This window comes from Caloenas nicobarica, chromosome 30, assembly GCF_036013445.1.
Source record: "Caloenas nicobarica isolate bCalNic1 chromosome 30, bCalNic1.hap1, whole genome shotgun sequence".
NCBI classification, from domain to species: domain Eukaryota; kingdom Metazoa; phylum Chordata; class Aves; order Columbiformes; family Columbidae; genus Caloenas; species Caloenas nicobarica.
The window spans coordinates 601,445-742,714 of NC_088274.1; the positions used below are offsets into that span (position 1 = coordinate 601,445).

The 141,270-nt window shown below is 53.0% G+C and overlaps 4 protein-coding genes across 4 annotated transcripts; 3 read left to right on the plus strand and 1 right to left on the minus strand.

Moving 5' to 3' along the window:
* Positions 1–18,526: 18,526 nt before the first annotated feature.
* Positions 18,527–77,587, plus strand: LOC135999812 (olfactory receptor 14A16-like). The gene is made up of 4 exons (XM_065653388.1): positions 18,527–18,548; positions 47,119–47,256; positions 47,326–47,984; positions 77,477–77,587. Exons 1-4 carry the CDS (start codon positions 18,527–18,529, stop codon positions 77,585–77,587), a joined length of 930 nt encoding a protein of 309 aa, XP_065509460.1.
* A 133-nt stretch (positions 77,588–77,720) lies between these two features.
* LOC135999813 (olfactory receptor 14A16-like) lies at positions 77,721–78,653 on the plus strand. The gene has a single exon (XM_065653389.1). The coding sequence runs from the start codon at positions 77,721–77,723 to the stop codon at positions 78,651–78,653; it is 933 nt and encodes a 310-aa protein (XP_065509461.1).
* Positions 78,654–105,311: 26,658 nt separating this feature from the next.
* LOC135999814 (olfactory receptor 14J1-like) lies at positions 105,312–109,472 on the minus strand (the record flags this gene model as incomplete). The annotated part of the gene is made up of 2 exons (XM_065653390.1): positions 105,312–105,344; positions 108,831–109,472. Coding segments are annotated over 2 exons (675 nt in total), but the record flags the coding sequence as incomplete, so codon positions are not given.
* Positions 109,473–122,425: 12,953 nt separating this feature from the next.
* On the plus strand, positions 122,426–123,382 carry LOC135999815 (olfactory receptor 14A16-like). Its single transcript, XM_065653391.1, has one exon. It carries the CDS (start codon positions 122,426–122,428, stop codon positions 123,380–123,382), a length of 957 nt encoding a protein of 318 aa, XP_065509463.1.
* Positions 123,383–141,270: the final 17,888 nt, after the last annotated feature.

Genomic DNA, 141,270 nt, shown 5'->3' on the forward strand with positions numbered 1-141,270 from the left:
CAATCATCCATGTGCTGCACTCCCGCCAGCCGTGATTGGTGCAGCCAGCACGGCCCGCCCCTGAACGCTGCCCAGCTCGGTCAGCTCTCGCCAACTTTCTGCAGGCCTCAAAGCTGGATTGGCTGGTTATCTATCAATCACATGACTTGCCCCGCCTCCTCAAATGCCATTGGCTGTCCTGGGTCCCCTGACTCCCCAGAGACTTCCGGGTGTTTGTTGCCAGGCAACGAGCTCCACCCAAACATGAAACTGTGGGCCCTGATCAGAGGCCGTGGGTGATAAAAGACACGTTGGGACCCCGAACATGAGGATTTGGGCCCCAAGAAGGAGGCTCTGGGCACTCAAAAGGACGGGCAGATGCTGCAGGTGGCGCTTTGGGCCCTGAACACGAGGGGACCCTCTTGGTTCCCACCCGAGCTGGGTTTGGTGCCCGTGACCCCACGGAACAGACACCTGTGCTGTCCGGAGTGGCCACGGAACAGACGGAGCCCAAAGCCACGGACTCCATGAGCTCAACGGGGAGTTGTGACATTTATGGACGTTTCACAGGGCGGCCCATGGGCTGAGGGCAACTGTGTGTGTGTGACATCAAAGGGTGGGCAGGGGAGCGGTGGTTGGTGAGGACGTATTGGATTGTGTGGGACCTGAGCCTGACGCCCATGGGGTGGAACAAGGGCTGGAGAAAGGACCGTCGTGTTGAACCCCAGCCGGTAACTGAGCCCCACGCAGCCGCTCGCTCCCTCCCCGCAGCGGGACGGGGGAGAGAACCGGAAGGGTAACAGTGAGAACACTTGTGGGTTGAGTTAAAAACAGTTTAATAATTGGAATTAAAAAGAATAGACCAAAGATTTAAAAATGACATTTAAAAAATTGAAATTAAAATATGCAGTAATAAAAATTATACCTATGATAATGAAAAAGAAAATACCAAAGAGAAGGCATCATAGAATCATAGAATGTCCTGAGTTAGAAGAGACACACAAGGATCACCGGTTCCAACTCCTGTCCCTGCCCAGGACACCCCACAGTTCACACTGTGTGTCTGAGGACGTTGTCCAGTCTCTTCTTGAACACTGTCAGGTTGGGGCCGTGACACCTCCCTGGGGAGCCTGTTCCAGTGTCCAGCACCCTCTGAGTGAAGAACCTTTTCCTCATGTCCAACTGACCCTCCCCCAGCACATCGTCCTGACATTCCCTCGGGTTCTGTCACTGGTCACTAAGGAGAAGAGTTCGGTTCCTGCCCCTCCAGCTCCTCTTGTGAGGAAGACGTAGACTGCCAAGAGATCTCAGTCTCCTCCAGGCTGAACAAACCCAGGGACTTCAGCTGCTCCTCAGATGCTGCCCCCTCCAAACCCTTCCCCAGCTTCGTAGCCTCTTCTGGACACTCTCCAGCAGCTTTATCTCCTTTTTCTCCTGTGTCCCCAGCCCTGCACACAGTGAATGCTGCAGGTGAGGCCGCCCCAGCGCAGAGCAGAGCGGGACAATCCCCTCCCTGCCCGGCTGGCCGTGCTGTGCTGGAGGCACCAGGACACGGGTCTCTCTTGGCTCCAGGGACACTGGTGGCTCATGTTCAACTTGCCGTTGACCAGAACCCCCAGATCCCTCACCGCAGAGCTGCTCTCCAGCATCTCGTCCTCTAGTCTGTCTGTACAGCCAAGGTTGCCGTGTCCCAGGTGCAAAATGGTACCCCCAGAATATCTGACAGCATTTGTGCTTACTTGGGTTCATCTCTCCTCATGTACATGACATTCATTCTCACATCTCATTTGTACAATGCAAACATGGACTTCTGACCCACTCATTCAGTGTCTTTCCATGGAGGGAGAAAGAACCTCTCTGAGCTGGGGTGAGAGGCCAGTGCTGGAGATGGAGGTTGTGAGGGATTGGTCCATGATGATTGGGGCAGATTGCATTGGGGGTCCAGTGCACAGGGACAGAGCCCAGACCCTGCTCTGCTGGTCCTGCAGGTCTCTGGCAGGAGGCCTGGCTGTGAGAGGACACTGCTGTGTGCCCAGCCCTGCAGGCCTACAGTTTTTAGCTTTTTCAATCTGTCAGCCACTGTAATGGGAATGTTCTTGAGAGAAACTTTGTAGGAAGACATAAACCTTCAGGCCCTGCCCTGAGGAGATCACCTTGCCATCTGGAAAGGCTGGTCTGAGGCCAGCTCTGTCACAGCAGTGCCCATTGCCTGTCCCTGCCTGCGCTCACAGGACTCACACACAGCAGGACGGTGACCAGGCTGCCAGAGCACTCAGGCCTTGCACCAACACAAGGGATGAGAAGGAGAGTGTGGGAGTGGAACGAGAACAGCTCTGGAAGGCCAAGCGCTGCTGCTCCCTGGCAGTGCTGCCAGGCTGGACTCTTTTACCCTCCACCCATGCACAGGAACTGTCCCTGCAGCTCCAAACACAACTTGGTGAAAGGATCTCAGTAAAAAATAGAGGCTGTGAGGCCTTTTAATTTGTTTAAACACAGATACAGCAAAGCTGCTCCTTTACACAGACCCTCAGTAAACAAAGAAGACAGTGAATTGGAAAGGGGATAACAATATTATCAAGTGAAAAACCACAAGCGGCAACATAAAATACAGAAAACGGGCTGGGCCTGCAACAATTTACACTGTAACTGTTATGCAGAAGATGATGGGCAGTTTACTGCTTCAGAAAATAATCCAGTCATCAGTTTCCACACAGCACCCTTGAGCTCCTGGTTCCTCATGCTGTAGATGAGGGGGTTCACTGCTGGAGGCACCAAAGAGTACAGAACAGACACCACCAGATCCAGTGATGGGGAGGAGATGGAGGGGGGCTTCAGGTAGGCAAATGCACCAGTGCTGACAAACAGGGAGACCACGGCCAGGTGAGGGAGGCACGTGGAAAAGGCTTTGTGCCGTCCCTGCTCAGAGGGGATCCTCAGCACGGCCCTGAAGATCTGCACATAGGACAGCACAATGAAAATGAAACAGACAGAAATTAAACAGGCACTAAAGACAATAAGCCCAGCTTCCCTGAGGTAGGTGTCTGAGCAGGAGAGCTTGAGGATCCTGGGGATTTCACAGAAGAACTGGTCCAGGGCATTGCCCTGGAAATCTGGAAAGCTCAGGAAATCTGACAGGCCTTACAGGACAGCCTGCTCTAAGAACGCGAATGATCTCTCTGAGTACCTACAAGAAGTAGCATTTTTCTTGTGAGGCTGCTCATCTGAACTGATGGAGCTCCAGGGGAAAAAGGCAACACAGAGGAGGTGGGAGCGTGTTGAGCTGTAAAGGAGGAATTTAGAAACGTTTTCCATTGATGTGGCGATGATGCCACAGCTGCCGTGGACTTGAAACCTGCAGGGGAGGCTGAGGGCAGGCAGATGAGCTGACACTGCTTCCCTACAGTAAAATAATCAACCAGGACCTGCTGCTGGACTTTGTAAGAGTAGAAGCAGACAGGACTGAGGTACTTCATGGCTTCTTTGCCTCCATCTTCACCAGCAAGGTCTCCTGGGGCTTTGTTCCTGAAGGCAGGAGTCTGGAGAACACCCAGGAGTGGATGGGGCTCAAGTCAGGAGTTACTTGAGCAAACTCAGACACCATGACAGAAAAGGAAATGGGTCATTTCACCAGCTCCCTGAACACAAGTATCGCTGTGCTGTGGCACCTGACATTCCCAGGAACACCCACCTCTTGGTCCAGAGGAGTGTGACTCCTCTTGAGCTGTCCTGGCCTGTCTCCTCACTCACGCGGTGATTCAGGCACCCACTTTTCTGACATCTTCAGTCTTTATCAGGAGACGCTCCAGATCAATATGAACAGGAGACTGCTGAGACCACCTGTTCTGGAAAGGGAGGGAAGGACGAGCAGGGTAGGAAACAGAAGAAATACTGGTTTATGGCTATTTATTATGGAAATGCTCTCTCTTTGGCTGTTCCTGAAATCTCTCTAATCACCCACACCAGACTTGAAGCCCTTTGGAAAATGATGCACAGAGGATTGCCATGAAAGGGCATTTTAGATATTAGTGAGCCCTCTGGTGCTGTGATCCTGAAATGCAGCTACTGAGAGAATGAACAAAGCTCTAATGAAGTGAAAGGCAGAAGCAAACCCCAAGGTTCTGAGGGTGTTTGGGACCCCACGAAGGGCCATCACTGACACAGCTGTGAAGGAAACAACCAGTCGAGGTCCCTGTCCCTGGAGGCTGGTGAAGCAAAGACTTGGACAACAAGGTGGGCATGAGGACATAGCAAAAAAGAAGATGCTAGGTTAGGGCAAATGAAAAGGTATGCACAAGATGTGGTCAGGACTGTTTGGGGGCACTTGTAAAGCAGCCCTGGACCTCATGTGAATTATTCCTCTAGTCAGAGAGATCCTGAGAGCTCTCCCTGAATTGAACACATGAAGGGGATGAAAGGACAGCATCATTCAGGCTGGATGAGACCTCAAGAGGTTTCTTGACCAACCTCCTGCTCAAAGCAGGGTCAGACCAGAGTACTCAGGGCTTTATCCAAACACATCTTGGACACTTTCTGGGGTAGAGTGGATGTGCACTCCTGGGAAACAGCTTCCAGTGCTTGACTGTCCTCAGGATTGGGAAGTTTCTCCCTTTCTATAGCACCTTTCCAAGCCCAACTATCCAGATTGTCTCCAGTCTCCAGTCAATCTACTGGAGACGCATCTACTTACACACCAATGCAGATCCTGTTATCCTTCCTTGGACACAAGAATATTGTGGGGGATGATGCTGAATGCCTTGCTGACTGCCAGGTAACAGACCACCACTGCTCTCCCCACGTCCTGCAACCCTGTCCTTTCCTCACAGGGAGCAGAGAGGATGGACAGACACAACCTGCCCTGGGTAAACCCCGTCACCTTCTCTTCCAGACACCCCGAAATGGGGTCCCAGTGGACATGTTCTGGGGCACAGCCCTTAGTTCTCCTTCTCACCCATTGGCCATTTTTGAGAAGTGCAGACAATGTGTGAGAGCTGCCAGTGGTCAGGGAGTCCCCCCAGTCTCCATGAGCTTTCCAAGAAGGTGGAGAGTGGCCTCACTGTGACATGGTCCTGCTGTCTCAGCTCCTGGGATGCTGCCCCTCCTGTCCCAGAGACTGGAAAGGATTAAGTTAGTGCCAGTGACCCCTGACTTGATCTCCATCCACTGCTGGTTGTTCTGCCTCCAGTCACAGAGTCCAGAGAGACCTTGCTGGTGAAGATGGAGGACAAGAGGACAAAGAAATTCTCAACTCTTTCCCTTATTAATTTCATCAGTGGCCACCCCGTGTCTCTATTTTTTAGTTAACTGTTCCTTGTATTGCCTTACACGTCTAGACCGAGTTTTGATCTGGACTGTTGCTGTGCTTGGAGGCTGATGTCCTTGAAGACCAGACGAACTAATTTCTGCCACCCTGCCTTGGCAGTTTATTCCGTCCATGTCACAGGTCTGTCTGCAACACTGACAGCTCCAGCTCAGCCAGTCAGGTCCCTGGCTGAGGACATTGCCTCCCATCTGGGCTGAACCACCCCAGCCGTGGCACCAGCCCAGCTCTGACCTGCCCCAAGGAAACCTGGTACCAAGTGTCCAAGAGCCCATGTGTGCAAAGGCTTTGCTTCAGAGCACAGACATGACATGGCCCAAGATTGCTGAATGTCTCTCTAGTCCTAGGAGTATAAAATCAGAATCAAATGGCTAAATTCCCTCAACTGAGGATATTCCTCCCTAAACTTAGAGAAATTAGATCGTTTCCTGTAACATTCCTTGTGTCCTGTCTAATGACGGAAGAAGAAAAGATGATTCTCATATCAATTTATTTTTAAATACAAAGAACACAATTCTGGAAGGAAGTGTCTGTGCAGAAGAGAGAAAATCTACATCACTGATTACTTGAGATTGTTTCAAAGGCTGTTCCCCTGGAGCCCCAGGGACTCCTGGAGAGAGCCGCGAGGGGCCAGAGAAAGGGACATCATGGGCTGCTCCTGTGCTGCTGAGCTGGGCTGGGCTCCTGGGACAGAGGGAGCTCATGGCAAGCGGCAGCGCTGCAGAGAGACAGCTCTGCCCAGGAGCAGCTCCTCTGCAAAGCGCAGCAGGGCTGAGGGCTCTGCCTGCAGCACCGAGGGGAGAGGAGCCAGGCACAGAGAGGGGAAAGGCAATGTAAGGTATGAGGTGGCTGAGGGCTCATTGAGAGACAAATCTTAACAGTCCTAACACGGTAAGTCTCTGCATGTAGGACAATGCAGCTGCATTTCCTGGAGGGATCTCCTAAAGCTGGCACATGACACAGTTTGCAGGATGTGTCAGGTCTCTCTCACACTACCTCTGTTGTAGAGAAGAACACACTCCAGAGCAGAGCTTCCCTGCTGCCCTGTCAGTGGGAAAGGGCATGATGGCACCTTCTGCTGAGGGTGACTGCAGGGGGAGCACCCAGGGCTGCCCAGGGCTGTCCTGCAGAGCAGGGTCCCTGCACCCCAGGGCTGTGCCGCGGCAGGGACTCTGCCGCCTGCCAGGGTCAGCGCTCAGCCTGCCCGAGGAGATCCCAACAGCACTGAGGGGAGAAGCCGTGGGGGGAAGGAGCGACCCCCGGCAGGGCAGGGTCCTTCTGCTGCTGGGTTCTCCGTGGTTCAGGGCTGCTCACAGCTCCAGCTCACTGCAGACTACTTCCAATTGGATGTTTCAAGCACAAGGTCTATAGAGTTATTACTGTAGATATAACGAGCTTTCCTGAGTCTGTCCTTTCAGTTTCCTCTTCCAAGACTGGGGGGAGGGAGGTGTAGGAAAGGATAAATGCAGAAGGTGGTCTCGAGTTTTAACAAGTCACTGAAACTCCTGAACTGCAGCTCTGAGTGATCAGCACATCTGCCAGAAGACTCGGAACATCCCTTCAGCCACTCCTCTGCCTATGGACAGCAGCAGCACCACATCTGCTGAACCCACCAGCCTGAGGCTGACCTGTCCTGTTTTCCATGCAGCAAACAGGAAGATGCCCCCAGGCAGTGCCCTGCAAACAGGGAGGATCTGTAGGGCCAGAGTGAGGGCACAGAGGGTGGGATGGTCTGTGAGTGCTGACAGGGAAAAGATATGGACAGGGAAACACCTCCCAGGAGGAAAATCTCCCTGCAGCAAGGATATGATCTGGGAAGGAGAGGAAAATGAAAACAGAAATGTTGTAGGAGGGAGAATGCGGGAAACTCTGTACAAAGCCCTCCAATGCAGATCCCTCCTGTGAGCAGCCCCCTCACCTCCTCTCTCACCCAGCAAAGCCTCTGCCCTCAGGGCCGGGGGCTCCAAGGCATGAACCAGCTCCTGTGCAGCCAGAGCTCCAGTTCCCTCTGCAGAGCACAGGGGCTGAGAGCAGCTGCCCGGCAATGCTGGTGTGTGGGAGGTGGCTGCACAGCTGGGGAAGGGTGACGCTGTCTGAGTGCCCGGCTGCCTCTGCCCTGGCCTCTCTCACACCCACCCTCACCGCAGTTTCCTTCTTGCTCCACTGCTCTGGGTCACTGCTGTTGTGATCTGGTTCTTGCTGTCAGGCTCTCTGGGGATGGGAGTTTCAGCTGCAGTCACAGCCTGATCTTGTGGGTCCTTTCCTGCAGCTGTGTCCATGGGAACACGTGTCCCAGCTTTCCTCTGCCCTGTGGGGCTCTGGGCAATGCAGTCTGTGGGGCTGGGGAATGAGCCATGTGTGTCCTGGAGTAAATGCGGGGTACTGAGACCTGGGAAAGGGTTAGTCATGTTGTGGCCTGAGGTGCATCCTTCTGCTCTCAGCAGTGCCTGGTGGCTTTTCAGGGTAACATGGCAGTGTGATCAGCCTCCATCTCAGCAAGGTGCCAGCCCAGGGCAGATGGGAGCAAGACAGAGGGACAGAGCAGCTGCTCTCACTCTGCACTGACCCAGAGGCATTCAGGTCAGGAGTCGCTGTGTTCTCCCTGAGCGCAGCAGAAATGCTGAGGGTTTATGACACCCAACAAAATCTGCAGTGACCATGGCGGGAGGTGTAAAAACCCTGGAACTCCTAAACTTCATTCACCATCTCTGTTACTTACCGCTGGGAAAGCAAGTGCTGACAGCCCTTCTATGTTAGCAAAACCAGGACAGTCCCCACCGTTCCCTGACTGCACTTCAGCAGGGCTGGGCTGACTTAGCGAGAGCCCATGGGCAGAGGCCCTGCTTTTGGTTGCACATTTGGCCAGCACCAAGCAGGGCTCCAGCCACAGTGCTGAAGAAAGTTCTCCTAGAAAAAGAAAAGGGTGTCTGTGTGTAACAGGGGAGGGTCTATGGGGGTTGGTTTGATTATTGTCAGAGGACTTTCCCCTGGCTTCTCACTGTCTTTTTTTTTTTTCTCATGACACTGCCCCATGCTCAGGAAAAGCAAATGTCCAATGGCAGCTCCATCACCCAGTTCCTCCTCCTGGCATTCACAGACACACGGGAGCTGCAGCTCTTGCACTTCTGGCTCTTCCTGGGCATCTACCTGGCTGCCCTCCTGGGCAACGGCCTCATAATCACCACCATAGCCTGTGACCAGCACCTGCACACCCCCATGTACTTCTTCCTGCTCAACCTCTCCCTCCTCGACCTGGGTTCCATCTCCACCACTGTCCCCAAGTCCATGGCCAACTCTCTGTGGGACACCAGGGCCATCTCCTACACAGGATGTGTTGCACAGCTATTTTTGTTTGTCTTTTCCATTTCAACAGAGTATTTTCTTCTCACGGTCATGTCCTACGACCGCTACATTGCCATCTGCAAACCCCTGCACTACGGGACCCTCCTGGGCAGCAGAGCTTGTGTCCACATGGCAGCAGCTGCCTGGGCCACTGGGTTTCTCTATTCTTTGCTGCACATGGCCAATACATTTTTACTGCCGCTCTGCAAGGGCAATGCCCTGGACCAGTTCTTTTGTGAAATCCCCCAGATCCTCAAGCTCTCCTGCTCAGATGCCTACCTCAGGGAACTTGGGCTTCTTGCAGTTAGTATATTAGTAGCATTTCTGTGTTTCATTTACATCGTGCTGTCCTATGTGCAAATCTTCAGGGCCGTGCTGAGGATCCCCTCTGAGCAGGGACGGCACAAAGCCTTTTCCACGTGCCTCCCTCACCTGGCCGTGGTCTCCCTGTTTGTCAGCACTGGTGCATTTGCCTACCTGAAGCCCCCCTCCATCTCCTCCCCTTCACTGAATCTGGTGGTGTCGGTTCTGTACTCTTTGGTGCCTCCAGCAGTGAACCCCCTCATCTACAGCATGAGGAACCAGGAGCTCAAGGGTGCTGTGTGGAAACAGATGACTGGATTTCTTCTGAAGCTATAAAGTGTCTCTCTCTTCTTCTACATAAGAGTTATAGTCTAACTCATTGAAGGTTCATCCTGTCTGCAGTACTTTTTTTCTCTAGTTGTATTTATTGTGATAATGTTGTAATTCCCTTTGCAATTCACTGCCTGCTTTTCCTTTCTCACTGAGTGGCTGTGTCAATGCGGAATGGTGCTCTCTGTGTATAAGCAAAATAAAGAGCCCTTCAGCAAATACTTTTCTGCTGACCTCCTAACTCCAAGGCCTTTTTGGAGCTACGGGGATAGTTCCTGTGTGCATGGGTGGAGGGGAAAAGAGTCCAGCCTCGCAGCACTGCCAGGGAGCACCAGCGCTTGGCCTTCCAGAGCTGTTCTCGTTCCACTCCCACACTCTCCTTCTCATCCCTTGTGTTGGTGCAAGGCCTGAGTGCTCTGGCAGCCTGGTCACCGTCCTGCTGTGTGTGAGTCCTGTGAGCGCAGGCAGGGACAGGCAATGGGCACTGCTGTGACCGAGCTGGCCTCAGAACAGCCTTTCCAGATGTCAAGGTGATCTCCTCAGGGCAGGGCCTGAAGGTTTATGTCTTCCTACAAAGTTTCTCTCAAGAACATTCCCATTACAGTGGCTGAGAGATTGAAAAAGCTAAAAACTGTAGGCCTGCAGGGCTGGGCACACAGCAGTGTCCTCTCACAGCCAGGCCTCCTGCCAGAGACCTGCAGGACCAGCAGAGCAGGGTCTGGGCTGTGCCCCTGTGCACTGGACCCCCAATGCAATCTGCCCCAATCATCATGGACCAATCCCTCACAAAATCCATCTCCAGCACTGGCCTCTCACCCCAGCTCAGAGAGGTTCTTTCTCCCTCCATGGAAAGACACTGAATGAGTGGGTCAGAAGTCCATGTTTGCATTGTACAAATGAGATGTGAGAATGAATGTCATGTACATGAGGAGAGATGAACCCAAGTAAGCACAAATGCTGTCAGATATTCCGGGGGTACCATTTTGCACCTGGGACACGGCAACCCTGGCTGTACAGACAGACTAGAGGACGAGATGCTGGAGAGCAGCTCTGCGGTGAGGGATCTGGGGGTTCTGGTCAATGGCAAGTTGAACATGAGCCACCAGTGTCCCTGCAGCCAAGAGGGACCCGTGTCCTGGTGCATCCAGTACAGCACGGCCAGCCGGGCAGGGAGGGGATTGTCCCGCTCTGCTCTGCGCTGGGGCGGCCTCACCTGCAGCATTCACTGTGTGCAGGGCTGGGGACACAGGATCAAAAGGAGATAAAGCTACTGGAGAGTGTCCAGAAGAGGCTACGAAGTTGGGGAAGAGTTTGGAGGGGACGGCATCTGAGGAGCAGCTGAAGTCCCTGGGTTTGTTCAGCCTGGAGGAGACTGAGATCTCTTGGCGGTCTACATCTTCCTCACAAGAGGAGCTGGAGGGGCAGGAACCGAACTCTTCTCCTTAGTGACCAATGACAGAACCTGAGGGAATGTCAGGAGGATGTGCCAGGGGAGGGTCAGTTGGACATGAGGAAAAGGTTCTTCACTCAGAGGGTGCTGGACACTGGAACAGGCTCCCCAGGGAGGTGTCACGGCCCCAACCTGACAGTGTTCAAGAAGAGACTGGACAACGTCCTCAGACACACGGTGTGAACTGTGGGGTGTCCTGTGCAGGGACAGGAGTTGGACCTGATGATCCTGTGGGTCCTTCCAGCTCAGGAAATTCTATGATTCTATGGCTTTTTTAGGTTTCTGTTTGGTATTTTCTTTTTCATTATCATAGGTATAATTTTTAATATTGCATATTTTAATTTCAATTGCTTTAATTTCTTTTTTTTTTTTTTTTTTTTTTATTCCAATTACTAAACTCTTTTTATCTCAACCCACAAGTGTTCTCACTGTTACCTTTCCGTTTCTCTCCCCTGTCCCGCTGCGGGGAGGGAGCGAGCGGCTGCGTGGGGCTCAGTTACCGGCTGGGGTTCAACACGACGGTCCTTTCTCCACCCCTTGTTCCACCCCATGGGCATCAGGCTCAGGTCCCACACGATCCAATACGTCCTCACCAACCACCGCTCCCCTGCCCACCCTTTGATGTCACACACACACAGTTGCCCTCAGCCCATGGGCCGCCCTGTGAAACGTCCATAAATGTCACAACTCCCCGTTGAGCTCATGGAGTCCGTGGCTTTGGGCTCCGTCTGTTCCGTGGCCACTCCGGACAGCACAGGTGTCTGTTCCGTGGGGTCACGGGCACCAAACCCAGCTCGGGTGGGAACCAAGAGGGTCCCCTCGTGTTCAGGGCCCAAAGCGCCACCTGCAGCATCTGCCCGTCCTTTTGAGTGCCCAGAGCCTCCTTCTTGGGGCCCAAATCCTCATGTTCGGGGTCCCAACGTGTCTTTTATCACCCACGGCCTCTGATCAGGGCCCACAGTTTCATGTTTGGGTGGAGCTCGTTGCCTGGCAACAGCCAACCGGAAGTCTATGGGGAGTTCAGGGGACCCAGGACAGCCAATGGCATTTGAGGAGGCGGGGCAAGTCATGTGATTGATATGTACCCAGCCAATCCAGCTTTGAGGCCTGCAGGAAAGGTGGCGAGAGCTGACCGAGCTGGGCAGCGTTCAGGGGCGGGCCGTGCTGGCTGCACCAATCACAGCTGGCAGGAGTGCAGCACATGGATGATTGACAAGCGACCTGACCCATCACCTGATAGGAGGAGTCTGGGACAACTCCCAACGAGCCAATCACAGGAAACATCACCTCAGGGGAGGAGACTGACAGCCCTCCCGCCCAATGGCGGCGCAGCCCAGGCTGAGGAGGCAGCGGCTCTGCGGGCGGCCAGGCTGAGCTTTGCCGTGGCGCCCGTGGAGCTGCCCCAAGGCTGAGCAGCCCCCGGCCCAGCCCTGGGGCCCTTTTTCCTGCAACTGGGGCCCTGGGGATGTTGTTGCTGCATCTGGCTCAGGTGTGCGTGGGCTGCTCTGGCCTTGTTCTCCTGGGCGGGGGGAAATGGTACCGAAAAGTCGGCAAAAAGGTTCTTTAACACGGTTTGAAAGTGGTAAAAGCAGCACTTTTGTTACAGCGCCGGACACTCGGAAGATTGCTGCTCTGATCGAGCGTGTGTGAGATTCGCACTTCTTGGTATTTCTTACATACACCTATTGCATATTCATTTGTTTCTATGTCTCTGTGTCATTCGGTACCTGCAATGGGGCTCAGGTGAGGCTGAGCACGAGCCCCTGACCTTATCAACAGGTCGGAGAGGATGTTTTCTGTAACAGTTTTCTTGGAAACACAGGAAAATTTATCCCGATGACTTCAGTGGCAAGTGAAGAATTCAATGTCTTCGGTCTTTCCCTGACAATGGAACAGAAGTGGCAGGATGTATATTTCTCCGTGTGGGAAATACCAACAGATTGGTGTGGGAATAGAAAATATTTTCTCTTTGAGCGTTTTCCCGTCGTATCTCTGTCCTCCTAGTGCCTCTTGTTTTTTCGTATTCTTATGTCCTGGCTGCAGTTGAATGCACTTCAGCCGAGTTTGTTAACTGGAGAGCTGGGGTTGTGGGCGAGCTCATACGGGACAGCAGCGTCAGGGAGGGAAACTAGGAGTAGCGAGTGACAGGACCAGAGGAAACGGCCTCAAGTTGAGTCAGGAGAGGTTGAGGTTGGGTCTGGGCAACAATTTCTTCCCCAAAGGGCTGTGGGGCATTGGAACAGGCTGCCCAGGGCAGTGGTGGAGTCACCATCCCTGGAGGGGTTGGACAGATGGAGAGATGAGGTTCTCAGGGACGTGGGTTGGTGCCAGGGTTTGCTTAACCGTTGGACTCAAAGATCTTGAGGGTCTCTTCCAGCTCAAATGATTCTTGTCAGTGTTGAAATCGTGCAGGCCATAAGTGTCCCTAACAAGTCTGTGCTCTGTCCAGAGCGGTCTGGACTTGCCAAACTCCAGGAACGTGTAACAGCTGGACAAGCATCTCATCCCACAGCTTGTCATGGGTGATCCTGGTGTCATCCCCTCCCCATCATTTCTGTGAAGTTGTCAGCTGAAATAGTCCTGTGGGCAGAAGTCAAAAGCCACGTCTCATATTCAGGGGTGAGCTGAAGTGAGGAGCAGCTCTGGACAGGCCTTGGGGTGGGAGGCCACACAGGCTTCCTCATGGTCCTGATGTCCCTGATGGAGCAGCATTAATTCTTCATTCTTTCCACTTCCTAGCTAGCAAGAGTAACCACAAGTGGTGGTTGTCTTCAGTTGATCTTTAATTTTTCCCTGTTTAGGAAAACGGTTCCTTAATTCAGTCTTTTGTGTATCTGCAGGGCCTTGAGACGGTTCGTGTGTGAGCAGCATGCGTGTGGATGTCAGGTTTTCTGCAGGCTTGTGACTGCTCTTTCTCCTCTGTTTGAAGGAGGAAAATCTTCATGTGTCCTCCCCAGTAACTAAAGAAATGCAAAGAACTGATGGAGAAAGAGGTGTCGAATGAGGAGGGAACATCGGTTAGTTCTGACTGTAAATTTTCTTGGCTGTTGTTGTAGCCAAAAGTCTTAAAAATGAGTGCTGCAAAACTAGAGCTGCTTTGCCAAGTTGGACTGTGCTCAGTGATGAGTGGTGTCATTGTTGGTGATTCGTGAGTCAGAAGGATTGAAGGGCATTAGAATAACCTGCAAAGCCTGATTTGGGGTGTTTCAGTTGCGCTGGAGCATGGCCTGGACGTGAACAACTGTTTCTTCTTCTAATTCTCTTCTTTGCCCTCTGGCCTCTCTCCCAGTCGGCACGAGATGGGTGCAAATATTCTGTGAGAGCAGCTTGGGGCCTGAGACACCGCTGCTGGGGCAGTGATGCTGACGCTTGTGCTGGGGCAGTGATGGAGGCCCCGGTAATCCCAGCAGTGATGCCATCCCCCTCATTTCTCCCCAGGGCAACCATCCCCTGCAGCGATACCCTCTGTCCCCATCCTCTCTCCGTGTCCGTTCCCAGCCCAGCTCAGCCGCCCTCGGGTTGGGCAGGGGCTGCGTTCACCCCCTCCCACCCCACAAATGACACAGGCAGAGGTGCTGCAAAGCCAACACCCAACCGGTTTAATGAATGGAGCAAGAAAGCGGGATCTGCGAAGGCTGGGGCTGGAGAGGGTGGGTGGGTGCAGGTCTCAGCCTCCACATCTCCTCTGGCTGTGGGTGCCACGGGACGGTGCTGGAGCGGTGTGTTATGGGTGGCCATCCTGGTGGCTCTTTCCATGCCCATTTGCCTCTGTACAAAAACCGGCAGCTGCCCAGTGGCATCGGCAGAGTGTCCCGCTCCTCCTGGGCCGAGTTCTTCATACGCCACTGCTGTGGCCACTGCTGGGGTGAGACGGGCACCGAGTCCTCCTGCTCCTCAGCGCGGTGGGCGCAGCCGTGAGGCCCCAGGGCCCGAGGGATGGCGGGGAGTCGGTGGGAGGCGCGGCAGCTGAAGGGCCCGGGCAGCTGCTGCCACAGCCCCTGCACCGGGATTTTCCCCGTGGGCACAGGCACAGCCAGCTCGGCTGCTGGGCTTTGGATCCCCCGGTGTTCAGTCCTGTGTCCCCCGGTGGCTGCGTCCTCAGCCCGGGTGGCGACGCTGCTCCTGGGGACGCGGGTCCCAGCGGGCGGTGGGGATGCTGGTGCTGTGCCTGTCAGCAGCAGGACGGGGTAGAGGTGGCGGTCCCAGGGCTGTTGGTACCAGGCCGGGAGGTGCTGGTTATGGAGTGGTGGTTCCCCTGGGTGCCGGCGGGGTGCCGGGCAGGGCCGTGGCCTCTTCTCCAGGGTTGGGGCCGGCAGGGTCGCCAGGTGGAGGTGGCAAAGTGGCGCTTGGCAGGCCCGGGGCCAGCGCAGTCGTGGTGGCAGAGGGGGCTCCCGGTCACCATCACCGTCTTATCCGCTTCCGCGGGATGGTGTGAAGCGGAGCGGTGTCGTGGGCCTTGGGAGCTCTCACTGGCACGGGGCGCTTGGTCTTAATGGTCCGCGCGGCTCCTGCTCCCGGCAGCCCCCGGCAGGTGACGGTGCCCGGTGGCAGGGGCAGGCAGGTGAGCAGCACCCGGAGCTGCCTGCGCTGCAGCTCCTCCATGAGTTGGGCCGTGGAGGGCGGGTGAGGCTGGGGCGCAGGCGGGGGTCTGGCCAGGGGGCTGAGCAGGGGGACCTGCAGGGGGCTGAGCAGAGGCGACTCCAGAGAGTCCTGCAGAGGGTCCCTCCAGGGACTGCCCAGGGGACTGTCCTCTGAAGGTTCCCCAGAACTCTCTGGAGAGCTCTGCTCAGGGCTCTGCAGGGGACTCCTCTGCAGCCAGGGGGGCAGCTCTGTGGCCCCAGCGTCGTGTGTCCCCTGGGGAGCCGGCGATGGGGAGGCCATCACCCCCCAGAAGGGGTCAGTGTCCCCCATCATGGCCGTAGCCAGGCGCTCCTCCAGGCCGTCACCCTCTGCCCCGTACTCCCCGAAGCCTCCAGTGACAGGGGTGCTGCTGGCCAGGCTGTCGGGGCCATCGGGGAAGGTGGTGTCCCCGTACAGCAGCATCTCCGCTGTCACTGGCTCCTCCATGCAGCCGCCCTCTGCCCTGCGTTCCAAGAGGTGGGGGAGCTCGTTGCGGGTGGGGGTCAAGTGAGGGATGTCAGGGACATCAGGGATGGTGTCCTCACCACCCCTCAGTCCCCCAGCCACCACTAGCTCCTTGGGACAGCTGCCCTCTGCCACGTACTTGGGGAGGTCGGGGAGCCCCTCGAGGACCTCAGTGGTCATGCGGGGGCCGTGGGTGGTAATGCCGGCGTCCCCGCTGTCCCCGAGCTGTGCCAGCCCCACTTGGTCCTGGGAGTAAATGGTCTCGTCCATGTGCTCCCAGAAACCATCGAGCTCCCTGAGGCTGTTGGGGAAACGAAGGACATCAGGGATGGTGTCCTTGCTGTCTCCCAGCCCCACGGCCACCACTCCGTCCTTGGAGCGGCTGCCATCCGCCACGTACTCGGAGAGGTCCGGCGGCTGGCTCAGGAAGGTGGGAGAGCTGGGGACACGGCTGGTGACCTCGCCGTCCGCCAGCGCTGCCGCCTCTTGCTCTCTGGGGCTGGTGTTCTCTGCCCTGTGCTCGGAAAGATCGGGGAGCTCGTTGAGGCAGGTGCTGGGTTTGGGGTATCAGGGACATGGGGGCTGGTGTCCTCCCTGTCCCCCAGCCCCAGTGCCACCGCTGGCTGCTTTGGGCAGCCGCCCTGGGCCACGTACTCAGAGAGGTCAGGGAGCTCACGGAGGAAGCTGGCCAGGTCGGGGCTGTCCGCGACATCGGGGACAGCGTCCCCGCCTATGGTGGCTTCGAGCCACGCGGACAAGCTCTCGGCCACGGTGTCCGGGTCCGGCTCAGCAGCAGCCCCGGTGCAGGCGGCTGGTCCCTGCTGGGGCAGATGCCCCGCGCTCCCCAGGGCTGCCTTGGTGGTCACCGCTGCTGACAAAGCAAACAAAGCCACACAAGGCAGGCGATGCCAGCTGTCCTCAGCTTGGCTACCCGCCTGTGGGCTCTGCCAGCCCCAGCACTCACCTGTGGGCTCCCCGACGGTTGTGTCCGCTGCTGCAGCCAGGACAGGCTGGTGGGGGCTGGCAGTGGGGACGCTGAGCTCCACGGCCACCCCGTCCCTGCCGGAGGCCTCCGCTGGCTCCTTGGTGGTGTCAGGCAGGGTGTGGGGCACAGGGCGGCTCCGCACCCACCGAGCCGCGGGGCCACGGGGTGTCGGGGGGCCGGGGCGGGCAGGGACGGGCAGCTGGTACGAGCCCGCGGGGTACAGGGGCTGCCCCTGGACCACGGCCCGTGGCGCCAGCCCCACAGGGTGCTGTGGCACCGGTGCGGTCCCCGTCAGCAGCTGCTGTCCCCAGGGGTAGGATGGGGCAAATGCAGCAGGGCCAGGGGGCAGCTGGAGCCCTTGGGGGACCTGCACCGGCTGGACCCCTTGGGGCAGCTGGACCTGCTGCACCCCCTGGCAAAGCTGCACCCCTGGGGACAGCGGCACCACTTGGGGGACCTGCTGCAGCTGCACCCCCTGCCACAGCTGCATCCCTTGCGGGAGCTGCACCAGCTGCCCCAGGGCCCCTGGCACCCCCTGCCAGACGCTGCCCTGTCCCAGGTGGTAGGTGACAGGGCAGCCCTGGGCAGGCTGGGGGGGCACCAGCAGCCCCTGGCCAGCAGGCAGCACATGGGCCGGCACAGGTGCTGCCATGGCCGGGATGGTGAAGCTCAGGGCTGGTGCCCGCGACACCATCAGCAGCTGGCGAGGGATCGTGTCTGTTGGGGGAAGCACAGAGGTTGAGATGGGGTGAGATCCTGGGGGGCTGATGCGGTTCAGGTGACCTGGAGGGCAGGAGCAGCAGGAGGAACGGGAGCTGCTACTGCCCTGGCCATGGCGGTTGGCCAGTGTGGGGTTGGTTGGGGACAAACAGCCTCCGTCCCCATGGCCGTGATTCCACCAGCATCGGCCTCAGTGTTGTGAGGGGTTGAGATTTCACAGCACATCCTCCCATCTCAGTGATTTGCCTTTCTTGCTGGTGCTTGCCTGGCCTGGCCTGCCATGCATGATGGTTTCCCAATAAGAATTTCTCAGCCCTGCAATGGTTTCCCATCCTGACAGTCTCCTGTCCCCATGATTTCCCATCCAAAGCATCATTTTTCAGGGGAGGTGGATTTCCTCTCCCCAATGTGTTGGAGTGAAGAGGGCTGGGAAGGAAAGATGTTGCTTTTTCATCACCTAGAGTTTTTCTATCCTGTTTTCTGCATCAGGAGTAGCCTCTAGGGGCTAATGGGCTCATGTTTGCCTCAGACCCACATGGTCATTTGCCCTGTGCAGCCCACGTGCTGCTTTCCCTGCCAGTGGGGCAGACAGGAGGAGGATTGCCAGCACGGAGGTTCTGGCTCCTCCTGAAGAGCAGCCTGACAGAATTTCTCCTGGTGTCCAAAGTGCTTTGAGCCTGGTGATGAGTCTCCCATCACACCCAGTGGAGCCCATCACTGGTGCTAAAGTGTGGCAGGGAAGCTCTGAAACCTCCCCCAGGACGAGTCCTGGTCCATCACCTGTCTCAGCTGCGGCGATCAAACGGGATGAGGACGAGCGTGGACGAGGAATGACGAGGAGGAGGGTGGTCGCGGACGAGGATGGGGACGGACGAGGAGGAGGACGGATGAGGATCAGGGTGGAGAAGGAGAAGGACGGACGAGGATGGGGATGGACGTGGATCAGGACGGATGAGAAGGAGGACGGACGAGGATCAGGACGGACGAGGATCAGGGTGGACGAGGATCAGGGTGGATGAGGATCGGGATGAATCAGGGTGAGTTTGGATTTGTGTGCTCTGCTCACAGTGAGAGTCACTGGAGAGCGCAGGGAAATCTGACCAGACAGGCGGGCTGTCAGTGGCCAGATGGCCTTGGGGACAGCGTGGGGTGGTCATGGCAACACGTGGTGACATCACAGAAGCCTTGGGAGCCAGAATTTTCTAGAAGGTTTTCCACAGCTGTGTAGATGTGACTTGAATGAGAGCCTTGCTTCCTCCTGTTCATCCACACTGGCATGAAGCAAATTTTTTGTTTTCTTGCTCCTTTCCATACAACTAATACACTTAAATCCTCCAGAACCTGGAAATTTGTGTCTTTGTTTCTAAGCTCGCAGTATGGGGCTGGACTAGATGAGCTTTGCAGGTCCCTTCCAACCCAAACCATTCTGAGATTCTGTGACAGAATAAAAATAGTGGAGATGAGCAGGTACTTGGGCAGCACAGGGTGAGGATGAGCAGGAGGTGGGAGCAGCGTTTGCTTGTTTGGGGCTGCAACTGATGCACCTGGAGGGAGCTGGTTTGGAGGATGGAGAAAGTTGGAATCATCAAGTGGCTTTGTCCTTACTACCATGGCTGCTTTTCCTTCTTTTTTTCTTTTTAATTATTTGTGACTCTAACACCAGAAGATATGAGGAGGAAAGTGAGTAACTGTGAAATAAAAAGAGAAAAAATCTGTAACGTTTATGAGCATCCTCTTCTAGTCCTTATTACATGTGTTACAGGCATGTTTGCTCCACTCACATCAAGGCACTTTCCTCTCTAATCCCCTGTTCTTCCTTTTAGCAGTAGCAGGATTCATGTCAATGTCTCCTTGGGGAATTTTCTAGTTTTGCTTTCTTTCCAGGCCTCTATCAATTGCTTTCCATGAGTATATTTGCTGTAAATACTTTTTTTTGTTTTTATTATTTTTTAGACCGTCTGAAAAATCCAGATCAATCTGTCGTACGCTAACCCTGTCACAGGTGTCACGATGTTAGTCTGGGGTTTATTTACTTAGAGAAAATTATTTTACTGGGCTTTCTCATTCCAGCGATGTTCAAGTCTCAATAAATATTCCTGTATAGCCACTATTTCTATAGAATCAGATCTTTCCTTTTTCTAGGCCAGTTTACTGTGAGAAATGAATTAATTAGAATCAGATAATAGATGTTAGAGGTACTTGCGATGGGAAGCTTTACCAGCCAAGCTGGTATTGGGGACTTCAACAGGGAATGGCTCCCTGTGTCACTCGGTACCTGCAATGGGGCTCAGGTGAGGCTGAGGACGAGCCCCTGACCTTATCAACAGGTCGGAGAGGATGTTTTCTGTAACAGTTTTCTTGGAAACACAGGAAATTTATCCTGATGACTTTAGTGGCAAAGGAAAATTCAAAGTCTTCGGTCCTTCCCTGACAAGAGAACAGAAGTGGCAGGATGTATATTTCTCTGTGTGGGAAATACCAACAGATTGGTGTGGGAATATAAAATATTTTCTCTTTGAGCATTTTCCCGTCATATCTCTGTCCTCCTAGTGCCTCTTGTTTTTTCGTATTCTTTTGTCCTGGCTGCAGTGGAATGCACTTCAGCCGAGTTTGTTAACTGGAGAGCTGGGGTTGTGGGCGAGCTCATACGGGACAGCAGCGTCAGGGAGGGAAACTACGAGTAGCAAGTGACAGGACCAGAGGAAACGGCCTCAAGTTGAGTCAGGGGAGGTTGAGGTTGGATCTGGGGAACAATTTCTTCCTAGAAAGGGCAGTTGGACAGTGGTGGAGTCACAATCCCTGGAGGGGTTGAACAGACAGAGAGATGAGGTTCTCAGGGACGCGGGTTAGTGCCAGGGTTGGTTTAATGGTTGGACTCGAAGATCTTGAGGGTCTCTTCCAGGTAAAATGATTTTTGTCAGTGTTGAAATCATGCAGGCCATATGTGTCCCTAAGCAGAGCCGCTTCAGGTGACCCGGAGGGCAGGAGCAGCAGGAGGAACGGGACCTGCTGCTGGCCCGGCTGTGGCGGTTGGCCGGTGTGGGGTTGGTTGGGGACAAACAGCCTCCGTCCCCATGGCTGTGATTCCACCAGCATCGGCCTCAGTGTTGTGAGGGGTTGAGATTTCACAGCACATCCTCCCATCTCAGTGATTTCCCTTCCCTGCGGGTTTCATGTTGAGGTGGAGCTCGTTGCCTGGCAACAACCAACCGGAAGCCTATGGGGAGTCAGTGGATCCAGGACAGCCAATGGCATTTGAGGAGGCGGGGCAAGGCATGTGATTGATAGGTAACCAGCCAATCCAGCTGCTGCCCCTTCTTTCCTCTCTCTCTTGCTCTGTTTTTCCTCTCTCCAGCTCTCTGTCCCACTGCCCACCACAGTTGTTTATTCCTTCAGTGCTGTCCCGCCCCCTGTTCCTTTGCCCTTTCTCTGTCACTCCATCCCAGTCCCGGTGTATTTTTAATTTGTTTTTTCATCTCAGTCCTGAACCATTACTACTTTTTCTTCTTCCACCCCTTTGTCCTGCTCCCTGCCCCTGTCTTTGTCTCTCCTTCCCTTTGTTCTGCTGCCCATCTCATTTTCCCTTCCTGCTCCAGCTCTCTGTCCTGCTCCCTGCCCCTCTCATTCCCTCTCTGTTTCTCTGCCCTTCTCCCTGTCTGTCCCCCGCTCTGTTTTGCTGTCCTGCTCCCTCTGTAGTTTTTCCACTCTCTCTGTCACTCTCTCCTGCTCCATGTCACTTTCATTTCTCACTCCATCTCTGTCCTGCAGCCCAAAGCTGCTTTTTGGTCTCTATCTCTGCCCTGCTGCCCAGCCCAGGCCTTTTTACCTCTATCCGTGCCCTGCTGCCTGTCTCTTCTTTTTGTCTTTCCCTTTGTGCTGCCTCCCTGACCCTTTTTTCTCTGTCTGTGTTGCCCTGTCCTGCTCCCTGTCTTTGTGTTTCTCTGACAATCCTTGTCCTGCTCCCTTTCCTTCTCTGTTTGTCTCCCTGTCCCATGTCCCTCTTCATCTCTTTTTTTCTCTTCTGTCTTTCTCCCTGTTCCTGCTGATTGTTTCTCCATGTATATCCTGTTCCCTGCCCCTTTTATCCTCTCACTGTCCCTCTGTCCTGCTGCCTGTCCCCATCTTTTCTGTCTCTATTCTTGCCCCGCTGCCTGTCCCATTGCTTCTGGCAATCGACCCCTGTCCAGCTGGCTCTGCCTTTTATTTTTTGTCTCTTCCTCTTTGCTGCTTCTCAGCCCTCCTTTCCTCTTCCTCCAGCTCACTGTGGGTTTTCTCCCTTTGTCAGTCTCATCATCCCCATCTGAACTTCCCTTTCTTTCTCAGTCCCTTTGTTCTGCTCTCTCTCCTTCCTTTTCTCCATCTGTACATCCCCCTCCCTGTCCCTGTCTTTCTCTACCCAACTTTCCTTCTTCTCCTTCCCATCCCCTTGTCCCTCTGTCCTGCTCCTCCACCCTCCTCTTTCTTCCTCCCTGTCTCATTGTGGCTCCTCGTCCCTATTTCTCTTGATCTCTCCATCTCTCCAGCCTTTTCCCTGTGTGTTCCTTTCTCTCTGGGCTCCTCTATCTTCTCTCTTGTCTGATTTGTCTCTTTCTAGTCCTCTGCCCTTCTCCCCAGCAGCTTCAACTGAATGACCAGGTGTCGCTGTGCTCTGGTATTTGCTGAGCACTGCCCTGGGGAAGATCTGTGTCTGTAGGGCTGGGGATCATTTAGGAGCTGGTCTCCTCCTTCAGACGGCAGAGCCGGGTGTAGTTGTGGCAGAGGTTGTTCTCAGCTGCTGCTCTGTGCAGCTTGGGGAAAGAGCCAGCTGGGGACCTTCTTTTGAAGGAAGGTTTCTTGTTCTGCGCTCACTGCTCCTCGGGACCCTGCACAGGAGCCGTGTCGGGGTCTGCAGGGACTGATGGGACCTACTGTGATTCCTTGTGAATGTGAACTGAACTTGTCCTGGTGTCCTCCAATGAAACCAGACTGACTGTGGATATTTCTCTTACCAGCTCCAGTGTCAACCTACGTGCTCGGCGCAAAAGAACAAGAGACCTTGTGCTGTTTTCCAGATGTCAGTGGCTGCAAATCAGCTGAGAACATCATTGCCTTAGGTAACGGGGCAGGTGGTCTGTGATCAGGGCTGTGGACTTGCATGGCGCTGCTTTCATGAATGTTTTCTGGTCTTGCCACTTCAAAGCCCTTCCATTTCCTGGAAATTTTAAGATCGCATTTCTTATTCTGAGGTTCAGACTGGAGTTGGACTTAATGTTGAGTGGCTGATATAATGGGCTCCATCAAATAAGAACAAGAATCTTGCTTTTTTGTGTTTTTTTTTTTTTCTTACACCATCTGAACTTCAGTAAGCAAGAGGAAGAGTGGTTGACAGAGTCTGTTTTCTGAGAGTAACATGTTCCTGTACCTTTCCAATCTTTCTATGGTGCAGGATTTCTGCCCTTGCAGAGAGGACTGCAAAACCCGCTGGTGTCAGGTTGGACTTTGCCTCCCAACGCGGCGCAGCCTCTTCCATTGTGACATCACCCACTGCCGCTGATGTCACAAAGCAGCATCAGCGCTGAGGTCGGCACAGCAGGGTATAAAAGCAGGGGTCTCCCTGCGCCTTTGTCACTCTCGATCTTGAGGGAACTGAGATCGCAGAGCTTTTGGTTCACTCGTGAGCGAGTCAGATGCTTGTTACCTGCACCTCAGCAGGTACCAAGAGGCAGACGGAAAAGGTTGAAGATCTGAACGGGTATGTTAAAAAATCTTCCTCCCCTTTGCCCAGGTGTGTTTTCAACCTCATCAGCTGGGGTGGGTGGAGGGTGGACAGGAGGGGAACACGAGGGCAGCCTGAGAGCTCGCTCTGGAGCTGGTGGAAGGCAGCAGCCGCCTTTCAGTCTCTTCATGACCACAGGGGCAAGGCCCAGAAAGCCTTTGATCTCTGCAGAATGAGGGACAGGTCTCTTTTGGATCACATGGAGGGAGTCCCAAGCAGTGGCCCCGATACAGCCTGCCGTAGGGGCACAGACTGAACCTTCTCTTGAGAGGGTGGAGAAGAGGATCAGCACAAGTGCCCATCGCATGGTGGGCAGCAGAAACAGCGTTCATCATGTGCCTTCCATTTCCAAAGAATACCTGTCCAGCCCAACAGACGGGAAGTGTGGCCACAGCTCTTGTTGCAACTCCTGCTCTTAGTCCAGAGTCAATCTTGAGCCCTTTGTCCCTAACGAAACAATCGCTGCCATGACAAATCCCCCACTGGTGCAGCTGGTGACAACCCCAGCAGTGACTCGAGCTGGTGCAGGACCAAGCCAACGCACACGCCAGGAACGCCAGGCTCAAGGGCTGCAGTCCCTGCTGCTGCTCTCCAGTCTGCTGCTGATCTGCACGGGAACCGCCAGCTTCACCAGCCTTTTCCTCCTTGTTGCTCTGCAGGAAGATGAAGGCACTGAAGGCAACAATCCTGGTGCTGCTTCTCAGCCTGTTCTCTCTCGGTGAGTCTCTGCAGAGCTCCGACCTGAGGACGGTGCTTTAGGATGTGCTTGGGGCTCCATCGTGTCCTGGTCCGCTTCCCCCGCTGTGACCAGAGGAGCTCAGCTGAGAGCAGAAAGTCCCCGACAGAGCTGTGCCAGTCCCTGCTCCAGCGGGATGGGTGTGGGGGTGAGGAAGGGGTGACTTGCCTTCCCCAGGAGGGCTAAGCCAGTTCTCTTCAGCCGAGGGAGAGGCCGTGGCTGAGCTCTCCTGCCCCAGGGGGATGAAAAACATCTGCAGGACAAGGAGCACAGTCCAGGGCAGGGAACGTCCATCTCTTGCGGAGCCCGTATGCCATGATGGCCACTGTCAAAGACAATAAAAGGAGAGACAACAATGGCACTGGGGAGAGAAACAGAAAGGGGAGAGGACAGCCCCAGGCACAACCCAGCCTTAGACCAAGTTCTAAGCTCTGGTGTGTGTCTGACAGGTGTTTTCCATGTGGGACGACTCGGCGCCTTATCTCTCTGGAGCACTGCAGTGGAATTAGGAGACCTGATTGAAACTCAACCCCTGCCAGACCAGCTCCGTAAGCTCCAGGAACAGCTTTACAATCTGCGCTGGAGCACAAAGGATGTGGCTGAGCGGGCTCTCCATGAAGGCGTGAAGCAGGGAAGGCTCCCAGGCTTTACCGGACGGGTAAGGGCACAAGGCAGAAGGATCGACTCAGGGGTTTTATCCTCCCTCCGGCACGTATCCTACTCCATTCCCTGTCACAGCCAACAGGCTGGTGCTGCTGGAACAAGTGCTGTCATGGCCACGCTTCCTTGTCTGTCTGTGCTGCCTGGCCTGGAGCCTCTCCATGGGAAAAGCCCCTTCCCGCAGCTCCAGCATTCAGAGCACTGGAGTGAGCAGCCCCCGCTTTCTGATCCCGTCAAGCACAGCAGAGCAAACCTGGGAGGCTTCCAGGCAATTTGGGTGTTCCTTCCATCTGATATGGGCCTTGTCCCCATGCACCTTGGCTGGCCTTGCAGGGGAGCTGCTTGCCCCCTTCCTTTTCCTTCCAACAGGCGCTCTCCTTTGTGTTCCTTCCCAGGCGGTTCAGGAGATCATCAATGAAGCCCTGGAGAAGCTGGAAGAAATGCAGGTCCCGATGCCTGATTACGCCCTAAAATCAGCAGGTACCATGACACTGTACAAACAAACCAGTTGCAAAGCGCTTCCTGTCCAGATTGACAAGATGGGCATTGGAACGTGCCCAGGGGTAGGAGAAAAGGGGCGAGAAGTCAAGGGTCACCTTGTGCCCTAACAGGTGCCCCCACTGACAGAGTCTGTAATGGGCCAGACCCCATGGGAAGCACAGAAAGCCTGGTTCACGTTCTTGTCTTTTTCCACGGCCCCATGACTCCCTGCTGTGTGTGCTCAAGGGGTCATTCCAGTAAGAAAGAGAGGAACCCACTGTAGGACATGGATGACAACTGAGAAGCTTTTTCAAGTCAACAGTGCAATATTGCTCCCAACACTGCCTGATGATTCTGCACATGTTTTAATTTCCAGGGGCTGCTGTCATTCGTTCAAGGAGTTCTCCATCCCTCCGGAATGACAAAGCCAAAGTCTTCCTGTACTCCATGCCGGTGATGGATTATATGAGGTCCCCTGAGCTTGTTCTTGAGGTAGGAGCACCAAGAAGCAGTAAACCAGAGGTCAGGAGGATGAACCACACACGCTGCTCTAGAGTTGCCTTCCCCCTGTCTTTGCTCCTCGAAGCTTCTTCTCCTGCCTCCTTCTCGCATGGACCTGCTCTCCTCCTGTGTCTCCCTGCTGAGTATTTCCTGTCCCAGAGTGCCCCAGGTTCTCAGTGGGAGCTTCTACCAGGCCCGGCTGCTCCTGCAGTCTGTGTCTGCCCAGTCACTGTGCAAACTGTCAGCATGGCACAGAAGGAGAAGGGCAGAGGTGCCTGCAGAGCTCTGGGAGAGGGCCAGGGCAACCTTCTCCATGTCAATGTAGTTTCTTCTTCTTTGTTCAGCCAGAAAATCATCCTGGAAGCTGCTGGCCCTTCCCAGGAAGTCAAGGACAGGTCTTCATCAAGCTGTCTGAGCCAGTGATTCCCAGAGCAGTCAGCATGGACCATGTCTCAGGGACAGCATTCCATGGAGAAAGTATCTCCGGAGCTCCCAAGGACTTTGCTGTCTACGTAAGTGATTTCTCTGGAGTGGGGGGCAGGGGGTTGCACAGCATTTCTACGCAGGGGGTGAAGATGGGTCTAAGAGTGGAGTGGCCTGAAGGTTCCTCCTGGCTCTCAGAACAAACAGGCTCCTTGGGGTTGCTCCCTTCCCATTGTATTCCTTTTTTATTCAATGGACCACTCGAAAGGAAGCTTCTGGGGCAAGAGGCTACTCCAGGAGCCATAGGGAAAAGGAGCTGGATAGTGCACGGTCCTAGACCTTCTTGGCTTCCAACCCCAGTGGCATTTGTGATCCTCGGGTTACCTCCCTCTCACTGGGAGCGTCTGCTCCTTTTCTGACCAGCAGCTTGGACTCGTTGAGTAGGCAAGTGTGGCGTGCTGCCCACCTGCAGCTTCTCATCTTTTCCTTGTGCTCATGGTCCTTGGACTACGTAGCTGAAATAACCCCGAACTGAAGTTCAGTCTTGCCATGTTGCACCAGACGCTCTTGTTTTCTCCACCCCTGTCCTTCTGTAGGGCTTCAAGGAAGAACACGAGGAACAGGGAACATTCCTGGGACAGTTCACCTTCCTGGCAGCGCTGAATCCCAGTCAGACCTTCCAGCTGAAGGTATGGGGACAAAGAGGGGGAGAACTGTAGGAGAGGAGGAGAAATGCGGCTGGATGGGGAGAGGCTTCCCTGCCAAAGGGCTACAGGCAGCCCTGTCCTTGAATGTGTGCCACGCTGGCCTTTCTTCTGATTTAACTTCCTGGTGGCACATGGCTGGACTGCCGCTCTTCTTCTCTTTCATTTTGGGTTTAAACTTCAGCACTTAGAAGCGCCACAGTTGAAACTAGAATCAGCTTGACTGTCTGGACCCCAAGTGCAGACAAGAGGCCACATCCTGTAGGATGCATGACTGCTGCTCTGCCAGTTAAAGACCAGAAATACTGGGCTTCCTGAGGATTCTGTTGGTGCTGGCAGTGAGCAGTGACAGGGAGGCCATTCTGTTTCCTTAGCTTCCTAGAGAAGACAATGAGGCATTTTCCTGACACCACCACTGGGTCTTCTGACTGTGGAAGCCTGCGCCCCAAAGCAGGCAAGAACTTTCCAGCGTATTTGCTGAGGCATCTGGGTGCTGCTTCTTCCTTTACTAGTTCTCATGGCCCAATGAGGTAGAGCAGGACAAGAACATCTTGCCCACGAGATATCCAAAGCCCTTGCGGGGCAGCTGGAAGGAAGCTGTTGAACGAGGCCGTTGCTGCGGCACTTCTGTCAGTGGTCACGTACCAGAGAGGAAAAGGCGACTCCTTTCTTCTTGTCGTTTCAGAATGAGCTCCCTGGGGTCGTGAATTACATCCAGCTGCAAGTGCTGAGCAACTGGGGCCACCCGGACCACACCTGCCTGTATCGGTTCAGGGTGCACGGTGATCCGCCCAAAGACAGGGGAGAGGTGCCACTTTCATCTATCAATAAATTCCATTAATGTTCACCAAGTTGAGTACCAGTCTGCTTTGCCTGTGATGCTGACTGGTCCTCCCTGAGCTAACTGCAGCTCCCCATCCTTCTCTGAACCCATCAACTTGTGGGAGACTTCAGGAGTCCACAGCAAGATTTTCCTTATTAGGGAAAACAGGAAAACTCAGTCACAAATCTGCAGAAAGCCTGACATCCACATGCTTGCTGCCTCCACAGGAACATCAGCAAGGCCCTGCCTGTACACCAAAGATTAAATTAATGGACAGTTTTCCTGTGCAGGAAGCAACTAAGGATCAATGGAACCATCTGTTGTTACCTGTTTTCACAAGAGGCAGATGCTGCTTCAGCATCCATCTTTCAGTGTGTTGCCAATGTGAAAATGGAAGTGTGTTTTTTTCTACGAAGGAAACCTTAACTGGAAAGTTGGTTCATGGCTCATTTGCCTCCCTGTGCCTATAATCGAATTAATAGCTCAGGAAACGTTACAGAGTGATTAGCAAAGCAATCCCAGGACACTTCAGAGATCCCATAACCACATGAGTCTGTCTTTCCTTTAGACCCCGAGTTCCCCAAGCCCAAGGCAGGAGCAGGCAGGGCAGTCGTGCGCTTGGGTAGCACCAGGGAGGAGAGAGCAGCAACAGCGCTTGGCACCCAGGGCTGGCAACAGCAATTTGTGCTCTGAGCTGGGGCTTAGTCCGTGTGCAAGCCCAGCACTGATCCAGATACCAAAGTGAGGGTGTCAGTTCATCCCCGCTGCCACACACACGCTGCACCTTCTTCCATCTTCTCCTCCCGATGAGCTGTTTTCCAGCCCCTTCCACCTCAGCCCAGCTGAGACACCTGCACTCTGGCCCAGGGCTGACTGGGGCTGGTGACCCTCGGGGCAGCAGCAGGAACCGCTCTGACCCTGGTTGTGGGGCTGTCCCTGGGCTGAACCCTCGGGCCCAGGGCTGCTGAACTGGGCCATGGTGGGGCCCAGGGGTGCCGAGGTCGACAGGTCCCCCCAGCCTGTCTGTGCTGGAGACACCTGCTCCTGCAGCAGCCCTGGTCCTGGACCTGAACCTGCTCCATCCTCATCCAGAAGTACACGTTTGTTTGGCATTTTCTTAAAACTGAAGATCATTCAGGTAGAGGCAGAGCCTGTTCAGAAGTTTGAGTAGTTTGGGGACAGAGGCCAGTTGGGGGCCAGGGCCCTCAGGGGTGGGGGCTGTTTCTGCCCCGTGCCCTTGGCCTGGCGCTCACAGCTGGGAAGGGACTTTCCAAACTCCTGCTGGGAGGAGCCAGATGTGTCCACCCCCAGCACACCCTCAGGGTCTGCTGCCGACCTGCCTTCAGATCATCTCTCCATAGAATCATAGGATCGCTTTGGTTGGAAGAGAGCCTCAGGTTCATGGAGTCCAAACATAACGCAACTCTAGCACTAACCCATGTCCCTAATGACCTCCAGTCTAAACCTCCCCTGGCACAACTTGAGGCCATTTCCTCTTGTCCTCTCACTTGCTCCTTGGAGGAAGAGACCAACACCCTCCATGCTCCAACCTCCTTTCAGGCAGTTGTGGACAGCGATCAGGTCTCCCCTCAGCCTCCTGTTCTCCAGGCTGAACCCACCACTTCCCTCAGCCACTCCTCATCACACTTGTGCTCCGGCCCCTCAGCAGCTTTGTCGCCTCCTCTGCACTGTCTCTAGTGCCTCAATGTCCTTCTTCTGATGAGGGGCCCAAAACCGAACACAGGATTCAAGCTGTGGCCTCACCAGCACCGAGCACAGTGGCAACAATAAAGTGTGGCTGATGTTCTCTCTTGACCACGCTCCCTTCCTCACTAAGGAAAGGGAAAAGGAGGAAAAGGGAGAAAGACTTACAATTTGGGTAGATTTATAAAACAAAACAAGATAAAAATTAAAACTCTCCTCGTAATACTAATAATGAGACAAATAAGGCAAAATATACAAAACCAATATTGTATTGCCCAGAGAAGCCAAAATGCTGCCACAGGGGCTGGTGTCACAGCAGAGGCTGCAGGGAAGACATCAGGAAGTCCTGGACTGGACTCGGCAGTGCACAGGAACTGGATTCAGGGATGCAAGGACTGGAACCAGGATCAGGGTTGCAGACAGGACAACGGGCAGGCTCCTCTTGAGATGCCGGCCATGGACCAAGAGCCTGAGACCCTTGTGATCTCCCAGCATTAAACTGTGCATGACGTGGATGGCATGGAACAACTCGGTTTTCAATTGGCATCACTTGTTCTGTCCACCCCTCCCTGCAAATACAACACCCTCACTTATGGGACATAAGAGGTTCACCAGCGATGTTGGCTGCTATAGCAATAAGATCTAGTCCTAGGCCTTTTCTGCATACCAGCCCTACTGTTAGCTCAGTAAAACTGTCAATATTGGCCGTTGTCAGCTCTGGAGCAGACCGTGTTTGAAAAACATGCATCCAACTGCAGAAATATGCAGTTACTTAGAAGAGCTTAAGCTGAAAGGAAAATTCACTAAAAGACAATTAGTCTTGTTTTAACGAAAAGCAGGACAGCCCTCATCACAGTCTGCACCTTCCTCAGAGAGGCAGCAGAGGTGAGGGGCCAATGTCCTGTCTCGGGTGACCAGTGAGAACAGGACAGGTGGAAATGGAATGAGGCTGCGTCAGGGGATGTTCAGACTGGACATTAGGAGGAAGTTCTTCACTGGAGGGTGGTCGGTCACTGGAACAGGCTCCCCAGGGAAGTGGTCACGGCTCCCAGCCTGTCAGAGGTCAAGGAGTGTCTGGACGATGCTCTTTGTCTTGTGGTTTAGTGTTATGTGGTTGTGCGAGCAGCGGGGAGCTGGACTCATTGATCCTTATGGGGATCTTCTAATTTGAGATATTCTATGATTCTGTGATGTTCAAGCTCAAGAATAGTCCATCCCAGACCCATTTGTGTGTGTGTGTTTGTCTCTTTCTGAGCTAACTGGGGAGATGAGGAGATCTCTGGGAGGGATCTAAACCTTACATGTGTCATATGGATGAATATTTTCCACTAACACAGTCAAGAGTACAGAGAGACATGGCGGGGTTGGGGAGGTGAGGAGCAGGTTCTCCATACAGTGATGGACCTCAGGCAGACTGCTGCTCCTTCCTGTCCACAGCTCCTCAGGGGACACTCTGCATCAGTATCAATGGGAGAATTCTCCTATCACTTCTTCTAAGTGCTCTTTCTGTACCTTCCTCCTTCACTACACCCTTGAAACTTATCTAATTAAGCGTACAAGTGTTGGAGACCAGATGTACATGATGGAAGCAACAGGGCTCTATCAGTCTTGTGTGATAACTGCCAGTCCCAGGCAGATACCTCAGGTACCCTGGGGCCTATGGAGGTTTGCACTGCGGGCTCATGGTCAGACCATGGAGCTCTGCCTGAAAACATGAGAACTGCTCTCAGTTCTTTTAAAAAAACAAACAAACAAACAATACAAAACCACAACTCACTCATCAGCTGAAATGATTCAATGTTTTAAATAAAATGTCCATGAATTTCTGTCCTGCCAAAATATGGATTTTTACAATATGTATGAATTGCAGGAGAAGACATATTGTAGTTACCCTGTGCTTGTATTTCCAGAACTCTGCCTATGATACTGTGTATTTAATCCCCCTGAACATCCAGGTGTTTCTACCTGTCCTTATTCAACCCACCATGTCTGCAGTCGTCTCTTCAGAAGCCTGTCTGGACATTTGCACTTTCCATTGCTCCCCAGAGGTTCTTCCTCCTCTCATTCTTTGCTCATTCAGATCCCTCTCACCTTTCTCTGCTTTGAGCATCAGGCAGGTAAAGCTGAATTGTCTTTCAGCCGTCACTCTCATACTCCCTGTAGGCAACTCTTCAGTTGTGGTGATGGACCTCACTGGAAGTGGCTTAAACTAGTGACAGAGTATATTTTATTGTTCATTATGTTCAGTTGTGTTTTCTTTCTCATTGTCTTTTTCGCTTTTGCCAATTAAAAAAGCCTCTTTGCGCCTATTTAAATCCAGATCTCTAAGGAAAGCATGAAGTAATTCATGCAGAGAAGCTGTAACAATCAGGTGCAAACTTGAGTGGAGAATCTGATGTAAAGAAAAGTGATGTAACTGCCAGGGGGCCAATGAGCAAAACAGGGAAGTTGGAGAGATGAGGAGTAAGGATGTCCATCCCATGTCTGGCCTCAAGGGACTGCTTTTCCCACCTGTCCAACCTCCTCAGGAGACACTCTGCACCAGTATCCATGGGAGAATTCTTCTCTCACTTCTTCCTAGTGCTCATTCAAAATGTCCTCTTTACCCACCCCCCTGAAACCTCTCTAATGAGCTCTATAATTCTTCAATACTTGAAGAAAATGATGGAAGAGACACGGCTTGTGAGGGCTTGGAGAATTTTAGTGAGCCCATGGAGTACATGAGGCTCATGAAGCTCAGTTATTTAGAAGAGACTCAACAAAGCTCTCAAGGAGCCAAAGGCAAAAGCAAACCCCAAAGTTCCTTGAAGCATTAATGGGCCCCACTGAGGGCTGTTCCTGACAAAGCCTCCCCAGAGGCTCGTTAGAGCAGATAATTGGAGGCTGTGATGACAGGTAGGCCAAGGCCCTGTGCAGGTGGCTCTGATGCTCAGAAACCCCTTGGTTTGCTTTCTGAAGCAGAAAGGAGAAGCCCTGACCTCCAGGCAATGGGAAGGGGGATCCTGTCCCTCACACACGGCTCAGGGCTCTTCCTGGGACCGTGGGATGTGGGTGTGCAAGGCCGAGGGAAGGACAACACTGGTACAACAACTTCCAGCTTCCCCATGGGGCTGCAAGGAGACAACGAGGCCCCAGTGCCATGGGGATAACATGTCTTCTCCTGGGCCTCAGTGGCAGAGACAACTGCCATGGCCAAGGGGACAGAGACCTGGGTTGTGTTGGTGCCTTCCAGCCTTGCCAGCGCCCTTTGCCATCTCCACCAGAAGCTGTTCTACATGGTCCTACCCCTGCCCCTCTTTCCCTGAAGGCTGTAGACACCCATCTCCCTTCCCCACCTGCTCTCGCCCCAGCATTTCTGTTCCTTCCCTGATGTGTCTGCACCCTCACTGGCTGTTCTTTGGAACACAAACCATGGGCTGATCCAGCTCCCTCTGGGTGACCTCTTGCACCACGGCACTGCCCTTCCAGGGACATTTCTTCCTCCTGATAACCAGTATCCACTTCCCAATCTGTACTTTGTGGCTTTTTTTTTTTTCTCTGCTGCTTTTTCCCACTGCTTGAGAAAGCTTTACCACCTTCAGAAACTGCCCATCAAGCAGGGAACCCAACCTGTTAGTCTTCTTCTGGTCTTGCACTTGACCAGAGTGAAGTAACCTCACAATGATCTTCTAAATCCCAGCACTGCTGCTGGCCTTTCAGCTTCTCTGACAGACACGACCATGTTCCTGCTGCTGTCCCGTCATGAACTCAGGTGGGATGGACGTGACAGCCCGTGTCCGAGGCCTCTTCCTGGGTAGGGCCTGTGGGTACTTAGGCCGAGGTTCTTTCCCAGCCATGTCCCTGCTGCTGGGCTGTCACCTCCAGAGACAGAAATGACCCCACAGTCCCCTTCACAGCCACGCGCTTCTGATTGGATTATGAGTGTCTGAGACCCAACTGACCTTCAAAATACCACACCCGTCCATCCCCCTCCTTAGCCCCCAGGACCTGACCAAGACTGAAGTGTGTTCTACACAGTCCTGCACCTGCCCCTCTTTCTCTGCAGGCTGTAGACACCCATCTCGCTTCCTTGCCTTGCTTGAAGAGAGCCCTTGTCTCACTCATCTTGTCTCACTGTCCTGCTCAAGGCCGGGTGCCAGGGGAGGTTTTTGAAGGCCTCCACCCACCTTGGCATCACCCTCAAAAGAGCTAAAATCGCATTCTACAGGAGGACGAGTCCAATCCTCTTCCCAGGGACAGAGGCAGGCTGACCAACCTGCAATTCTCCCCATGCTTGTTCTTGCAATGATCCACTCCAAGGCAGCTGAGATCAGTCTCACTGGGCCTGTGTTGTTGGTTCCTCTGTGGGTGAGAGGCCAGTGCTGGCAATGGTGGTTGTGAGGGGCCAGTGCATGATGATTGACCTGAGGCTCCTTCCTCAGGGTGTCCAGTGCACACGGGCACAGCCCAGACCCTGCTCTGCTGGTCCTGCAGGTCTCTGGCAGGAGGCCTGGCTGTGAGAGGACACTGCTGTGTGCCCAGCCCTGCACACACACACTGTTCAGCTGTACACTGGTGTTTCAACCTGCAGGCTGCTTTCTTGTGCATGTTCTTAAGACGAACTTGAAGAAGACCTAAGCCTTCAGGCACTGCCCTGTGAACATCACTTTTCTTTACAGAAGTACTGTTACGGAGGCCAGCTCTGTCACAGCAGTGCCCCTTGCCTGTCCCTGCCTGCACTCACAGGACTCACACACAGCAGGACGGTGACCAGGCTGCCAGAGCACTCAGGCCTTGCACCAACAGGAGGGATGAGAAGGAGAGTGTGGGAGTGGAACGAGAACAGCTCTGGAAGGCCAAGCGCTGGTGCTCCCTGGCAGTGCTGCCAGGCTGGACTCTTTTCCCCTCCACCCATGCACAGGAACTGTCCCTGCAGCTCCAAACACAACTTGGTGAAAGGATCTGAATAAAAAATAGATACTGTGAGACCATTTAATTTGTTTAAACACACATACAGCAAAGCTCCTCATTTACACAGCCCCTCAGTACGCAAAGACGACAGTGAATTAGAAAGGGGATGACAACATTATCACGTGAAAAGCCACAAGTGGCAACAAAAAATACAGAAGACAGGCTGGGCCTGCAACAATTTACACTCTAATTGTTATGCAGAAGATGATGGGCAGTTTACTGCTTCAGAAAATAATCCAGTCATCAGTTTCCTCAGGGCATCCTTGAGCTCCTGGTTCCTCATGCTGTAGATGAGGGGGTTCACTGCTGGAGGCACCACTGAGTACAGAACTGATACCACCAGGTCTAGGGATGGGGAAGAGAAGGAGGGGGGCTTCAGGTGGGCAAATATGGCAGTGATGACAAACAGGGAGACCACGGCCAGGTGAGGGAGGCAGGTAGAAAAGGCTTTGTGCCATCCCTGCTCAGAGGGGATCCTCAGCACGGCCCTGAAGATCTGCACATACGACAGCACGATGAAAACAAAACACACAAATACTACTAATATACTAACCGCAAGAAGCCCAAGTTCCCTGAGGTAGGCATCTGAGCAGGAGAGCTTGAGGATCTGGGGGATTTCACAGAAGAACTGGTCCAGGGCATTGCCCTTGCACAATGGCAGTGAAAAGGTATTGGCCGTTTGCAACAGGGCATTGAGAAACCCAGTGGCCCAGGCAGCTGCTGCCATGTGGACACAAGCTCTGCTGCCCAGGAGGGTCCCGTAGTGCAGGGGTTTGCAGATGGCAACATAGCGGTCGTAGGACATGACGGTGAGAAGAAAATATTCTGCACCAAACAAGAAAAATACAAAGAAGACCTGGGCAGCACATCCTGCATAGGAAATGACCCTGGTATCCCACAGGGAGTTGGCCAAGGATTTGGGGACAGTGATGGAGATGGAGCCCAGGTCGAGGAGGGCGAGGTTGAGCAGGAAGAAGTACATGGGGGTGTGCAGGTGCTGGTCACAGGCTATGGTGGTGATGACGAGGCCGTTGCCCAGGAGGGCAACCAGGTAGATGCCCAGGAAGAGCCAGAAGAGCAAGAGCTGCAGCTCCCACATCTCTGAGAATGCCAGGAGGAGGAACTGGGTGATGGAGCTGCTGTTGGACATTTGCTGTTTATTGTCATGTGGGCTCTGCTCAAACATAAAATTAGGACAGATTCCCCTTAGCAAAGCGACACCGTTTTTCATAGGTATCTCCCAAACTGAAATGCATTTCCTTCCTCTGTTGTGTACTGACTGAGTGTGCTGTGAGCAGTGGGACCTCTGCCCGTGTGCTGCAAAGCAGCCAGCTTTTCTCTGCTGCAGTGGGGACAGAGGAGCTGGTTTGTGACCCTCAATGAAAAAGTTCAATATCTCTGCTCATGACTATCAAGGGCTTGGGCTGCAGAGGAGACAATTACATGTCATTATACATATTTTATCTGTATTTTTTTATTTTCCACCACCACATCAGGTTAGCAGGGTTTTTTTAGGGGTAGAAATCCTGCTTTCCGTGATTTAAAATGTGAAGATTCTTGAGACAGGACAGGCAAAAATGCTGAGCTTTGTCTGGCTCAGTGCAGAGTCAGACAGCAGAAATGTCCATCAGGATTTTACTCATCTGTCCTGTGCTTCAGCTTTTGCTGCCTTGAAAATGACTTCAGACACAATTTAATCTAATTAATCCAAACAACTGGACTGATACTGGAGCAGGAGATCCTTTTAGAAAGGACAGATCTGCAAACTCTTCTCTGTCCCAGCCCAGAGGTGGAGATGTGATGGAGACAGCAGGACACGACCCCTCACAGACAGAAGCAAAGGACTCTGGCAGGAGAGTGCGGACCCCAAGGAAAGGCTCAGCACTCCTGGGATCCTACAGCAGAGCTGGGCCTTTCTGGGGGCAGCTGGTGAGCCCAGCAGGGCAGGCAGAGCAGAGTCAGGGCTCCTGAAGATGGGATGTGCTAAAGGGACAGTCCTGGGGTTCAGCTTTGTCAGATGGAACCACAACATGTCTCACCCTTTCCTAAAAAGCATTTTCTCAGTTGCAGCATCTCTGCGCTTCTCCGTGGGGCTTTCAGATACAGAAGGATGCTGTAGGACAGGTTTGCATCCTGGACGGAAGCTCACAGCTTGGAAGGAAACCTCAAGGAGACAGCCAAGAGTCCTAATGGTGGCATTTGATTAAGGGAAACTCAGCTCATTCCCCAGCCCCACAGACTGCATTGCCCACACCCCACAGGGCAGAGGAAAGCTGGGACACGTGTTCCCATGGACACAGCTGCAGGAAAGGACCCACAAGATCAGGCTGTGACTGTGCAGCTGAAACTCCCATCCACAGAGAGCCTGACAGCAAGAACCAGATCACAACAGCAGCGACCCAGAGCAGTGGAGCAAGAAGGAAAATGCGGTGAGGGTGGGTGTGTGTCTCTCTCTGCCTTGCCCGTCTCCCTGAGATCCCCAGGCAGAGCCCTAAGCCCTGCTGTGCTTTGCAGAGGAGCTGCTCCTGGGCAGAGCTGTCTCTCTGCAGCGCTGCTGCTTGACATAAGCTCCCTCTGTCCCAGGAGCCCAGCCCAGCTCAGGAGCACAGGAGCAGCACAAGGCACTTTAATAACTCCTCTGGTGGCTTTGGCGCTGAGTCCATGGACCTCAGACACAGAGAGGAAGTTGAAGGAACCTCTCAAGAAGTCCAAGTCAGATTCAAACTCCAAAGTTTCTGGTAATGTTAATGGGTCCCACTGAGGAACACTACTGAGGAACCATCCCCAGGGTCTGGTTAGAGAAGGCAACTGGAGGCAGAGATGACAGGTCAAGAAAAGCAAGGTGAAGGTCTCTCTGATGATCAGTAAACCTGGATGTGTTTCATTAACCAAAGGGCCAAGCCCTGACCCCCACCCCTGGGAAGGCAGATCCTGTCCCTTCCACATTGCCCAGGGCCCTTCCTGGGACAGTGTGATGTGGGGCTGTGCAAGGCCAAGGGCAGGACTATGGTCCAACACCTCCCAGGTTCCTGGCTGGGGACAAGGAGGCCATGAGGCCCCTGTGCTGTAAGGACAAGGTGTCTCCTCACAGGCATCAGAGGTGGAGACAATAGCCATAGCTAAGGGGAGAAGGAGCTCATGTCTGGTGGGGGCTTTCAGCCTCTTTACATCCGTGATCATCTCCACGACAGCCTGTGCTATGCTGTGGCATCACCTGCACCTCTTTCTCTGCAGGCTGGAGACATCCCCCCTGCTGCCCCACCTTGCTCTTGTCTGAGCATCTTCCTTCCTTTGCTGATCTCTCTCCATCCTCCCCAGCTGTTCCTTGAAGCACAAAGCCTTGGGCTGATGCAGACTCCCTCTGGGTGACCTGCTCCACCACAGCACTGCCCTTCCAGTCACATTCCTTTCTCCGCATGTCCAGCCGGAACCACCAAAGCTAAACTTTGTGGCATTATTTCTTTCTCAAGCTCTTTCGCACTATGAAGAAAACCTCCACCATGTCTGAAACCACCCTTCAAGCACTCTCAGGCTCCTCCTACACTGCTGCAGCCTCCCCAGCGCTGCTGGGCCAAAGCAGCCCAGGTCCCTCAGCATCCCACACCATGTGCACAAGGTCCTGAACCCTGCCTTGGCAGAGCCCTACACTCTCCAGTTCCTCCCTGCTTCTCCAAACTGGGAAGCCGCACACTGGCACACACCCGTGTGTGTGGGGTCACACCAGTGCTGAACCGAATGGGATGAGAACTCCAGGTGTCTGGGTCCCCACGCTCCTCCTCATGCAGCCCCGTGTGCAGCTGCCTTGTTCATGGTGAGCGTGCAGCACGGGCTTGTTTGGCGGCCCTTGTAGTGCCCAGGCCCTTCTCCTCAGGGCCCCTGCTCAGCGTGTCAGGTCCTGCTCTGTCCTGATGAATGGGGTTATTCTCCTGCCCCCAAAAAGCTTCTGCAGAGCTTTCAGATGGTGGAATGCCAAAGTTTCTCAAGGTCTGGACCCTCCCTGAACTGAAGCTCCATTTGTGGTCATCTCTTGATGTTTACATACAGATGGCTTATCCTGATGAGGGTGTCTCTCCAAAGATAACAGCATGAGGAGTTTCAGGGCACTACAAATAGCCCCTCCTGGAGAAACTGTGGAGTCTTGAGGGTCTGGTGCTCATCATGCCAGAGGTCTGGAGTCCAAGGGGAAGTTGCCCTTTATGTGAGGGAGCAGCAGGAACGTGTGGAGTTCTGCCTGGGGACAGAGAATATCAGCTCTGAGCTGAGGAGTCAGCATGAGAGGGCAGAACAACATGGGCAATGTTGTGGTGGGTGGACATCAGCAACAGACTCACTGATGAGGAAGAGGAATTAGATGAGGCCTCCTTCAGACAGCTGAAAGTAGCCTCATGTTTGCAGGGCTGTGTCCTCATGGCAAACCTAAGATATCCCAATATTTGCAAGGTACCAGCCATCCAGGAGGGGTTTGGAGCTCGTTGACAACATCTTCCTGACACGGGTGACTGAGGAGTCAGTGAGTTGAGGTGCCCTGTGGGACTTCCCACCTACAAACCAGAAAGAGTTGGTCAGGGATGTAACAGTCAGGGATGAGAAAGGAGACTTGAGGCTCCTGGAAGATGATAACAAGGCAAAGAGCAGGATTTCAGGAGAGCAGGCTTTGGCCTGCTGAGAGACCTACTTGGGTCCCATGGGATATGACCTTGGTGTCTGTAGCGTTTTTTCTCTCACATTTCCTCCCTCCTCTCTCCCACCTGCTGTTGTGCAGTGTTTTTTACCCATTCTCATATACAATATCACAGAAGTGCTGTCAGCATCACTGAGTGGCTCAGATTTGTCAAGGAGTGGGTCCATCTTGGAGCCAGCTGAAATCAGCTGTGTCTGACGTCGGTCAAACTCCTGTTGTCTTCTCAGAGAGGCGACAACTCTAGCACAGCCACACTCAGCCCAGTTCCAAGGCTTGGCCATGCAAATCCAATACAGGGTGACAACGTCTTGGAGTTTACAAAGACCTTGACCATGAAGAAGAAATGGAAAAGATGTTCTATCAGCAACCTGAGGAAGTCTCCAGTCAATGAGCAGGTTCCTATGGGGAACTGTAATTGCCCTGGCATTCACTGGCCAGGCAAAGTGGCAGGTGCCAACAGTCCAGAGGATCTTGGGCCAAGTTCTTAACATGTCTGCCTGGTGAGCCAACAAGGGTGATGCTCACCTGGATCTGGAACTGGCAAACAAGGCAGAGCTGGTCGAGGATGTGAACATCAGTGTCCACCTTGGCTGGTGTGACCAGAAACAGTGGGGTCCCAGGCACCAGAGGGGAGGGAGGAAGGCCAGCAGCAGAGCACAGGCTGGTGGGCTCCAGAGGAGAAGACTTTGACATGACTGGGGGGGCTGATAGAGGTGGTGCCAGGGAAGCAGCTCTGAAGGCTGAAGGAGCTCAGGAAATCTGACAGGTCTTACAGGACAGCCTGCTCTAAGAACGGGAATGATCTCTCTGAGTACCCATGAGAAGTAGCATTTATCTTGTGAGGCTGCTCGTCTGAACTGATGGAGCTCCAGGGCAAAAAGGCAACACACAGAATGTGGGAGTGTGTCGAGCTGTAAAGGAGGAATTTAGAAACGTTTTCCATTGATGTGGCGATGATGCCACAGCTGCCCTGGACTTGAAACCTGCAGGGGAGGCTGAGGGCAGCCAGATGAGCTGACACTGCTTCCTTACAGTAAAATAACCGACCAGGGTAACATGGACCTGCCGCTGAACTTTGTAAGAGTAGAAGCAGACAGGACTGAGGTACTTCACGGCTTCTTTGCCTCCATCTTCACCAGCAAGGTCTCCTGGGGCTTTGTTCCTGAAGACAGAAGTCTGGAGAACACCCAGGAGTGGATGGGGCTCAAGTCAGGAGTTACTTGAGCAAACTCAGACACCATGACAGAAAAGGAAATGGGTCATTTCACCAGCTCCCTGAACACAAGTATCGCTGTGCTGTGGCACCTGAGATTCCCAGGAACACCCACCTCTTGGTCCAGAGGAGTGTGACTCCTCTTGAGCTGTCCTGGCCTGTCTCCTCACTCACGCGGTGATTCAGGAACCCACTTTTCTGACATCTTCAGTCTTCATCAGGAGACGCTCCAGATCAATATGAACAGGAGACTGCTGAGAGCACCCGTTCTGGAAAGGGAGGGAAGGACGAGCAGGGAAGGAAACAGAAGAAATACTGATTTATGGCTATTTATTATGGAAATGCTCTCTGTTTGGCTGTTCCTGAAATCTCTCTAATCACCCACACCAGGCTTTAAGCCTTTTGGAAAATGATGCCCAGAGGCTTGCTATGAAAGGGCATTTTAGATGTTATGAGCCCTCTGGTGCCACGATGTTGAACTGCAGCTACTGAATGAATGAACAAAGCTGTAATGAAGTGAAAGGCAGAAGCAAACCCCAAGTTTCTGAGGGTGTTTGGGACCCCACGGAGGGCCATCACTGACACAGCTGTGAAGGAAACAACCACTCGAGGTCCCTGTCCCTGGAGGCTGGTGAAGCAAAGACTTGGAGACACTGGTTACAGGTGGTGAGGGCAATGTGGAGGTGGCTCTGGTGCCATGTCAGCCCTTGATGCTTGTTTATACCCAGAATGGCTGAGCCGTGACCCCTGGGACCTTGCAAATTTTTCTCAAATGTTTCTCAAGGCTTTGCCTGTGGACAGTGTTTTGTGTTTTGGGGGTGGGTTTTATGTCAGGTGCTGTTGCTTTAACTGCAAGGCTCTGGTTTTCTGTGGAGTTGGAAATGCCTGTGAGTTCCTTGCAACTCATCCAGCTTCTTTCATACACCTGGCAATGGTCACCAGTCACCTCAATGTCCCAGCCCCAAACTTGCTTGAACCCTTTATTTGGATCTGTACCCCATCACTCCAGGATGTTCAAGCATCCACCAGGTTCATGGATGGTTCCTGAGGACCATCCAAGTGTGGGGAGCGTAAGAGAGGAGCAGAGCAAGGTCAGCTCATGGGCCATGGCTGAGCACAGCCACCCCCAGCAGCAGCCATTCCCCATCTCCCAGGCACAGCCATGCCCACAAGATGGAAATGTCACTACCATACACGATTAGCCCAAGAGAGGCCTTTCTTCCTTCCATTTTCCCAGGAAAATCTTCCTCCTATTCCTCCTCCACCTGCACACGTCAACTGCTTTCCATTTTGGGGCTCAGACATGGCTGTAAGGGTTCACTAAAGCCATCGGCCATCTCATTGTTTCTCCCTGACATGCCCTGACCCTCTCCCACACCTACACATGGCCAGTCACGGCTGCTCAGGGTCTCCTGCTCCTCAGAAGAGGCCTTGAGCTTCTTGGTTCTTCCTGGTGCTTATGATAAACTTCCTCGCTCTCTCCAGAGCCCATGATGAGCTTTCTTGTCCGTAACAGCCCCTTTATGACCATGTGTTAGTAAGTGGTTGTCTTTTTATGATCATTTGTGCAGAAAGGGTAATCCCAGGAAGTCACCAATTACATAAAAATTGATGCCGAATGAAATGCCATGAAGACCTGATGAGTTACCCCCATGTCTGTGTCTCTCCTTGAAGGAGTCTGTCCCGAGAAGGGGATCCAGCTTCTGCCACTCTCTGGAGAAGCAAATGCGCAGTGTCCATGCACCTGGGGAGGAACAGGGTGACTTTTGCCAGACCACCCGTCATCTGATCCACCTAGATACGTACTTGTGGATGGGGTATCAAGCCTTATAGTGTAAATACCTATTTGATGGGCACTGCCAGTGGGGCTACCACACATGCAGACTGAAATGTTGCAGATATTTATATTTGGGCAGGTTAACCTTTTCCTTTTTTTTTTTTTTTTTTTTTTTAACTGACACTCTTAGAGAAATTACATGATCACTTGAAGGACTGTTGATGCGTTTTAACATGATTATCCACAGAAGGCCCACCAGCTTTGCATCTCAAGAAATGGGATGCCAGAGGTCAAGGGAAGGATGGTTTGGGCTCTGTCCTGGGATGTGGGAAACTGGAACGTGCTCACATCTCCCCAACACCCTGCCTTCCTCAATGAGGGGTATGAGAAATTCTGCTGAGGTCTGAACTCACAGTTATGACAAGTATCTTATGTCTAACTGCAGCCAATGGTGTCCTGCCAGCTCAGCAGTTGGGCTTCCATCCCTGGAGGAATTTCAAAGACATATAGATGTGGTGCTAAGGGATATGGTTTAGTGTTGGACTTGGCAATGTTAGAAGATGCAGTTGGACTCGATGATCTTATGTGTCTTTTCCAAACTAAATGATTTTATGATTCTGTAATTCTCTGATTCTATGATTGCAGCTGAAACCACTTCAATTCCCATCACCTCCAGCTTCCCTCGAGGGCAGCTGTTGTGTGGCACAACTGTCCTGGCTCTCCAGGCAGGTTGGGCACTGGTTTGGTGCCTGCATTGGGAGTTTTCCCCTTCCTGGAGTACAAGAGCTTCGATGAGAGAAGGTTATAGAGATTTGGGTGGCAGAGGTCTGAAGTCGTCCTTTCAAAATCTGAGCAGGCTGAGCTTTGGAGCCAACAGAGAACAGAGAAGCTCTCAAGGATGTTTTAGAATAATGGCACTATCACTAATAACAGTCACAGATAACTCCTTATTCTCAGTGATGTTCATGAGATGAAGCTCTTTAATTTCATTCCCATTCTGCTTCTCAAAACACCTTGTAGACCTCAGTAGTTCACCTTTTGCATGAAGTTCTTAGTAATTTTCTCTCACTCCTACCTTTCCTAATTTTTCTCCTTTTTTTCTGTTGTAAGGTGGAGGTGGCATAGGGGAGTCGTTTCTTTTTTTGGCAAAGAAAGCCAAAGAACAGATCCCAGATCAGTGCAAAGGCACAAAGGAAGCCAGAATGTTTATGTGGTGTCCACTGACACCATCACCTGCATTTCTAGTCTCTGAAGTCCCGAAAGTGCAACAGAAACTGGAGTTCTGAGCTCCCTTCATCTGCCCTGCGTGACACATGTCAAATGAAACTACCCCAGTCAAATGGCTGGTTTTGATTCTCTTTACAGCCCAAAGCACCACATGGGTCAGGAGACAAGCCAGGATACCCAATGAGGACTCACATGCTCTGCACTTAAAGTTCAGGTGTTCCCAGGAATCTCAGCAGACGAGGTGCCGATTCCTGGGTGCAAGGAGCTGATCAAGAGCCTCGTCTCCATTTCTGTAACGATGGCTTTGCTGCCTGGCTGATGTGCAGACTCTGTACATGGATGATGACACCTGTTGAGCAACCTGCTCTGAAAGGATCAACAAGGTGAGCATGAGGACATAGCGAAAAAGATGACGCTGGGTTGGGGCAAATGAAAAGGGATGCACAAGATGTGGTCAGGACTGTTTGGGGGCACTTGTAAAGCAGCCCTGGACCTCATGTGAATTATTCCTGTAGTCAGAGAGATCCTGAGAGCTCTCCCTAAATTGAACACATGAAGGGGATGAAAGGACAGCCTCATTCAGGCTGGATGAGACCTCGAGAGGTTTCTTGACCAACCTCCTGCTCAAAGCAGGGTCAGACCAGATTACTCAGGGCTTTATCCAAACACATCTTGGACACTTTCTGGGGTAGAGTGGATGTGCACTCCTGGGAAACAGCTTCCAGTGCTTGACTGTCCTCAGGATTGGGAAGTTTCTCCCTTTCTATAGCACCTTTCCAAGCCCAACTATCCAGATTGTTTTTACCCATCTACTTGCACACTGACACAGACCATAATATCCTACCTTGGACACAAGAATATTGTGGGGCATGATGCTGAATGCCTTGCTGACTGCCAGGTAACAGACCACCACTGCTCTCCCCACGTCCTGCAACCCTGTCCTTTCCTCACAGAAAGCAGAGAGGATGGACAGACACAACCTGCCCTGGGTAAACCCCATCACCTTCTCTTCCAGACACCCAGAAATGGGGTCCCAGTGGCCATGTCCTGGGGCACAGCCCTTAGTTCCCCTGCTCGCCCATTGGCCATTTTTGAGAAGTGCACACACTATGTGAGAGCTGCCAGTGGTCAGGGAGTCCCCGCAGTCTCCATGAGCTTTCCAAGGTGGTGGAGAGTGGCCTCACTGTGACATGGTCCTGCTGTCTCAGCTCCTGGGATACTGCCCCTCCTGTCCCACAGACTGGAAAGGATTGTGTTAGTTCCAGTGATCCCTGACTCGATCCCCATCCAGATCTCCTCCAGATTCCTGCCTCCAGTCACAGAGGCCTGGGAGAACTTGCTGAGGATGGAGGAAGAGACATAGAGAATATATGTTCTTTCCCATATTAATTTCATCAATGGCCACCCAGTGTCTTTGTTTCTCCTTTAACTGTTCCTGAAGTAGTAACAGCTCATTAGGGGGCCCTTGAATTGCATTACAGGTCTAGACCGAGTTTTGATCTGGACTGTTGCTGTGCTTGGAGGCTGCTGTCCTTCAAGACCAGATGAACTAACTTCTGCCACTCTGCCTTGGCAGTTTATTCCATCCGTGTCACAGCTCTGTCTGCAACACTGACAGCTCCAGCTCAGCCAGTCAGGTCCCTGGCTGAGGACATTGCCTCACATCTGGGCTGAACCACCCCAGCTGTGGCACCAGCCCAGCTCTGACCTGCCCCAAGGAAACCTGGTACCAAGTGTCCAAGACCCCATGTGTATGGGAATGTAGCGGAAGATTTGGCGAGGAGGTTAGTTAAATGTAAATACGCTCAAGTGACTTGCACCTGTCTGTAGGAAAAGCACATACATCACGCTAATTGTTTTACTGACCTTGTGTGCTTGATGAGTAGAACGTCTGTGTTAGATAACATAGGCCTGTGAGAAACTCTAGGAACCTTATCACTATGTCTGAGATTCCTGCTTTGTTGTGAGAAAGAGCAGGAGGCTGCGCCTGCCTGAAGCCTTGAGATACAGGGAAGCTCAGCAGGCCCAGTGATCTTCCAGCAGGGCTGAACTTAACAGGGCCTGCGTCCCCGCTTGCGTCAGCTCTGCCTGGGACAAGAAAAGATGATTCTCATACCAATTTATGTTTTAATACAAAGAACACAATGCTGGAAGAAGTGTCTCTGCAGACGAGAGAGGATCAAGATCACTGATTACTTGAGGTTGTCTCAAAGAACGTGCCCCTAGAGCCCCAGGGACTACTGGAGGGAGCCCAGAGGGGCCAGAGAAAGGGACATCATGGGCTGCTCCTGTGCTGCTGAGCTGGGCTGGGCTCCTGGGACAGAGGGAGCTCATGGCAAGCGGCAGCGCTGCAGAGAGACAGCTCTGCCCAGGAGCAGCTCCTCTGCAAAGCGCAGCAGGGCTGAGGGCTCTGCCTGCAGCACCGAGGGGACAGGAGCCAGGCACAGAGAGGGGAAACACAGACTGGAGTGGGAGGACACATGAGAACTCACTTGGAGAAAAATCTTCACAGATATTAAGCCTGTGGCTGCAGGGCATGCATCTGCAAATCTTGGTAGGATCTCAGAAAGCTGTCACATTGCAGAGCCTGCAAGAGATGTAAGTACGACTCTCAGAGATTCTCTGATCAGAGGAGGAGGATGTGCTGCAGAGCAGGGATTGCCTTCTGCACTGTCAGAGTGACAAGACATGAATGCTGCGTTCTCCCAAGGATGGCTGTGGGGTGTAAATGCAAATGTGCAGGCAGGGGTGCCCAGGGCTGTCCTGCAGAGCAGGGTCCCTGCACCCCAGGGCGGTGCCGGGGCAGGGACTCTGCCGCCTGCCAGGGTCAGCGCTCAGCCTGCTTGGGGAGATCCCAACAACGCTGAGGGGAGAAGCCGTGGGTGGAAGGAGTGACCCCTGGCACGGCAGGGTCCTTCTGCTGCTGGGTTCTCTGTGGGTCAGGTCTACTCACAGCTCCAGCTCACTGCAGACTACTTCCAATTGGAGGTTTCAAGGAGAAGATCTATACAGGTATTACTATAAAGATAAGGAGCTTTCCTGAGTCTCTGCTTTTCATTTCCTATTCCAAGACTGGGGGGAGGGAGAGGGGTGTAGGAAAGGATAAATGCAAAAGGAGCTTTCCAGTTTTAACAAGTCACTGAGACTCCTGAACTGCAACTCTGAGTGATCAGTACGTCTACCAGAAGCCTCGGAACATCCCTTCAGCCACTTCTCTGCCCATGGACAGCAGCAGCACCACATCTGTTGAACCCATCAGCCTTAGGCTGACCTGTCCTTTTTTCCAAACTGCAAACCTCTGCTCTCAGCAGTGCCTGGGGGCTTTTCAGGGTAACATGGCAGTGTGATCAGCCTCCATCTCAGCAAGGTGCCAGCCCAGGGCAGCTGGGAGCAAGACAGAGGGACAGAGCAGCTGCCCTCACTCTGCACTGACCCACAGGCATTCTCCTGCCTTGCAGGACTCGCTCTGTTCTCTCTGAGTGCAGGAGAAATGCTGAGGGTTTCTGACACCCAAGAACACTCTCCAGGGGAATTGCAGAAGTGAACTACATGATCTTTTGACGTCCCTTCCAGTCCTCTAATATTCTGTGATTCTGTGAAGCTATAAAACACCCAAACATTTCAAATTTCATTTTACCGTCCTGTTTCATTCTCGGTGATAGAGCACATGCTGAAAGGCCCTTCTTCACCAGCAGCAGTTTCAGGTGACAACTTTGAACCCCAGGTCTGTCCCCTGCCCCCCGTTCCATGACCCCTGCTGCAGAGCAGGGCTGACTCCTGGGCAGCCAGCGGGCACAGGCCCTGCTCCTCACGGCACCTCCAGCCAGCACCACCCAGGGTTCAGCCACGGAGCTGAAGGAAGGTCTGGAAAAGGACAAGGGGTGTGGAGCAGGGGAGGGTGTGTGAGAAATGGCTTTGATTTTGCTCAGAGAAGTCTCCCCTAATGTGTCACTGTCTTTCGCTCCTGTGACAGTGTTCCATGCCCAGAGGCAGCAAATGTCCAACAGCAGCTCCATCACCCAGTTCCTCCTCCTGGTGTTCACAGATACACGGGAGCTGCAGCTCTTGCACTTCTGGCTCTTCCTGGGCATCTACCTGGCTGCCCTCCTGGGCAACGGCCTCATCATCACCACCATAGCCTGTGACCAGCACATCCACACCCCCATGTACTTCTTCCTGCTCAACCTCGCCCTCCTTGACCTGGGCTCCATCTCCACCACTGTCCCCAAGTTCTTGGCCAATTCCCTCTGGGAGACCAGCTCCATTTCATATACAGGATGTGCTGCCCAGCTCTTTTTTTTTCTTTTCTGTGCTACAGCAGAATATTGTCTTCTCACGGTCATGGCCTATGACCGCTACGTTGCCATTTGCAAACCCCTGCACTACGGGACCCTCCTGGGCAGCAGAGCTTGTGTCCACATGGCAGCAGCTGCCTGGGCCACGGGGTTTCTCTATGCTCTGCTGCACACGGCCAATACATTTTCACTGCCACTGTGCAAGGGCAATGCCCTGGACCAGTTCTTCTGTGAAATCCCCCAGATCCTCAAGCTCTCCTGCTCAGACACCTACCTCAGGGAACTTGGGCTTATTGTCTTTAGTGTCTGTTTGATTTCTGTGTGTTTCGTTTTCATCGTGCTGTCCTATGTGCAGATCTTCAGGGCCGTGCTGAGGATCCCGTCTGAGCAGGGACAGCACAAAGCCTTTTCCACGTGCCTCCCTCACCTGGCCGTGGTCTCCCTGTTTGTCAGCACTGGTGCATTTGCCTACCTGAAGCCCCCCTCCATCTCCTCCCCTTCACTGGATCTGGTGGTGTCTGTTCTGTACTCTTTGGTGCCTCCAGCAGTGAACCCCCTCATCTACAGCATGAGGAACCAGGAGCTCAAGGATGCCCTGAGGAAACTGATGACTGGATTTCTTCTGAAGCTATAAAGTGTCTCTCTCTTCTTCTACATAAGAGTTATAGTCTAACTCATTGCGGTTTCATCCTGTCTGCAGTACTTTTTTTCTCTAGTTGTGTTTATTGTGATAATGTTGTAATTCCCTTTGCAATTCACTGCCTGCTTTTCCTTTCTCACTGAGTGGCTGCGTCAATGCGGAATGGTGCTCTCTGTGTATAATCAAAATAAAGAGCCCTTCAGCAAATACTTTTCTGCTGACATCCTAACTCCAAGGCCTTTTTGGAGCTACGGGGATACTTCCTGTGTGCATGGGTGGAGGGGAAAAGAGTCCAGCCTGGCAGCACTGCCAGGGAGCACCAGCGCTTGGCCTTCCAGAGCTGTTCTCGTTCCACTCCCACACTCTCCTTCTCATCCCTTGTGTTGGTGCAAGGCCTGAGTGCTCTGGCAGCCTGGTCACCGTCCTGCTGTGTGTGAGTCCTGTGAGCGCAGGCAGGGACAGGCAATGGGCACTGCTGTGACAGAGCTGGACTCAGAACAGCCTTTCCAGATGGCAAGATGATCTCCTCAGGGCAGGGCCTGAAGGTTTATGTCTTCCTACAAAGTTTCTCTCAAGAACATTCCCATTACAGTGGCTGACAGATTGAAAAAGCTAAAAACTGTAGGCCTGCAGGTCTGGGCACACAGCAGTGTCCTCTCACAGCCAGGCCTCCTGCCAGAGACCTGCAGGACCAGCAGAGCAGGGTCTGGGCTGTGCCATGTGCACTGGACCCCCAATGCAATCTGCCCCAATCATCATGGACCAATCCCTCACAAAATCCATCTCCAGCACTGGCCTCTCACCCCAGCTCAGAGAGGTTCTTTCTCCCTCCATGGAAAGACACTGAATGAGTGGGTCAGAAGTCCATGTTTGCATTGTACAGATGAGATGTGAGCGTGAATATATGTAGATGAGGTGAGATGAACCCAAGTAAGCACAAATGGTGTCAGATATTCCGGGGGTACCATTTTGCACCTGGGACACAGCAACCCTGGCTGTACAGACAGACGAGAGGACGAGATTCTGGAGAGCAGCTCTGCGGTGAGGGATCTGGGGGTTCTGGTCAACGGCAAGTTGAACATGAGCCACCAGTGTCCCTGGAGCCAAGAGGGACCCATGTCCTGGTGCATCCAGCACAGCACGGCCAGCGGGGCAGGGAGGGGATTGTCCCGCTCTGCTCTGCGCTGGGGCGGCCTCACCTGGAGCATTCACTGTGTGCAGGGCTGGGGACACAGGATAAACAGGAGATAAAGCTACTGGCGAGTGTCCAGAAGAGGCTACGAAGTTGGGGAAGGGTTTGGAGTGGAAGACATATGAGGAGCAGCTGAAGTCACTGGGTTTGTTCAGCCTGGAGGAGACTGAGATCTCTTGGCGGTCTACATCTTCCTCACAAGAGGAGCTGGAGGGGCAGGAACAGAACTCTTCTCCTTAGTGACCAATGACAGAACCCAAGGGAATGGCAGGAAGATGTGCTGGGGGAGGGTCAGTTGGACATGAGGAAAAGGTTCTTCACCCAGAGGTGCTGGACACTGGAACAGGCTCCCCAGGGAGGTGTCACGGCCCCAACCTGACAGTGTTCAAGAAGAGACTGGACAACGTCCTCAGACACACGGTGTGAACTGTGGGGTTGTCCTGGGCAGGGACAGGAGTTGGACCTGATGATCCTGTGGGTCCTTCCACCTCAAGAAATGATTCTATGGCTTTTTTAGGTTTCTATTTGGTATTTTCTTCTTCATTATCATAGGTATAATTTTTACTACTACATATTTTCATTTCAATTTTTTAATTTAATTTTTAAATTTTTCATCTATTTTTTTGTTAATTCCAATTTTAAACTGTTTTTATCTCAACCCACGAGTGTTCTCTACTGTTTCCCTTTACTTCTCTCCCCCGTCCCGCTGCGGGGAGGGAGCGAGCGGCTGCGTGGGGCTCAGTTACCGGCTGGGGTTCAACACGATGGTCCTTTCTCCAGCCCTTGTTCCACCCCATGGGCGTCAGGCTCAGGTCCCACACGATCCAATACGTCCTCACCAACCACCGCTCCCCTGCCCACCCTTTGATGTCACACACACACAGTTGCCCTCAGCCCATGGGCCGCCCTGTGAAACGTCCATAAAATGTCACAGCTCCCCGTTGAGCTCATGGAGTCCGTGGCTTTGGGCTCCGTCTGTTCCGCGGCCACTCCGGACAGCACAGGTGTCTGTTCCGTGGGGTCACGGGCACCAAACCCTGCTCGGGTGGGAACCAAGAGGGTCCCCTCGTGTTCAGGGCCCAAAGCGCCACCTGTAGCATCCGCCCGTCCTTCTCAGTGCCCAGAGCCTCCTTCTTGGGGCCCAAATCCTCATGTTCGGGGTCCCAACGTGTCTTTTATCACCCACGGCCTCTGATCAGGGCCCACAGTTTCATGTTTGGGTGGAGCTCGTTGCCTGGCAACAACCAACCGGAAGTCTCTGGGGAGTCAGGGGACCCAGGACAGCCAATGGCATTTGAGGAGGCGGGGCAAGTCATGTGATTGATAGGTAACCAGCCAATCCAGCTTTGAGGCCTGCAGGAAAGGTGGCGAGAGCTGACCGAGCTGGGCAGCGTTCAGGGGCGGGCCGTGCTGGCTGCACCAATCACAGCTGGCGGGAGTGCAGCACATGGATGATTGACAAGTGGTCTGACCCATCACTTGGTAGGGGGGGAAATGAGAAATCCCAGCCGGCCAATCACAGGAAACATTACCTCAGGGCAGGGTGGGCACTGTGTGGGGAGTGACCCCTAAGGCAGCCAATCAGATCCAGGATCACCTCAGGGGAGGAGACTGACAGCCCTCCCGCCCAATGGCGGCGCAGCCCAGGCTGAGGAGGCGGCGGCTCTGCGGGCGGCCAGGCTGAGCTTTGCCGTGGTGCCCGTGGAGCTGCCCCAAGGCTGAGCAGCCCCCGGCCCAGCCCTGGGGCCCTTTTTCCTGCAACTGGGGCCCTGGGGATGTTGTTGCTGCATCTGGCTCAGGTGTGCGTGGGCTGCTCTGGCCTTGTTCTCCTGGGTGGGGGGAAATGGTACCGAAAAGTCGGCAAAAAGGTTCTTTAACACGGTTTGGAAAGCGGTAAAAGCAGCACTTTTGTTACAGCGCCGGACACTCGCAAGATTGCTGCTCTGATCGAGCGTGTGTGTGATTCGCACTTCTTGGTATTTCTTACATACACCTATTGCATATTCATTTGTTTCTCCTGCTTAGTTAATGCATCAAACATAAATTATTTCCATAACCCCGCCATAACTTTGCTGAAGTCCATCCTTGGTACTCGAGAGTCTTCATCAGGGTCTCTGGTGTCCCCGGTTTCTCCCCAGCTGCTGCCCCCCCGGTGTCGGCTTCTTGACCTGATTGCTTGATTGTGCATTTTCCCCTCTTGCTGTCTTTTTGTCCTTTTTTTTCTTTCCTTTCTGTTCTGTTCCCGGTCCCATCTTTTCTCACCGTATCCCCCTGTCCAGCTGCTGCCCCTTCTTTCCTCTCTCTCTTGCTCTGTTTTTCCTCTCTCCATCTCTCTGTCCCACTGCCCACCACAGTTGTTTATTCCTTCAGTGCTGTCCCGCCCCCTGTTCCTTTGCCCTTTCTCTGTCACTCCATCCCAGTCCCGGTGTATTTTTCATTTGTTTTTTCATCTCAGTCCTGAACCATTACCACTTTTTCTCTTCTTCCACCCCTTTGTCCTGCTCCCTGCCCCTGTCTTTGTCTCTCCTTCCCTTTGTTCTGCTGCCCATCTCATTTTCCCTTCCTGCTCCAGCTCTCTGTCCTGCTCCCTGCCCCTCTCATTCCCTCTCTGTTTCTCTGCCCTTCTCCCTGTCTGTCCCCCGCTCTGTTTTGCTGTCCTGCTCCCTCTGTAGTTTTTCCACTCTCTCTGTCACTCTCTCCTGCTCCCTGTCACTTTCATTTCTCACTCCATCTCTGTCCTGCAGCCCAAAGCTGCTTTTTGGTCTCCATCTCTGCCCTGCTGCCCAGCCCAGGCCTTTTTACCTCTATCCGTGCCCTGCTGCCTGTCTCTGCTTTTTGTCTTTCCCTTTGTGCTACGTCCCTTACCCTTTTTTCTCTGTCTGTGTTGCCCTGTCCTGCTCCCTGTCTTTCTGTTTCTCTGAACATCCTTGTCCTGCTCCCTTTCCTTCTTACTTTCTCTCCCTGTCCCATGTCCCTCTTCATATCTTTTTTTCTCTTCTGTCTTTCTCCCTGTTCCTGCTGATTGTTTCTCCATGTATATCCTGTTCCCTGCCCCTTTTATCCTCTCACTGTCCCTCTGTCCTGCTGCCTGTCCCCATCTTTTCTCTCTTTATTCTTGCCCCGCTGCCTGTCCCATTGCTTCTGGCAATCGACCCCTGTCCAGCTGGCTCTGCCTTTTATTTTTTGTCTCTTCCTCTTTGCTGCTTCTCAGCCCTCCTTTCCTCTTCCTCCAGCTCACTGTAGGTTTTCTCCCTTTGTCAGTCACTTCATCCCCATCTTACCTTTGCTTTCTTTCTCAGTCGCTTTGTTCTGCTCTCTCTCCTTCCTTTTCTCCATCTGTACATCCCCCTCCCTGTCCCTGTCTTTCTCTACCCAACTTTCCTTCTTCTCCTTCCCATCCCCTTGTCCCTCTGTCCTGCTCCTCCACCCTCCTCTTTCTTCCTCCCTGTCTCATTGTGGCTCCTCGTCCCTATTTGTCTTGATCTCTCCATCTCTCCAGCCTTTTCCCTGTGTGTTTCTTTCTCTCTGGGCTCCTCTCTCTTCTCTCTTGTCTGATTTGTCTCTTTCTAGTCCTCTGTCCTTCTCCCCAGCAGCTCCAACTGAATGACCAGGTGTCGCTGTGCTCTGGTATTTGCTGAGCACTGCCCTGTGGAAGATCTGTGTCTGTAGGACTGGGGATCATTTAGGAGCTGGTCTCCTCCTGCAGACGGCAGAGCCAGGTGTAGTTGTTGAGTGGCTGGTATAATGGGCTCCATAAAATAAGAACAAGAATCTTGCTTTTTTGTGGTGTTTTTTTTTTTTTCTCACACCATCTGAACTTCAGTAAGCAAGAGGAAGAGTGGTTGACAGAGTCTGTTTTCTGAGAGTAACATGTTCCTGTACCTTTCCAATCTTTCTATGGTGCAGGATTTCTGCCCTTGCAGAGAGGACTGCAAAACCCGCTGCTGTCAGGTTGGACTTTGCCTCCCAACGCGGCACAGCCTCTTCCATTGTAACATCACTCACTGCCGCTGATGTCACAAAGCAGCATCAGCGCTGAGGTCGGCACAGCAGGGTATAAAAGCAGGGGTCTCCCTGCGCCTTTGTCACTCTCGATCTTGAGGGAACAGAGATCGCAGAGCTTTTGGTTCACTCGTGAGCGAGTCAGATGCTTGTTACCTGCACCTCAGCAGGTACCAAGAGGCAGACGAAAAAGGTTGAAGGTCTGAACGGGTATGTTTGAAAAATCCTCCTCCCCTTTGCCCAGGTGTGTTTTCCACCTCATCAGCTGGGGTGGGTGGAGGGTGGACAGGAGAGGAACACAAGGGCAGCCTGAGAGCTCGCTCTGGAGCTGGTGGAAGGCAGCAGCCGCCTTTCAGCCTCTTCATGACCACAGGGGCAAGGCCCAGAAAGCCTTCGATCTCTGCAGAATGAGGGACAGGTCTATTTTGGATCACATGGACGGAGTCCTAAGCAGTGGCCCCGATACAGCCTGCCGTAGGGGCACAGGCTGAACCTTCTCTTGAGAGGGTGGAGAACAGGATCAGCACAAGTGCCCATCGGGTGGTGGGCAGGAGAAACAGCGTTCATCATGTGCCTTCCATTTCCAAAGAATACCTGTCCACCCCACAGATGTGAACTGTGGCCACAGCTCTTGTTGCAACTCCTGCTCTTAGTCCAGAGTCAATCTTGAGCCCTTTGTCCCTAACGAAACAATCGCTGCCATGACAATTCCCCCACTGGTGCAGCTGGTGACAACCCCAGCAGTGACTCGAGCTGCTGCAGGACCAAGCCAACGCACACGCCAGGAACGCCAGGCTCAAGGGCTGCAGTCCCTGCTGCTGCTCTCCAGTCTGCTGCTGATCTGCACGGGAACCGCCAGCTTCACCAGCCTTTTCCTCCTTGTTGCTCTGCAGGAAGATGAAGGCACTGAAGGCAACAATCCTGGTGCTGCTTCTGGGCCTGTTCTCTCTCGGTGAGTCTCTGCAGAGCTCCGACCTGAGGATGGTGCTTTAGGATGAACTCAGGGCTCCCTCCTGCCCTGGTCCGCTTCCCCCGCTGTGACCAGAGGAGCTCAGCTGAGAGCAGAAAGCCCCCGACAGAGCTGTGCCAGTCCCTGCTCCAGTGGGACGGGTGTGGCGGTGAGGAAGGGGTGACTTGCCTTCCCCAGGGGGGCTAAGCCAGTTCTCTTCAGCCGAGGGAGAGGCCGTGGCTGAGCTCTCCTGCCCCAGGGGGATGAAAATCTTCTGCAGGACAAGGAGCACAGTCCAGGGCAGGGAACATCCATCTCTCGTGGAGCCCATACGCCATGATGGCCACTGTCAAAGACAATAAGAGGAGAGACAACTACGGCACTTGGGAGAGACACAGAAAGGGGAGAGGGCAGCCCGAGGCACAACCCAGCCTTAGACCAAGTTCTAAGCTCCAGTGTGTGTCTGACAGGTGTTTTCCACGTGGGACAGCTTGGCACCTTAATGCTCTGGAGCACTGTGGCGGAGCTAGGACACCTGAGCGAAACCCAATCCCTGCCAGACCAGCTCGGAAAGCTCCAGGAACAGCTTTACAATCTGCGCTGGAGCACAAAGGATGTGGCTGAGCGGGCTCTCCATGAAGGCGTGAAGCAGGGAAGGCTCCCAGGCTTTACCGGACGGGTAAGGGCACAAGGCAGAAGGATCTCCTCAGGGGTTTTATCCTCCCTCCGGCACGTATCCTACTCCATTCCCTGTCACAGCCAACAGGCTGGTGCTGCTGGAACAAGTGCTGTCATGGCCACGCTTCCTTGTCTCTCTGTGCTGCCTGGCCTGGGGCCTCTCCATGGGAAAAGCCCCTTCCCGCAGCTCCAGCATTCAGAGCACTGGAGTGAGCAGCTCCCCTTTCTGATCCCGTCAAGCACAGCAGGGCAAACCTGGGAGGCTTCCAGGCAATTTAGTTGTTCCTTCCATCTGATATGGGCCTTGTCCCCGTTCACCTTGGCTGGCCTTGCAGGGGAGCTGCTTGCCCCGTTCCTTTTCCTTCCAACAGGCGCTCTCCTTTGTGTTCCTTCCCAGGCGGTTCAGGAGATCATCAATGAAGCCCTGGAGAAGCTGGAAGAAATGCAGGTTCCAATGCCTGATTACGCCCTAAAATCAGCAGGTACCGTGACGCTGTACAAACAAACCAGTTCCAAAGCTCTTCCTGTCCAGATTGACAAGATGGGCATTGGAACGTGCCCAGGGGTAGGAGAGAAGGGGCGAGAAGTCAAGGGTCACCTTGTGCCCTACAAGTGCCCCCACTGACAGAGCCTGTAATGGGCCAGACCCCATGGGAAGCACAGAAAGCCTGGTTCACGTTCTTGTCTTTTTGCACAGCCCCAGGACTCCCTGCTGTGTGTTCTCGAGGGGTCATTCCCGTAAGAAAGAGGGGAACCCACTGTAGGACATGGATGACAACTGAGAAGCTTTTTCAAGTCAACAGTGCAATATTCCTCCCAACATTGCCTGATGATTCTGCTCATGTTTTAATTTCCAGGGGCTGCTGTCATTCATTCAAGGACTTCTCCATCCCTCCGGAATGACAAAGCCAAAGTCTTCCTGTACTCCATGCCGGTGATGGATTACATGAGGTCCCCTGAGCTTGTTCTTGAGGTAGGAGCACCAAGAAGCAGTAAAACAAGGGTCGGGAGGATGAACCACACACGCTGCTCTAGAGTTGCCTTTCCCCCTGTCTTTGCTCCTTGAAGCTTCTTCTCCTGCCTCCTTCTCGCATGGACCTGCTCTCCTCCTGTGTCTCCCTGCTGAGTATTTCCTGTCCCAGAGTGCCCCAGGTTCTCGGTGGGAGCTTCTACCAGGCCAGGCTGCTCCTGCAGTCTGTGTCTGCCCAGTCACTGTGCAAACTGTCAGCGCGGCACAGAAGGAGAAGGGCAGAGGTGCCTGCAGAGCTCTGGGAGAGGGCCAGGGCAACCTTCTCCATGTCAATGTAGTTTCTTCTTCTTTGTTCAGCCAGAAAATCATCCTGGAAGCTGCTGGCCCTTCCCGGGAAGTCAAGGACAGGTCTTCATCAAGCTGTCTGAGCCAGTGATTCCCAGAGCCGTCAGCATGGACCATGTGTCGGGGACAGCGTTCCATGGAGAAAGTGTCTCCGGAGCTCCAAAGGACTTTGCTGTCTACGTAAGTGATTTCTCTGGAGTGGGGGGCAGGGGGCTGCACAGCATTTCTACGCAGGGGGTGAAGATGGGTCAAAGAGTGGAGTGGCCTGAAGGTTCCTCCTGGCTCTCAGAACAAACAGGCTCCTTGGGGTTGCTCCCTTCCCATTGTATTCCTTTTTTATTCAATGGACCACTCGAAAGGAAGCTTCTGGGGTAAGAGGCTACTCCAGGAGCCACAGAGAAAAGGAGCTGGACAGTGCATGGTCCTAGACCTTCTTGGCTTCCAATGCCAGTGGCATTTGTAATCCTCAGGTTACCTCCCTCTCACTGGGAGCGTCTGCTCCTTTTCTGACCAGCAGCTTGGACTCGTTGAGTAGGCAAGTGTGGCGTGCTGCCCACCTGCAGCTTCTCATCTTTTCCTTGTGCTCATGGTCCTTGGACTACGTAGCTGAAATAACACTGTACTTCACCGACTGAAGTTCAGTCTTGCCATGGTGCACCAGACGCTCTTGTTTTCTCCACCCCTGTCCTTCTGTAGGGCTTCAAGGAAGAACACGACGAGCAGGGAACATTCCTGGGACGGTTCACCTTCCTGGCAGCACTGAATCCCAGTCAGACCTTCCAGCTGAAGGTATGGGGACAAAGAGGGGGAGAACTGTAGGAGAGGAGGAGAAATGCAGCTGGATGGGGAGAGGCTTCCCTGCCAAAGGGCTACAGGCAGCCCTGTCCTTGAACGTGTGCCACGCTGGCCTTTCTTCTGATTTAGCTTCCTGGTGGCATATGGCTGGACTGCCAGTCTTCTTCTCTTTCATTTTGGCTTTAAACTTCAGCACTTAGAAGTGCCACAGTTGAAACTAGAATCAGCTTGACTGTCTGGAGCCCAAGTGCATACAAGAGGCCACATCCCGTAGGATGCACGACTTCTGGTCTGCCAGTTAAAGACCAGAAATACTGGGCTTCCTGAGGATTCTGTTGGTGCTGGCAGTGAGCAGTGACAGGGAGGCCATTCTGTTTCCTTGGCTTCCTAGAGAAGGCAATGAGCTATTTTCCTGACACCACCACTGGGTCTTCTGACTGTGGAAGCCTGTGCCCCAAAGCAAGCGAGAACTTTCCAGTATATTTGCTGAGGCATCTGGGTGCTGCTTCTTCCTTTACTAGTTCTCATGGCCCAATGAGCTAGAGCAGGACAAGAACATCTTGACCACGACACGTCCAAAGCCCTCGCGGGGCAGCTGGAAGGAAGCTGTTGAACGAGGCCGTCGCTGCGGCACTTCTGTCAGTGGTCACGTACCAGAGAGGAAAAGGCAACTCATTTCTTCTTGTCGTTTCAGAACGAGCTCCCTGGGGTCGTGAATTACATCCAGCTGCAAGTGCTGAGCAACTGGGGCCACCCGGACCACACCTGCCTGTATCGGTTCAGGGTGCACGGTGATCCGCCCAAAGACGGGGGAGAGGTGCCAGTTTCATCTATCAATAAATTCCATTAATGTTCACCAAGTCGAGTTCCAGTCTGCTTTGCCTGTGATGCTGACTGGTCCTCCCTGAGCTAACTGCAGCTCCCCATCCTTCTCTGAACCCATCAGCTTATGGGAGACTTCAGGAGTCCACAGCAAGATTTTCCTTATTAGGGAAAACAGGAAAACTCAGTCACAAATCTGCAGAAAGCCTGACATCCACATGCTTGCTGCCTCCACAGGAACATCAGCAAGGCCCTGCCTGTACACCAAAGATTAAATTAATGGAGAGTTTTCCTGTGCAGGAAGCAACTAAGGATCAATGGAACCATCCGTTGTTACCTGTTTTCACAAGAGGCAGATGCTGCTTCAGTGTCCATCTTTCAGTGTGTTGCCGATGAGAAAATGGAAGTGTGTTTTTTTCTAAGAAGGACACCTTAACTGGAAAGTTGGTTCATGGCTCATTTGCCTCCCTGTGCCTATAATCGAATTAATAGCTCAGGAACCGTTACAGAGTGATTAGCAAAGCAATCTCAGGACACTTCAGAGATCCCATAACCACATGAGTCTGTCTTACCATTTGACCCTGAGTTCCCCAAGCCCCAAGGCAGGAGCAGGCAGGGCAGTCGTTTCCTCGAGTCACACCAGGGAGGAGAGAGCAGCAACAGCGCTTGGCACCCAGGGCTGGCAACAGCAATTTGTGCTCTGAGCTGGGGCTTAGTCCATGTGCAAGCCCAGCACGGATCCAGATACCAAACTGAGGGTGTCAGTTCATCCCCGCTGCCACACACACTGCACCTTCTTCCATCTTCTCCTCCCGATGAGCTGTTTTCCAGCCCCTTCCACCTCAGCCCAGCTCAGACACCTGCACTCTGGCCCAGGGCTGACTGGGGCTGGTGACCCTCGGGGCAGCAGCAGGAACTGCTCTGACCCTGGTTGTGGGGCTGTCCCTGGGCTGAGCCCTCGGGCCCAGGGCTGCTGAACTGGGCCATGGTGGGGCCAGGGGTGCCGAGGTCGACAGGTCCCCCCAGCCTGTCTGTGCTGGAGACACCTGCTCCTGCAGCAGCCCTGGTCCTGGACCTGAACCTGCTCCATCCTCATCCAGAAGTACACGTTTGTTTGGCATTTTCTTAAAACTGAAGATCATTCAGGTAGAGGCAGAGCCTGTTCAGAAGTTTGAGTAGTTTGGGGACAGAGGCCAGTTGGGGGCCAGGGCCCTCAGGGGTGGGGGCTGTTTCTGCCCCGTGCCCTTGGCCTGGCGCTCACAGCTGGGAAGGGACTTTCCAAACTCCTGCTGGGAGGAGCCAGATGTGCCCACCCCCGGCACAGCCTCAGAGTCTGCTGCCAGCCTGCCTTCAGATCATCTCTCCATAGAATCATAGGATCGCTTTGGTTGGAAGAGACCATCAGGTTCATGGAGTCCAAACATAACGCAACTCTAGCACTAACCCATGTCCCTAATGACCTCCAGTCTAAACCTCCCTTGGCACAACTTGAGGCCATTTCCTCTTGTCGTATCACTTGCTCCTTGGGAGAAGAGACCAACACCCTCCATGCTCCAACCTCCTTTCAGGCAGTTGTAGACAGCGATCAGGTCTCCCCTCAGCCTCCTGTTCTCCAGGCTGAACCCACCACTTCCCTCAGCCGCTCCTCATCACACTTGTGCTCCGGCCCCTCAGCAGCTTTGTCGCCTCCTCTGCACTCTCTCTAGTGCCTCAATGTCCTTCTTCTGATGAGGGGCCCAAAACCGAACACAGGATTCAAGCTGCGGCCTCACCAGCACCGAGCACAGTGGCAACAATAAAGTGTCGCTGATGTTCTCTCTTGACCACACTCCCTTCCCCACTAAGGAAAGGGAAAAGGAGGAAAAGAGAGAGACTTACAAGTTGGATAGATTTAAAAACCAAAACAAGACAAAAATGAAAAATTCCTTCATAATACTAATAATGAGACAAATAAGGCACAGTATACAAAACCAATATTGTATTACCCAGAGTAGCCAAAATGCTGCCACAGGGGCTGGTGTCACAGCAGAGGCTGCAGGGAAGACATCAGGAAGTCCTGGACTGGACTCGGCAGTGGGCAGGAACTGGATTCAGGGATGCAAGGACTGGAACCAGGATCAGGGTTGCAGGCAGGACAACGGGCAGGCTCCTCTTGCGATGCCGGCCATGGACCATGCCTGTCAGAGGTCAAGGAGTGTCTGGACGATGCTCTTTGTCTTGTTGTTTAGTGTTATGTGGTCATGCGAGCAGCAGGGAGCTGGACTCATTGATCCTTATGGGGATCTTCTAAATTGAGATATTCTTTGATTCTGTGATGTTCAAGCTCAAGAATAGTCCATCCCAGACCCATTTGTGTGTGTGTCTGTGTGTCTCTTTCTGCGCTAACTGGGGAGATGAGGAGATGTCTGGGAGGGATCTAAACCTTACGTGTGTCATATGGATGAATATTTTCCACTGACACAGTCAAGAGTACAGAGAGACATGGCGGGGTTGGGGAGGTGAGGAGCAGGTTCTCCATACAGTGATGGACCTCAGGCAGACTGCTGCTCCTTCCTGTGCACACCTCCTCAGGGGACACTCTGCATCAGTATCAATGGGAGAATTCTCCTGTCACTTCTTCTAAGTGCTCTTTCTGTACCTTCCTCCTTCACTACACCCTTGAAACTTATCTGATTAAGCATAAAAGTCTTGAAGACCATTTGTACATGATGGAAGCAACAGGGCTCTATCAGTCCTGTCTGATAACTGCCAGTCCCAGGCAGATACCTCAGGTACACCTGGGGCTATGGAGGTTTGCACTGCGGGCTGATGGTCAGACCACGGAGCTGTGCCTGAAAACATGACAACTGCTCTCAGTTCTTCAAAAAACAAACAAACAATACAAAACCACAACTCACTCATCAGCTGAAATGATTCAATGTTTTAAATAAATAAAATGTCCATGAATTTCTGTCCTGCCAAAATATGGATTTTTACAATATGTATGAATTGCAGGAGAAGAAATATTGTAGTTACCCTGTGCTTGTATTTCCAGAACTCTGCCTATGATACTGTGTATTTAATCCCCCTGAACATCCAGGTGTTTCTACCTGTCCTTATTCAACCCACCATGTCCGCAGTCATCTCTTCAGAAGCCTGTCTCGACATTTGCACTTTTCATTGCTCCCCAGAGGTTCTTCCTCCTCTCACTCTTTGCTCATTCAGAGCCTGTCACCTTTCTCTGCTTTGAGCTTCAGGCAGGTAAAGCTGAATTGTCTTTCAGCTGTCACTCTCATACTCCCTGTAGGCAACTCTTCAATTGTGGTGATGGACCTCACTGGAAGTGGCTTAAACTAACGACAGAGTATATTTTATTCTTCATTATGTTCTGTTGTGCTTTCTTTCTCATTATCTTTTTTGCTTTTGCCAATTAAAAAATCCTCTTTGTGCCTATTTAAATCCAGATCTCTAAGGAAAGCATGAAGTAATTCATGGAGAGAAGCTGTAACAATCAGGTGCAAACTTGAGTGGAGAATCTGATGTAAAGAAAAGTGATGTAACTGCCAGGGGGCCAATGAGCAAAACAGGTAGGCTGGAGAGGTGAGGAGCAAGGGTGGCCATCCCGTGTCTGGCCTCAAGGGACTGCTTTTCCCACCTGTCCAACTTCCTCAGGAGATACTCTGCACCAGTATCCATGGGAGAATTCTTCTCTCACTTCTCCCTAGTGCTCATTCAAAATGTCCTCTTTACCCACCCCCCTGAAACCTCTCTAATTAGCTCTATAATTCTTCAATACTTGAAGAAAATGATGGAAGAGACATGGCTTGTCAGAGCTTGAAACATTTTAATGAGCCCATGGAGTATATGAGGCTGAGTCCATGAACATCAATTACTGAGAAGAGACTCAACAAAGCTCTCAAGGAGCCAAAGGCAAAAGCAAACCCCAAAGTTCCTTGAAGCATTAATGGGCCCCACTGAGGGCTGTTCCTGACAAAGCCTCCCCAGAGACTCGTTAGAGCAGATAATTGGAGGCTGTGATGACAGGGAGGCCAAGGCCCTGTGCAGGTGGTTCTGAATGCTGAGAAACCCCTTGGTTTGCTTTCTGAAGCAGAAAGGAGAAGCCCTGACCTCCAGGCAATGGGAAGGGGGATCCTGTCCCTCACACACGGCTCAGGGCTCTTCCTGGGACCGTGGGATGTGCGTGTGCAAGGCCGAGGGAAGGACAACACTGGTACAACAACCTCCAGCTTCCCCATGGGGCTGCAAGGAGGCAACGAGGCTCCAGTGCCATGGGGATAACATGTCTTCTCCTAGGCCTCAGTGGCAGAGACAACTGCCATGGCCAAGGGGACAGAGACCTGGGTTCTGTTGGTTCCTTCCAGCCTTGCCAGCACCCTTTGCCATCTCCACCACAGGCTGTTCTGCACAGTCCTACCCCTGCCCCTCTTTTCCCGCAGGCTGTAGACACCCATCTCCCTTCCCCACCTGCTCTCACCCCAACATTTCTGTCCCTTCACTGATGTGTCTGCACCCTCACTGGCTGTTCTTTGGAACACAAACCATGGGCTGATCCAGCTCCCTCTGGGTGACCTCTTGCACCACGGCACTGCCCTTCCAGTGACATTTCTTCCTCCTGCTATCCAGTCTCTACCTTCCAAGTTGCACTTTGTGACTTTTTTCTCTCTCCTGCTCTTTCCCATTACCAAGGAAAGCTCAATCATTCCAGAACTTACCCTTCAAGCAGGGAGTCCTGCCTGTTAGGCTTCTTGTGGTCTTTCAGCTGCCCAGAGAGAAGGAACCTCACCATGAGCTCCTAAATCCCAGGACTGCTGCTGGCGTTTCAGCTTCTCTGATAGACACAACCATGTTCCTGCTGCTGTCCCATCATGTACTCAGGTGGGATGGACATGACAACCTTTCTCCAAGGCCTCTTCCTGGGTAGAGCCTGTGGGCACTTTGGAAGAGGTACCTTCCCAGGTGACACTAGTAACTGGCTGCACAGAGGACTTTGTACCACTGATGATATTTGGGCTTCATGGTTCAGCCAACTACCCACCCAGCATCCACTTCTTCAGCCCAGTCAGCACCACTCTGGCCAGAAGGAGACCATGTCTGACGTCTTGCAAACTCCCTGTACACAACATGCCTTTCTTTCCCCTGTGAATCTGGGTTCAGCAATCCCTTCCTTGTCCTTCACATTCCTAGAAATGGCTGCAGGAGGACGTGTCCCATCCCCTTCCCAGGGATGGAGGTAGGCTGGCCAGCCTGTAATTCTCCCAGTTCTTGTTACTGCCCTTCACGAAGATGGGTTTGAGGTTTGCCTGTTCCAAGGATCCCAGAACTTCTGATTTTACTGTTCTCATGAGAGCACAATCCCGCATCATGGTCAAGGGTGATGTAGCACACAGCAGCACTTGCAATTTGCCTGTCCAAGGCAGCTGAGATGAGTTACACTGGGCCAGTGGGGTTTGTTCCTGGAGTCACACGCACAAATGTCAGGGTTCTGTCAGGTGTCCACATCTGAGCTGGCCTCATGGACTCCTTATGCACCCAGGGATGCTCACAGACAGAGTCTGTCCCTTTCACACACAGAGGCAGGAGTCACAGTGTCTCTCTGGCCTCCTGTTGCCACTCCCAAGGGACTGGAGACACCTCAGCCCTGTGGTGTGTCACCCTGCTCTGCACTCATCTGAGATGTCCCACATCATGAGGAATGGACATAGGGACCTCAGTTCAAGGAAGCACATCCCAGTGCTGCATTCAGGTGGTTTCCCATGGGCTGTTATTCCCATTTCTGCTCACGTACATGATGTGCATGCTCTCATCTCCTCTGTACAATGCAAACATGGACTGCTGACCCACTCATTCAGGAACAAATTCTCCAAGCTGGTGTGACAGCCCAGGGCTGGAAATGGTGGCTGTGAGGGCCAGTCCATGACAATTGCCCTGGGGCAGCTTCCACGGGGTGTCCAGTGCACAGGGGCAGAGCCCAGACCCTGCTCTGCTGGTCCTGCAGGTCTCTGGCAGGAGGCCTGGCTGTGAGAGGACACTGCTGTGTGCCCAGCCCTGAACACACACACTGTTCAGCTGTGCCCTGGTGTTTTGATCTTCAGGCCACTTTCTCAGAAGGTTTCTGAGAAAAAGTTTGAATGAAGACTTAAGCCTTTCACCTTTCTTTCTGGAAAGGCTGTTCTGAGGCCAGCTCTGTCACAGCAGTGCCCATTGCCTGTCCCTGCCTGCGCTCACAGGACTCACACACAGCAGGACGGTGACCAGGCTGCCAGAGCACTCAGGCCTTGCACCAACACAAGGGATGAGAAGGAGAGTGTGGGAGTGGAACGAGAACAGCTCTGGAAGGCCAAGCGCTGGTGCTCCCTGGCAGGGCTGCCAGGCTGGACTCTTTTCCCCTCCACCCATGCACAGGAACTGTCCCTGCAGCTCCAAAAGGCCCTGAAGGAAGAATCTCAGAGAAAAAATTCAATGCAGAGCCCTTTATTTTGTGTAAATATTCAGAGAACATGGGTCCATATTTACACAGCCAGTGGTTTGAAAAGGAAAAGCAAAGAGTGAATTAGAAAGGGGATGACAAAAATATAATGACTGATTAAAAAATAAACATCACCACCACACCCGCACACAAAACTGGGCCTGTAATGAGTTACATTAGAACTGTTATCTGTTAAAGAGAAGATGATGGGTAGTTTATTCTTTTTGAAAAGCATCCCGCCATTAGTTTCCACATGGAATCCTTGAGCTCCTGGTTCCTCATGCTGTAGATGAGGGGGTTCACTGCTGGAGGCACCAAAGAGTACAAAACAGACACCACCAGATCCAAGGATGGGGAGGAGATGGAGCGGGGCTTCAGGTAGGCAAATATGACAGTGCTGACAAACAGGAAGACCACAGCCAGGTGAGGGAGGCATGTGGAAAAGGCTTTGTGCCGTCCCTGCTCAGAGGGGATCCTCAGCACGGCCCTGAAGATTTGCACATAGGACAGCACAATGAAAATGAAACAGACAGAAATTAAACAGGCACTAAAGACAATAAGCCCAAGTTCCCTGAGGTAGGCCTGTGAACAGGAGAGCTTGAGGATCTGGGGGATTTCACAGAAGAACTGGTCCAGGGCATTGCCCTTGCAGAGCGGCAGTGAAAATGTATTGGCCGTGTGCAGCAGAGAATTGAGGAACCCAGAGGCCCAGGCAGCTGCTGCCATGTGGCCACAAGCTCTGCTGCCCAGGAGGGTCCCGTAGTGCAGGGGTTTGCAGATGGCAATGTAGCGGTCATAGGACATGATGGTGAGAAGAAAATACTCTGTTGAAATGGAAAAGACAAAGAAGAATAGCTGTGCAACACATCCTGTGTAAGAGATGGCCCTGGTGTCCCACAGAGAGTTGGCCATGGACTTGGGGACAGTGGTGGAGATGGAGCCCAGGTCGAGGAGGGAGAGGTTGAGCAGGAAGAAGTACATGGGGGTGTGGAGGTGCTGGTCACAGGCTATGGTGGTGATGATGAGGCCGTTGCCCAGGAGGGCAGCCAGGTAGATGCCCAGGAAGAGCCAGAAGTGCAAGAGCTGCAGCTCCCGTGTGTCTGTGAATTCCAGGAGGAGGAACTGGGTGATGGAGCTGCTGTTGGACATTTGCTGGCTCTGGGCATGGACAGTGTCAGAGGAGGTAATGAAAGTAACACGTTAGAGGAGACTTCTCTGAGCAAAATCAAAGCCATTTCTCACACACCCTCCCCTGCTCCACACCCCCTTGTCCTTTTCCAGACCTTCCTTCAGCTCCGTGGCTGAGCCCTGGGTGGTGCTGGCTGGAGGTGCCGTGAGGAGCAGGGCCTGTGCCCGCTGGCTGCCCAGGAGTCAGCCCTGCTCTGCAGCAGGGGTCATGGGAACGGGAGGCAGGGGCCAGTCCTGAGGTTCAAAGTTGTCATCTGAAACTGCTGCTGGTGAAGAAGGGCCTTTCAGCATGTGCTCTATCACCGAGAATGAAACAGGACGGTAAAATGAAATCTGAAATGTTTGGGTGTTTTATAGCTTCACAGAATCACAGAATATTAGAGGATTGGAAGGGATGTCGAAAGATCATGTAGTTCACTCCTGCAATTCCCCTGGAGAGTGTTCTTGGGTGTCAGAAACCCTCAGCATTTCTCCTGCACTCAGGGAGAACAGAGCGAGTCCTGCAAGGCAGGAGAATGCCTGTGGGTCAGTGCAGAGTGAGGGCAGCTGCTCTGTCCCTCTGTCTTGCTCCCAGATGCCCTGGGCTGGCACCTTTCTGAGATGGAGGCTGATCACACTGCCATGTTACCCTGAAAAGCCCCCAGGCACTGCTGAGAGCAGAGGTTTGCAGGTTGGAAAAAAGGACAGGTCAGCCTCAGGCTGGTGGGTTCAACAGATGTGGTGCTGCTGCTGTCCATGGGCAGAGGTGTGGCTGAAAGGATATTTCTAGGCTTCTGGTAGACGTACTGATCACTCAGAGCTGCAGTTCAGGAGTCTCAGTGACTTGTTAAAACTGGAGAGCTCCTTTTGCATTCATCCTTTCCTACACCCCTCTCCCTCCCCCCAGTCTTGGAATAGGAAATGTAAAGCACAGACTCAGGAAAGCTCCTTATCTTTATAGTAATACCTGTATAGATCTTCTCCTTGAAACCTCCAATTGGAAGCAGTCTGCAGTGAGCTGGAGCTGTGAGTAGACCTGACCCACAGAGAACCCAGCAGCAGAAGGACCCTGCCGTGCCAGGGTTCGCTCCTTCCACCCACGGCTTCTCCCCTCAGTGTTGTTGGGATCTCCCCGGGCAGGCTGAGCGCTGACCCTGGCAGGCAGCAGAGTCCCTGCCCCGGCACAGCCCTGGGGTGCAGGGACCCTGCTCTGCAGGACAGCCCTGGGCACCCCTGCCTGCACATTTGCATTTACGCCCCACAGCCATCCTTGGGAGAACGCAGCATTCATGTCTTGTCATTCTGACAGTGCAGAAGGCAATCCCTGCTCTGCAGCACATCCTCCTCCTCTGATCAGACAATCTCTGAGAGTTGTACTTACATCTCTTGCAGGCTCTGCAATGTGACAGCTTTCTGAGATCCTACCAAGATTTGCAAATCATGCCCTGCAGCCACAGGCTTAATATCTGAGAAGATTTTTCTCCAAGTGAGCTCTCATGTGTCCTCCCACTCCAGACTGCGTTTCCCTCTCTGTGCCTGGCTCCTGTCCCCTCGGTGCTGCAGGCAGAGCCCTCAGCCCTGCTGCGCTTTGCAGAGGAGCTGCTCCTGGGCAGAGCTGTCTCTCTGCAGCGCTGCCGCTTGCCATGAGCTCCCTCTGTCCCAGGAGCCCAGCCCAGCTCAGCAGCACAGGAGCAGCCCATGATGTCCCTTTCTCTGGCCCCTCTGGGCTACCTCCAGTAGTCTCTGGGGCTCCAGGGGCACGTTCTTTGAGACAACCTCAAGTAATCAGTGATCTTGATCCTCTCTTGTCTGCAGAGACACTTCTTTCCAGCATTATGTTCTTTGTATTAAAAAATAAATTGGTATGAGAATCATGTTATCTTGTCCCAGGCAGAGCTGACGCAAGCGGGGACGCAGGCCCTGTTAAGTTCAGCCCTGCTGGAAGATCACTGGGCCTGCTGATCTTCCCTGTATTTCAAGGCTTCAGGCAGGTGCCGCCTCCTGCTTTTTCTCACAACAAAGCAGAAATCTCAGACATAGTGATAAGGTGCCTAGAGTTTCTCACAGGCCTATGTTATCTAACACAGACGTTCTACTCATCAAGCACACAAGGTCAGTAAAACAATTAGCGTGATGTATGTGCTTTTCCTACAGACAGGTGCAAGTCCCTTGAGCGTATTTACATTTAACTAACCTCCTCGCCAAATCTTCCGCTACATTCCCATACACGTGGGCTCTTGGACACTTGGTACCAGGTTTCCTTGGGGCAGGTCAGAGCTGGGCTGGTGCCACAGCTGGCGTGGTTCAGCCCAGATGGGAGGCAATGTCCTCAGCCAGGGACGTGACTGGCTGAGCTGGAGCTGTCAGTGTTGCAGACAGGGCTATGACACGGATGGAATAAACTGCCAAGGCAGGGTGGCAGAAGTTAGTTCATCTGGTCTTCAAGGACAGCAGCCTCCAAGAACAGCCTGGAGGCCAGACCTGTAAGGCAATTCAAGAGCCTCATGATGAGCTGTTACTACTTCAGGAACAGTTAAAGGAGAAACAAAGATAATGTGTGGCCATTGATTAATTTAACCAGGGAAAGAATTGGCAGTCTCTGTGTCCCTTGTCCTCCGTCTTAACCAGCAAGGTCTCCCAGGGCTCTGTGACTGGACGCAGAACAACCAGCAGTGGATGGGGATCAAGTCAGGGGTCACTGGCACTAACACAATCCTTTCCAGTCTACAAGACAGGAGGGGCAGCATCCCAGGAGCTGAGACAGCAGGACCATGTCACAGGGAGGCCACTCTCCACCTTCTTGGAAAGCTCATGGAGACTGGGGGGACTCCCTGACCACTGGCAGCTCTCACACATTGTGTGCACTTCTCAAAAATGGCCAATGGGTGAGCAGGGGAACTAAGGGCTGTGCCCCAGAACATGTCCACTGGGACCCCATTTCTGGGTGTCTGGAAGAGAAGGTGACAGGGTTTACCCAGGGCAGGTTGTGTCTGTCCATCCTCTTTGCTTTCTGTGAGGAAAGGACAGGGTTGCAGGACGTGGGGAGAGCAGTGGTGGTCTGTTACCTGGAAGTCAGCAAGGCATTCAGCATCATGCCCCACAATATTCTTGTGTCCAAGGTAGGCTATTATGGTCTGTGTCAGTGTGCAAGTAGATGGGAAAAAAACAATCTGGATGGTTGGGCTTGGAAAGGTGCTATAGAAAGGGAGAAACTTCCCAGTCCTGAGGACAGTCAAGCACTGGAAGATATTTCCCAGGAGTGCACATCCACTCTACCCCAGAAAGTGTCCAAGATGTGTTTGGATAAAGCCCTGAGTACTCTGGTCTGACCCTGCTTTGAGCAGGTGGTTGGTCAAGAAACCTCTCGAGGTCTCATCCAGCCTGAATGAGGCTGTCCTTCCTTCCCCTTCATGTGTTCAATTTAGGGAGAGCTCTCAGGATCTCTCTGACTAGAGGAATAATTCACATGAGGTCTAGGGCTGCTTTACAAGTACCCCCAAACAGTCCTGACCACATCTTGTGCATCCCTTTTCATTTGCCCCAACCCAGCATCTTCTTTTTTCCTATGTCCTCATGCTCACCTTGTTGATCCTTTCAGAGCAGGTTGCTCAACAGGTGTCATCATCCATGTACAGAGTCTGCACATCAACGAAGCAGCAAAGCCATCGTTACAGAAATGGAGACGAGGCTCTTGATCAGCTCCTTGCACCCAGGAATCGGCACCTCTTGTCTGCTGAGATTCCTGGGAACACCTGAACTTTAAGTGCAGAGCATGTGAGTCCTCATTGGGTATCCTGGCTTGTCTCCTGACCCATGTGGTGCTTCGGGCTGTAAAGAGAATCAAAACCAGCCATTTGACTGGGGTAGTTTCATTTGACATGTGTCACGCAGGGCAGATAAAGGGAGCTCAGAACTCCAGTTTCTGTTGCACTTTCGGGACTTCAGAGACTGGAAATGCAGGTGATGGTGAGTGTCAGTGGACACCACATAAACATTCTGGCTTCCTTTGTGCCTTTGCACTGATCTGGGATCTGTTCTTTGGCTTTCTTTGCCAAAAAAAGAAACAACTCCCCTATGCCACCTCCACCTCACAATAGAAAAAAAGGAGAAAAATTAAGAAAGGTAGGAGTGAGAGAAAATTACGAAGAACTTCATGCAAAAGGTGAACTACTGAGGTCTACAAGCTGTTTTGAGAAGCAAGAATGGGAATGAAATTAAAGAGCTTTAGCTCATGAACATCACTGAGAATAAGGAGTTATCTGTGACTGTTATTAGTGATAGTGCCATTATTCAAAAACATCCTTGAGAGCTTCTCTGTTCTCTGTTGGCTCCAAAGCTCAGCCTGCTCGGATTTTGAAAGGACGACTTCAGACCTCTGCCACCCAAATCTCGATAACCTTCTCTCATCGAAGCTCTTGTACTCCAGGAAGGGGAAAACTCCCAATGCAGGCACCAAACCAGTGCCCAACCTGCCTGGAGAGCCAGGACAGTTGTGCCACACAACAGCCGCCCCCGAGGGAAGCTGGAAGTGATGGGAATTGAAGTGGTTTCAGGTGCAATCGTAGAATCATAGAGTTATAGAATCATAAAATCATTTAGTTTGGAAAAGACACATAAGATCATCGAGTCCAACTGCATCTTCTAACATTGCCAAGTCGAACACTAAACCATATCCCTTAGCACCACATCTATATGTCTTTGAAATTCCTCCAGTGATGGAAGCCCAACTGCTGGGCTGGCAGGACACCATTGGCTGCAGTTAGACATAAGATACTTGTCATAACTGTGAGTTCAGACCTCAGCAGAATTTCTCATACCCCTCATTGAGGAGGGCAGGGTGTTGGGGAGATGTGAGCACGTTCCAGTTTCCCACATCCCAGGACAGAGCCCAAACCATCCTTCCCTTGACCTCTGGCATCCCATTTCTTGAGATGCAAAGCTGGTGGGCCTTCTGTGGATAATCATGTTAAGACGCATCAACAATCCTTCAAGTGATCATGTAATTTCTCTAAGAGTGTCAGTAAAAAAAAAAAAAAAAAAAAAAAAAAGGAAAAGGTTAACCTGCCCAAATATAAATATCTGCAACAATTCAGTCTGCATGTGTGGTAGCCCCACTGGCAGTGCCCATCAAATAGGTATTTACACTATAAGGCTTGATACCCCATCCACAAGTACGTATCTAGGTGGATCAGCTGACAGGTGGTCTGGCAAAAGTCACCCTGTTCCTCCCCAGGTGCATGGACACTGCTCATTTGCCTGTCCAGAGAGTGGCAGAAGCTGGATCCCCTTCTCGGGACAGACTCCTTCCAGGAGAGACACAGACACGGGAGTAACTCATCAGGTCTTCATGGCATTTCACTCCGCATCCGTTTTTATGTAGTTCGTGATTTCCTGGGATTACCCTTTCTGCACAAATGATCATAAAAAGACAACCACTTACTAACACATGGTCATAAAGGGGCTGTCATGGACAAGAAAGCTCAGCATGGGCTCTGGAGAGAGCGAGGAAGTTTATAATAAGCACCAGGAAGAACCAAGAAGCTCAAGGCCTCTTCTGAGGAGCAGGAGACCCTGAGCGGCCGTGACTGGCCATGTGTAGGTGTGGGAGAGGGTCAGGGCATGTCAGGGAGAAACAATGAGATGGCCGATGGCTTTAGTGAACCCTTACAGCCATGTCTGAGCCCCAAAATGGAAAGCAGTTGATGTCTGCAGGTGGAGGAGCAACAGGAGGAAGATTTTCCTGGGAAAATGGAAGGAAGGTCTCTCTTGGGCTAATCGTGTATGGTAGTGACATTTCCATCTTGTGGGCATGGCTGTGCCTGGGAGATGGGGAATGGCTGCTGCTGGGGGTGGCTGTGCTCAGCCATGGCCCATGAGCTGACCTTGCTCTGCTCCTCTCTTACACTGCCCACACTTGGATGGTCCTCAGGAACCATCCATGAACCTGGTGGATGCTTGAACATCCTGGAGTGATGGGGTACAGATCAAAATAGAGGGTTCAAGCAAGTTTGGGACTGGGACATTGAGGTGACTGGTGACCATTGCCAGGTCTATGAAAGAAGCTGGATGAGTTGCAAGGAACTCACAGGCATTTCCAACTCCACAGAAAACCAGAGCCTTGCAGTTAAAGCAACAGCACCTGACATAAAACCCACCCCCAAAACACAAAACACTGTCCACAGGCAAAGCCTTGAAAAACGTTTGAGAAAAATTTGCAAGGTCCCAGGGGTCAGGGCTCAGCCATTCTGGGTATAAACAAGCATCAAGGGCTGACATGGCACCAGAGCCACCTCCACATTGCCCTCACCACCTGTAACCAGTGTCTCCAAGTCTTTGCTTCACCAGCCTCCAGGGACAGGGACCTCGACTGGTTGTTTCCTTCACAGCTGTGTCAGTGATGGCCCTTCACGGGGTCCCAAACACCCTCAGAAACTTGGGGTTTGCTTCTGCCTTTCATTAGAGCTTTGTTCATTCTTTCAGTAGCTGCCGTTCAGGATCATGGCACCAGAGGGCTCACTAATATCTAAAATGCCCTTTCATGGCAAGCCTCTGTGCATCATTTTCCAAAAGGCTTAAAGCCTGGTGTGGGTGATTAGAGAGATTTCAGGAACAGCCAAACAGAGAGCATTTCCATAATAAATAGCCATAAACCAGTATTTCTTCTGTTTCCTTCCCTGCTCACCCTTCCCTCCCTTTCCAGAACAGGTGCTCTCAGCAGTCTCCTGTTCACATTGATCTGGAGAGTCTCCTGATAAAGATTGAAGATGTCAGAAAAGTGGGTGCTTAAATCACCGCGTGAGTGAGAAGACAGGCCAGGACAGCTCAAGAGGAGTCACACTCCTCTGGACCAAGAGGTGGGTGTGCCTGGGAATGTCAGGTGCCACAGCACAGCGATACTTGTGTTCTGGGAGCTGGTGAAATGACCCATTTCCTTTTCTGTCATGGTGTCTGAGTTTGCTCAAGTAACCCCTGACTTGAGCCCCATCCACTCCTGGCTGTTCTCCAGACTTCTGCCTTCAGGAACAAAGTCCCAGCAGACCTTGCTGGTGAAGATGGAGGCAAAGAGGCTGTGAAGTACCTCAGTCCTGTCTGCTTCTACTCTTACAAAGATCAGCAGCAGGTCCATGTTACCCTGGTCGGTTATTTTACTGTAAGGAAGCAGCGTCAGCTCATCTGGCTGCCCTCAGCCCCCCCTGCAGGTTTCAAGTCCAGGGCAGCTGTGGCATCATCGCCACATCAATGGAAAACGTTTCTAAATTCCTCCTTTACAGCTCGACATGCTCCCACCTCCTGTGTGTTGCCTTTTTCCCCTGGAGCTCCATCAGTTCAGACGAGCAGCCTCACAAGATAAATGCCACTTCTCATGGGTACTCAGAGAGATCATTCACGTTCTTAGAGCAGGCTGTCCTGTAAGGCCTGTCAGATTTCCTGAGCTCCTTCAGCCTTCAGAGCTGCTTCCCTGGCACCACCTCTATCAGCGCCCCCAGTCATGTCAAAGTCTTCTCCTCTGGAGCCCACCAGCCTGTGCTCTGCTGCTGGCCTTCCTCCCTCCCCTCTGGTGCCTGGGACCCCACTGTTTCCTGCTCACACCAGCCAAGGTGGACACTGATGTTCACATCCTCGACCAGCTCTGCCTTGTTTGCCAGTTCCAGATCCTGGTGAGCATCACCCTTGTTGGCCCACCAGGCAGCCGTGTTAAGAACTTGGCCCAAGATCCTCTGCACTGTTGGCACCTGCCGCTTTGCCTGGCCAGTGAATACCAGGGCAATTACAGTTCCCCATAGGAACCTGCTCATTGACTGGAGACTTCCTCAGGTTGCCGATAGAAGATCTTTTCCATTTCTTCTTCATAATCAAGGAGTTTGTAAAATCCAACACGTTGTCACCCTGTATTGGATTTGCATGGTGCAGTCTCGCAACTGGGCTGAGTGTGGCTGTGCTACAGTTGTCACCTCTCTGAGAAGACAACAGGGGTTTGACCGACATCAGATGGAGCTGATTTCAGCTGGCTCCAAGATGGACCCACTCCTTGACAAATCCCACCCACTCAGTGATGTTGGCAGCACCTCTGTGATATTGTATTTGAGAAAGGGTAAAAAACACTGCACAACAGCAGGTGGGAGAGAGGAGGGAGGAAATGTGAGAGAAAAAACGCTACAGACACCAAGGTCATATCCCATGGGACCCAAGTAGGTCTCTCAGCAGGCCAAAGCCTGCTCTCCTGAAATCCTGCTCTTTGCCTTGTTATCATCTTCCAGGAGCCTCAACTCTCCTTTCTCATCCCTGACTGCTACATCCCTGACCAACTCTTTCTGGTTTGTAGGTGGGAAGTCCCACAGGGCACCTCAACTCACTGACTCCTCAGTCACCCGTGTCAGGAAGATGTTGTCAATGAGCTCCAAACCCCTCCTGCATGGCTGGTACCTTGCAGATATTGGGATATCTTAGGTCTGCTATGAAGAAATGGTCCTGCAAACATGAGGCTTCTTTCATCTGTCTGAAGGAGGCCTCATCTAATTCCTCTTCCTCATCAGTGAGTCTGTAGCTGATGTCCACCCACCACAACATTGCCCATGTTGTTCTGCCCTCTCATGCTGGCTCCTCAGCTCTGAGCTGATATTCTCTGTCCCCAGGCAGAACTCCACACATTCCTGCTGCTCCCTCACATAAAGGGCAACTTCCCCTCGGAGACTAGACCTCTGGCATGATGAGCACCAGACCCTCAAGACTCCACAGTTTCTCCAGGAGGGGCTATTTGTAGTGCCCTGAAAATCCTCATGCTGTTACCTTTGGACAGACACCCTCATCAGGATAAGCCATCTGCAGGTAAACATCAAGAGCTGACCACAAATGGATCTTCAGTCCAGGGAGGGTCCAGACCTTGAGAAACTTTGGAATTCCACCATCCAAAAGCTCTGCAGGAGCTTTATCGGGGCAGGAGAATAACCCTATCCATCAGGACAGAGCAGGACCTGACACGCCGAGCAGTGACCCTGAGGAGAAGGGCCTGGGCACTACAAGGGCCGCCACACAAGCCCGTGCTGCACGCTCACCATGAACAAGGCAGCTGCACACGGGGCTGCATGAGGAGGAGCGTGGGGACCCAGACACCTGGAGTTCTCATCCCATTCGGTTCAGCACTGGTGTGACCCCACACACACGGGTGTGTGCCAGTGTGCGGCTTACCAGTTTGGAGAGCTAGGGAGGAACTGGAGAGTGTAGGGCTCTGCCAAGGCAGGGTTCAGGACCTTGTGCACATGGTGTGGGATGCTGAGGGACCTGGGCTGCTTTGGCCCAGCAGCGCTGGGGAGGCTGCAGCAGTGTAGGAGGAGCCTGAGAGTGCTTGAAGGGTGGTTTCAGAGATGGTGGAGGTTTTCTTCGTAGTGGGAAAGAGCTTGAGAAAGAAATAATGGCACAAAGTGCAACTGGGTAGGTTCCGGCTGGACAGGCGGAGAAAGTAATGTGACTGGAAGGGCAGTGCTGTGGTGGAGCAGGTCACCCAGAGGCAGTCTGCATCAGCCCAAGGCTTTGTGCTTCAAGGAACAGCTGGGGAGGATGGAGAGATACCAGCAAAGGAAGGAAGATGCTCAGACAAGAGCAAGGTGGGGCAGCAGGGGGGATGTCTCCAGCCTGCAGGGAAAGAGGTGCAGGTGATGCCACAGCATAGCACAGGCTGTCGTGGAGATGATCAAGGGATGTAAAGAGGCTGAAAGCCCCCAACAGACATGAGCTCCTTCTCCCCTCAGCTATGGCTGTTGTGTCCACCTCTGATGCCTGTGAGGAGACACCTTGTCCTTACAGCACAGGGGCCTCATGGCCTCCTTGTCCCCAGCCAGGAACCTGGGAGGTGTTGGACCATAGTCCTGCCCTTGGCCTTGCGCAGCCCCACATCACAGAGTCCCAGGAAGAGCCCTGGGCAACGTGGGAGGGACAGGATCTGCCTTCCCAGGGTTGGGGGTCAGGGCTTGGCCCCTTGATTGATGAAACACAACTAGGTTTACTAATCATCAGAGAGACCTTCCCCATGCTTTTCCTGACCTGTCATCTCTGCCTCCAGTTTCCTTCTCTAACCAGACCCTGGGGATGGTTCCTCAGTAGTGTTCCTCAGTGGGACCCATTAACATTACAAGAAACTTTGGAGTTTGAATCTGACTTGGACTTCTTGAGAGGTTTCTTCAACTTCCTCTCTGTGTCTGAGGTCCATGGACTCAGCGCCAAAGCCACCAGAGGGGTCATTAAAGCACCTTGGGCTGCTCCTGTGCTGCTGAGCTGGGCTGGGCTCCTGGGACAGAGGGAGCTCATGGCAAGCGGCAGCGCTGCAGAGAGACAGCTCTGCCCAGGAGCAGCTCCTCTGCAAAGCGCAGCAGGGCTGAGGGCTCTGCCTGGGGATCTCAGGGAGACGAGCGAGGCAGAGAGACCTTGAAGGTGGTCAGGACTGGGAGGATGACTGAGAGCTCACTGGAGGAGAAATCTTTGCAGCCCTTGCCATGGTAAGTCTCTGGGTGCAGGGCAATGCAGCTGGAACTCATGGAGGCAACTCCAAAAACTGGCACAGCCACAGCTGGTGGGTTCTGTAAGGACACAGATCTTGTCAGGCAATTTCAAACAGCTGTGAAGCCGGGTGAGCACCCAGGGCTGCCCAGGGCTGTCCTGCAGAGCAGGGTCCCTGCACCCCAGGGCTGTGCCGGGGCAGGGACTCTGCCGCCTGCCAGGGTCAGCGCTCAGCCTGCCCGGGGAGATCCCAACAACACTGAGGGGAGAAGCCGTGGGGGGAAGGAACAGCGTGTGGCTGGGAAGGGTCCTGCTATGAAGTGAGTGCTGAGTGGGTCAAGGCTGCTCACAGCTCCAGATCACTTTAGAACATTCCCAGGAGACTCTTAAAGAAGCACAGCAAGACAGCGGCTCTGTGAAAGAGAAGGATCCTATTTATCAGTCTCACATTCTCAGTTATCTATGTGGCCAATGGGACAGAGAAACTCATGTCTCACTTCAGGTGGAGGCACTGAAATTCCAAATCTGTTACTCTTAGCAGTGCATAAACCTGTGAGTATCAGATATCAACACACCCTAGCTTCCAGACAGCATCAGGACGACTTTTCCAGCCTCATCAGGGCTGGTCTGGTGTCAGAGCCGGCCCACACAGAGCTGCCCCTGGGCAGTGCCGGCTGCTGGGAGGGGTCTGCGGGGCAGAGCTGAGCACACAGCGGCTGGGATGGGGTCTGTGACACTGACAGGAGGAGACCTGGGCACAGAGACACAGCTGCAGGCAGGGACAGCTCCAGGCAGCAGAGCAGAGGGTGTTCAGGAGCTCTTCTGCTCCTTCTCTGCAGGCGGCTGCTGGGTGTTGTCTGCTGGGCAATGATCGGACTGTCCCTTTAGCACATCCCATCTTCAGGAGCCCTGACTCTGCTCTGCCTGTCCTGCTGGGCTCGCCAGCTGCCCCCAGAAAGGCCCAGCTCTGCTGTAGGATCCCAGGAGTGCTGAGCCTTTCCTTGGGGTCCGCACTCTCCTGCCAGAGTCCTTTGCTTCTCTCGGTGAGGGTTTGTGTCCTGCTGTCTCCATCACATCTCCACCTCTGGGCTGGGACAGAGAAGAGTTTGCAGATCTGCCCTTTCAAACAGGGCTCCCTGCTCCAGTGTGAGTCCAGTTTTGGGTTTTCTTTTAAAGAGAGGTTTGTTTATGAAGTTGTTTTTAAGGCAGCACAAGTGAAAGCACAGGGCAAATGGGTAAAAGCTGCTCTCCTAACTCACACTGAGCCACAGAGAGGTGAGCCCTTTTGCCTGTCCTGTCTCAAGACTCTTCACATTTTCAGTCATATATATGAGGAATTCAACCCCTACAAAAATCCAGTCATGAGATGTGATGGTGGAAAATTAAAAACACGGACAAAATCATAATAATGGCACACTAAGCCTCTGCTCTGCAGCCCATGCTCTTAAGTGTCACAAGAGCAGATATTGAAGTTTTTCATTAACGGTGCATAAAATATGACATTGCTTGTGAACGTCAGAGCTCTCAAACCAGCTCCCCCTATGTCTCCGCTGCAGCAGGGCAAAGCTGGCTGCTGGGCGCCAGACGGGCAGAGGTCCTGCTCCTCACAGCACACTCGGCCAGCACATAGCAGAGAAAGGAAATGCATTTCAAATGGGGCTGGGCGTGATGAAAAATGGAGTGGCTTTGCCCAGAGGAGTATGTCCTGATTTTAAGATGTCATTTCCTTTTTGGAAGAGAGTCCCCACAGCAAGAAACAACAAATGTCCAACAGCAGCTCCATCACCCAGTTCCTCCTCCTGCCATTTGCAGAGACACAGGAGCTGCAGCTCTTGCACTTCTGGCTCTTCCTGGGCATCTACCTGGCTGCCCTCCTGGGCAACGGCCTCATCATCACCACCATAGCCTGTGACCAGCACCTGCGCACCCCCATGTACTTCTTCCTGCTCAACCTCGCCCTCCTCGACCTGGGCTCCATCTCCACCATTGTCCCCAAATCTACGGCAAACTCCCTCTGGGACACCAGGGTCATCTCCTACGCAGGATGTGCTGCACAGATCTTTTTTTCTATCTTCTCGTTCACAGCAGAGTATTCTCTTCTCACCATCATGTCGTACGACCGCTATGTTGCCATCTGCAAACCCCTGCGCTACGGGACCCTCCTGGGCAGCAGAGCTTGTGTCCACATGGCAGCAGCTGCCTGGGCCACTGGGTTTCTCAATGCTCTGCTGCACACAGTCAGTACATTTTCACTGCCGCTCTGCAAGGGCAATGCCCTGCACCAGTTCTTCTGTGAAATCCCCCACATCCTCAAGCTCTCCTGCTCAGATGCCTACATCAGGGAAGTTTGGCTTCTTGTAGTTAGTGTCTGTTTAACTTTTGGCTGTTTTGTGTTCATTGTGGTATCCTATGTGCAGATCTTGAGGGCCGTGCTGAGGATCCCCTCTGAGCAGGGACGGCACAAAGCCTTTTCCACGTGCCTCCCTCACCTGGCCGTGGTCTCCCTGTTTGTCAGCACCGCCATGGTTGTCTACCTGAAGCCCCCCTCCATCTCTTCCCCATCCTTGGATCTGGTGGTGTCTGTCCTGTACACAGTGGTGCCTCCAGCAGTGAACCCCCTCATCTACAGCATGAGGAACCAGGAGCTCAAGGATGCCCTGTGGAAACTCATATCTTATTGTTTTCTGAAGCAATAAACTGCCCATCTGCTTCTTCGTAAGAGTTTTAATGTAGCTAATTGCAGGCCCAGCTTGTCATCTGGATTTTCTGTTATTGGTTGGGTTTTTTATTGTGATAATGTTGTCATGCCCCTTCTAATTCTCTTTCTGCTTTTCTTTTATAACCACTGGCTATGTAAATGAGGAGCCGTGCTCTCCTTGTCTCTTAAACAAAATAAACATTCCTGTAGTAACTTGTTTTTCACTATATCCTTCCTCTAAGGCCTTTTTGGAGGTTCAGGGAAAATTCCTGTGTAGGTGGGTGGAGGGGAAAAGAGTCCAGCCTGGCAGCCCTGCCAGGGAGCAGCAGCGCTTGGCCTTCCAGAGCTGTTCTCGTTCCACTCCCACACTCTCCTTCTCATCCCTTGTGTTGGTGCAAGGCCTGAGTGTTCTGGCAGCCTGGTCACCGTCCTGCTGTGTGTGAGTCCTGTGAGCGCAGGCAGGGACAGGCAATGGGCACTGCTGTGACAGAGCTGGCCTCAGAACAGCTTTCCATGAAGAAAGCTGACCTCCTGAGGACACTGCCTGAAGGTTTAGGTCTTTTTCCAGAATTTCTCTGAAGAACGCTCCAAGAAAGTGGCCCACAGATTAAACACCAGGGCACAGCTAAACAGTGTGTGTGTGCAGGGCTGGGCACACAGCAGTGTCCTCTCACAGCCAGGCCTCCTGCCAGAGACCTGCAGGACCAGCAGAGCAGGGTCTGGGCTGTGCCATGTGCACTGGACACCCTGAGGAAGGAGCCTCAGGTCAATCATCATGCACTGGCCCCTCACAGCCACCATTGCCAGCACTGGCCTCTCACCCACAGAGGTTGATTTCTCTCCATGGATGGACACTGAATGAATAGTTCAGCAGTCCGAGTTTGTATTTTACAGATGAGATGTGAGCATGCACATCATGTATGTGACGTGACATGAACGCGAGTGAGCACAAACACCATCAACTATTCCTTGAGGTTGCATGAAGGCCTGTGGCACAAAGAAGGCCTTGAGGTCACTTCATATTGGGAGGAACACCCCATGGGAAATCACCGGAATGCAGCCCTGGGATGTGCTTCCTTTAACTGAGGTCCCCGTGTCCATTCCTCATGATGTGGGACATCTCAGATGAGTGCAGAGCAGGGTGACACACCACAGGGCTGAGGTGTCTCCCGTCCCTTGGGAGTGGCAACAGGAGGCCAGAGAGACACTGTGACTCCTGCCTCTGTGTGTGAAAGGGACAGACTCTGTCTGTGAGCATCCCTGGGTGCATAAGGAGTCCATGAGGCCAGCTCAGATGTGGACACGTGACAGAACCCTGACATTTCTGTGTGTGACTCCAGGAACCAACAACACAGGCCCAGTGAGACTGATCTCAGCTGCCTTGGACAGGCTCACTGCAAGTGCTGCTGTCTGCTACGTCACCCTTGCCTGTGATTCTGGATTGTGCTCTCATAAGAATCAGGGTAATTAGAAAGGTTCTGGGGTCTTTGGAAAAGGCAGACATCAAAGCCATGTTCAAGAAAGGCAAGAAGAAGCATTGGGAGAATTGCAGGTTGGTCAGCCTGCCTCTGTCCCTGGGAAGGGGATTGGACAAGTCCTCCTGTAGAATGCGATTTTAGCTCTTTTGAGGGTGATGCAAAGGTGGGTGGAGGCCTTGAACAACCTCCACTGGTTCACCCGGCCTTGAGCAGGACAGTGAGACAAGATGAGTGAGACAAGGGCTCTCTTCAAGCAAGGCAAGGAAGCGAGATGGGTGTCTACAGCCTGCAGGGAAAGAGGGGCAGGTGCAGGACTGTGTAGAACACGCTTCAGTCTTGGTCAGGTCCTGGGGGCTAAGGAGGGGGATGGATGGGTGTGGTATTTTGAAGGTCAGTTGGGTCTCAGACACTCATAATCCAGTCAGAAGCACGTGGCTGTGAAGGGGACTGTGGGGTCATTTCTGTCTCTGGAGGTGACAGCCCAGCAGCAGGGACATGGCTGGGAAAGAACCTCGGCCTAAGTACCCACAGGCCCTACCCTGGAAGAGGCCTTGGAGACGGGCTGTCATGTCCATCCCACCTGACTTCATGACGGGACAGCAGCAGGAACATGGTCGTGTCTGTCAGAGAAGCTGAAAGGCCAGCAGCAGTGCTGGGATTTAGAAGATCATGGTGAGGTGACTTCTCTCTGGTCAAGTGCAAGACCACAAGAAGACTAACAGGTTGGGTTCCCTGCTTGATGGGCAGTTTCTGAAGGTGGTAAAGATTTCTCAAGTAGTGGGAAAAAGGAGCAGTGAAAAAAAAGCCACCAAGTACAGATTGCGAAGTGGATACTGGTTATCAGGAGGAAGAAATGTCACTGGAAGGGCAGTGCCGTGGTGCAAGAGGTCACCCAGAGGGAGCTGGATCAGCCCATGGTTTGTGTTCCAAAGAACAGCCAGTGAGGGTGCAGACACATCAGTGAAGGGACAGAAATGCTGGGGTGAGAGCAGGTGGGGAAGGGAGATGCGTGTCTACTGCCTGCGGGAAAAGAGGGGCAGGCGTGGGACCATGTAGAACAGCTTCTGGTGGAGATGGCAAAGGGCGCTGGCAAGGCTGGAAGGCACCAGCAGAACCGAGGTCTCTGGCACCTTGGACATGGCAGTCTCTGCCACTGAGGCCAAGGAGAAGACATGTTCTCCCCATGGCACTGGGGCCTCGTTGTCTCCTTGCAGCCCCATGGGGAAGCTGGAAGTTGTTGTACCAGTGTTGTCCTTCCCTCGGCCTTGCACACCCACATCCCATGGTCCCAGGAAGAGCCCTGAGCCGTGTGTGAGGGACAGGATCCCCCTTCCCATTGCCTGGAGGTCATGGCTTCTCCTTTCTGCTTCAGAAAGCAAACCAAGGGGTTTCTCAGCATCAGAGCCACCTGCACAGGGCCTTGGCCTCCCTGTCATCACAGCCTCCAATTATCTGCTCTAACGAGTCTCTGGGGAGGCTTTGTCAGGAACAGCCCTCAGTGGGGCCCATTAATACTTCAAGGAACTTTGGGGTTTGCTTTTGCCTTTGGCTTCTTGAGAGCTTTGTTGAGTCTCTTCTCAGTAACTGAGCTTCATGAGCCTCATGTACTCCATGGGTTCACTAAAATTCTCCAAGCCCTCACAAGCCGTGTCTCTTCCATCATTTTCTTCAAGTATTGAAGAATTATAGAGCTAATTAGAGAGGTTTCAGGGGGGTGGGTAAAGAGGACATTTTGAATGAGTACTAGGGAGAAGTGAGAGAAGAATTCTCCCATGGATACTGGTGCAGAGTGTCTCCTGAGGAAGTTGGACAGGTGGGAAAAGCAGTCCCTTGAGGCCAGACACGGGATAGACATCCTTGCTCCTCACCTTTCTAACCTCTCTGTTTCACTCATTGGCCCCCTGGCAGTTACATCACTTTTCTTTACATCAGATTCTCCACTCAAGTTTGCACCTGATTGTTACAGCTTCTCTGCATGAATTACTTCATGCTTTCCTTAGAGATCTGGATTTAAATAGGCACAAAGAGGCTTTTTTAATTGGCAAAAGCAAAAAAGATAATGAGAAAGAAAACACAACACAACGTAATGAACAATAAAATATACTCTGTCATTAGTTTCAGCCGCTTCCAGTGAGGTCCATCGCCACAATTGAAGAGTTGCCTACAGGGAGTATGAGAGTGACAGCTGAAAGACAATTCAGCTTTACCTGCCTGAAGCTCAAAGCAGAGAAAGGTGACAGGCTCTGAATGAGCAAAGAGTGAGAGGAGGAAGAACCTCTGGGGAGCAATGGAAAGTGCAAATGTCCAGACAGGCTTCTGAAGAGATGACTGCAGACATGGTGGGTTGAATAAGGACAGGTAGAAACACCTGGATGTTCAGGGGGATTAAATACACACTCTCATAGGCAGAGTTCTGGAAATACAAGCACAGGGTAACTACAATATTTCTTCTCCTGCAATTCATACATATTGTAAAAATCCATATTTTGGCAGGACAGAAGTTCATGGACATTTTATTTAAAACATTGAATCATTTTAGCTGATGAGTGAGTTGTGGTTTTGTATTGTTTGTTTGTTTGTTTTTTGAAGAACTGAGAGCAGTTCTCATGTTTTCAGGTAGAGCTCCGTGGTCTGACCATAAGCCCCCAGTGCAAACCTCCATAGCCCCCGGTGTACCTGAGGTATCTGCCTGGGACTGGCAGTTATCACACAAGACTGATAGAGCCCTGTCGCTTCCATCATGTACATCTGGTCTTCAACACTTGTACGCTTAATTAGATAAGTTTCAAGGGTGTAGTGAAGGAGGAAGGTACAGAAAGAGCACTTAGAAGAAGTGACAGGAGAATTCTCCATTGATACTGCTGCAGAGTGTCCCCTGAGGAGGTGTGGACAGGAAGGAGCAGCAGTCTGCCTGAGGTCCATCACTGTATGGAGAACCTGCTCCTCACCTCCCCAACCCCGCCTTGTCTCTCTGTACTCTTGACTGTGCTAGTGGAAAATATTCATCCATATGACACATGTAAGGTTTAGATCCCTCCCAGAGATCTCCTCATCTCCCCAGTTAGCCCAGAAAGAGACAAACACACACACACACACAAATCGGTCTGGGATGGACTATTCTTGAGCTCGAACATCACAGAATCATAGAATATCTCAAGTTAGAAGATCCCCCTAAGGATCAATGAGTCCAGCTCCCTGCTGCTCGCACGACCACGTAACATTAAACCACAAGACAAAGAGCATCGTCCAGACACTCCTTGACCTCTGACAGGCATGTGCTTCTGGATGAGGATGGAGCAGGTTCAGGTCCAGGACCAGGGCTCCTGCAGGAGCAGGTGTCTCCAGCACAGACAGGTTGGGGGGACCTGTCGACCTCGGCACCCCTGGGCCCCACCATGGCCCAGTTCAGCAGCCCTGGGCCCGAGGGCTCAGCCCAGGGACAGCCCCACAACCAGGGTCAGAGCAGTTCCTGCTGCTGCCCCGAGGGTCACCAGCCCCAGTCAGCCCTGGGCCAGAGTGCAGGTGTCTGAGCTGGGCTGAGGTGGAAGGGGCTGGAAAACAGCTCATCGGGAGGAGGCGATGGGAGAAGGTGCCGTGTGTATGGCAGCGGGGATGAACTGACACCCTCAGTTTGGTATCTGGATCAGTGCTGGGCTTGCACATGGACTAAGCCCCAGCTCAGAGCACAAATTGCTGTTGCCAGCCCTGGGTGCCAAGCGCTGTTGCTGCTCTCTCCTCCCTGGTGCCATCCAAGCGCATGACTGCCCTGCTTGCTCCTGCCTTGGGGTTGGGGAACTCGGGGTCAAAAGGAAAGGCAGACTCGTGTGGTTTTGGGATCTGTGAAGTGTCCTGGGATTGCTTTGCTAATCACTCTGTAACGGTTCCTGAGCTATTAATTCGATTATAGGCACAGGGAGGCAAATGAGCCATGAACCAACTTTCCAGTTAAGGTGTCCTTTGTAGAAAAAAACACACTTCCATTTTCACATTGGCAACACACTGAAAGATGGACGCTGAAGCAGCATCTGCCTCTTGTGAAAACAGGTAACAACAGATGGTTCCACTCAGGCGATCCTTAGTTGCTTCCTGCACAGGAAAACTGTCCATTAATTTAATCTTTGGTGTACAGGCAGGGCCTTGCTGATGTTCCTGTGGAGGCAGCAAGCATGTGGATGTCAGGCGTTCTGCAGATTTGTGACTGAGTTTTCCTGTTTTCCCTAATAAGGACGGGGAGCTGCAGTCAGCTCAGGGAGGACCAGTCAGCATCACAGGCAAAGCAGACTGGAACTCGACTTGGTGAACATTAATGGAATTTATTGGTAGATGAAACTGGCCCCTCTCCCCCGTCTTTGGGCGGATCACCGTGCACCCTGAACCGATACAGGCAGGTGTGGTCTGGGTGGCCCCAGTTGCTCAGCACTTGCAGCTGGATGTAATTCACGACCCCAGGGAGCTCGTTCTGAAACGACAAGAAGAAATGAGTCGCCTTTTCCTCTCTGGTATGTGACCACTGGCAGAAGTGCCGCAGCGATGGCCTCGTTCAACAGCTTCCTTCCAGCTGGCCCGTGAGGGCTTTGGACCTGTCGTGGGCAAGATATTCTTGTCCTGCTCTACCTCGTTGGGCCATGAGAACTAGTAAAGGAAGAAGCAGCACCCAGATGCCTCAGCAAATACACTGGAAAGTTCTCGCCTGCTTTGGGGCACAGGCTTCCACAGTCAGAAGACCCAGTGGTGGTGTCAGGAAAATGCCTCATTTTCTTCTCTAGGAAGCCACAGAAACAGAATGGCCTCCCTGTCACTGCTCACTGCCAGCACCAACAGAATCCTCAGGAAGCCCAGTATTTCTGGTCTTTAACTGGCAGAGCAGCAGTCGTGCATCCTACGGGATGTGGCCTCTTGTGTGCACTTGGGGTCCAGACAGTCAAGCTGATTCTAGTTTCAACTGTGGCGCTTCTAAGTGCTGAAGTTTAAACCCAAAATGAAAGAGAAGAAGACTGGCAGTCCAGCCATGTGCCACCAGGAAGTTAAATCAGAAGAAAGGCCAGCGTGGCACACGTTCAAGGACAGGGCTGCCTGTAGCCCTTTGGCAGGGAAGCCTCTCCCCATCCAGCCGCATTTCTCCTCCTCTCCTACAGTTCTCCTCCCTCTTTCTCCCCATACCTTCAGCTGGAAGGTCTGACTGGGATTCAGCACTGCCAGGAAGGTGAACTGTCCCAGGAATGTTCCTTGCTCGTCATGTTCTTCCTTGAAGCCCTACAGAAGGACAGGGGTGGAGAAAACAAGAGTGTCTGGTGCACCATGGCAAGACTGAACTTCAGTCGATGAAGTACAGTGTTATTTCGGCTACGTAGTCCAAGGACCATGAGCACAAGGAAAAGATGAGTAGCTGCAGGTGGGCAGCACGCCACACTTGCCTACTCAACGAGTCCAAGCTGCCAGTCAGAAAAGGAGCAGACGCTCCCAGTGAGAGGGAGGTAACCTGAGGATCACAAATGCCACTGGCATTGGAAGCCAACAAGGTCTAGGACCATGCACTGTCCAGCTCCTTTTCCCTATGGCTCCTGGAGTAGCCTCTTGCCCCAGAAGCTTCCTTTCGAGTGGTCCATTGAATAAAAGAGGAATACGATGGGAAGGGAGCGACTCCAACGAGCCTGTTTCTTATGAGAGCCAGGAGGAACCTTCAGGCTACTCCACTCTTAGACCCATCTTCACCCCCTGCTTAGAAATGCTGTGCAACCCCCTGCTCCCCACTCCAGAGAAATCACTTACGTAGACAGCAAAGTCCTTTGGAGCTCCGGAGATACTTTCTCCATGGAACGCTGTCCCTGAGACATGGTCCATGCTGACTGCTCTGGGAATCACTGGCTCAGACAGCTTGATGAAGACCTGTCCTTGACTTCCTGGGAAGGGCCAGCAGCTTCCAGGATGATTTTCTGGCTGAACAAAGAAGAAACTACATTGACATGGAGAAGGTTGCCCTGGCCCTCTCCCAGAGCTCTGCAGGCACCTCTGCCATTCTCCTTCTGTGCCATGCTGACAGTTTGCACAGCGACTGGGCAGACACAGACTGCAGGAGCAGCCTGGCCTGGTAGAAGCTCCCACCGAGAACCTGGGGCACTCTGGGACAGGAAATACTCAGCAGGGAGACACAGGAGGAGAGCAGGTCCATGCGAGAAGGAGGCAGGAGAAGAAGCTTCGAGGAGCAAAGACGGGGGGAAAGGCAACTCTAGAGCAGCGTGTGTGGTTCATCCTCCTGACCTCTGTTTTACTGCTTCTTGGTGCTCCTACCTCAAGAACAAGCTCAGGGGACCTCATGTAATCCATCACCGGCATGGAGTACAGGAAGACTTTGGCTTTGTCATTCCGGAGGGATGGAGAAGTCCTTGAATGAATGACAGCAGCCCCTGGAAATTAAAACATGAGCAGAATCATCAGGCAGTGTTGGGAGCAATATTGCACTGTTGACTTGAAAAACCTTCTCAGTTGTCATCCATGTCCTACAGTGGGTTACCCTCTTTCTTACGGGAATGACCCCTCTAGAACACACAGCAGGGAGTCATGGGGCCATGGAAAAAGACAAGAACGTGAACCAGGCTTTCTGTGCTTCCCATGGAGTCTGGCCCATTACAGACTCTGTCAGTGGGGGCACTTGTTAGGGGACAAGGTGACCCTTGACTTCTTGCCCCTTCTCTCCTACCCCTGGGCACGTTCCAATGCCCATCTTGTCAATCTGGACAGGAAGCGCTTTGGAACTGGTTTGTTTCGGTACCTGCTGATTTTAGGGCGTAATCAGGCATTGGGACCTGCATTTCTTCCAGCTTCTCCAGGGCTTCATTGATGATCTCCTGAACCGCCTGGGAAGGAACACAAAGGAGAGCGCCTGTTGGAAGGAAAAGGAACGGGGCAAGCAGCTCCCCTGCAAGGCCAGCCAAGGTGCATGGGGACAAGGCCCATATCAGATGGAAGGAACACCCAAATTGCCTGGAAGCCTCCCAGGTTTGCTCTGCTGTGCTTGACGGGATCAGAAAGGGGGGGCTGCTCACTCCAGTGCTCTGAATGCTGGAGCTGCGGGAAGGGGCTTTTCCCGTGGAGAGGCCCCAGGCCAGGCAGCACAGACAGACAAGGAAGCGTGGCCATGACAGCACTTGTTCCAGCAGCACCAGCCTGTTGGCTGTGACAGGGAATGGAGTAGGATACGTGCCGGAGGGAGGATAAAACCCCTGAGTAGATCCTTCTGCCTTGTGCCCTTACCCGTCCGGTAAAGCCTGGGAGCCTTCCCTGCTTCACGCCTTCATGGAGAGCCCGCTCAGCCACATCCTTTGCGCTCCAGCGCAGATTGTAAAGCTGTTCCTGGAGCTCACGTAGCTGGTCTGGCAGGGGTTGAGTTTCAATCAGGTCTCCTAATTCCACTGCAGTGCTCCAGAGCGATAAGGCGCCGAGTCGTCCCACATGGAAAACACCTGTCAGACACACACCAGAGCTTAGAACTTGGTCTAAGGCTGGGTTGTGCCTCAGGCTGCCCTCTCCCCTTTCTGTGTCTCTCCCAAGTGCCATTGTTGTCTCTCCTCTTATTGTCTTTGACAGTGGCCATCATGGCGTACGGGCTCCACAAGAGATGGACGTTCCCTGCCCTGGACTGTGCTCCTTGTCCTGCAGAAGATTTTCATCCCCCTGGGGCAGGAGAGCTCAGCCACGGCCTCTCCCTCAGCTGAAGAGAACTGGCTTAGCCCTCCTGGGGAAGGCAAGTCACCCCTTCCTCACCGCCACACCCGTCCCGCTGGAGCAGGGACTGGCACAGCTCTGTCGGGGGCTTTCTGCTCTCAGCTGAGCTCCTCTGGTCACAGCGGGGGAAGCAGAACAGGACACGATGGAGTCCCGAGCACATCGTAAAGCACCGTCCTCAGGTCGGAGCTCTGCAGAGACTCACCGAGAGAGAACAGGCCGAGAAGCAGCACCAGGAGTGTTGCCTTCAGTGCCTTCATCTTCCTGCAGAACAACAAGGAGGAAAAGGCTGGTGAAGCTGGCGGTTCCCGTGCAGATCAGCAGCAGACTGGAGAGCAGCAGCAGGGACTGCAACCCTTGAGCCTGGCGTTCTTGGCGTGTGCGTTGGCTTGGTCCTGCAGCAGCTCGAGTCACTGCTGGGGTTGTCACCATCTGCACCAGTGGGGATTTGTCATGGCAGCGATTGTTTCATTAGGGACAAAGGGCTCAAGATTGACTCTGGACTGAGAGCAGGAGTTGCAACAAGAGCTGTGGCCACACTTCCCGTCTGTGGGGTGGACAGGTATTCTTTGGAAATGGAAGGCACATGACGAACGCTGTTTCTCCTGCCCACCACCTGATGGGAACTTGTGGTGATCCACTTCTCCGCCCTCTCAAGAGAAGGTTCAGCCTGTGCCCCTACGGCAGGCTGTATCGGGGCCACTGCTTGGGACTCCCTCCATGCGATCCAAAATAGACCTGTCCCTCATTCTGCAGAGATCAAAGGCTTTCTGGGCCTTGCCCCTGTGGTCATGAAGAGGCTGAAAGGCGGCTGCTGCCTTCCACCAGCTCCAGAGCGAGCTCTCAGGCTGCCCTCGTGTTCCTCTCCTGTCCACCCTCCACCCACACCAGCTGGTGAGGTTGAAAACACACCTGGGAAAGGGGAGGAGGATTTTTCAAACATACCCGTTCAGACTTTGAACCTTTTCCGTCTGTCTCGTGGTACCTGCTGAGGTGCAGGTAACAAGCATCTTACTCGCTCACGAGTGAGCCAAAAACTCTGCGATCTCTGTTCCTTCAAGATCGAGAGTGACAAAGGCGCAGGGAGACCCCTGCTTTTATACCCTGCTGTGCTGACTTCAGCGCTGATGCTGCTTTGTGACATCAACGGCAGTGGGTGATGTCACAATGGAAGAGGCTGCACCACGTTGGGAGGCAAAGTCCAACCTGACAGGAGCGGGTTTTGCATTCCTCTCTGCAAGGGCAGAAATCCTTTGCCATAGAAAGATTGGAAAGGTACAGGAACATGTTACTCTCAGAAAACAGATTCTGTCAACCACTCTTCCTCTTGCTTACTGAAGTTCAGATGGTGTGAGAAAAAAAAAAAAAACAAACAAAAAAGCAAGATTCTTGTTCTTATTTTATGGAGCCCATTATATCAGCCACTCAACATTAAGTCCAACTCCAGTCTGAACCTCAGAATAAGAAATGTCATCTTAAAATTTCCAGGAAATAGAAGGGCTTTGAAGTGGCAAGACCAGAATACATTCATGAAAGCAGCGCCATGCAAGTCCACAGCCCTGATCACAGACCACCTGCCCCGTTACCTAAGGCAATGATGTTCTCAGCTGATTTGCAGCCACTGACATCTGGAAAACAGCACAAGGTCTCTTGTTGTTTAGCGCCGAGCACACAGGTTGACACTGGAGCTGGTAAGAAAAACATCCACAGTCATTCTGGTTTCATTGGAGGACACCAGGACAAGTTCAGTTCACATTCACAAGGAATCACAGCAGGTCCCACCAGTCCCTGCAGACCCCGACACGGCTCCTGTGCAGGGTCCCGAGGAGCAGTGAGTGCAGAACAAGAAACCTTCCCTCAAAAGAAGGCCCCCACCCGGCTCTTTCCCCAAGCTGCACAGAGCAGCAGCTGAGAACAACCTCTGCCACAACTACACCCGGCTCTGCCGTCTGAAGGAGGAGACCAGCTCCTAAATGATCCCCAGCCCTACAGACACAGATCTTCCCCAGGGCAGTGCTCAGCAAATACCAGAGCACAGCGACACCTGGTCATTCAGTTGAAGCTGCTGGGGAGAAGGACAGGGGACTAGAAAGAGACAAATCAGACAAGAGAGAAGAGAGAGGAGCCCAGAGAGAAAGAAACACACAGGGAAAAGGCTGGAGAGATGGAGAGATCAAGAGAAATAGGGACGAGGAGCCACAATGAGACAGGGAGGAAGAAAGAGGAGGGTGGAGGAGCAGGACAGAGGGACAAGGGGATGGGAAGGAGAAGAAGGAAAATTAGGTAGAGAAAGACAGGGACAGGGAGGGGGATGTACAGATGGAGAAAAGGAAGGAGAGAGAGCAGAACAAAGGGACTGAGAAAGAAAGGGAAGGTCAGATGGGGATGAAGAGACTGACAAAGGGAGAAAACCCACAGTGAGCTGGAGGAAGAGGAAAGGAGGGCTGAGAAGCAGCAAAGAGGAAGAGACAAAAAATAAAAGGCAGAGCCAGCTGGACAGGGGTCGATTGCCAGAAGCAATGAGACAGGCAGCGGGGCAAGAATAAAGACAGAAAAGATGGGGACAGGCAGCAGGACAGAGGGACAGTGAGAGGATAAAAGGGGCAGGGAACAGGATATACATGGAGAAACAATCAGCAGGAACAGGGAGAAAGACAGAAGAGAAAAAAAGATATGAAGAGGGACATGGGACAGGGAGACAAACAGAGAAGGAAAGGGAGCAGGACAAGGATTGTCAGAGAAACACAAGGACAGGGAGCAGGACAGGGGAATGCAGACAGAGAAAAAAGGGTCAGGGACGCAGCACAAAGGGAAAGACAAAAAGAAGAGACAGGCAGCAGGGCACAGATAGAGGTAAAAAGGCCTGGGCTGGGCAGCAGGGCAGAGATGGAGACCAAAAAGCAGCTTTGGGCTGCAGGACAGAGACGGAGTGAGAAATGAAAGTGACAGGGAGCAGGAGAGAGTGACAGAGAGAGTGGAAAAACTACAGAGGGAGCAGGACAGCAAAACAGAGCGGGGGACAGACAGGGAGAAGGGCAGAGAAACAGAGAGGGAATGAGAGGGGCAGGGAGCAGGACAGAGAGCTGGAGCAGGAAGGGAAAATGAGATGGGCAGCAGAACAAAGGGAAGGAGAGACAAAGACAGGGGCAGGGAGCAGGACAAAGGGGTGGAAGAAGAAAAAGTAGTAATGGTTCAGGACTGAGATGAAAAAACAAATTAAAACTACACCAGGGCTGGGATGGAGTGACAGAGAAAGGGCAAAGAACAGGGGGCGGGACAGCACTGAAGGAATAAACAACTGTGGTGGGCAGTGGGACAGAGAGCTGGAGAGAGGAAAAACAGAGCAAGAGAGAGAGGAAAGAAGGGGCAGCAGCTGGACAGGGGGATACAGTGAGAAAAGATGGGACCGGGAACAGAACAGAAAGGAAAGAAAAAAAAGGACAAAAAGACAGCAAGAGGGGAAAATGCACAATCAAGCAATCAGGTCAAGAAGCCAACACCGGGGGGGCAGCAGCTGGGGAGAAACCGGGGACACCAGAGACCCTGATGAAGACTCTCGAGTACCAAGGATGGACTTCAGCAAAGTTATGGCGGGGTTATGGAAATAATTTATGTTTGATGCATTAACTAAGCAGGAGAAACAAATGAATATGCAAGAGGTGTATGTAAGAAATACCAAGAAGTGCGAATCACACACACGCTCGATCAGAGCAGCAATCTTGCGAGTGTCCGGCGCTGTAACTAAAGTGCTGCTTTTACCACTTTCAAGCCATGTTAAAGAACCTTTTTGCCGACTTTTCGGTACCATTTCCCCCCGCCCAGGAGAACAAGGCCAGAGCAGCCCACGCACACCTGAGCCAGATGCAGCAACAACATCCCCAGGGCCCCAGTTGCAGGAAAAAGGGCCCCAGGGCTGGGCCGGGGGCTGCTCAGCCTTGGGGCAGCTCCACGGGCGCCACGGCAAAGCTCAGCCTGGCCGCCCGCAGAGCCGCCGCCTCCTCAGCCTGGGCTGCGCCGCCATTGGGCGGGAGGGCTGTCAGTCTCCTCCCCTGAGGTGATGTTTCCTCTGATTGGCTCGTTGGGATTGGTCCCTGACTCCTCCTATCAGGTGATGGGTCAGATCGCTTGTCAATCACCCGGGTGCTGCACTCCCGCCAGCTGTGATTGGTGCAGCCAGCACAGCCCGCCCCTGAACGCTGCCCAGCTCGGTCAGCTCTCTCCACCTTTCCTGCAGGCCTCAAAGCTGGATTGGCTGGTTACATATCAATCACATGACTTGCCCGGCCTCCCCAAAGGCCATTGGCTGTCCTGGGTCTCCTGACTCCCCATAGACTTCCGGTCGGTTGTTGCCAGGCAACCAGCTCCACCTAAACATGAAACCCGCAGGAAAGGGAAATCACTGAGATGGGAGGATGTGCTGTGAAATCTCAGCCCCTCACAACACTGAGGCCGATGCTGGTGGAATCACGGCCATGGGGACGGAGGCTGTTTGTCCCCAACCAACCCCACACTGGCCAACCGCCACGGCCGGGGCAGCAGCAGCTCCCGTTCCTCCTGCTGCTCCTGCCCTCCGGGTCACCTGAACCGGCTCTGCTTAGGGACACATATGGCCTGCATGATTTCAACACTGACAAGAATCATTTGAGCTGGAAGAGACCCTCAAGATCTTCGAGTCCAACCATTAAACCAACCCTGGCACAAACCCATGTCCTGAGAACCTCATTTCTCTGTCTGTTCAACCCCTCCAGGGATGGTGACTCCACCACTGTCCAACTGCCCTTTCTAGGAAGAAATTGTTCCCCAGATCCAACCTCAACCTCCCCTGACTCAACTTGAGGCCGTTTCCTCTGGTCCTGTCACTCGCTACTCGTAGTTTCCCTCCCTGACGCCGCTGTCCCGTATGAGCTCACCCACAACCCCAGCTCTCCAGTTAACAAACTCGGCTGAAGTGCATTCAACTGCAGCCAGGACATAAGAATAAAAAAAACAAGAGGCACTAGGAGGACAGAGATATGACGGGAAAATGCTCAAAGAGAAAATATTTTCTATTCCCACACCAATCTGTTGGTATTTCCCACATGGAGAAGTATACATTCTGCCACTTCTGTTCTCTTGTCAGGGAAGGACCGAAGACATTGAATTCTTCACTTGCCACTAAAGTCATCGGGATAAATTTCCTGTGTTTCCAAGAAAACTGTTACAGAAAACATCCTCTCCGACCTGTTGATAAGGTCAGGGGCTCGTGCTCAGCCTCACCTGAGCCCCATTGCAGGTACCAAATGACACAGAGAGCCATTCCCTGTTGAAGTCCCCAATACCAGCTTGGCTGGTAAAGCTTCCCATCGCAAGTACCTCTAACATCTATTATCTGATTCTACTTAATTCATTTCTCACAGTAAACTGGCCTAGAAAAAGGAAAGATCTGATTCTATAGAAATAGTGGCTATACAGGAATATTTATGGAGACTTGAACATCGCTGGAATGAGAAAGCCCAGTAAAATAATTTTCTCTATGTAAATAAACCCCAGACTAACATCGTGACACCTGTGACAGGGTTAGCGTATGACAGATTGATCTGGATCTTGCAGACAGTCTAAAAAATAATAAAACCAAAAAAAGTCTTCACAGCAAATATACTCATGGAAAGCAATTGATAGAGGCCTGGAAAGAAAGCAAAACTAGAAAATTCCCCAAGGAGACGTTGACATGAATCCTGCTACTGCTAAAAGGAAGAACAGGGGATTAGAGAGGAAAGTGCCTTGATGTGAGTGGAGCAAACATGCCTGTAACACATGTAATAAGGACTAGAAGAGGATGCTCATAAACGTTACAGATTTTTTCTCTTTTTATTTCACAGTTACTCACTTTCCTCCTCATATCTTCTGGTGTTAGAGTCACAAATAATTAAAAAGAAAAAAAGAAGGAAAAGCAGCCATGGTAGTAAGGACAAAGCCAACTGATGATTCCAACTTTCTCCATCCTCCAAACCAGCTCCCTCCAGGTGCATCAGTCGCAGCCCCAAACAAGCAAACGCTGCTCCCACCTCCTGCTCATCCTCACCCTGCGCTGCCCAAGTACCTGCTCATCTCCACTATTTTTATTCTGTCACAGAATCTCAGAATGGTTTGGGTTGGAAGGGACCTGCAAAGCTCATCTAGTCCAGCCCCATACTGCGAGCTTAGAAACAAAGACACAAATTTCCAGGTTTTGGAGGATTTAAGTGTATTAGTTGTATGGAAAGGAGCAAGAAAACAAAAAATTTGCTTCATGCCAGTGTGGATGAACAGGAGGAAGCAAGGCTCTCATTCAAGTCACATCTACACAGCTGTGGAAAACCTTCTGGAAAATTCTGGCTCCCAAGGCTTCTGTGATGTCACCACGTGTTGCCATGACCACCCCACGCTGTCCCCAAGGCCATCTGGCCACTGACAGCCCGCCTGTCTGGTCAGATTTCCCTGCGCTCTCCAGTGACTCTCACTGTGAGCAGAGCACACAAACCCAAACTCACCCTGATTCATCCCGATCCTCATCCACCCTGATCCTCGTCCATCCTGATCCTCGTCCGTCCTGATCCTCGTCCGTCCTCCTTCTCGTCCGTCCTGATCCACGTCCATCCCCATCCTCGTCCGTCCTTCTCCTTCTCCACCCTGATCCTCATCCGTCCTCCTCCTCGTCCGTCCTCATCCTCGTCCGCGACCACCCTCCTCCTCGTCATTCCTCGTCCACACTCGTCCTCATCCCGTTTGATCGCCGCAGCTGAGACAGGTGATGGACCAGGACTCGTCCTGGGGGAGGTTTCAGAGCTTCCCTGCCACAGTTTAGCACCAGTGATGGGCTCCACTGGGTGTGATGGGAGACTCATCACCAGGCTCAAAGCACTTTGGACACCAGGAGAAATTCTGTCAGGCTGCTCTTCAGGAGGAGCCAGAACCTCCGTGCTGGCAATCCTCCTCCTGTCTGCCCCGCTGGCAGGGAAAGCAGCACGTGGGCTGCACAGGGCAAATGACCATGTGGGTCTGAGGCAAACATGAGCCCATTAGCCCCTAGAGACTACTCCTGATGCGAAAAACAGGATAGAAAACTCTAGGTGACGAAAAAGCAACATCTTTCCTTCCCAGCCCTCTTCACTCCAACACATTGGGGAGAGGAAATCCACCTCCCCTGAAAAATGATGCTTTGGATGGGAAATCATGGGGACAGGAGACCGTCAGGATGGGAAACCATTGCAGGGCTGAGGAATTCTTATTGGGAAACCATCATGCATGGCAGGCCAGGGCAGGCAAGCACCAGCAAGAAAGGCAAATCACTGAGATGGGAGGATGTGCTGTGAAATCTCAACCCCTCACAACACTGAGGCCGATGCTGGTGGAATCACGGCCATGGGGACGGAGGCTGTTTGTCCCCAACCAACCCCACACTGGCCAACCGCCATGGCCAGGGCAGTAGCAGCTCCCGTTCCTCCTGCTGCTCCTGCCCTGCGGGTCACCTGAACCGCATCAGCCCCCCAGGATCTCACCCCATCTCAACCTCTGTGCTTCCCCCAACAGAGACGATCCCTCGCCAGCTGCTGATGGCGTCACGGGCACCAGCCACGTTCTACACCATCCCGGCCATGGCAGCACCTGTGCCGGCCCATGTGCTGCCCGCTGGCCAGGGGCTGCTGGTGCCCCCCCAGCCTGCCCAGGGCTGCCCTGTCACCTACCACCTGGGACAGGGCAGCGTCTGGCAGGGGGTGCCGGGGGCCCTGGGGCAGCTGGTGCAGCTCCCGCAAGGGACGCAGCTGTGGCAGGGGGTGCAGCTGCAACAGGTCCCCCAAGTGGTGCAGCTGTCCCCAGGGGTGCAGCTTTGCCAGGGGGTGCAGCAGGTCCAGCTGCCCCAAGGGGTCCAGCCGGTGCAGGTCCCCCAAGGGCTCCAGCTGCCCCCTGGCCCTGCTGCATTTGCCCCATCCTACCCCTGGGGACAGCAGCTGCTGACGGGGACCGCACCGGTGCCACAGCACCCTGTGGGGCTGGCGCCATGGGCTGTGGTCCAGGGGCAGCCCCTGTACCCCGCGGGCTCGTACCAGCTGCCCGTCCCTGCCCGCCCCGGCCCCCCGACACCCCGTGGCCCCGTGGCTCGGTGGGTGCGGAGCCACCCTGTGCCCCACACCCTGCCTGACACCACCAAGGAGCCAGCGGAGGCCTCCAGCAGGGATGGGGTGGCCGTGGAGCTCGGCGTCCCCGCTGCCAGCCCCCACCTGGCTGCAGCAGCGGACACAACTGCCGGGGAGCCCACAGGTGAGTGCTGGGGCTGGCAGAGCCCACGGGCGGGTGGCCAAGCTGAGGACAGCTGGCATCGCCTGCCTTGGGTGGCTTTGTTTGCTTTGTCAGCAGCGGTGACCACCAAGGCAGCCCTGGGGAGCCCGGGGGATCTGCCCCAGCAGGGACCAGCCGCCTGCACCGGGGCTGCTGCTGAGCTGGACCCGGACACCGTGGCCGAGAGCTTGTCCGCGTGGCTCGAAGCCACCATAGGCGGGGACGCTGTCCCCGATGTCGCGGACAGCCCCGACCTGGCCAGCTTCCTCCGTGAGCTCCCTGACCTCTCTGAGTACGTGGCCCAGGGCGGCTGCCCAAAGCAGCCAGCGGTGGCACTGGGGCTGGGGGACAGGGAGGACACCAGCCCCCATGTCCCTGATACCCCAAACGCAGCACCTGCCTCAACGAGCTCCCTGATCTTTCCAAGCACAGGGCAGAGAACACCAGCCCCAGAGAGCAAGAGGCGGCGGCGCTGGCGGACGGCGAGGTCACCAGCCGTGTCCTCAGCTCTCCCATCTTCCTGAGCCAGCCGCCGGACCTCTCCGAGTACGTGGCGGATGGCGGCCGCTCCAAGGACGGAGTGGTGGCCGTGGGGCTGGGGGACAGCAAGGACACCATCCCTGATGTCCTTCGTTTCCCCAACAGCCTCAGGGAGCTCGATGGTTTCTGGGAGCACGTGGACGAGACCACTTACTCCCAGGACCAAGTGGGGCTGGCACAGCTCGGGGACAGCGGGAATGCCGGCATTACCACCCACAGCCCCCGCATGACCACTGAGGTCCTCGAGGGGCTCCCCGACCTCCCCAAGTAGGTGGCAGAGGGCAGCTGTCCCAAGGAGCTAGTGGTGGCTGGGGGACTGAGGGGTGGTGAGGACACCATCCCTGATGTCCCTGACATCCCTCACTTGACCCCCACCCTCAACAAGCTCCCCCACCTCTTGGAACGCAGGGCAGAGGGCGGCTGCATGGAGGAGCCAGTGACAGCGGAGATGCTGCTGTACGGGGACACCACCTTCCCCGATGGCCCCGACAGCCTGGCCAGCAGCACCCCTGTCACTGGAGGCTTCGGGGAGTACGGGGCAGAGGGTGACGGCCTGGAGGAGCGCCTGGCTACGGCCATGATGGGGGACACTGACCCCTTCTGGGGGGTGATGGCCTCCCCATCGCCAGCTCCCCAGGGGACACACGACGCTGGGGCCACAGACCTGCCCCCCTGGCTGCAGAGGAGTCCCCTGCAGAGCCCTGAGCAGAGCTCTCCAGAGAGTTCTGGGGAACCTTCAGAGGACAGTCCCCTGGGCAGTCCCTGGAGGGACCCTCTGCAGGACTCTCTGGAGTCGCCTCTGCTCAGCCCCCTGCAGGTCCCCCTGCTCAGCCCCCTGGCCAGCCCCCCGCCTGCGCCCCAGACTCACCCGCCCTCCACGGCCCAACTCATGGAGGAGCTGCAGCGCGGGCAGCTCCGGGTGCTGCTCACCCGCCTGCCCCTGCCACCGGGCACCGTCACCTGCCGGGGGCTGCCGGGAGCGGGAGCCGCGCGGACCATTAAGACCAAGCGCCCCGTGCCAGCGAGAGCTCCCGAGGCCCACGACACCGCTCCGCTTCATACCATCCCGCGGAAGCGGATAAGACGGTGATGGTGACCGGGAGCCCCCTCTGCCACCACGACTGCGCTGGCCCCGGGCCTGCCAAGCGCCACTTTGCCACCTCCACCTGGCGACCCTGCCGGCCCCAACCCTGGAGAAGAGGCCACGGCCCTGCCCGGCACCCCGCCGGCACCCAGGGGAACCACCACTCCATAACCAGCACCTCCCGGCCTGGTACCAACAGCCCTGGGACCGCCACCTCTACCCCGTCCTGCTGCTGACAGCCACAGCACCGGCATCCCCACCGCCCGCTGGGACCCGCGTCCCCAGGAGCAGCGTCGCCACCCGGGCTGAGGATGCAGCCACCAGGGGACACAGGACTGAACACCAGGGGATCCAAAGCCCAGCAGCCGAGCTGGCTGTGCCTGTGCCCACAGGGACAATCCCAGCGCAGGGGCTGTGGCAGCAGCTGCCCGGGCCCTGCGGCTGCCGCGCCTCCCACCGACTCCCCGCCGTCCCTCGGGCCCTGGGGCCTCACGGCTGCGCCCACCGCGCTGAGGAGCAGGAGGATTCGGTGCCCATCACACCCCAGCAGCGGCCGCAGCGGCGGCGCATGGAGAACTCGGCCCAGGAGGAGCGGGACACTCTGCCGATGCCACTGGGCAGCTGCCGGTTTTTGTACAGAGGCAAATGGGCATGGAAAGAGCCACCAGGACGGCCACCCATAACACACCGCTCCAGCACCGTCCCGTGGCACCCACAGCCAGAGGAGATGTGGAGGCTGAGACCTGCACCCACCCACCCTCTCCAGCCCCAGCCTTCGCAGATCCCGCTTTCTTGCTTCATTCATTAAACCGGTTGGGTGTTGGCTTTGCAGCACCTCTGCCTGTGTCATTTGTGGGGTGGGAGGGGGTGAATGCAGCCCCTGCCCAACCCGAGGGCGGCTGAGCTGGGCTGGGAACGACACAGAGAGAGGATGGGGACAGAGGGTATCGCTGCAGGGGATGGTCGCCCAGGGGAGAAATGAGGGGGATGGCATCACTGCTGGGATTACCAGGGCCTCCATCACTGCCCCAGCACAAGCGTCAGCATCACTGCCCCAGCAGCGGTGTCTCAGGCCCCAAGCTGCTCTCACAGAACATTTGCACCCATCTCGTGCCGACTGGGAGAGAGGCCAGAAGGGCAAAGAAGAGAATTGGAAGAAGAAACAGTTGTTCACGTCCAGGCCATGCTCCAGCACAACTGAAACACCCCAGATCAGGCTTTGCAGGTTATTCTAATGCCCTTCAATCGTTCAGACTCACGAATCACCAACAATGACACCACTCATCACTGAGCACAGTCCAACTTGGCAAAGCAGCTCTAGTTTTGCAGCATTCGTTCTTAAGACTTTTGGCTACAACAACAGCCAAGAAAATTTACAGGTAGAACTAAGTGACGTTCCCTCCTCAATCGGCACACTTTCTCCACCATTTCTTTCCATTTCTTTAGTTCTTGGGAAGGACACACCAAGATTTTCCTCCTTCAAACAGAGAAAGAGCAGTCACAAGCCTGCAGAAAACCTGACATCCACACGAACAGCTGCTCACACACGAACCGTCTCAAGGCCCTGCAGATACACAAAAGACTGAGTTAAGGAACCGTTTTCCTAAACAGGGAGAAATTAAGGATCAACTGAAGACAACCACCACTTGTGGTTACTCTTGCTAGCTAGGAAGTGGAAAGAATGAAGAATTAATGCTGCTCCATCAGGGACATCAGGACCATGAGGAAGCCTGTGTGGCCTCCCACCCCAAGGCCTGTCCAGAGCTGCTCCTCACTTCAGCTCACCCCTGAATACGAGACGTGGCTTTTGACTTCTGGCCACAGGACTATTGCAGTTGGCAACTTCATAGACATGATGGGGAGGGGATGACACCAGGATCACCCATGACAAGTTGTGGGACAAGGTTCTTGTCCAGCCTTCAAACGTTCTTGGAGTTTGGCAAGTCCAGACCTCTCTGGACAGAGCACAGACTTGTTAGGGACACTTACAGCCTGCACGATTTCAACACTGACAAGAATCATTTTAGCTGGAAGAGACCATCAAGATCTTTGAGTCCAACGGTTAACCAAACCCTGGCACCAACCCATGTCCCTGAGAACCTCATCTCTCCGTCTGCCCAACCCCTCCAGGGATGGTGACTCCAGCACTGCCCTGGGCAGCCTGTTCCAATGCCCCACAGCCCTTTGGGGAAGAAATTGTTCCCCAGATCCAACCTCAACCTCCTCTGACTCAACTTGAGGCCGTTTCCTCTGGTCCTGTCACTCGCTACTCGTAGTTTCCCTCCCTGACGCTGCTGTCCCGTATGAGCTCGCCCACAACCCCAGCTCTCCAGTTAACAAACTCGGCTGAAGTGCATTCAACTGCAGTCAGGACATAAGAATACAAAAAAACAAGAGGCACTAGGAAGACAGAGATATGACGGGAAAATGCTTAAAGAGAAAATATTTTCTATTCCCACACCAATCTGTTGGTATTTCCCACACGGAGAAATATACATCCTGCCACTTCTGTTCCATTGTCAGGGAAAGACCGAAGACATTGAATTCTTCACTTGCCACTAAAGTCATCGGGATAAATTTTCCTGTGTTTCTAAGAAAACTGTTACAGAAAACATCCTCTCTGACCTGTTGATAAGGTCAGGGGCTCGTGCTCAGCCTCACCTGAGCCCCATTGCAGGTACCGAGTGACAGAGAGACATAGAAACAAATGAATATGCAATAGGTGTATGTAATAAACAGCAAGAACTGCGCATCACACACACGCTCGATCAGAGCAGCAATCTTCCGAGTGTCCGGCGCTGTAACAAAAGTGCTGCTTTTACCACTTTCCAAACCGTGTCAAAGAACCTTTTTGCCGACTTTTCGGTACCATTTCCCCCCGCCCAGGAGAACAAGGCCAGAGCAGCCCACGCACACCTGAGCCAGATGCAGCAACAACATCCCCAGGGCCCCAGTTGCAGGAAAAAGGGCCCCAGGGCTGGGCCGGGGGCTGCTCAGCCTTGGGGCAGCTCCACGGGCGCCACGGCAAAGCTCAGCCTGGCCGCCCGCAGAGCCGCCGCCTCCTCAGCCTGGGCTGCGCCGCCATTGGGCGGGAGGGCTGTCAGTCTCCTCCCCTGAGGTGATCCTGGATCTGATTGGCTGCCTTAGGGGTCACTCCCCCCACAGTGCCCGCCCTGCCCTGAGGTAATGTTTCCTGTGATTGGCCGGCTGGGATTTCTCATTTCCCCCCCTACCAAGTGATGGGTCAGACCACTTGTCAATCATCCGGGTGCTGCACTCCCGCCAGCTGTGATTGGTGCAGCCAGCACGGCCCGCCCCTGAACGCTGCCCAGCTCGGTCAGCTCTCGCCACCTTTCCTGCAGGCCTCAAAGCTGGATTGGCTGGGTACATATCAATCACATGACTTGCCCCGCCTCCTCAAATGCCATTGGCTGTCCTGGGTCCCCTGACTCCCCATAGACTTCCGGTCGGTTGTTGCCAGGCAACGAGCTCCACCTCAAAATGAAACTGTGGGCCCTGATCAGAGGCCGTGGGTGATAAAAGACACGTTGGGACCCCGAACATGAGGATTTGGGCCCCAAGAAGGAGGCTCTGGGCACTCAAAAGGACGGGGGGATGCTGCAGGTGGCGCTTTGGGCCCTGAACACGAGGGGACCCTCTTGGTTCCCACCCGAGCTGGGTTTGGTGCCCGTGACCCCACGGAACAGACACCTGTGCTGTCCGGAGTGGCCACGAAACAGACGGAGCCCAAAGCCACGGAGTCCATGAGCTCAACGGGGAGCTGTGACATTTTATGGACGTTTCACAGGGCGGCCCATGGGCTGAGGGCAACTGTGTGTGTGTGACATCAAAGGGTGGGCAGGGGAGCGGTGGTTGGTGAGGACGTATTGGATCGTGTGGGACCTGAGCCTGACGCCCATGGGGTGGAACAAGGGCTGGAGAAAGGACCGTCGTGTTGAACCCCAGCCGGTAACTGAGCCCCACGCAGTCGTTCCCTTCCCATTGTATTCCTGTTTTATTCAATGGACCACTCGAAAGGAAGCTTCTGGGGCAAGAGGCTACTCCAGGAGCCACAGGGAAAAGGAGCTGGACAGTGCATGGTCCTAGACCTTCTTGGCTTCCAATGCCAGTGGCATTTGTGATCCTCAGGTTACCTCCCTCTCACTGGGAGCGTCTGCTCCTTTTCTGACCGGCAGCTTGGACTCGTTGAGTAGGCAAGTGTGGCGTGCTGCCCACCTGCAGCTTCTCATCTTTTCCTTGTGCTCATGGTCCTTGGACTACATAGCTGAAATAAGCCTGTGCTTCATCGACTGAACTTGCCATGGTGCACCAGACGCTCTTGTTTTCTCCACCCCTGTCTTTCTGTAGGGCTTCAAGGAAGAACATGATGAGCAAGGAACATTCCTGGGACAGTTCACCTTCCTGGCAGCACTGAATCCCAGTCAGAACTTCCAGCTGAAGGTATGGGGACAAAGAGGGGGAGAACTGTAGGAGAGGAGGAGAAATGCGGCTGGATGGGGAGAGGCTTCCCTGCCAAAGGGCTACAGGCAGCCCTGTCCTTGAACGTGTGCCACGCTGGCCTTTCTTCTGATTTAACTTCCTGGTGGCATATGGCTGGACTGCCGCTCTTCTTCTCTTTCATTTTGGGTTTAAACTTCAGCACTTAGAAGCGCCACAGTTGAAACTAGAATCAGCTTGACTGTCTGGACCCCAAGTGCACACAAGAGGCCACATCCCGTAGGATGCACGACTGCTGGTCTGCCAGTTAAAGACCAGAAATACTGGGCTTCCTGAGGATTCTGTTGGTGCCGGCAGTGAGCAGTGACAGGGAGGCCATTCTGTTTCCTTGGCTTTCTAGAGAAGACAATGAGGCATTTTCCTGACACCACCACTGGGTCTTCTGACTGTGGAAGCCTGTGCCCCAAAGCAGGCGAGAACTTTCCATTGTATTTGCTGAGGCATCTGGGTGCTGCTTCTTCCTTTGCTAGTTCTCATGGCCCAATGAGGTAGAGCAGGACAAGAACATCTTGCCCACGACAGGTCCAAAGCCCTCGCGGGGCAGCTGGAAGGAAGCTCTTGAACGAGGCCGTCGCTGTGGCACTTCTGTCAGTGGTCACGTACCAGAGAGGAAAAGGCAACTCATTTCTTCTTGTCGTTTCAGAACGAGCTCCCCGGGGTCATGAATTACATCCAGCTGCAAGTGCTGAGCAACTGGGGCCACGCGGACCACACCTGCCTGTATTGGTTCAGGGTGCACGGTGATCCGCCCAAAGACGGGGGCGAGGGGCCAGTTTCATCTATCAATAAATTCCATTAATGTTCACCAAGTTGAGTTCCAGTCTGCTTTGCCTGTGATGCTGACTGGTCCTCCCTGAGCTAACTGCAGCTCCCTGTCCTTCTCTGAACCCATCAGCTTATGGGAGACTTCAGGAGTCCACAGCAAGATTTTCCTTATTAGGGAAAACAGGAAAACTCAGTCACAAATCTGCAGAAAGCCTGACATCCACATGCTTGCTGCCTCCACAGGAACATCAGCAAGGCCGTGCCTGTACACCAAAGATTAAATTAATGGAGAGTTTTCCTGTGCAGGAAGCAACTAAGGATCAATGGAACCATCTGTTGTTACCTGTTTTCACAAGAGGCCGATGCTGCTTCAGCGCCCATCCTTCAATGTGTTGCCAGTGAGAAAATGGGAGTGTGTTTTTTTCTAAGAAGGACACCTTAACTGGAAAGTTGGTTCATGGCTCATTTGCCTCCCTGTGCCTATAATCGAATTAATAGCTCAGGAACCGTTACAGAGTGATTAGCAAAGCAAACTCAGGACACTTCAGAGATCACATAACCACACGAGTCTGTCTTACCTTTTGACCCCGAGTTCCCCAACCCCAAGGCAGGAGCAGGCAGGGCAGTCGTTTCCTCGAGTCACACCAGGGAGGAGAGAGCAGGAACAGCGCTTGGCATCCAGGGCTGGCAACAGCAATATGTGCTCTGAGCTGGGGCTTAGTCCATGTGCAAGCCCAGCACTGATCCAGATACCAAAGTGAGGGTGTCAGTTCATCCCCGCTGCCACACACACGCTGCACCTTCTTCCATCGCCTCCTCCCGAAGATCTGTTTTCCAGCCCCTTCCACCTCAGCCCAGCTCAGACACCTGCACTCTGGCCCAGGGCTGACTGGGGCTGGTGACCCTCGGGGCAGCAGCAGGAACCGCTCTGACCCTGGTTGTGGGGCTGTCCCTGGGCTGAGCCCTCGGGCCCAGGGCTGCTGAACTGGGCCATGGTGGGGCCAGGGGTGCCGAGGTCGACAGGTCCCCCCCAGCCTGTCTGTGCTGGAGACACCTGCTCCTGCAGCAGCCCTGGTCCTGGACCTGAACCTGCTCCATCCTCATCCAGAAGCACACGTTTGTTTGGCATTTTCTTAAAACTGAAGATCATTCAGGTAGAGGCAGAGCCTGTTCAGAAGTTTGAGTAGTTTGTGGACAGAGGCCAGTTGGGGGCCAGGGCCCTCAGGGGTGGGGGCTGTTTCTGCCCTGTGCCCTTGGCCTGGCGCTCACAGCTGGGAAGGGACTTTCCAAACTCCTGCTGGGAGGAGCCAGATGTGCCCACCCCCGGCACAGGCTCAGAGTCTGCTGCCAGCCTGCCTTCAGATCATCTCTCCATAGAATCTTAGGATCGCTTTGGTTGGAAGAGAGCCTCAGGTTCATGGAGTCCAAACATAACGCAACTCTAGCACTAACCCATGTCCCTAATGACCTCCAGTCTAAACCTCCCCTGGCACAACTTGAGGCCATTTCCTCTTGTCGTATCACTTGCTCCTTGGGAGAAGAGACCAACACCCTCCATGCTCCAACCTCCTTTCAGGCAGTTGTAGACAGCGATCAGGTCTCCCCTCAGCCTCCTGTTCTCCAGGCTGAACCCACCACTTCCCTCAGCCGCTCCTCATCACACTTGTGCTCCGGCCCCTCAGCAGCTTTGTCGCCTCCTCTGCACTCTCTCTAGTGCCTCAATGTCCTTCTTCTGATGAGGGGCCCAAAACTGAACACAGGTTTCAAGCTGTGGCCTCACCAGCACCGAGCACAGTGGCAACAATAAAGTGTGGCGGATGTTCTCTCTTGACCACGCTCCCTTCCCCACTAAGGAAAGGGAAAAGGAGGAAAAGGAAGAGAGACTTACAAGTTGGAAAGTTTTAAAAAATAAAACAACAAAAATGAAAACTTTCGTCATAATACTAATAATGAGACAAATAAGGCAAAATATACAAAACCAATATTGTATTTCCCAGAGAAGCCAAAATGCTGCCACAGGGGCTGGTGTCACAGCAGAGGCTGCAGGGAAGACATCAGGAAGTCCTGGACTGGACTCGGCAGTGCACAGGAACTGGGTTCAAGGATGCAAGGACTGGAACCAGGATCAGGGTTGCAGGCAGGACAACGGGCAGGCTCCTCTTGAGATGCTGGCCATGGACCAAGAGCCTGAGACCCTTGTGATCTCCCAGCTTTAAACTGTGCATGACGTGGATGGCATGGAACAACTCGGTTTTCAATTGGCGTCACTCGTTCTGTCCACCCCTCCCTGCAAGTACAACCCCCTCACTTATGCGACATAAGAGATTCATCAGTGATGTTGGCTGCTATGGCAAGAAAATATAGTCCTAGGCCTTTTCTGCATACCAGCCCTACTGTTAGCTCAGTAAAACTGTCAGTATTGGCCATTGTCAGCTCTGGAGCAGACGGTGTTTGAAAAACATGCATCCAACTGCAGAAATATGCAGTTACTTAGAAGAGCTTAAGCTGAAAGGAAAATTCACCAAAAGAGAATTAGTCTTGTTTTAACGAAAAGCAGGACAGCCCTCATCACAGTCTGCACCTTCCTCAGAGAGGCAGCAGAGGTGAGGGGCCAATGTCCTGTCTCGGGTGACCAGTGAGAACAGGACAGGTGGAAATGGAATGAGGCTGCATCAGGGAGGAAGTTCTTCAGTGGAGGGTGGTCGGTCACTGGAACAGGCTCCCCAGTGGTCACGGTTCCCAGCCTGTCAGAGGTCAAGGAGTGTCTGGACGATGCTCTTTGTCTTGTGGTTTAATGTTATGTGGTCATGCGAGCAGCAGGGAGCTGGACTCGTTGATCCTTATGGGGATCTTCTAACTCGAGATATTCTATGATTCTGTGATGTTCGAGCTCAAGAATAGTCCATCCCAGACCCATTTGTGTGTGTGTGTGTTTGTCTCTTTCTGGGCTAACTGGGGAGATGAGGAGATCTCTGGGAGGGATCTAAACCTTATGTGTGTCATATGGATGAATATTTTCCACTAGCACAGTCAAGAGTACAGAGAGACATGGCGGGGTTGGGGAGGTGAGGAGCAGGTTCTCCATACAGTGATGGACCTCAGGCAGACTGCTGCTCCTTCCTGTCCACACCTCCTCAGGGGACACTCTGCATCAGAGAATTCTCCTATCACTTCTTCTAAGTGCTCTTTCTGTACCTTCCTCCTTCACTCCACCCTTGAAACTTATCTAATTAAGTGTACAAGTGTTGAAGACCTAGATGTACATGATGGAAGCAACAGGGCTCTATCAGTCTTGTGTGATAACTGCCAGTCCCAGGCAGATACCTCAGGTACACCGCGGGCTCTGGAGGTTTGAACTGGGGGCTTATGGTCAGACCATGGAGCTCTGCCTGAAAACATGAGAACTGCTCTCAGTTCTTCAAAAAACAAACAAACAAACAATACAAAACCACAACTTACTCATCAGCTAAAATGATTCAATATTTTAAATAAAATGTCCATGAATTTCTGTCCTGCCAAAATATGGATTTTTACAATATGTATGAATTGCAGGAGAAGAAATATTGTAGTTACCCTGTGCTTGTATTTCCAGAACTCTGCCTATGATACTGTGTATTTAATCCCCTGAACATCCAGGTGTTTCTACCTGTCCTTATTCAACCCACCATGTCTGCAGTCGTGTCTTCAGAAGCCTGTCTGGACATTTGCACTTTCCACTGTTCTCCAGAGGTTCTTCTCCTCTCACTCTTTGCTCATTCAGATCCCTCTCACCTCTCTCCCTGCTTTGAGCTTCAGGCAGGTAAAGCTGAATTGTCTTTCAGCCATTGGTCTCATACTCCCTGTAGGCAACTCTTCAATTGTGGTGATGGACCTCACTGGAAGTGGCTTAAACTAACGATAGAGTATATTTTATTGTTCATTATGTTCAGTTGTGTTTTCTTTCTCATTATCTTTTTTGCTTTTGCCAATTAAAAAAGCCTCTTTGTGCCTATTTAAATCCAGATCTCTAAGGAAAGCATGAAGTAATTCATGGAGAGAAGCTGTAACAATCAGGTGCCAACTTGAGTGGAAAATCTGATGTAAAGAAAAGTGATGTAACTGCCAGGGGGCCAATGAGCAAAACAGGGAGGTTGGAGAGGTGAGGAGCAAGGATGTCCATCCCGTGTCTGGCCTCGAGGGACTGCTTTTCCCACCTGTCCAACTTCCTCATTCTAAATATCCTCTTTACCTGCCCCCCTGAAACTTCTCTAATTAGCTCTACGAGTCTTCAGTACCTGACGAAAATGATGGAAGAGACACAGCTTCTGAGGGCTTGGGGCCTTTTAATGAGCCCATGGTATATTTGAGGCTGAGTCCATGAACCTCAGGTACTGAGAAGAGATTCAACAAAGCTCTCAAGGAGCCAAAGGCAAAAGCAAACCCCAAAGTTCCTTGAAGCATTAATGGGCCCCACTGAGGGCTGTTCCTGACAAAGCCTCCCCAGAGGCTCGTTAGAGCAGATAATTGGAGGCTGTGATGACAGGTAGGCCAAGGCCCTGTGCAGGTGGCTCTGATGCTCAGAAACCCCTTGGTTTGCTTTCTGAAGCAGAAAGGAGAAGCCCTGACCTCCAGGCAATGGGAAGGGGGATCCTGTCCCTCACACACGGCTCAGGGCTCTTCCTGGGACCATGGGATGTGGGTGTGCAAGGCCGAGGGAAGGACATGAGGTGACCTTGAGACACTGTCTCTCTCAGAGGCATTCATGGAACCCCAAAGAATACCTGATGGCATTTCTGCTCACGTACATGATGTGGATGCTGTACTCTCCTCTGTACAAGGCAAACATGGACGGCTGACCTGCTCATTCACGAATAATCTTTCCAAGCTGATGTGACAGCCCAGGGCTGGAAATGGTAGTTGTGAGGGGCCAGCCCATGACGATGCCCTGGGGCAGCTTCCTCAGGGTGTCCAGTGCACAGGGGCACAGCCCAGACCCTGCTCTGCTGGTCCTGCAGGTCTCTGGCAGGAGGCCTGGCTGTGAGAGGACACTGCTGTGTGCCCAGCCCTGCAGGCCTACAGTTTTTCGCTTTTTCAATCTGTCAGTCACTGTAATGGGAATGTTATTGAGAGAAACTTTGTAGGAAGACATAAACCTTCAGGCGAGGAGGTGAGGAGATCACCTTGCCATCTGGAAAGGCTGCTCTGAGGCCAGCTCTGTCCCACAAGTGCCCATTGCCTGTCCCTGCCTGCGCTCACAGGACTCACACACAGCAGGACGGTGACCAGGCTGCCAGAGCACTCAGGCCTTGCCCCAACACAAGGGATGAGAAGGAGAGTGTGGGAGTGGAACGAGAACAGCTCTGGAAGGCCAAGCGCTGCTGCTCCCTGGCAGGGCTGCCAGGCTGGACTCTTTTCCCCTCCACCCATGCACACAGGAACTATCCCTGTAGCTCCAAAAAGGCCTTGGAGTTAGGATGTCAGCAGAAAAGTATTTGCTGAAGGACTCTTTATTTTGCTTATACACAGAGAGCACCATTCCGCATTGACGCAGCCACTCAGTGAGAAAGGAAAAGCAGGCAGTGAATTGCAGAGGGAATTACAACATTATCACAATAAATACAACTAGAGAAAAAAAGTACTGCAGACAGGATGAACCTGCAATGAGTTAGACTATAACTCTTATGTAGAAGAAGACAGAGACACTTTATAGCTTCAGAAGAAATCCAGTCATCTGTTTCCACACAGCACCCTTGAGCTCCTGGTTCCTCATGCTGTAGATGAGGGGGTTCACTGCTGGAGGCACCAAAGAGTACAGAACAGACACCACCAGATCCAGTGAAGGGGAGGAGATGGAGAGGGGCTTCAGGTAGGCAAATGCACCAGTGCTGACAAACAGGGAGACCACGGCCAGGTGAGGGAGGCACGTGGAAAAGGCTTTGTGCCGTCCCTGCTCAGAGGGGATCCTCAGCATGGCCCTGAAGATTTGCACATAGGACAGCACAATGAAAACGAAACACACAGAAATCAAACAGACACTAAAGACAATAAGCCCAAGTTCCCTGAGGTAGGTGTCTGAGCAGGAGAGCTTGAGGATCTGGGGGATTTCACAGAAGAACTGGTCCAGGGCATTGCCCTTGCACAGTGGCAGTGAAAATGTATTGGCCGTGTGCAGCAGAGCATTGAGAAACCCACTGACCCAGGCAGCTGCTGCCATGTGGAGACAAGCTCTGCTGTCCAGGAGGGTCCCGTAGTGCAGGGGTTTGCAGATGGCAATGTAGCGATCATAGGACATGATGGTGAGAAGAGAATATTCTGCACCAAACAAAAAAAATACAAAGAAGACCTGGGCAGCACATCCTGCATAGGAAATGACCCTGGTATCCCACAGAGAGTTGGCCATGGATTTGGGGACAGTGATGGAGATGGAGCCCAGGTCGAGGAGGGAGAGGTTGAGGAGGAAGAAGTACATGGGTTTGTGGAGGTGCTGGTCACAGGCTATGGTGGTGATGATGAGGCCGTTGCCCAGGAGGGCAGCCAGGTAGATGCCCAGGAAGAGCCAGAAGTGTAAGAGCTGCAGCTCCCGTGTGTCTGTGAACGCCAGGAGGAGGAACTGGGTGATGGAGCTGCTGTTGGACATTTGCTTTTTGTTGGCATGCAAGCCCTGTTAAAAAAAGAAAAAGCAACTTAAAATTAGGACGGACTCTTCTTAGCAAACCCACAGCATTTTTCATAGATATCACCCCAACTGAAATGCATTTCCTTCCACTGTTGTGTGCTGGCTGAGTGTGCTGTGAGCAGCAGGACCTCTGCCCGTGTGCTGCCAAGCAGCCAGGTTTGCTCTGCTGCAGTGGGGACAGGGGAGCTGGTTTGTGACAGCTCCCATGTTCACACAGAATGGCAGATGTAATCCACCTTCAATGAAAAAGTTTAATATCTGTTCTTACGACTATCAAGGGCTTGGGCTGGAGAGCAAACAGTTACCATGTCTTTTTAAATATTTTATCTGTGTTTTTTTATTTTCCACCACCACATCAGGTGAGCGGGTATTTTCGAGGTAGAAATCCTTCTTTCTGTGACTTAAAATGTGAAGAATCTTGAGACAGACAGGCTAAAAGGCTCAGCTTTGTCTGGCTCAGTGCAGAGTCAGCAGAAGTGTCCGTCAGGATTTTACTCATCTGTCCTGTGCTTCAGCTTTTGCTGCCTTGAAAATGACTTCAGACACAATTTAATCTAATTAATCCAAACAACTGGACTCATACTAGAGCAGAAGAACCCTTTTAGAAAGGGCAGACCTGCAAACTCTTCTCTGTCCCAGCCCAGAGGTGGAGATGTGATGGAGACAGCAGGACACGACCCCTCACCGAGAGAAGCAAAGGACTCTGGCAGGAGAGTGCGGACCCCAAGGAAAGGCTCAGCACTCCTGGGATCCTACAGCAGAGCTGGGCCTTTCTGGGGGCAGCTGGTGAGCCCAGCAGGACAGGCAGAGCAGAGTCAGGGCTCCTGAAGATGGGATGTGCTAAAGGGACAGTCCGATCATTGCCCAGCAGACAACACCCAGCAGCCACCCGCAGAGAAGGAGCAAAAGAGCTCCTGAACAGCCCCTGCTCTGCTGCCTGGAGCTGTCCCTGCCTGCAGCTGTGTCTCTGGCCCCAGGTCTCCTCCTGTCAGTGTCACAGACCCCATCCCAGCCGCTGTGTGCTCAGCTCTGCCCCGCAGACCCCTCCCAGCAGCCGGCACTGCCCAGGGGCAGCTCTGTGTGGGCCGGCTCTGACACCAGACCAGCCCTGATGAGGCTGGAAAAGTCATCCTGATGCTGTCTGGAAGATAGGGTGTGTTGATTTCTGATACTCACAGGTTTATGCACTGCTAAGAGTAACAGATTTGGAATTTCAGTGCCTCCACCTGAACTAAGACATGAGTTTCTCTGTCCCATTGGCCACATAGATAACTGAGAATGTGAGACTGATAAATAGGATCCTTCTCTTTCACAGAGCCCCTGTCTTGCTGTGCTTCTTTAAGAGTCTCCTGGGAATGTCCTAAAGTGATCTGGAGCTGTGAGCAGCCTTGACTCACTCAGCACTCACTTCATAGCAGGACCCTTCCCAGCCACACGCTGTTCCTTCCCCCCACAGCTTCTCCCCTCAGTGTTGTTGGGATCTCCCCGGGCAGGCTGAGCGCTGACCCTGGCAGGTGGCAGAGTCCCTGCCCCGGCACAGCCCTGGGGTGCAGGGACCCTGCTCTGCAGGACCGCCCTGGGCAGCCCTGGGTGCTCACCCAGCTTCACAGCTGTTTGAAATGGCCTGACAAGATCCCCGTCCTTACAGATCCCACCAGCTGTGGCTGTGCCAGTTTTTGGAGTTGCCTCCATGAGTTCCAGCTGCATTGCCCTGCACCCAGAGACTTACCATGGCAAGGGCTGCAAAGATTTCTCCTCCAGTGAGCTCTCAGTCATCCTCCCAATCCTGACCACCTTTAATCTCTCTCTGCCTTGCCCGTCTCCCTGAGATCCCCAGGCAGAGCCCTCAGCCCTGCTGCGCTTTGCAGAGGAGCTGCTCCTGGGCAGAGCTGTCTCTCTGCAGCGCTGCCGCTTGCCATGAGCTCCCTCTGTCCCAGGAGCCCAGCCCAGCTCAGCAGCACAGGAGCAGCCCAAGGTGCTTTAATGACCCCTCTGGTGGCTTTGGCGCTGAGTCCATGGACCTCAGACAGAGAGAGGAAGTTGAAGAAACCTCTCAAGAAGTCCAAGTCAGATTCAAACTCCAAAGTTTCTTATAATGTTAATGGGTCCCACTGAGGAACACTACTGAGGAACTGACCCCAGCGTCTGGTTAGAGAAGGAAACTGGAGGCAAAGATGACAGGTCAGGAAAAACAAGGCGAAGGTCTCTCTTATGATCAGGAAACCTGGATGTGTTTCATTAACCAAAGGGACAAGCCCTGACCCGCATCCCCTGCAACATCACATCCTGTCCCTCCCACGTTGCCCAGGGCTCTTCCTGGGACTCTGTGATGTGGGGCAAGGCCAAGGGCAGGACTATGGTCCAACACCTCCCAGGTTCCTGGCTGGGGACAAGGAGGCCATGAGGCCCCTGTGCTGTAAGGACAAGGTGTCTCCTCACAGGCATCAGAGGTGGACACAACAGCCAAAGCTAAGGGGAGAAGGAGCTCATGTCTGGTGGGGGCTTTCAGCCTCTTTACATCCCTTGATCATCTCCACGACAGCCTGTGCTATGCTGTGGCATCACCTGCACCTCTTTCCCTGCAGGCTGGAGACATCCCCCCTGCTGCCCCACCTTGCTCTTGTCTGAACATCTTCCTTCCTTTGCTGATCTCTCTCCATCCTCCCCAGCTGCTCCTTGAAGCACAAAGCCTTGGGCTGATGCAGACTCCCTCTGGGTGACCTGCTCCACCACAGCACTGCCCTTCCAGTCACATTCCTTTCTCCGCATGTCCAGCCGGAACCACCAAAGCTAAACTTTGTGGCATTATTTCTTTCTCAAGCTCTTTCGCACTATGAAGAAAACCTCCACCATGTCTGAAACCACCCTTCAAGCACTCTCAGGCTCCTCCTACACTGCTGCAGCCTCCCCAGCGCTGCTGGGCCAAAGCAGCCCAGGTCCCTCAGCATCCCACACCATGTGCACAAGGTCCTGAACCCTGCCTTGGCAGAGCCCTACACTCTCCAGTTCCTCCCTGCTTCTCCAAACTGGGAAGCCGCACACTGGCACACACCCGTGTGTGTGGGGTCACACCAGTGCTGAACCGAATGGGATGAGAACTCCAGGTGTCTGGGTCCCCACGCTCCTCCTCATGCAGCCCCGTGTGCAGCTGCCTTGTTCATGGTGAGCGTGCAGCACGGGCTTGTGTGGCGGCCCTTGTAGTGCCCAGGCCCTTCTCCTCAGGGCCCCTGCTCAGCGTGTCAGGTCCTGCTCTGTCCTGATGAATGGGGTTATTCTCCTGCCCCCAAAAAGCTTCTGCAGAGCTTTCAGATGGTGGAATGCCAAAGTTTCTCAAGGTCTGGACCCTCCCTGAACTGAAGCTCCATTTGTGGTCATCTCTTGATGTTTACATACAGATGGCTTATCCTGATGAGGGTGTCTCTCCAAAGATAACAGCATGAGGAGTTTCAGGGCACTATAAATAGCCCCTCCTGGAGAAACGGTGGAGTCTTGAGGGTCTGGTGCTCATCATGCCAGAGGTCTGGAGTCCAAGGGGAAGTTGCCCTTTATGTGAGGGAGCAGCAGGAACGTGTGGAGTTCTGCCTGGGGACAGAGAATATCAGCTCTGAGCTGAGGAGTCAGCATGAGAGGGCAGAGCAACATGGGCAATGTTGTGGTGGGTGGACATCAGCAACAGACTCACTGATGAGGAAGAGGAATTAGATGAGGCCTCCTTCAGACAGATGAAAGTAGCCTCATGTTTGCAGGGCTGTGTCCTCATGGCAAACCTAAGATATCCCAATATTTGCAAGGTACCAGCCATCCAGGAGGGGTTTGGAGCTCGTTGACAACATCTTCCTGACACGGGTGACTGAGGAGTCAGTGAGTTGAGGTGCCCTGTGGGACTTCCCACCTACAAACCAGAAAGAGTTGGTCAGGGATGTAACTGTCAGGGATGAGAAAGGAGACTTGAGGCTCCTGGAAGATGATAACAAGGCAAAGAGCAGGATTTCAGGAGAGCAGGCTTTGGCCTGCTGAGAGACCTACTTGGGTCCCATGGGATATGACCTTGGTGTCTGTAGCGTTTTTTCTCTCACATTTCCTCCCTCCTCTCTCCCACCTGCTGTTGTGCAGTGTTTTTTACCCATTCTCATATACAATATCACAGAGGTGCTGTCAGCATCACTGAGTGGCTCAGATTTGTCAAGGAGTGGGTCCATCTTGGAGCCAGCTGAAATCAGCTCTGTCTGACGTCGGTCAAACTCCTGTTGTCTTCTCAGAGAGGCGACAACTCTAGCACAGCCACACTCAGCCCAGTTCCAAGACTTGGCCATGCAAATCCAATACAGGGTGACAACGTCTTGGAGTTTACAAAGACCTTGACCATGAAGAAGAAATGGAAAAGATGTTCTATCAGCAACCTGAGGAAGTCTCCAGTCAATGAGCAGGTTCCTATGGGGAACTGTAATTGCCCTGGCATTCACTGGCCAGGCAAAGTGGCAGGTGCCAGCAGTCCAGAGGATCTTGGGCCAAGTTCTTAACATGTCTGCCTGGTGAGCCAACAAGGGTGATGCTCACCAGGATCTGGAACTGGCAAACAAGGCAGAGCTGGTCGAGGATGTGAACATCAGTGTCCACCTTGGCTGGTGTGACCAGAAACAGTGGGGTCCCAGGCACCAGAGGGGAGGGAGGAAGGCCAGCAGCAGAGCACAGGCTGGTGGGCTCCAGAGGAGAAGACTTTGACATGACTGGGGGGGCTGATAGAGGTGGTGCCAGGGAAGCAGCTCTGAAGGCTGAAGGAGCTCAGGAAATCTGACAGGCCTTACAGGACAGCCTGCTCTAAGAACGGGAATGATCTCTCTGAGTACCTACAAGAAGTAGCATTTATCTTGTGAGGCTGCTCGTCTGAACTGATGGAGCTCCAGGGCAAAAAGGCAACACACAGAATGTGGGAGTGTGTCGAGCTGTAAAAGAGGAATTTAGAAACGTTTTCCATTGATGTGGCGATGATGCCACAGCTGCCGTGGACTTGAAACCTGCAGGGGAGGCTGAGGGCAGCCAGATGAGCTGACACTGCTTCCTTACACTAAAATAATCGACCAGGGTAACATGGACCTGCCGCTGAACTTTGTAAGAGTAGAAGCAGACAGGACTGAGGTACTTCACGGCTTCTTTGCCTCCATCTTCACCAGCAAGGTCTCCTGGGGCTTTGTTCCTGAAGACAGAAGTCTGGAGAACACCCAGGAGTGGATGGGGCTCAAGTCAGGAGTTACTTGAGCAAACTCAGACACCATGACAGAAAAGGAAATGGGTCATTTCACCAGCTCCCTGAACACAAGTATCGCTGTGCTGTGGCACCTGACATTCCCAGGAACACCCACTTCTTGGTCCAGAGGAGTGTGACTCCTCTTGAGCTGTCCTGGCCTGTCTCCTCACTCACGCGGTGATTCAGGAACCCACTTTTCTGACATCTTCAGTCTTCATCAGGAGACGCTCCAGATCAATATGAACAGGAGACTGCTGAGAGCACCCGTTCTGGAAAGGGAGGGAAGGACGAGCAGGGAAGGAAACAGAAGAAATACTGATTTATGGCTATTTATTATGGAAATGCTCTCTGTTTGGCTGTTCCTGAAATCTCTCTAATCACCCACACCAGGCTTTAAGCCTTTTGGAAAATGATGCCCAGAGGCTTGCTATGAAAGGGCATTTTAGATGTTATGAGCCCTCTGGTGCCACGATGTTGAACTGCAGCTACTGAATGAATGAACAAAGCTGTAATGAAGTGAAAGGCAGAAGCAAACCCCAAGGTTCTGAGGGTGTTTGGGACCCCAGGAAGGGCCATCACTGACACAGCTGTGAAGGAAACAACCACTCGAGGTCCCTGTCCCTGGAGGCTGGTGAAGCAAAGACTTGGAGACACTGGTTACAGGTGGTGAGGGCAATGTGGAGGTGGCTCTGGTGCCATGTCAGCCCTTGATGCTTGTTTATACCCAGAATGGCTGAGCCGTGACCCCTGGGACCTTGCAAATTTTTCTCAAATGTTTCTCAAGGCTTTGCCTGTGGACAGTGTTTTGTGTTTTGGGGGTGGGTTTTATGTCAGGTGCTGTTGCTTTAACTGCAAGGCTCTGGTTTTCTGTGGAGTTGGAAATGCCTGTGAGTTCCTTGCAACTCATCCAGCTTCTTTCATACACCTGGCAATGGTCACCAGTCACCTCAATGTCCCAGCCCCAAACTTGCTTGAACCCTTTATTTGGATCTGTACCCCATCACTCCAGGATGTTCAAGCATCCACCAGGTTCATGGATGGTTCCTGAGGACCATCCGAGTGTGGGCAGTGTAAGAGAGGAGCAGAGCAAGGTCAGCTCATGGGCCATGGCTGAGCACAGCCACCCCCAGCAGCAGCCATTCCCCATCTCCCAGGCACAGCCATGCCCACAAGATGGAAATGTCACTACCATATATGATTAGCCCAAGAGAGGCCTTTCTTCCTTCCATTTTCCCAGGAAAATCTTCCTCCTATTCCTCCTCCACCTGCACACGTCAACTGCTTTCCATTTTGGGGCTCAGACATGGCTGTAAGGGTTCACTAAAGCCATCGGCCATCTCATTGTTTCTCCCTGACATGCCCTGACCCTCTCCCACACCTACACATGGCCAGTCACGGCTGCTCAGGGTCTCCTGCTCCTCAGAAGAGGCCTTGAGCTTCTTGGTTCTTCCTGGTGCTTATGATAAACTTCCTCGCTCTCTCCAGAGCCCATGCTGAGCTTTCTTGTCCATAACAGCCCCTTTATGACCATGTGTTAGTAAGTGGTTGTCTTTTTATGATCATTTGTGCAGAAAGGGTAATCCCAGGAAATCACCAATTACATAAAAATTGATGCCGAATGAAATGCCATGAAGACCTGATGAGTTACCCCCATGTCTGTGTCTCTCCTTGAAGGAGTCTGTCCTGAGAAGGGGATCCAGCTTCTGCCACTCTCTGGAGAGGCAAATGCGCAGTGTCCATGCACCTGGGGAGGAACAGGGTGACTTTTGCCAGACCACCCGTCATCTGATCCACCTAGATACGTACTTGTGGATGGGGTATCAAGCCTTATAGTGTAAATACCTATTTGATGGGCACTGCCAGTGGGGCTACCACACATGCAGACTGAAATGTTGCAGATATTTATATTTGGGCAGGTTAACCTTTTCCTTTTTTTTTTTTTTTTTTTTTTTTAACTGACACTCTTAGAGAAATTACATGATCACTTGAAGGACTGTTGATGCGTTTTAACATGATTATCCACAGAAGGCCCACCAGCTTTGCATCTCAAGAAATGGGATGCCAGAGGTCAAGGGAAGGATGGTTTGGGCTCTGTCCTGGGATGTGGGAAACTGGAACGTGCTCACATCTCCCCAACACCCTGCCTTCCTCAATGAGGGGTATGAGAAATTCTGCTGAGGTCTGAACTCACAGTTATGACAAGTATCTTATGTCTAACTGCAGCCAATGGTGTCCTGCCAGCTCAGCAGTTGGGCTTCCATCCCTGGAGGAATTTCAAAGACATATAGATGTGGTGCTAAGGGATATGGTTTAGTGTTCGACTTGGCAATGTTAGAAGATGCAGTTGGACTCGATGATCTTATGTGTCTTTTCCAAACTAAACGATTTTATGATTCTATAACTCTGTGATGCTATGATTGCAGCTGAAACCACTTCAATTCCCATCACCTCCAGCTTCCCTCGAGGGTGGCTGTTGTGTGGCACAACTGTCCTGGCTCTCCAGGCAGGTTGGGCACTGGTTTGGTGCCTGCATTGGGAGTTTTTCCCTTCCTGGAGTACAAGAGCTTCGATGAGAGAAGGTTATAGAGATTTGGGTGGCAGAGGTCTGAAGTTGTCCTTTCAAAATCTGAGCAGGCTGAGCTTTGGAGCCAACAGAGAACAGAGAAGCTCTCAAGGATGTTTTAGAATAATGGCACTATCACTAATAACAGTCACAGATAACTCCTTATTCTCAGTGATGTTCATGAGCTAAAGCTCTTTAATTTCATTCCCATTCTGCTTCTCAAAACACCTTGTAGACCTCAGTAGTTCACCTTTTGCATGAAGTTCTTAGTAATTTTCTCTCACTCCTACCTTTCCTAATTTTTCTCCTTTTTTTCTGTTGTAGGGTGGAGGTGGCATAGGGGAGTCGTTTCTTTTTTTGGCAAAGAAAGCCAAAGAACAGATCCCAGATCAGTGCAAAGGCACAAAGGAAGCCAGAATGTTTATGTGGTGTCCACTGACACCATCACCTGCATTTCTAGTCTCTGAAGTCCCGAAAGTGCAACAGAAACTGGAGTTCTGAGCTCCCTTCATCTGCCCTGCGTGACACATGTCAAATGAAACTACCCCAGTCAAATGGCTGGTTTTGATTCTCTTTACAGCCCAAAGCACCACATGGGTCAGGAGACAAGCCAGGATACCCAATGAGGACTCACATGCTCTGCACTTAAAGTTCAGGTGTTCCCAGGAATCTCAGCAGACGAGGTGCCGATTCCTGGGTGCAAGGAGCTGATCAAGAGCCTCGTCTCCATTTCTGTAACGATGGCTTTGCTGCCTGGCTGATGTGCAGACTCTGTACATGGATGATGACACCTGTTGAGCAACCTGCTCTGAAAGGATCAACAAGGTGAGCATGAGGACATAGCGAAAAAGATGACGCTGGGTTGGGGCAAATGAAAAGGGATGCACAAGATGTGGTCAGGACTGTTTGGGGGCACTTGTAAAGCAGCCCTGGACCTCATGTGAATTATTCCTGTAGTCAGAGAGATCCTGAGAGCTCTCCCTAAATTGAACACATGAAGGGGATGAAAGGACAGCCTCATTCAGGCTGGATGAGACCTCGAGAGGTTTCTTGACCAACCTCCTGCTCAAAGCAGGGTCAGACCAGAGTACTCAGGGCTTTATCCAAACACATCTTGGACACTTTCTGGGGTAAAGTGGATGTGCACTCCTGGGAAACAGCTTCCAGTGCTTGACTGTCCTCAGGATTGGGAAGTTTCTCCCTTTCTATAGCACCTTTCCAAGCCCAAATATCCAGATTGTTTCTACCCATCTACTTGCACACTGACACAGACCATAATATCCTACCTTGGACACAAGAACATTGTGGGGGATGATGCTGAATGCCTTGCTGACTGCCAGGTAACAGACCACCACTGCTCTCCCCACGTCCTGCAATCCTGTCCTTTCCTCACAGAAAGCAAAGAGGATGGACAGACACAACCTGCCCTGGGTAAACCCCGTCACCTTCTCTTCCAGACACCCAGAAATGGGGTCCCAGTGGCCATGTTCTGGGGCACAGCCCTTAGTTCCCCTTCTCACCCATTGGCCATTTTTGAAAGGTGCACACAATGTGTGATAGCTGCCAGTGGTCAGGGAGTCCCCCCAGTCTCCATGAGCTTTCCAAGAAGGTGGAGAGTGGCCTCACTGTGACATGGTCCTGCTGTCTCAGCTCCTGGAATGCTTTCCCTCCTGTCCCATAGACTGGAAAGGATTGTGTTAGCTCCAGTGACCCCTGACTTGATCCCCTTCCACTGCTGGTTGTTCTGCCTCCAACCACAGAGCCCTGGGAGACCTTGCTGGTGAAGATGGAGGACAAGGGACATAGAGACTGCCAGTTCTTTCCCTGATTAAATTCATCAATGGCCACATGTTATCTTTGTTTCTCCTTTAACTGTTGCTGAAGTAGTAACAGCTCATAATGAGGCCCTTGAATTGCCTTACAGGTCTAGACTGAGTTTTGATCTGGACTGTTGCTGTTCTTGGAGGCTGCTGTCCTTTCAGACCAGATGAACTAATTTCTGCCACCCTGCCTTGGCAGTTTATTCCGTCCATGTCACAGCTCTGTCTGCAACACTGACAGCTCCAGCTCAGCCAGTCAGGTCCCTGGCTGAGGACATTGCCTCCCATCTGGGCTGAACCACCCCAGCTGTGGCACCAGCCCAGCTCTGACCTGCCCCAAGGAAACCTGGTACCAAGTGTCCAATAGCCCATGTGTGCAAAGGCTTTGCTTCAGAGCACAGACATGACATGGCCAATGGTTGCTGAATGTCTCTCTAGTCCTAGGAGTATAAAATCAGAATCAAATGGCTAAATTCCCTCAACTGAAGATATTCCTCCCCAAGCTTGGAGAAATTAGATCGTTTCCTGTAACATTCCTTGTGTCCTGTCTAATGACGGGAGAAGAAAAGATGATTCTCATACCAATTTATTTTTAAATACAAAGAACACAATTCTGGAAGGAAGTGTCTGTGCAGAAGAGAGAAAATCTACATCACTGATTACTTGAGATTGTTTCATAGGCTGTTCCCCTGGAGCCCCAGGGACTCCTGGAGGGAGCCGCGAGGGGCCAGAGAAAGGGACATCGTGGGCTTCTCCTGTGCTGCTGAGCTGGGCTGGGCTCCTGGGACAGAGGGAGCTCATGGCAAGCGGCAGCGCTGCAGAGAGACAGCTCTGCCCAGGAGCAGCTCCTCTGCAAAGCGCAGCAGGGCTGAGGGCTCTGCCTGCAGCACCGAGGGGACAGGAGCCAGGCACAGAGAGGGGAAAGGCAATGTAAAGTGTGAGGTGGCTGAGGGCTCATTGAGAGACAAATCTTCACAGTCCTAACACGGTAAGTCTCTGCGTGTAGGACAATGCAGCTGCATTTCCAGGAGGGATCTCCTAAAGCTGGCACATGACACAGTTTGCAGGATGTGTCAGGTCTCTCTCACACTATCTCTGTTGTAGAGAAGAACACACTCCAGAGCAGAGCTTCCCTGCTGCCCTGTCAGTGGGAAAGGGCATGATGGCACCTTCTGCTGAGGGTGACTGCAGGGGGAGCACCCAGGACTGCCCAGGGCTGTGCTGCAGAGCAGGGTCCCTGCACCCCAGGGCTGTGCCGGGGCAGGGACTCTGCCGCCTGCCAGGGTCAGCGCTCAGCCTGCCCGCGGAGATCCCAACAGCACTGAGGGGAGAAGCTGTGGGGAGAAGGAGTGACCCCCGGCAGGGCAGGGTCCTTCTGCTGCTGGGTTCTCCCAGGTCTATAGAGTTATTACTGTAGAGATAACGAGCTTTCCTGAGTCTGTCTTTCTGTTTCCTCTTCCAAGACTGGGGGGAGGGAGGTATGGGAAAGGATAAAAGCAGAAGGAGCTCTCAAGTTTTAACAAGTCACTTAAACTCCTGCACTGCAACTCTGAGTGATCAGCACATCTGCCAGAAGACTCGGAACATCCCTTCAGCCACTCCTCTGCCCATGGACAGCAGCAGCATCACATCTGCTGAACCCACCAGCCTGAGGCTGACCTGTCCTGTTTTCCATGCAGCAAACAGGAAGATGCCCCCAGGCAGTGCCCTGCAAACAGGCAGGATCTGTAGGGCCAGGGTGAGGGCACAGAGGGTGGGATGGTCTGTGAGTGCTGACAGGGAAAAGACATGGACAGGGAAACACCTCCCAGGAGGAAAATCTCCCTGCAGCAAGGATATGATCTGGGAAGGAGAGGAAAATGAAAACAGGAATGTTGTAGGAGGGAGAATGTGGGAAACTCTGTACGAAGCCCTCCAATGCAGATCCCTACTGTGAGCAGCCCCCTCGCCTCCTCTCCCACCCAGCAAAGCCTCTGCCCTCAGGGCCGGGGGCTCCAAGGCATGAACCAGCTCCTGTGCAGCCAGAGCTCCAGTTCCCTCTGCAGAGCACAGGGGCTGAGAGCAGCTGCCCGGCAATGCTGGTGTGTGGGAGGTGGCTGCACAGCTGGGGAAGGGTGACGCTGTCTGAGTGCCCGGCTGCCTCTGCCCTGGCCTCTCTCACACCCACCCTCACCGCATTTTCCTTCTTGCTCCACTGCTCTGGGTCACTGCTGTTGTGATCTGGTTCTTGCTGTCAGGCTCTCTGGGGATGGGAGTTTCAGCTGCAGTCACAGCCTGATCTTGTGGGTCCTTTCCTGCAGGTGTGTCCATGGGAACACGTGTCCCAGCTTTCCTCTGCCCTGTGGGGTGTGGGCAATGCAGTCTGTGGGGCTGGGGAATGAGCCATGTGTGTTCTGGAGTAAATGCGGGGTACTGAGACCTTGGGAAAGGGTTAGTCATGTTGTGGCCTGAGGTGCATCCTTCTGCTCTCAGCAGTGCCTGGTGGCTTTTCAGGGTAACATGGCAGTGTGATCAGCCTCCATCTCAGAAAGGTGCCAGCCCAGGGCAGCTGGAGCAAGACAGAGGGACAGAGCAGCTGCCCTCACTCTGCACTAAGCCACACATGTTCTCTTGCTTTGCAGGACTCGCTCTGTTCTCCCTGAGCACAGCAGAAATGCTGAGGGTTTATGACACCCAACAAAATCTGCAGTGACCATGGGGGGAAGTGTAAAAAAACCTGGAACTCCTAAACTTCATTCAACATCTCTGTTGCTTATCACTGGGAAAGCAAGTGCTGACAGCCTTTCTATGTTAGCAAAACCAGGACAGTCCCCACCGTTCCCTGACTGCACTTCAGCAGGGCTGGACTGACTTAGCGAGAGCCCATGGGCAGAGGCCCTGCTTTTGGTTGCACTTTTGGCCAGCACCAAGCAGGGCTCCAGCCACAGTGCTGAAGAAAGTTCTCCTAGAAAAAGAAAAGGGTGTCTGTGTGTAACAGGGCAGGGTCTATGGGAGTTGGTTTGATTATTGTCAGAGGACTTTCCCCTGGCTTCTCACTGTCTTTTTTTTTTTTCTCATGACACTGCCCCATGCTCCGGAAAAGCAAATGTCCAATGGCAGCTCCATCACCCAGTTCCTCCTCCTGGCATTCTCAGACACACGGGAGCCGCAGCTCTTGCACTTCTGGCTCTTCCTGGGCATCTACCTGGCTGCCCTCCTGGGCAACGGCCTCATCATCGCCACCATAGCCTGTGACCAGCACCTCCACACCCCCATGTACTTCTTCCTGCTCAACCTCTCCTTCCTTGACCTGGGCTTCATCTCCAGCACTGTACCCAAATCCATGGCCAATTCACTCCGGGACACGTGCGCCATTTCCTACACAGGATGTGCTGCACAGGTCTTTTTTTCCTTTTTCTGTGGTACAGCAGAATATTGTCTCCTCACAATCATGTCCTACGACCGCTACGTTGCCATCTGCAAACCCCTGCACTACGGGACCCTCCTGGGCAGCAGAGCTTGTGTCCACATGGCAGCAGCTGCCTGGGCCACTGGGTTTCTCACTGCTCTGCTGCACACGGCCAATACATTTTCACTGCCGCTCTGCAAGGGCAATGCCCTGGACCAGTTCTTCTGTGAAATCCCCCAAATCCTCAAGCTCTCCTGCTCAGATGCCTACATCAGGGAAGTCTGGCTTCTTGTAAGTACTGTCTGTTTAACTTTTGGCTGTTTTGTGTTCATTGTGGTGTCTTATGTGCAGATCTTCAGGGCCGTGCTGAGGATCCCCTCTGAGCAGGGACGGCACAAAGCCTTTTCCACGTGCCTCCCTCACCTCGCCGTGGTCTCCCTGTTTGTCAGCACTGCCATGTTTGTCTACCTGAAGCCCCCCTCCATGTCTTCCCCATCCCTGGATCTGCTGGTGTCTGTCCTGTACACAGTGGTGCCTCCAGCACTGAACCCCCTCATCTACAGCATGAGGAACCAGGAGCTCAAGGATGCCCTGAGGAAACTGATGACTGGATTATTTTCTGAAGTAGTAAACTGCCCATCACCTTCTGCATAACAATTAGAGTGTAAATTGTTGCAGGCCCAGCCTGTCTTCTGTATTTTTTGTTGCCACTTGTGGTTTTTCACCTGTTAACATCGTCATCCCCTTTCCAATTCACTGTCTTCTTTGCTTACTGAGGGGCTGTGTAAATGAGGAGCTTTGCTGTATGTGTGTTTAAACAAATTAAAAGGCTTTGCAGCATCTATTTTTTACTGAGATCCTTTCACCAAGTTCTGACGGAGCTGCAGGGACAGTTCCTGTGCATGGGTGGAGGGGAAAAGAGTCCAGCCTGGCAGCCCTGCCAGGGAGCACCAGCGCTTGGCCTTCCAGAGCTGTTCTCGTTCTACTCCCACACTCTCCTTCTCATCCCTCCTGTTGGTGCAAGGCCTGAGTGCTCTGGCAGCCTGGTCACCGTCCTGCTGTGTGTGAGTCCTGTGAGCGCAGGCAGGGACAGGCAATGGGCACTGCTGTGACAGAGCTGGCCTCCGTAACAGTACTTCTGTAAAGAAAAGTGATGTTCACAGGGCAGTGCCTGAAGGCTTAGGTCTTTTTCAAGTTTCTCTTAAGAACATGCAGAAGAAAGCAGCCTGCAGGTTGAAACACCAGTGTACAGCTGAACAGTGTGTGTGTGCAGGGCTGGGCACACAGCAGTGTCCTCTCACAGCCAGGCCTCCTGCCAGAGACCTGCAGGACCAGCAGAGCAGGATCTGGGCTGTGCCATGTGCACTGGACACCCTGAGGAAGGAGCCTCAGGTCAATCATCATGCACTGGCCCCTCACAACCACCATTGCCAGCACTGGCCTCTCACCCACAGAGGGACATGGAATGAGTAGGTTAGCAGTCCATGTTTGCATTGTACAGATGAGATGTGAGCGTGAACATCATGTATGTGATGTGACATGAATGCGAGTGAGCACAAACACCATCAACTATTCCTTGGGGTTCCATGAAGGCCTGTGGCACAAAGAAGGCCTTGAGGTCACTTCATATTGGGAGGAACACCCCATGGGAAATCACCTGAATGCAGCCCTGGGATGTGCTTCCTTTAACTGAGGTCCCCGTGTCCATTCCTCATGATGTGGGACATCTCAGATGAGTGCAGAGCAGGGGGACACACCACAGGGCTGAGGTGTCTCCCGTCCCTTGGGGGTGGCAACTGGAGGCCAGAGAGACACTGTGACTCCTGCCTCTGTGTGTGAAAGGGACAGACTCTGTCTGTGAGCATCCCTGGGTGCATAAGGAGTCTATGAGGCCAGCTCAGATGTGGACACCTGACAGAACCCTGACATTTCTGTGTGTGACTCCAGGAACCAACAACACAGGCCCAGTGAGACTGATCTCAGCTGCCTTGGACAAGCTCATTGCAAGTGCTGCTGTCTGCTACGTCACCCTTGCCCGTGATTCTGGATTGTGCTCTCATAAGAATCAGGGTAATTAGAAAGGTTCTGGGGTCTTTGGAAAAGGCAGACATCAAAGCCATGTTCAAGAAAGGCAAGAAGAGGCATTGGGAGAATTGCGGGTTAGTCAGCTGCCTCTGTCCCTGGGAATGGGATTGGACACGTCCTCCTGTAGAATGCGATTTTAGCTCTTTTGAGGGTGATGCAAAGGTGGGTGGAGGCCTTGAACAACCTCCCCTGGTTCACGCGGCCTTGAGCAGGACAGTGAGACAAGATGAGTGAGACAAGGGCTCTCTTCAGGCAAGGCAAGGAAGCGAGATGGGTGTCTACAGCCTGAAGGGAAAGAGGGGCAGGTGCAGGACTGTGTAGAACACGCTTCAGTCTTGGTCAGGTCCTGGTGGCTAAGGAGGGGGATGGATGGGTGTGGTATTTTGAAGGTCAGTTGGGTCTCAGACACTCATAATCCAGTCAGAAGCGCGTGGCTGTGAAGGGGACTGTGGGGTCATTTCTGTCTCTGGAGGTGACAGCCCAGCAGCAGGGACATGGCTGGGAAAGAACCTCGGCCTGAGTACCCACAGGCCCTACCCAGGAAGAGGCTTTGGAGACGGGCTGTCATGTCCATCCCACCTGAGTTCATGACGGGACAGCAGCAGGAACATGGTCGTGTCTGTCAGAGAAGCTGAAAGGCCAGCAGCAGTGCTGGGATTTAGAAGATCATGGTGAGGTGACTTCTCTCTGGTCAAGTGCAAGACCACAAGAAGACTAACAGGTTGGGTTCCCTGTTTGAATTGCAGTTTCTGAAGGTGGTAAAGCTTTCTCAAGCAGTGGGAAAAAGCAGCAGAGAAAAAAAAAAAAGCCACCAAGTACAGATTGGGAAGTGGAGACTGGTTATCAGGAGGAAGAAATGTCACTGGAAGGGCAGTGCCGTGGTGCAAGAGGTCACCCAGAGGGAGCTGGATCAGCCCATGGTTTGTGTTCCAAAGAACAGCCAGTGAGGGTGCAGACACATCAGGGAAGGAACAGAAATGCTGGGGCGAGAGCAGGTGGGGAAGGGAGATGGGTGTCTACATTCTTCAGGGAAAGAGGGGCAGGTGTAGGACTGTGTAGAACAGCTTCTGGTGGAGATGGCAAAGGGCGCTGGCAAGGCTGGAAGGCACCAACACAACCCAGGTCTCTGTCCCCTTGGCCATGGCAGTTGTCTCTGCCACTGAGTCCAAGGAGAAGACATGTTATCCCCAAGGCACTGGGGCCTCGTTGCCTCCTTGCAGCCCCATGGGGAAGCTGGAAGTTGTTGTACCAGTGTTGTCCTTCCCTCGGCCTTGCACACCCACATCCCACGGTCCCAGGAAGAGCCCTGAGCCGTGTGTGAGGGACAGGATCCCCCTCCCCATTGCCTGGAGGTCAGGGCTTCTCCTTTCTGCTTCAGAAAGCAAACCAAGGGGTTTCTCAGCATCAGAGCCACCTGCACAGGGCCTTGGCCTACCTGCCATCACAGCCTCCAATTATCTGCTCTAACGAGTCTCTGGGGAGGCTTTGTCAGGAACAGCCCTCAGTGGGGCCCATTAATGCTTCAAGGAACTTTGGGGTTTGCTTTTGCCTTTGGCTCCTTGAGAGCTTTGTTGAGTCTCTTCTAAATAACTGAGCTTCATGAGCCTCATATACTCCATGGGCTCACTAAAATTCTCCAAGCCCTCACAAGCCGTGTCTCTTCCATCATTTTCTTCAAGTATTGAAGAATTATAGAGCTCATTAGAGAGGTTTCAGGGGGGTGGGTAAAGAGGACATTTTGAATGAGCACTAGGAAGAAGTGAGAGAAGAATTCTCCCATGGATACTGGTGCAGAGTGTCTCCTGAGGAAGTTGGACAGGTGGGAAAAGCAGTCCCTTGAGGCCAGACACGGGATGGACATCCTTGCTTCTCACCTTTCTAACCTCTCTGTTTCACTCATTGGCCCCCTGGCAGTTACATCACTTTTCTTTACATCAGATTCTCCACTCAAATTTGCACCTGATTGTTACAGCTTCTCTCCATGAAGTACCTCGTGCCTTCCTTAGAGATCTGGATTCAAATAGGCACAAAGAGGCTTTTTTATTTGGCAAAAGCAAAAAAAGACAATGAGAAAGAAGGCACAACAGAACATAACGAAGAATAAAATGTACTCTATCGTTAGTTTAATCCACTTCCAGTGAGGTCCATCACCACAATTGAAGAGTTGCCTACAGGGAGTCTGAGAGTGACAGCTGAAAGACAATTCAGCTTTACCTGCCTGAAGCTCAAAGCAGAGAAAGGTGACAGGCTCTGAATGAGCAAAGAGTGAGAGGAGGAAGAACCTCTGGGGAGCAATGGAAAGTGCAAATGTCCAGACTGGCTTCTGAAGAGACGACTGCAGACATGGTGGGTTGAATAAGGACAGGTAGAAACACCTGGATGTTCAGGGGGATTAAATACACACTCTCATAGGCAGAGTTCTGGAAATACACCACAGGGTAACTACAATATTTCTTCTCCTGCAATTCATACATATTGTAAAAATCCATATTTTGGCAGGACAGAAATTCATGGACATTTTGTTTAAAACATTGAATCATTTCAGCTGATGAGTGAGTTGTGGTTTTGTATTGTTTGTTTGTTTGTTTTTTTTTAAAGAACTGAGAGCAGTTCTCATGTTTTCAGGCAGAGCTCCATGGTCTGACCATAAGCCCCCAGTGCAAACCTCCAGAGGCCCCAGGGTACCTGAGGTATCTGCCTGGGACTGGCAGTTATCACACAAGACTGATAGAGCCCTGTTGCTTCCATCATGTACAAATGGTCTTCAAGACTTTTACGCTTAATTAGATAAGTTTCAAGGGTGTAGTGAAGGAGGAAGGTACAGAAAGGGCACTTAGAAGAAGTGACAGGAGAATTCTCCCATTGATACTGATGCAGAGTGTCCCCTGAGGAGGTGTGGACAGGAAGGAGCAGCAGTCTGCCTGAGGTCCATCACTGTATGGAGAACCTGCTCCTCACCTCCCCAACCCCGCCATGTCTCTCTGTACTCTTGACTGTGTTAGAGGAAAATATTCATCCATATGACACATGTAAGGTTTAGATCCCTCCCAGAGATCTCCTCATCTCCCCAGTTAGCTCAGAAAGAGACAAACACACACACACACAAATGGGTCTGGGATGGACTATTCTTGAGCTTGAACATCACAGAATCATGCAATATCTCGAGTTAGAAGATCCCCATAAGGATCAATGAGTCCAGCTGTGCACTGCTTGCACAAACACATAACACTAAACCACAAGACAAAGAGCATCGTCCAGACACTCCTTGACCTCTGACAGGCTGGGAGCCGTGACCACTTCCCTGGGGAGCCTGTTCCAGTGACCAACACCAACCACCCTCCAGTGAAGAACTTTCTCCTAATGTCCAGTCTGAACGTGCCCTGACGCAGCCTCATTCCATTTCCACCTGTCCTGTTCTCACTGGTCACCCGAGACAGGACATTGGCCCCTCTCTGAGGTGCAGACTGTGATGAGGGCTGTCCTGCCTTTCGTTAAAACCAGACTAATTGTCTTTTAGTGAATTTTCCTTTCAGCTTAAGCTCTTCTATGTAACTGCATATTTCTGCAGTTGGCTGCATGTTTTTCAAGCACGGTCTGCTCCAGAGCTGACAACGGCCAATATTGACAGTTTTACTGAGCTAACAGTAGGGCTGGTATGCAGAAAAGGCCTAGGACTATATTTTCTTGCCATAGCAGCCAACATCGCTGGTGAATCTCTTATGTCGCATAAGTGAGGGGGTTGTACTTGCAGGGAGGGGTGGACAGAACAAGTGATGCCAATTGAAAACCGAGTTGTTCCATGCCATCCACGTCATGCGCAGTTTAAAGCTGCGAGATCACAAGGGTCTCAGGCTCTTGGTGCATGGCCGGCATCTCAAGAGGAGCCTGCCCGTTGTCCTGCCTGCAACCCTGATCCTGGTTCCAGTCCTTGCATCCCTGAATCCAGTTCCTGTGCACTGCCGAGTCCAGTCCAGGACTTCCTGATGTCTTCCCTGCAGCCTCTGCTGTGACACCAGCCCCTGTGGCAGCATTTTGGCTACTCTGGGAAATACAGTATTAGTTTTGTATATTGTGCCTTATTTGTCTCATTATTAGTATTATGAGGAAAGTTTTAATTTTTGTCTCATATTGTTTTTTCAATCTATCCAAGTTGTAAGTCTTTCTCCCTTTTCTTCCTTTTCCCTTTCCTTAGTGGGGAAGGGAGTGTGGTCAAGAGAGAACATCAGCCACACTTTATTGTTGCCACTGTGCTCGGCGCTGGTGAGGCCGCAGCTTGAATCCTGTGTTCGGTTTTGGGCCCCTCATCAGAAGAAGGACATTGAGGCACTAGAGAGAGTGCAGAGGAGGCGACAAAGCTGCTGAGGGGCCGGGGCACAAGTGTGATGAGGAGCGGCTGAGGGAAGTGGTGGGTTCAGCCTGGAGAACAGGAGGCTGAGGGGAGACCTGATCGCTGTCTACAACTGCCTGAAAGGAGGTTGGAGCATGGAGGGTGTTGGTCTCTTCTCCCAAGGAGCAAGTGAGAGGACAAGAGGAAATGGCCTCAAGTTGTGCCAGGGGAGGTTTAGACTGGAGGTCATTAGGGACATGGGTTAGTGCTAGAGTTGGGTTATGTTTGACTCCATGAACCTGATGGTCTCTTCCAACCAAAGCGATCCTATGATTCTATGGAGAGATGATCTGAAGGCAGGTCGGCAGCAGACCCTGAGGCTGTGCCGGGGGTGGGCACATCTGGCTCCTTCCAGCAGGATTTTGGAAAGTCCCTTCCCAGCTGTGAGCGCCAGGCCAAGGGCACAGGGCAGAAACAGCCCCCACCCCTGAGGGCCCTGGCCCCCAACTGGCCTCTGTCCCCAAACTACTCAAACTGCTGAACAGGCTCTGCCTCTACCTGAATGATCTTCAGTTTTAAGAAAATGCCAAACAAACGTGTACTTCTGGATGAGGATGGAGCAGGTTCAGGTCCAGGACCAGGGCTGCTGCAGGAGCAGGTGTCTCCAGCACAGACAGGCTGGGGGGACCTGTCGACCTCGGCACCCCTGGGCCCCACCATGGCCCAGTTCAGCAGCCCTGGGCCCGAGGGCTCAGCCCAGGGACAGCCCCACAACCAGGGTCAGAGCGGTTCCTGCTGCTGCCCCGAGGGTCACCAGCCCCAGTCAGCCCTGGGCCAGAGTGCAGGTGTCTGAGCTGGGCTGAGGTGGAAGGGGCTGGAAAACAGCTCATCGGGAGGAGAAGATGGAAGAAGGTGCCGTGTGTGTGGCAGCGGGGATGAACTGACACCCTCAGTTTGGTATCTGGATCAGTGCTGGGCTCGCACATGGACTAAGCCCCAGCTCAGAGCACAAATTGCTGTTGCCAGCCCTGGGTGCCAAGCGCTGTTGCTGCTCTCTCCTCCCTGGTGTGACTCGAGGAAACGACTGCCCTGCCTGCTCCTGCCTTGGGGCTTGGGGAACTCGGGGTCAAAAGGAAAGACAGACTCATGTGGTTATGTGATCTCTGAAGTGTCCTGAGATTGCTTTGCTAATCACTCTGTAACGTTTCCTGAGCTATTAATTCAATTATAGGCACAGAGAGGCAAATGAGGCATGAACCAACTTTCCAGTTAAGGTGTCCTTCTTAGAAAAAAACACACTTCCATTTTCTCATCGGCAACACACTGAAAGATGGACACTGAAGCAGCATCTGCCTCTTCTGAAAACAGGTAACAACGGATGGTTCCATTGATCCTTAGTTGCTTCCTGCACAGGAAAACTGTCCATTAATTTAATCTTTGGTGTACAGGCAGGGCCTTGCTGATGTTCCTGTGGAGGCAGCAAGCATGTGGATGTCAGGCTTTCTGCAGATTTGTGACTGAGTTTTCCTGTTTTCCCTAATAAGGAAAATCTTGCTGTGGACTCCTGAAGTCTCCCATAAGCTGATGGGTTGAGAGAAGGACGGGGAGCTGCAGTTAGCTCAGGGAGGACCAGTCAGCATCACAGGCAAAGCAGACTGGAACTCGACTTGGTGAACATTAATGGAATTTATTGATAGATGAAACTGGCCCCTCTCCCCCGTCTTTGGGCGGATCACCGTGCACCCTGAACCGATACAGGCAGGTGTGGTCCGGGTGGCCCCAGTTGCTCAGCACTTGCAGCTGGATGTAATTCACGACCCCAGGGAGCTCGTTCTGAAACGACAAGAAGAAATGAGTTGCCTTTTCCTCTCTGGTACGTGACCACTGACAGAAGTGCCGCAGCGACGGCCTCATTCAACAGCTTCCTTCCAGCTGCCCCGCGAGGGCTTTGGACCTGTCGTGGGCAAGATGTTCTTGTCCTGCTCTAGCTCATTGGGCCATGAGAACTAGTAAAGGAAGAAGCAGCACCCAGATGCCTCAGCAAATATACTGGAAAGTTCTCGCTTGCTTTGGGGCACAGGCTTCCACAGTCAGAAGACCCAGTGGTGGTGTCAGGAAAATAGCTCATTGCCTTCTCTAGAAAGCCAAGGAAACAGAATGGCCTCCCTGTCACTGCTCACTGCCAGCACCAACAGAATCCTCAGGAAGCCCAGTATTTCTGGTCTTTAACTGGCAGACCAGCAGTCGTGCATCCTACGGGATGTGGCCTCTTGTGTGCACTTGGGGTCCAGACAGTCAAGCTGATTCTAGTTTCAATTGTGGCGCTTCTAAGTGCTGAAGTTTAAACCCAAAATGAAAGAGAAGAAGACCGGCAGTCCAGCCATCTGCCACCAGGAAGTTAAATCAGAAGAAAGGCCAGCGTGGCACACGTTCAAGGACAGGGCTGCCTGTAGCCCTTTTGCAGGGAAGCCTCTCCCCATCCAGCCGCATTTCTCCTCCTCTCCTACAGTTCTCCCCCTCTTTGTCCCCATACCTTCAGCTGGAAGGTCTGACTGGGATTCAGTGGTGCCAGGAAGGTGAACTGTCCCAGGAATGTTCCCTGCTCGTCGTGTTCTTCCTTGAAGCCCTACAGAAGGACAGGGGTAGAGTAAACAAGAGCGTCTGGTGCACCATGGCAAGACTGAACTTCAGTCGATGAGGCACAGGCTTATTTCAGCTATGTAGTCCAAGGACCATGAGCACAAGGAAAAGATGAGAAGCTGCAGGTGGGCAGCACGGCACACTTGCCTACTCAACGAGTCCAAGCTGCCGGTCAGAAAAGGAGCAGACGCTCCCAGTGAGAGGGAGGTAACCTGAGGATCACAAATGCCACTGGCATTGGAAGCCAACAAGGTCTAGGACCATGCACTGTCCAGCTCCTTTTCCCTATGGCTCCTGGAGTAGCCTCTTGCCCCAGAAGCTTCCTTTCGAGTGGTCCATTGAATAAAAGAGGAATACAATGGGAAGGGAGCGACTCCAAGGAGCCTGTTTGTTCTGAGAGCCAGGAGGAACCTTCAGGCCACTCCACTCTCAGAACCACCTTCAGCCCCTGCTTAGAAATGCTGTGCAACCCCCTGCCCCCCACTCCAGAGAAATCACTTACGTAGACAGCAAAGTCCTTTGGAGCTCCGGAGATACTTTCTCCATGGAACGCTGTCCCCGACACATGGTCCATGCTGACGGCTCTGGGAATCACTGGCTCAGACAGCTTGATGAAGACCTGTCCTTGACTTCCTGGGAAGGGCCAGCAGCTTCCAGGATGATTTTCTGGCTGAACAAAGAAGAAGAAACTACATTGACATGGAGAAGGTTGCCCTGGGTCTCTCCCAGAGCTCTGCAGGCACCTCTGCCATTCTCCTTCTGTGCCGTGCTGACAGTTTGCACAGCGACTGGGCAGACACAGATTGCAGGAGCAGCCTGGCCTGGTAGAAGCTCCCACCGAGAACCTGGGGCTCTCTGGGACAGGAAATACTCAGCAGGGAGACACAGGAGGAGAGCAGGTCCATGCGAGAAGGAGGCAGGAGAAGAAGCTTCGAGGAGCAAAGACGGGGGGAAAGGCAACTCTGAGCAGTGTGTGTGGGTCATTCTCTGACCTCTGTTTTACTGCGTCTTGGTGCTCCTACCTCAAGAACAAGCTCAGGGGACCTCATATAATCCATCACCGGCATGGAGTACAGGAAGACTTTGGCTTTGTCATTCCGGAGAGATGGAGAAGTCCTTGAATGAATGACAGCAGCCCCTGGAAATTAAAACATGAGCAGAATCATCAGGCAGTGTTGGGAGCAATATTGCACTGTTGACTTGAAAAAGCTTCTCAGTTGTCATCCATGTCCTACAGTGGGTTCCTCTCTTTCTAACTGGAATGACCCCTCTAGAACACACAGCAGGGAGTCATGGGCCGTGGAAAAAGACAAGAACGTGAATCAGGCTTTCTGTGCTTCCCATGGGGTCTGGCCCATTACAGACTCTGTCAGTGGGGGCACTTGTAGGGCACAAGGTGACCCTTGACTTCTCGCCCCTTCTCTCCTACCCCTGGGCACGTTCCAATGGCCATCTTGTCAATCTGGACAGGAAGCGCTTTGGAACTGGTTTGTTTGTACAGTGTCATGGTACCTGCTGATTTTAGGGCGTAATCAGGCATCGGGACCTGCATTTCTTCCAGCTTCTCCAGGGCTTCATTGATGATCTCCTGAACCGCCTGGGGAAGGAACACAAAGGAGAGCGCCTGTTGGAAGGAAAAGGAAGGGGGCAAGCAGCTCCCCTGCAAGACCAGGCAAGGTGAACGGGGACAAGGCCCATATCAGATGGAAGGAACAGCCAAATTGCCTGGAAGCCTCCCAGGTTTGCCCTGCTGTGCTTGACGGGATCAGAAAGGGGGGCTGCTCACTCCAGTGCTCTGAATGCTGGAGCTGTGGGAAGGGGCTTTTCCCGTGGAGAGGCCCCAGGCCAGGCAGCATGGACAGACAAGGAAGCGTGGCCATGACAGCACTTGTTCCAGCAGCACCAGCCTGTTGGCTGTGACAGGGAATGGAGTAGGATACGTGCCGGAGGGAGGATAAAACCCCTGAGGAGATCCTTCTGCCTTGTGCCCTTACCCGTCCAGTAAAGCCTGGGAGCCTTCCCTGCTTCACACCTTCATGGAGAGCCCGCTCAGCCACATCCTTTGCGCTCCAGCGCAGATTGTAAAGCTGTTCCTGGAGCTTTCCGAGCTGGTCTGGCAGGGATTGGGTTTCACTCAGGTGTCCTAATTCCGCTGCAGTGCTCCAGAGCAATAAGGTACCGAGTCGTCCCACATGGAAAACACCTGTCAGACGCACACCAGAGCTTAGAACTTGGTCTAAGGCTGCGTTGTGCCTCGGGCTGCCCTCTCCCCTTTCTGTGTCTATCCCCAGTGCCATTGTTGTCTCTCCTCTTATTGTCTTTGACAGTGGCCATCATGGCGTACGGGCTCCGCAAGAGATGGACGTTCCCTGCCCTGGACTGTGCTCCTTGTCCTGCAGAAGATTTTCATCCCCCTGGGGCAGGAGAGCTCAGCCACGGCCTCTCCCTCGGCTGAAGAGAACTGGCTTAGCCCTCCTGGGGAAGGCAAGTCACCCCTTCCTCACCCCCACACCCATCCCGCTGGAGCAGGGACTGGCACAGCTCTGTCGGGGACTTTCTGCTCTCAGCTGAGCTCCTCTGGTCACAGCGGGGGAAGCGGACCAGGGCAGGATGGAACCCCGAGCACATCCTAAAGCACCATCCTCAGGTCGGAGCTCTGCAGAGACTCACCGAGAGAGAACAGGCCGAGAAGCAGCACCAGGAGTGTTGCCTTCACTGTCTTCATCTTCCTGCAGAGCAACAAGGAAGAAAAGGCTGGTGAAGCTGGCGGTTCCCGTGCAGATCAGCAGCAGACTGGAGAGCAGCAGCAGGGACTGCAGCCCTTGAGCCTGGCGTTCCTGGCGTGTGCGTTGGCTTAGTCCTGCAGCAGCTCGAGTCACTGCTGGGGTTGTCACCAGCTGCACCAGTGGGGATTTGTCATGGCAGCGATTGTTTCGTTAGGGACAAAGGGCTCAAGATTGACTCTGGACTAAGAGCAGGAGTTGCAACAAGAGCTGTGGCCACACTTCCGGTCTGTGGGGTGGACAGGTATTCTTTGGAAATGGAAGGCACATGATGAACGCTGTTTCTCCTGCCCACCATCCAATCGGCACTTGTGCTGATCCTGTTCTCCACCCTCTCAAGAGAAGGTTCAGCCTGTGCCCCTACGGCAGGCTGTATCGGGGCCACTGCTTGGGACTCCCTCCATGCGATCCAAAATAGACCTGTCCCTCATTCTGCAGAGATCAAAGGCTTTCTGGGCCTTGCCCCTGTGGTCATGAAGAGGCTGGAAGGCGGCTGCTGCCTTCCACCAGCTCCAGAGCGAGCTCTCAGGCTGCCCTCGTGTTCCTCTCCTGTCCACCCTCCACCCACACCAGCTGGTGAGGTTGAAAACACACCTGGGCAAAGGGGAGGAGGATTTTTCAAACATACCTGTTCAGACCTTCAACCTTTTCCGTCTGCCTCTTGGTACCTGCTGAGGTGCAGGTAACAAGCATCTGACTTGCTCACGAGTGAACCAAAAGCTCTGCGATCTCAGTTCCCTCAAGATCGAGAGTGACAAAGGCGCAGGGAGACCCCTGCTTTTATACCCTGCTGTGCCGACCTCAGCGCTGATGCTGCTTTGTGACATCAGCGGCAGTGGGTGATGTTACAATGGAAGAGGCTGCGCCACGTTGGGAGGCAAAGTCCAACCTGACAGGAGCGGGTTTTGCAGTCCTCTCTGCAAGGGCAGAAATCCTGCACCATAGAAAGATTGGAAAGGTACAGGAACATGTTACTCTCAGAAAACAGACTCTGTCAACCACTCTTCCTCTTGCTTACTGAAGTTCAGATGGTGTGAAAAAAAAAAACAAAACACAAAAAAGCAAGATTCCTGTTCTTATTTTATGGAGCCCATTATATCAGCCACTCAACATTAAGTCCAACTCCAGTCTGAACCTCAGAATAAGAAATGTCATCTTAAAATTTCCAGGAAATGGAAGGGCTTTGAAGTGGCAAGACCAGAAAACATTCATGAAAGCAGCGCCATGCAAGTCCACAGCCCTGATCACAGACCACCTGCCCCGTTACCTAAGGCAATGATGTTCTCAGCTGATTTGCAGCCACTGACATCTGGAAAACAGCACAAGGTCTCTTGTTGTTTCGCGCCAAGCACACAGGTTGACACTGGAGCTGGTAAGAAAAACATCCACAGGCAGTCTGGTTTCATTGGAGGACACCAGGACAAGTTCAGTTCACATTCACAAGGAATCACAGCAGGTCCCACCAGTCCCTGCAGACCCCGACACGGCTCCTGTGCAGGGTCCCGAGGAGCAGTGAGCGCAGAACAAGAAACCTTCCTTCAAAAGAAGGTCCCCAGCCGGCTCTTTCCCCAAGCTGCACAGAGCAGCAGCTGAGAACAACCTCTGCCACAACTACACCCGGCTCTGCCGTCTGCAGGAGGAGACCAGCTCCTAAATGATCCCCAGCCCTACAGACACAGATCTTCCCCAGGGCAGTGCGCAGCAAATACCAGAGCACAGCGACACCTGGTCATCCAGTTGAAGCTGCTGGGGAGAAGGACAGGGGACTAGAAAGAGACAAATCAGACAAGAGAGAAGATACAGGAGCCCAGAGAGAAAGAAACACACAGGGAAAAGGCTGGAGAGATGGAGAGATCAAGAGAAATAGGGACGAGGAGCCACAATGAGACAGGGAGGAAGAAAAGGAGGGTGGAGGAGCAGGACAGAGGGACAAGGGGATGGGAAGGAGAAGAAGGAAAGTTGGGTAGAGAAAGACAGGGACAGGGAGGGGGATGTACAGATGGAGAAAAGGAAGGAGAGAGAGCAGAACAAAGGGACTGAGAAGGAAAGCAAAGGTCAGATGGGGATGAAGTGACTGACAAAGGGAGAAAACCCACAGTGAGCTGGAGGAAGAGGAAAGGAGGGCTGAGAAGCAGCAAAGAGGAAGAGACAAAAAATCAAAGGCAGAGCCAGCTGGACAGGGGTCGATTGCCAGAAGCAATGGGACAGGCAGCGGGGCAAGAATAAAGACAGAAAAGATGGGGACAGGCAGCAGGACAGAGGGACAGTGAGAGGATAAAAGGGGCAGGGAACAGGATATACATGGAGAAACAATCAGCAGGAACAGGGAGAAAGACAGAAGAGAAAAAAAGAGATGAAGAGGGACATGGGACAGGGAGAGAAAGAATGAAGGAAAGGGAGCAGGACAAGGATTGTCAGAGAAACAGAAAGACAGGGAGCAGGACAGGGCAACACAGACAGAGGAAAAAGGGTCAGGGTGGCAGCACAAATGGAAAGACAAAGAGCAGAGACAGGCAGCAGGGCACAGATAGAGGTAAAAAGGCCTGGGCTGGGCAGCAGGGCAGAGATGGAGACCAAAAAGCAGCTTTGGGCTGCAGGACAGAGATGGAGTGAGAAATGAAAGTGACAGGGAGCAGGAGAGAGTGACAGAGAGAGTGGAAAAACTACAGAGGGAGCAGGACAGCAAAACAGAGCGGGGGACAGACAGGGAGAAGGGCAGAGAAACAGAGAGGGAATGAGAGGGGCAGGGAGCAGGACAGAGAGCTGGAGCAGGAAGGGAAAATGAGATGGGCAGCAGAACAAAGGGAAGGAGAGACAAAGACAGGGGCAGGGAGCAGGACAAAGGGGTGGAAGAAGAAAAAAGTAGTAATGGTTCAGGACTGAGATGAAAAAACAAATTAAAAATACACCGGGACTGGGATGGAGTGACAGAGAAAGGACAAAGGAACAGGGGGCGGGACAGCACTGAAGGAATAAACAACTGTGGTGGGCAGTGGGACAGAGAGCTGGAGAGAGGAAAAACAGAGCAAGAGAGAGAGGAAAGAAGGGGCAGCAGCTGGACAGGGGGATACGGTGAGAAAAGATGGGACCGGGAACAGAACAGAAAGGAAAGAAAAAAAAGGACAAAAAGACAGCAAGAGGGGAAAATGCACAATCAAGCAATCAGGTCAAGAAGCCGACACCAGGGGGGCAGCAGCTGGGGAGAAACCGGGGACACCAGAGACCCTGATGAAGACTCTCGAGTACCAAGGATGGACTTCAGCAAAGTTATGGCGGGGTTATGGAAATAATTTATGTTTGATGCACTAACTAAGCAGGAGAAACAAATGAATATGCAAGAGGTGTATGTAAGAAATACCAAGAAGTGAGAATCACACACACGCTTGATCAGAGCAGCAATCTTCCGAGTGTCCGACGCTGTAACAAAAGTGCTGCTTTTACCACTTTCCAAACCGTGTTAAAGAACCTTTTTGCCGACTTTTCGGTACCATTTCCCCCCGCCCAGGAGAACAAGGCCAGAGCAGCCCACGCACACCTGAGCCAGATGCAGCAACAACATCCCCAGGGCCCCAGTTGCAGGAAAAAGGGCCCCAGGGCTGGGCCGGGGGCTGCTCAGCCTTGGGGCAGCTCCACGGGCGCCACGGCAAAGCTCAGCCTGGCCGCCCGCAGAGCCGCCGCCTCCTCAGCCTGGGCTGCGCCGCCATTGGGCGGGAGGGCTGTCAGTCTCCTCCCCTGAGGTGATCCTGGATCTGATTGGCTGCCTTAGGGGTCACTCCCCACACAGTGCCCGCCCTGCCCTGAGGTAATGTTTCCTGTGATTGGCCGGCTGGGATTTCTCGTTTCCCCCCCTACCAAGTGATGGGTCAGACAACTTGTCAATCATCCGGGTGCTGCACTCCCGCCAGCTGTGATTGGTGCAGCCAGTACGGCCCGCCCCTGAACGCTGCCCAGCTCGGTCAGCTCTCGCCACCTTTCCTGCAGGCCTCAAAGCTGGATTGGCTGGTTACATATCAATCACATGACTTGCCCCACCTCCTCAAAGGCCATTGGCTGTCCTGGGTCCCCTGACTCCCCATAGACTTCCGGTTGGTTGTTGCCAGGCAACCAGCTCCACCCAAACATGAAACTGTGGGCCCTGATCAGAGGCCGTGGGTGATAAAAGACACGTTGGGACCCCGAACATGAGGATTTGGGCCCCAAGAAGGAGGCTCTGGGCACTCAAAAGGACGGGCAGATGCTGCAGATGCCGCTTTGGGCCCTGAACACGAGGGGACCCTCTTGGTTCCCACCCGAGCTGGGTTTGGTGCCCGTGACCCCACGGAACAGACACCTGTGCTGTCCGGAGTGGCCACGGAACAGACGGAGCCCAAAGCCACGGACTCCATGAGCTCAACGGGGAGCTGTGACATTTTATGGACGTTTCACAGGGCGGCCCATGGGCTGAGGGCAACTGTGTGTGTGTGACATCAAAGGGTGGGCAGGGGAGCGGTGGTTGGTGAGGACATATTGGATCGTGTGGGACCTGAGCCTGACGCCCGTGGGGTGGAACAAGGGCTGGAGAAAGGACCGTCGTGTTGAACCCCAGCCGGTAACTGAGCCCACGCAGCCGCTCGCTCCCTCCCCGCAGCGGGATGGGGGAGAGAAGTGAAGGGAAACAGTAGAGAACACTCGTGGGTTGAGATAAAAACAGTTTAAAATTGGAATTAACAAAAAAATAGATGAAAAATTTAAAAATGATATTAAAAAATTGAAATGAAAATATGTAGTAGTAAAAATTATACCTATGATAATGAAAAAGAAAATACCAAATAGAAACCTAAAAAAGCCATAGAATCATTTCTTGAGGTGGAAGGACCCACAGGATCAATCAGTCCAACTCCTGTCCCTGCCCAGGACACCCCACAGTTCACACCGTGTGTCTGAGGACGTTGTCCAGTCTCTTCTTGAACACTGTCAGGTTGGGGCCGTGACACCTCCCTGGGGAGCCTGTTCCAGTGTCCAGCACCCTCTGGGTACAGAACCTTTTCCTCATGTCCAACTGACCCTCCCCTGGCACATTTTCCTGCCATTCCCTCGGGTTCTGTCATTGGTCACTAAGGAGAAGAGTTCGGTTCCTGCCCCTCCAGCTCCTCTTGTGAGGAAGATGTAGACCGCCAAGAGATCTCAGTCTCCTCCAGGCTGAACAAACCCAGTGACTTCAGCTGCTCCTCATATGCCGTCCCCTCCAAACCCTTCCCCAGCTTCGTAGCCTCTTCTGGACACTCGCCAGTAGCTTTATCTCCTGTTTATCCTGTGTCCCCAGCCCTGCACACAGTGAATGCTCCAGGTGAGGCCACCCCAGCGCAGAGCAGAGCAGGACAATCCCCTCCCTGCCCGGCTGGCCGTGCTGTGCTGGAGGCACCAGGACACGGGTCCCTCTTGGCTCCAGGGACACTGGTGGCTCATGTTCAACTTGCCGTTGACCAGAACCCCCAGATCCCTCACCGCAGAGCTGCTCTCCAGCATCTCGTCCTCTAGTCTGTCTGTACAGCCAGGGTTGCTGTGTCCCGGGTGCAAAATGGTACCCCCGGAATATTTGACAGCATTTGTGCTTACTTGGGTTCATCTCACCTCATCTACATATATTCACGCTCACATCTCATCTGTACAATGCAAACATGGACTTCTGACCTATTCATTCAGTGTCTTTCTATGGAGGGAGAAAGAACCTCTCTGAGCTGGGGTGAGAGGCCAGTGCTGGAGATGGAGGTTGTGAGGGATTGGTCCATGATGATTGGGGCAGATTGCATTGGGGGTCCAGTGCACAGGGGCACAGCCCAGACCCTGCTCTGCTGGTCCTGCAGGTCTCTGGCAGGAGGCCTGGCTGTGAGAGGACACTGCTGTGTGCCCAGCCCTGCAGGCCTACTCCAGACAACAGCTGGACTGTTGCTTTAACTGCAAGGCTCTGGTTTTCTGTGGAGTTGGAAATGCCTGTGAGTTCCTTGCAACTCTTCCAGCTTCTTTCATACACCTGGCAATGGTCACCAGTCACCTCAATGTCCCAGTCCCAAACTTGCTTGAAACCTCTATTTGTAGCTGTACCCCATCACTCCAGGATGTTCAAGCATCCACCAGGTTCATGGATGGTTCCTGAGGACCATCCAAGTGTGGGCAGTGTAAGAGAGGAGCAGAGCAAGGTCAGCTCATGGGCCATGACTGAGCACAGCCACCGCCAGCAGCAGCCATTCCCCATCTCCCAGGCACAGCCATGCCCACAAGATGGAAATGTCACTACCATACACGATTAGCCCAAGAGAGGCCTTTCTTCCTTCCATTTTCCCATGAAAATCTTCCTCCTATTCCTCCTCCACCTGCACACATCAACTGCTTTCCATTTCTGGATCAGACATGGCTGTAAGGGTTCACTAAAGCCATCGGCCATCTTATTGTTACTCCCTGACATGCCCTGACCCTCTCCCACACCTACACATGGCCAGTCATGGCCGCTCAGGGTCTCCTGCTCCTCAGAAGAGGCCTTGAGCTTCTTGGTTCTTCCTGGTGCTTATTATAAACTTCCTCGCCCTCTCCAGAGCCCATGCTGAGCTTTCTTGTCCATAACAGCCCCTTTATGACCATGTGTTAATAAGTGGTTGTCTTTTTATGATCATTTGTGCAGAAAGGCTAATCCCAGGAAATCACGAACTACAGAAAAACGGATGCGGAGTGAA

What these genes read in the sequence shown, in the direction of transcription:
- LOC135999812 (XM_065653388.1), top strand. Translation starts at nt 18,527, where the DNA reads ATGAGGATCGGGATGAATCAGG. An exon ending in GAGGATCGGGATGAATCAGG is followed by an intron (nt 18,549 to 47,118) that starts GTGAGTTTGGAT and finishes CTCCTGTGACAG; the next exon opens with TGTTCCATGCCCAGAGGCAG. An exon ending in TGTACTCTTTGGTGCCTCCA is followed by an intron (nt 47,985 to 77,476) that starts GCAGTGAACCCC and finishes TGTGAACGTCAG; the next exon opens with AGCTCTCAAACCAGCTCCCC.
- LOC135999813 (XM_065653389.1), top strand. Translation starts at nt 77,721, where the DNA reads ATGTCCAACAGCAGCTCCATCACCCAGTTCCTCCTCCTGCCATTTGCA.
- LOC135999815 (XM_065653391.1), top strand. Translation starts at nt 122,426, where the DNA reads ATGTCCAATGGCAGCTCCATCACCCAGTTCCTCCTCCTGGCATTCTCA.